Source organism: Rhinopithecus roxellana, chromosome 1 (genome assembly GCF_007565055.1).
Source record: "Rhinopithecus roxellana isolate Shanxi Qingling chromosome 1, ASM756505v1, whole genome shotgun sequence".
In the NCBI taxonomy this organism is placed as follows: Eukaryota; Metazoa; Chordata; class Mammalia; order Primates; family Cercopithecidae; genus Rhinopithecus; species Rhinopithecus roxellana.
The window spans coordinates 48,806,949-48,951,127 of NC_044549.1; the positions used below are offsets into that span (position 1 = coordinate 48,806,949).

Consider the following 144,179-nt stretch of genomic DNA (forward strand, 5'->3'; position numbering starts at 1 on the left):
TTACATGGCGGTGGGCGGGAGCCGGGTATGTGTGGCTGGGGACAGCTTTTCAAAACGAAATGGTCTATCCTCCCTCACAGCTCCCTGCCCTCTGCCATTGCAGGATTACAGTAATTCTCTATCCTACGACTTGTTACTTTTAAAATGTCACAGCGAAGTATCCCGAAAGGGTATGGTTCCCATTTGTTCACGTTACTTAATGGCTAAAAAACCTTGGGCAAATTCCTGAACCTAGGTTATAAGGTTCCTTTGTAGAATGGGGTTAATAACAGGACCTTCTGGCCAGGCACAGTGGCTCACACCTGTAATCCCAGCACTCTGGGAGGCCGAGACGGGTGGAACACTGGAGGTTAGGTGTTTGAGACCAGCCTGGCCAGCATGACGAAACCCCGTCTCTACTAAAAATACAAAGATTAGCCAGGTGTGGTGACATGCGCCTATAGTCCCAGCTGCTTGGGAGGCTGAGACAGGAGAATTGCTTGAACCCAGGTGGTGGAGGTTGCAGTGAGCTGAAATCATGCCACTGCACTCCAGCCTGGGCGACAGAGTGAGACTCCACCTAAAAAAAAAAAAAAAAAAAAAAAAAAAAAAAAATTACAGGACCTTCTTCACAGTGCCAGTGTGAGAACAGAATAGTCAGTGAGTGCATGTGGAGCGGGATTGCTGGCACATTCCCCAGTGTGCCATGTGCATTGCTGTCCATGTGGCTGGCCCCCCTGGAGCTGTGCAGCTGGCGTGGCCACAGAAAGGTCCAACCTAACAACACACATGGTACCCAGCAGTCAAGAAGTGGTAGCTATTATAATTATTGTTTGTATAGTAGTCACTTTTTTTTGCAAGAAAGGTGGACTTCCCTCTGAGTACCGCAAAGAGGCTTGGGTTAACAATATAAAGGAAATCAGCAAAGTTGAGCTTTCTGGACCAGGCATTTCTCCAGGTGCTTTTATATGTGCTATTTAATTTACTCTTCATATCCCCAAAAGGATATTATTACCTTCTTTTCACAGATTAGAAAACTGAGACCCAGAGATTTTTTTATTTTTTTTGAGACTGAGTTTTGCTCTGTCGCCCAGACTGGAGTACAGTGGTGTGATCTCGGTTCACTGCAACCTCCACCTCCCAGGTTCAAGCAATTCTCCTGCCTCATCCTCCTGAGTAGCTGGGATTACAGGCATGTGCCACCACACCTGGCTAATTTTCGTATTTTTAGTAGAAACGGGGTTTCAACATGTTGGCCAAGCTGGTCTTGAACTCCTGACCTCATGATTCGCCCACCTTGGTTTCCCAAAGAGCTAGGATTACAGGCATAAGCCACTGTGCTTGGCCTAAGATCCAGAGATTTTAAATGAGTAAAGTTATGTCACTATTAAATATTCAAGCCAGAAAGGATTGTGAGTCAGCTGGACTCCAAATCCATTGCTGTTCCCACAATGGTGGAAATGTGTGCTCACCTGGTGATGCAGGATTTTTCTCAGCCCCTTTGCTGGACTTGCGGAAGGGGCACCCCCTCTACTTGGCTGACCCAACTCAACCCCTTGTGGGAGGGACCATGTGAGTGAGCGAGTCTAGGTCCTGGCCAGATGCTCCAGGCACCAACACAAGAACAAGCTCTATGTGAGGCCACAGCCTGACCAGGCGTGTCATCTCAAGGGGAACATGGCAGCGCCCAGGTGAGGGTGCCTGTGACCCTGAAGCCCCAGAGGGGGCATTAGTGCTCCTTTAGTTTTGCCATCCATTGACTGGGGTATGTGAGCAGCTCAGTTAGCCCCTTGCCCCACTGTGTGGAACAGCTGCCCTCCACTGGTGAGGGCAAAGGGCTGCTGTGATAGCTTTTCTGGGTACTGCCATTTGGTGAGTCCCGAGCTCTTGTCTGGCATCCAAGACGAATGAGGTCAGGTGGACAACTGAAGGATGGAGAATTTAATTGAGCGATGAAAACGGCTCTCAGCAGAGAGGGGAGCTAGCTGGAGAGGGGACAGGAAGGGCAGGTTGTCTTCCCTGAAGTCAGGCCATCTCATCTCTACCAACTGAGTCTTAGGTCTATAGGCACAAGATGGGGAGTGCAGGCTGATTGGTTTGTGAGTATGCAAAAAAAGGTTAAAGCGAAGACATCACTCGAATGTAGGCACGACAGTGTAAAAAACCAATTAAGAAAGGGTAGATATGTGTAAAACAGGTGAAGGATGATGATCAATCAGAGGAAAGTACGCCAAACAGAAAGACAAGTTCTCAATCCAGTCCAAGGATTTAACTTGTAACTTGGCTTTCAGTCTTCCAGCTGTCTTTGGCTTGGAGGTGGGGTTTCACTGGGTGCCTGTCCCTATCTGTCTGGGCATTTGGCTGCCTCCTGTCGCTATCACCAGCATGTATTCCTCCTTCTTATGGAAACAGCACATCAATTTTCCATGATAGAGCCACCCCTCCCACATTCTCAATCCGTGGGATTTGGGTAAGGCTAGCCTCAGGCCTGACAAGTTCATTCTATCTTATACAGTCACAGAGATGTTTCAGGGGTGAACATTACCCAATAAAACTCAGTCTCAGGACTTTTCTAAGAACTGTGGAAAGATGAAGCTGCTCTTTCTGTTGAACTTGAAACTATGAAGCCTGGGACTTCTGAGGGTCCCTCCAAGGAGGAAGCCCATATATGAAAGAAAGCAAAGAGGTGTAGAGAAATTGAGTCTGACAACAATTTTTGAGCCTTGCCTAAATTTACCTTTGCCTAAAGCTACATCTACCCTTTGACTTTTCAGTTACAGGAGCCAAAAAATTCCAGTATATTTTTTCTCAAGCATGTTCAAAGTAATTCTTTTGCAACGTACAATTGAAAGAGGAGTTACAAAATTAACACAGCCAGTTCTTAAATCCACATAAGCACCAAGCATTATCTACAGATGATCTGTTCACTATTGTTAATCCTGTGTGGTGGGAATACAAGTGTTCATTTTATTAATCTTTAAACTTTTCTGTACTTTTAACCTCATAAGAAGATCAGAAGAAGTAATGAAAACAGCACTGAAAAAAACAGATCAGTTTCCAGCACAGAAAAGGAAAAAAAATAAATTGTTCGGTATCTCTCAGATCTAAAACCTAATACCTGGAATTCCCACATTAACACCCTGTGCCGCAGGTTTTCCTATTTGGGTTAAGCAGTGTAATGGTTAGTTTTGTGTCGAATTGGCTAGGCTAGAGTAACCAGTTATTCGGTCAAACACTAACTTAGGTGTTGCCTTGAAGATATTTTGTAGATGTCAATTACCTTAAACAAGATTATTCTCAATAACATGGGTGGACCACATCCAATCAGCTGAAAGGCCTTAGCAAAAGGGAGGTTACCCTGAGGGAGAAGAAATTCTTCCTGTGGGCGCCTCATCGGCTCCTGCCCAATTTCTCAGACTGTTGACCTACTGCATGAAATTTCAGATATGCCCAACCAGACTTCACAATCATATTATGTCAATTCCTTGAAATACATCTTTTTTTTTCTCTCTCTCTTGTTCTATTTCTCTACCATATATAACTCTCTGATACATACACAGCCGGTCCTCCATATCTGTGGGCTCTGCATCTGCAGATTCAGCCAACCATGGTTTGAAAATATTTTTTAGGCCGGGCACACTGTCTCACGCCTATAATCCCAGCACTTTGGGTGGCCCAGGCGGGTGGATCACCTGAGGTCTAGAATTCGAGACCAGCCTGGCCAACATAGTGAAATCCTGTTTCTACTAAAAATACAAAAATTAGCCACGCATGGTGGCAGGCGCCTGTAATCCCAGCTACTTGGGAGGCTGAGTCAGGAGAATTGCTTGAACCTGGGAGGTGGAGACTGTAGTGAGCTGAGATCATACCACTGCACCCCAGCCTGAGCAACAGAGCAAGACTGTCTCAAAGAAAAAAAAAATGTTTTTTTAAAAACCAATGAAAAATAACAAAACATAATATAAATACAAATACCTATTTACATAGCATTTACATTGTGTTAGATGTAAGTAATGATCATTTAAAGTATACAAAAGGATGTGTTTAAGTTATAACCAAATGCTACATCATTTTATATCAGGGACTTGAGCATCCGCAGATTTTGATATCTGCAGAGGATGGGGCTGCTACGGTTGGGGGGTCCTGGAACCAAAACCCCACGGATACTAAGGGACGACTATATACATCTCCTACTGGTTCTGTTTGTGGTAGAACCTTGACTGACACAATCAGCCATGCCCTGGATGTTTCTTGGGTATTCACTGATCCCTGGGGGGGAAAGCCTCCTGAATTCTTCCCTGGGAGTCAGGCTTCCACATGCCTGCCTGCCTGCCTTCCTTTCTTTTCTTCCTCCTGGAGGGCTTCTACCTCAGAAATCTGGAAGGCCTCTATCTCTGAAGGGCACCATTTTCCTTCATCTGTCTAGCTCCTCATGCATTTGCTACATATTAACAACTGTGATGAAGCCTAGTTTCTCCAGATAGCTCTATTGCTAGCCTTACTCTTTTAGTCATAGGGAGCTATCTTTGTCCAATGCCAGAAGTTTACCATATTCCCTCCCCTTTCTCCTTTTCAAGTCCCACTTTCTCTTCACTACCTGTTAGACTGAGAGCTGTCTCCCAATACCCATTCTCCCCTTGTTCCATGGCAGTAGCCAGCCCATGACTTTACAGGATAAAGACTAGATTTTTCAAACTCCTTTTCAGGTAAGTGGGACTAGGTTACAGCCAAGGGAACAGAATCAATGCAATGTGTCCAACTTCCAAGTTGTGCATTAACAGAAAGGTAGTCCCACCTCTCCCTTTTTTTTCACCTTCCAAATGGCCAAAATGTAGACATGATGATGGTCCATACTGAATTTTGTGGGCCATAGCACCACCCAAAAGAGAGTGGAGAAATAAGAGAGAGAAAACTTCATACCTATACTGCTACCTGGACTTCCATCTGGTTTATGACACTGATTTTTTAATCTCTGCAGCAACAGTCAAAATTTTTTTTCTTTTCTTTTTTTTTTTGAGATGGAGTCTTGCACTGTCACCCAGGCTGGAGTGCAGTGGCACAATCTTAGCTCACTGCAACCTGTCTCCCAGGTTCAAGCAATTCTTCTGCCTCAGCCTCCTGAGTAGCTGGGATTACAGGTGTGTGCCACCACACCTGGCTAATTTTTGGTCTCCAACTCTGACCTCATGATCTGCCCGCCTCAGCCTCCCAAAATGCTGGGGTTACAGGCATGAGCCACCATGCCTGGCCAACAGCCAAATTTATATCCTAACCAACACACCACTAAATTGGCCAAAAGAAAAACCAGCTCCCCCAACCCACTGTCTTCCCCAACCTAATTATTATATCCGATTGTCTTGTTACCTGGCTGTTCCTCCTCCTTCCTACCCTTAAATATGGTTGACCCCCTCTCCCACCGTGCCTTTCCTTGAATCTGGGCTCTCTATGCTTTCTCCCTTGGAAATCTCATCCACTCATGGAAAATGACTTAACATGCTTCTAATTCTAACTCATCTCTGAGCACCGGGTCTGCTTATTGGACTTCTCACTGATCAATTGCTGGTACCTCAAACTCTGCATGTTTAAAATAGAACTCACTTTCCTCTCTCACACACACACACACAAACACACATGCACACTCACCATGGGGGTGAGTAGGCAACCTGTTCTCTTCTTGATTTCCTTATTTAGGTAAATGAAATAAATGATGCCACCATCCTGCCAAGAACCCAGGCTTAAAACTACAGCAGAGGCCACAAATTCAAATGCTTAGAGACCAGGCAAGAGGCAAGGGACAAGTGGTAAGTGTGGAGAGCCAAAGAGCTGCTGACCAATCTTTAAAAAGCAGCCACAACTTGCTGATCTCTGGCATGTAGGAATATTAGCCCAGTGCTGTCGGGTCTTCTGATCTTTCAAGAGAAGTAAAAAATCTAGATTTTATGTTTTATGTGATCTCTCTAGATTTTACAAACAAAACAAGAAGCCATCTTGAACTGGTCAAAATGTAAACCAAAAATTTAAAAACATATATATTTCTAAATAAGTAATATATATCATAAAATGTCAATATAACTTGTAGCAAAAATAATTTGACAGATCTAATATGTCTAAATCATTTCTCGATTTTTGGAAGTTATGAATCTTTTGATGCAGTTGTCACTAGATTTTGACCCTGTATGGGGTAATGATTTGACATAGGAAGCAACATCCAATTGTCCCAACAACTTCCTTATTAAATGGATAATCATTAAATGAATTAAGTAGAGAATTTCCTTAACATCAATGATACTGTTTTTAGTGTGGAATCCTCAGTTTCTTATCAATAGCAATTAAACATTCTATAGACTTTATAAAATAGTGTAACAACATACAGAACTGAGTCACAAAAATCACTTATTGAAATACCTTTTAACTTACTGGCTTATCCACTATGTTCTGTTCACTCTCAATTCATGCAGCTTCACAAACCAGGAGGGTTTATTTCAAGATTTAACAAATTGAAAGGGTTTAAAAGTTTATTACATTTTTCACTGTTGTCATCAAATACATTGATTTATTAGAAAATCCAATACTTTTTCTCTTGGAATTGATACTTCACTTTTTTTAAAAAACAGGATACCTATTTTTTCTCATCCATAATAACTTCCACTTGTTTCAAACTTCCCTTTGTTTACATAAGTCCAACTGCTTTACAGTTTATTGAAATAATGTCAGCTCTAATAGCTAAAACATGCTTTCTTATAAAGCTAAAATAAATACTGCTAGGCACGGTGGCTCAAGCCTATAATCCCGGCACTTTGGGAGGCTGAGGTGGGCAGATCACTTGAGGTCAGAAGTTTGAGACCAGCCTGGCCAACATGGTGAAACTCCATTTCTACTAAAAATACAAAAATCAGCCAGGTGTGGTGGCGCATGCCTGTAATCCCAGCTACTCGGGAGGCTGAGGTAGGAGAATCACTTAAACTTGGGAGATGGAGGTTGCAGTGAGCTGAGATTGTGCCACTGCACTCCAGTCTGGGCAACAGAGCGAGACTTCATCTCAAAACAAAAAAACTCTAAAATAAATACTGACGTCTCCATTAAACTACCATTTATTAAGGCCCAAACTCTTTAAAATATATTTTTCAATTTTTCAAACAGTCACTGCATTTGTGTCCACTACAGTGAACATACAGAACTGACTGACTTCCACCACAAGGGGTATAGCTCAGCGGTAGAGCGTTTGAATGCAGAACTTACTGACTTCCACATTGCTTTTGCAGATCAAGCACTGCAGGTTTGTCCATCAAGGTTCAATTTGCATTACTTAATTTAGTTATTTCTGCTATTTATTTGGTGTGTGGTAGTAAATATAGTTTATCAAGAAAAACATGAGTTCTCTTATTATATTGATTTATCCAAAATTGAATTTGATAACTTAGTGCCAAATTAAAACATCCACATTGTTTCTAAACTTCTGGCTGAAACTCCGAACTCTCTCTAGAATTGTATTAGCACTTTCTGTATAAAATCCAATGACAATTTTCTTATTTGGTACAATGTTACAATTACATCTTTATGGAACTATATCTCAAATATAATTCTTTCTTGTCTACTCACAATAAAGACAATACAGTGTACTAAATGTTTCCCAGTGTCATAAGATCAACAAAAACCATTATATTCAAAAACCTTTAAATTTGCATTTTAATTATTAAAACATACATAAAAAAATGAAGCTTCTTAGATGATGACTTTAAATATACCTCTGATTTACGTATTTTTCAAAAAGCTGTTTTCTGATTTGGGTACATCTGGTTTTTAACAGGTGTGTCCACAATAGAATGGCGTGTTCATATCAATATTAATCCCTTCGAAATTCCAGGAAATGTGTGTGAAATGCTCAATTACTATATAGTGGTGCTAAAAATTCTGACAGTACCTTCCAAATCTTTTTTTTTTTTTTTTTTTTTTTTTGAGACAGAGTCTTGCTCTGTTGCCCAGGCTGGAGTGCAGTGATGAGATCTCGGTTTACTGCAACCTCCACCCCTGTAGGTTCTAGCCATTCTCATGTCTTAGCCTCCTGAGTAGTTGGGATTACAGGCATGCACCACCATGCTGAGCTAATTTTTTATTTTTAGTAGAGGCGAGATTTCACCATGTTGGCCAGGCTGGTCTCGAACTCCTAGTCTCAAGCAATCTGCCCACTGTGGCTTCCCGAAGTGCTGAGATTTCAGGCATGAGTCAGCGAGCTTGGCCCTAAATCTTTTTGATTGCTTTATCCTCACTCTGATAACCTTTTTGGGAGTTCTAAGTTTTCAAATACTTAATGTATGAAACTGATTATATTCTTTTAACTTTTTTTCTCGATAATCACAAATTTTCTTCACTTGCACAAGCTTTAAGAGCATTCTGATGAAATATATGTTTAACACTTTGATCTTTTAACAACAGAACTTCTGAGCACTAAATACCCAACATTTCTGTCACTAGCAATGTCACTCAATTTTTGGTTGAAAAGTTATTTTTTCATTACAAAACTATAGATTTTATGTAATAAAGTTTATCTTATAAATAATAAATTTTATTTTGTGCTGATTCTTAAACAGTATCAAAAGAAGTTCCAGGCTGGGATTCATTATTGTTATAAATTTCTTGTTCCTTCTTCTGCAGATATCAAGATTTACATTTATCATACTTAAAAGTATTGAAAATTCATCCAGATTTTTGTTGTCTCATTCTAGGTGGATGTTTCTGATATTCCATAATAAAATCTTAAATATATAAATATAAAACACTGCATACCTATTTTCTGAAGAATTAATGTATGTGCTTACGATAGAAGTATTTTATTATTTTTTGAGACAGGGTCTCACTCTGTCATCACCCAGGCTGAAGTGCAGTGGCAAGATCTCAGCTCACTGCAGCCTCGACCTCCCAGACTCAAGGGATCCTCCCACCTCAGCCTCTCCAGTAGCTGGGACTACAGGCATGTTCCACCATGCCTGGCTAATTTTTTTTTGTATTTTTTTGTAGAGACAGGGTTTTGCCATGTTGCCCAGGCTGGTCTTGAACTCCTGGGCTCAAGTGATCCTCTTGCCTCAGCCTCCCAAAATGTGGGATTACTGGTATGAGCCACTGTACCCAGTCCAATAAAAGTATTTTAAACTAGTGACTCTCCTAAAGCAATTAGTGTTTTAACACATGTAACTCGGCTGCAGTCCCTGCAGTGACACAGGCCAGATTGTGTCATAATGTGGAAACAACAGGAGGCCTATTGTCAATGGTAATGACATCCTACAACTATTAACACAAACCAATGAGTTTATATTAAAATTTCTATTATTAATTGTAACATTTATTGTAATTACCATGAAATTATTTACCCTCGAAATATTTCAACATTGTAACTATCAATATGGTGCAGGGTGCATAATGGCTAAATATCGAATCTAGTCTATATGCTGAACTTAGTCCAGGGGCTGCCAGTTTTAGCTTCAGGCCAAAACTCCAGAAGAGATCATCAGTGGGTCCTGGAAGTGAAGATGGGTTCCATTTCAGAGTCTGAATAAACAGTCAATGTCTTCTTTTTCCCCTTTTGGGTGGGGGATGGATATCAAGTGATGTGACACCTAGACCACTTCACTAAAGTTATCAGCCTGTTTCCAGTAGTCCTTTGATTTTTCCACCAGTTGGTTTGTATTCCAAAAAAGAGTTCCTGTCCTGTCCAACTTTCTGAGCCAAGGATTTACAAAACCTGGTTATCGGCTAGAAATGGGAGAGAATGGAAAAATCCAAACAGTTGACACCTAAATTAAAAGCAAAAAAGCATCTTGCCACATACGTACCTCCAACTCTATCTGTCCTGGTCAAGGTTTAGCTCCATGAAACCTTGCCTGATCCCACAAAGCATGCCCTCCTTCTCCCCGCTAAATGCTCACAGCATGAAGTCTATTTCTCTTAGATGACATCATACCTGCTGACTACAGATGCCTGAAAGTAAATTCCAACCCCCAGCCCCAGCATCCCTTGCCGTACCCGTTATCCCCCTTTCCCACTCATTCTGGGCAATCACACCGCCATGCCTCGTCCACAACAGTCTCCTCTCCTCAACCTGGAACACCTCTTCCCTCATTCCTTCTTGCCAGAATCCATCAAGGCTCAGCACAAAGGTACTCTCCCAGGAGTCCTTCCTGAATTCTTCCGTGAGGCTGACTACTTCCCGAGCTGCCCCGGCCCTTCTCGGGCCAAGTCTCTTCAGAAACTCATCCCATTCGTTCTCAGATGGAAGGGATCCTACACCCACGACAGGCCTCCGGGTTTGTTTAATGACTCAACCAGCGAGGGTGCTCGGTAAGCCCCACCAGCCCGCGCCCTACTCAGCAGGTAATGATTGGGACCTACGAGGTGACTGGCGCCGCGGTCAACGCTGGGACAAGGTCCTTGCTCCAGGGAGCTTACGTTCTATTCACTAACGTCAAAGAGCAGTGAGTGCTGTTACGCGTATGGGAGCCACCAGGGTCTTCGCCTGCCCTCAGGGCCACGCGCGCACACGACGCTTCGCGCCTGCCTCAGTTTGTTCGTCGGACCGCACCGTCCCCGTCTCCAGAGACGTGACACACTCTCACCACGCGCTCTCGCGTTACCAAGTCTGCGCAGCCGCACACCGCCAGTCCCGGCGTGCCCCGCGCGCCACGCTCCTTCGCGACAGGCCCCCAGGAGCCCCGCTGCATGCCGGGGCTTGTGGTCTCGGCGTAAGCGGCCCGCCGCGGCGAGGCGCGGCGGCCGGCGGACGCGCGTGGCAGGAAGCGGAAGCGACCTGAGGCCCTGCCCCGGCCCCGGCCCCGGCCCCGCCCCGCGCCTCGCCGTGCCGCTCGCCGCCGGGCTAGCACTGACGTGTCTCTCGGCGGAGGTGCTGTGCGGTGGAACAGACTGGGCCGCGGGCAGCGTCGCGTCACGCGGAGCAGAGCTGAGCCGAAGCGGGACCCGGAGCCCGAGCAGCCGCCGCCATGGCAAGTGAGTCCTGCAGGGGCAGCTCTACCGAGGCCGGAATGGATCAGATCCCCTTTCCCCTCACCCGTGCGGTCCAGCGCCCGCCGGCCAGCCCTGCCCGGCCCCCTGCAGAACGCGGCCGGTGTCCCCGACCCTTCTCGAGTATCCCCACGAGTCCCGGGTGCGGCCGGCTCCCCTGGCCCCTGCTCTCACTCGTCCTGGGCAGAAGGCTTCCCTGGGTAGCGCGGACGGTTACTTCTTTGTGTTCTAACTCTTCCTGTTTTGTTTCTCCCATCAAAGTCAAATTTCTGGAAGTCATCAAACCCTTCTGTGTCATCCTGCCGGAAATTCAGAAGCCGGAGAGGAAGGTAAGTACCCCAAATTGCCAACAAAGAAGGTTTCAGGAAACTGTCTGGACTCTGGAAGTTTACAGTATGATTAAAAATGGCTTCAGCACGGCAATGGAAACTCTCCCTTCTCTTGCCTTGGAGTGTAGTCGTGCTCTGTTATTCCGGAGAGCTGTGAAAGGTGACTTGGTTGTGTGGAAATTTCCACCGAAGTCATCGTGCTGTATTTGGAGCATCTTTGGTGGAAGTTGCTCCGAGAACAAAGCCTCCGGTTGCCCTGTCCCAAAAATGGATCCGAGCCGTGAATGAATAAGGCCTCAGTTAGGATAGCAGATTGGGTTACCCTCCCTCTTTCACTTCCAACGGGAGCAGGTCATGGGTTGGTTTTTTTTTCCGGGAAATGCCCTTTGTATCCATCTGTTAAAGGGAAGGGCTGTCACTTTAGTGTTTACAAATGAGTTTGTACCTTTTATGTAGGCTGTCACAATAGCGAGAATAAAGGCTATTCTTTTGTGAAGTCTGCTGCTTTTCACAGCGAGTGTATTAAAACAAGGAAAGATTAAATGTAGAACTGTGTTGAATCCGAAATTGTGTGGAGGAGTGTTGCCAGTATAAGTGCAGCTGTCAAATAACGAAAAAAAGTTTCGTTAGGTTCCTAGGTTAGAGAGTGGAGAATAAAATGTTTGTGTCCTCACATTATTTTTCAAACTGTTGTTAAAGCATTCACATGGACACTTGGGTTCTTGGAATCCACTTTCATTTTTTACTTAAAATAGTTTCATAGAAATGCCCATGTGCTTCTTTTAATGGACCAATTTGTAAAACTTTACCCCTCAATTCCAATGTAGTGGAGGGGTATGGCTCTGGAGGCAGGCAAGCCTAGGTCCCACTCTTTACGTCGCTCCTTAGTAGCTATGTGACATTGGCCTTGTAACTCAGTGTGGTAGATGGAACAAGGGAAATATGTGCGAGGTATAGCAGTGGCTCAGGAAGGGATTAACTCTGGAAGACATGATGTCCTATGGTGGTTTTGAAGGACAAATAGAAGTCTCCTTGAAGGGATGGAAAGGAATTCCAAGTAAAAGGAGTATATCGTTTGCAAAGGCATTGGTGACAAGAGTGTAGCATGTTTGGATGAGAGGTTGTTAGATGTAGTTCCTATTGATAGAACATAATGGAAGGTGGGGAACAATAGGAGATGAACAACAAGGGCCAGACATGAGAATGTCACTTTGGAAGGAAGGGAGAGGACTAGAGTTGGTTTAGAGGCTTTTCACATCAGAGGATGAACTGTGGTACTGAGCAAGAATGGATTTAGGGGCTAGTGAGAGGCAGAGGAGACAGGACTTGGAAAAAGAGCTTTTGGGGTTTTGATGTTAAATTTGATTGTAACCAGGAGAGGGGACTTGGTGATTAAAAAGTCTTGAAAAAATTGTCTGCTCTTTGTTTCCCGTCAAGATTCATTTCAGACAGGTTAGTCTGAAATGGCGCTGCCTTTTCTTGGCCACTTTCTAATTTCTTAGTGTGGTGGGATGATAGGTGGGAAGAGGAGCATTCTCAAGAGTAGAAGAGTCCTGTGAATGCCCTCACCTTTGGATGAAGTATCTGAACACTAATTCACACCACCCTTGTGTGGCTGTATGACTGTGCCCTACTTTGCCTGCATGTATAGTTAGAGGACTGTGACTCCTGGCCAGAGGGCCGGGAATGCTGACTCAGTGCCTGCCTAGAAGTGTTTTTAAAGAACACAGTTTTGTTCACTTAATACTGTCAGTCTCTCACAAGGTATTTCAACCTCAGAATCTTCCGTCTGTACAATAATTCATATTTGTTAAGCCCTCTAAAGCCATTAGTCTAGTGTAGGCAGCAGACACTAGTGAAGACACTCAGTTTCAGAGGCAGAAAACCTGGAATAGTTCCCACTGTACTCTTTAGTGACAGAGGCTTTGGGTGGGAGATCTAAACCTTTCTTATGATACTTAATAGTCATTTTTACAGCGATTCTTGTCACCTGTGCAACCTATGTACCTGAGATGTGAAAATCCTTAACAGATGTTACTAATAGGTAAAACGTGCAACTCTCCTGCCCTTCCCCAATATTGTTTATTACACTATTTTACCCTTAATTCATAGAAAATACACTATTGAGCAATTCCAAATTACCTGACTCCAGAATAACAAGGTTTTGTGACTTACACTCAAATGAAAATTGGTTGTTCGTGTGTTTTACAAGTCATGTTCTATTGTGACATTCTTCGATCTTGAGTCTTAACTGTTAATGCTAATGGTTAAAATTTGGGACTCAAACTCACTTTTTAGCATTGGGGTTTGGGACAAATTATTTAGTCTTCTAAGACTGAGTTGTAAAATAAAGATAACTCTCTGTGGTGTGAGGTGAGCTAGGGTGATGCCTATAGGCCCTTGCATTGTGCTCTGTGCAGTGGAAGTTACGCAGTATATGGTACTTATGTTTGGTACATGGTTCAGCTTCTCTGCTGAACAGAGGAAAGGGGCTGGTTGGAGTCCATTTTTAGAGAAAGGGGTCTGATTTGAGTCCATTTTTATTAATTTGCTTTTGAAAGTAACTCCCTGCTTTAATTCATTCGCTTCTACTCTAGATTCAGTTTAAAGAGAAAGTGCTGTGGACCGCTATCACCCTCTTTATCTTCTTAGTGTGCTGCCAGGTAAGCTAAGGCTTGTATTTCGTATTGGGGAGGGGGATAAAAGTAGCTGGAAACAGGTGTGCTGACTGTTTGGCTCTTTGCCTATTCCCAGATTCCCCTGTTTGGGATCATGTCTTCAGATTCAGCTGACCCTTTCTATTGGATGAGAGTGATTCTAGCCTCTAACAGAGGTAGGACTCTGGCTCTGTCTTTTCTCTGTAGAGTGTGGGCTTACTTAGCTTCACTTAGTTAAATTATAGGCTTTGGCTTTATATGGACCTTAGAGAGTGACTTGGAAAATAGAGTGAAGAATGTTAGTATGCTGTGTTGAGTAGCCTTATTAAATGCTGAGTTCAGCACCAAGGCATACCATCATATTTGGAATCGTATTTGAATGCAGTACAAAACCTGTATTGACAAGATAAGTCTATGCTATAGAAAGAATAAAAACATGGAAAAACAACTAGAACACTTTTTGAATACCTGAAATGATGACATTTCCATTGATAACATTCTTCAGAATATATAATTTGTTTTTCAGCTCTATCTTTTTCATATCTATAGGTTACATATGTTGTCAAAAAATATGTAACAGTGTTTTGTATCCTCTATAACCAGTTACCTATGGGACTTTGGAGGATTCTGAATATGTATGTTGATACTGCATTTGATTAACTCATTTTAAAAACATAGTTGAATTAAATTCCAAATCAGTTGGACGTATAGCTCATTTTAACATAATGGGAAGTAGAGGCTTATTCACAACTAGATACAATTGTACAGGCTCCCTTTCCAGACTCTGGGAATTATTTGAATGTTATCCTTTTTTTATTAACTGATGAAGAGACAAACGTTTCTTATCTCTAAAACCAGAATGAATCTGTTTATGGTGAATTTAAATGCAGCAATCTGTGTAGACACCATGTGACTTCCTAAACAGAATAAGATGTTGCCTCGCAGGCTGAACAGAATAAATTGAATTATACACTAATCGTTGATATTTTGGGGTTCTCTAAATTAAATGCAGCTAGGAAACTGAAACACATTAGTTTCATATAAAGGGTACCCAGTCAAATTTTGCTCATTCATTTTTAAAATAATGTACTATGTTTCCAAGCTAATATTGACTGTTTTGCTTCTCCGTTTCCTCAAGGCACGTTGATGGAGCTGGGGATCTCTCCCATTGTCACGTCTGGCCTTATAATGCAACTCTTGGCTGGCGCCAAGATAATTGAAGTTGGTGACACCCCAAAAGACCGAGCTCTCTTCAACGGGGCCCAAAAGTGTAAGAAAGATTGTGAATAATCTGATGTCTATAGTTGGAGAATTTGTATTTGCTATAATGGCATCAAACAGGTTTTCTTTTTCTTTTGTGGGGGGGCGGCGGATGGATTCTAACTCTGTTGCTCAGGCTGGAGTGCAGTGATGCAATCTTGGCTCACTGCAACCTTTGCCTCCCACGTTCAAGCAATTCTCCTGCCTCAGCTTCCTGAGTAACTGGGATTACAGGTGCGTGCCACTACACCTGGCTAATTTTTGTGTTTTTAGTAGAGATGGGGTTTCACTACATTGGCCATGCTGGTCTTGAACTCCTGATCTCTTGATCCAGCTGCCTCGGCCTCCCAAAGTGCTGGGATTATAGGCGTGAGCCACTATGCCCAGCCCAAACAGTTTTTTCTTTTGTGCTGCAACCTCCTTGGCCTGCCAACCCTGTAGAAGCTCCATGGCCTGTGTTAGCATGAGCAGTTCTGGGAGAGCAGAGGTGCTAGGTGCTGGGGATGGGCCGGGCAAGGCAGGGGAGAGTGTCTGGAGTGCCCCTGAGGACGTGTAATGGAGTGGAAGGATCAGAGCTTGGAGGTCTTAGCACCCTTGGCCACCATTTCATTATTACTTAGAAGGAAGTAATGGCTACTTCAGAGCTGTCGTATGGATTAAATAATCACTGTCACAGTGCCTGGCACATAGTAGTTATTTGGCAAGTGTTTTATAAAAAAATTTAACTCACCAGGGACGGTGGCTCACGCCTGTAATCCCAGCACTTTGGGAGGCCGAGGCGGGCAGATCACAAGGTCAGGAGATGGAGACCATCCTGGCTAACACGGTGAAACCCTGTCTCCACTAAAAATACAAAAAGTTAGCCGGGTGTGGTGGCACGTGCTGTAATCCTAGCTACTCTAGAGGCTGAGGCAGGAGAATTGCTTGAACCTGGGAGGTGGAGGTTGCAGTGAGCCGAGATCACGCCACTGCTCTCCAGCCTACTTGGACAACAGAGAGAGACTCTGTCTCAAAAAAAAAAAAAAAAAAGAAGGAAGGCTTCTCTTAGACCGAAATAGCTTGGTAGCTAAGGGAATGGGAAGAGTAACCAAATTGATGGTATGTGGGGTTTTCCTTTTAAAAGCACATTAAATAAAAACTTGAGAAGGGATCACTTTACCCAAAAGCTAATAATTCTGTCCTCTGGACCCAGATCTGGATGGTGAGCCTAGAGAGGTGGCCCAAATCTGTAGTTCAGCTTATGAGCCATCCAGACCCCAAGTGCCTGACATTGAGTTTGGGTGCTGCAGGTGTGACGTCTCCAGATTGTCTCCGGATGCTGTCAGGAGTAGGTTCTGCTCCCTGATTTTCTTTGAATAGAACAAATTTTCCAAGTATCACTTTTACTCCTCCCATGATTAAAAAGCAAGTGAATCTAGGAAAGGGTGAAACTAAAGAACAAGTGTGCTTTTGTTAAAAGGCTTTTGATTCATCATGTACTTTGCTGATGTGATGGTTTAGCATGTTCTCAGTCAAGCCCCTTGGAGGTAGTATCACTGCTCTTCATCTTTGTTCTCCCCTGTGCCTGGCATTGAGTGGGTGTTTCTGAACTGTTTCTTTTGCTCTGTGTAGTGACCCACTTAGAAAACACTTCTTTCTTTCAATTCTAGTATTTGGCATGATCATTACTATCGGCCAGTCTATCGTGTATGTGATGACCGGGATGTATGGGGACCCTTCTGAAATGGGTGCTGGCATTTGCCTGCTAATCACCATTCAGGTAATTGTTATGCTAACATCTCCCTCTGAGTAGCCACTCACACTTACCTACAGTTCTCACATAACGAATATCAACCACACCTAAAAGGAACTCCTACTGAAAGGAAGCAGAAGCCTAAGACTCCGGGTTAGCTCTCTGAATTCAGCAGAGAAAGGCTTTACTGACCACTGTCTGGGACTGAGGATGTGATCTCACTCTGTCTTCAGCATTTATATCAGAGAACCCAATTACTGAAGGATGGAACAATGTCCATGGGGAGCAGTAACACATAGTCTTGTATTTTTAAATTTTTACAGCTCTTTGTTGCTGGCTTAATTGTCCTACTTTTGGATGAACTCCTGCAAAAAGGATATGGCCTTGGTTCTGGTATCTCCCTCTTCATTGCAACTAACATCTGTGAAACCATCGTATGGAAGGCATTCAGCCCCACCACTGTCAACACTGGCCGAGGTAAGGGCCCTGTGCTCCTCTAGTGGCGACAGCTTTCAGCAAAAACTATTAAGCAGTGCAAAGCAGAAGACAAAAATCCCCCCGTTCCACAGAAAAATTATGTCAGTTTTAGGTTTATCTCTTCTGATTTTTAAAATCAGAAAAGTTTTTAAAACTGCAAAGTTTTAAAAACACAAATAGGCTTATAATTATAATGATACCTAACTTGCACTTTTCATATAAAAATATCTCCTGGATGTTCGGCATGTCAGAATACACAATCCTGCTTCACTTTTCTTGGCACAGTATAACCTTATATTGCAACGATAAAGCAATGTTAAGTCATTTCCAGGTTTTTTTATTGTTAACATTGAAACAGTGAATGTCCTCATATGTTCATCTTTGTATATTTTGGCAGCTGCTCTCAGTGAATAAATTTCTGAAAATGAAATTCCTAAAGCAAAGCACTTGGTCATGCAAGGGGCAGCTTTCTGAAAAGGCCTGAACTTGGAGCTTAGCACCTGCGTTCAAATCCTGGCTGTTCCTGTTAGTTGTACATAGGTGGCTTTGGGCAGATTCCCTCACCACTGAATCTTGGTTACCAGGATGAAATGAGAAGCAGCATGAAATTACGTGATGCCTGGTCCTGGTAGATGCATATCAAATATTAGCATGCTGTGCTACATCCACTAAGTGCCACGGAAATCTTGTAACAGAGCATGTTTTTAATAAAAAGGTCAAAACATACAAGGGAAGCCTTAGAGAGTGTGACTTTTTAGGGAAAGGAAATAAACATTTTTGACACTAAATATCTTCTTCACTGAGGAGTATTCCAGGAGAAATAATCATGCGTTATTTGAGAGTTTTCTTTTAATTGAATGTTGGAAACAGAGTCCTTGGCCTCCAGAGACCATATTATCTCATTAATGAGATGGAAAACTGGTCCCCAGACAAGTGAAGGCTGCATGTGCCTAACAAGTTACAAAGGATAGTGGAGCTTGTGGTAGGGAGCCATAGAGAAGAGTGGGCAAGATCACATTTGATGCTTCCTTAGGTACTTTGTATAATTTTAGGAAATCCAAGGTAAATTGGGAGAAGCAGGTCTGGAAGGCAAAGTTTGCCAGGATGTGAAAAGGCAGGAGAGGGAAGGCATTGTAGGAGTTCAGGTATTTGACAAGACCATCATGGTGACTGGCCTTTGGGGAGCGCCTGAGTGGGAAGGAAGTAAAGTCAGAGGGGAAGGCCCTGGTGGCTTAGCAGCCCAGTAGTAGCTGCCAGAGGCTCATGTTACATTCTGCAGCAGGGTATTGAGTGATGGGAGCCAGAGTTTGGAAGGAGTGATTTGCTCTGCACTGAAAGGCAGAGAGAGCAGCTAGGTGTGTACAGCAGTAATCCAGCCCCAACCAAGCCATCCTACAGGAGAGCATTGTGTCAGGGCATTTGGAGGAAGCAAGTAAGAGAGGGGACCAGAGAGGCACTTTCAAGGTGGGGGAAAACTAAGAAGCAAAGGTGGGTTTGTCTGGCCTTGAAGTCAATGTGTCTAAATGTCAGTTGCTCATGTTTGGGACCTGGCTGACACGAGATGCATTCAGGAAGGGCTGTGCCCCATGGCCTGCATGTGGGCAGTGAGTGGTGCTGGAGGGAGAGCCTGGTGAGGAGGGGCAGGGAGAGCCACACAGAGGGCACAGCTGGGACGGCAGCTTTGCAGCTGTGCCTGGAGACGTTGCAGCTTGGCTTGGGATGGGGGAGGCTGTTGAATGAGATTCTATAGGCAGAGAGAGTAATCACTGCTGCTTCCCTGGGCAGCAAGAACAATCCAGAACTGGGAATTAGTCCCAAATTCGATACCGTGGGGAAACAGGCCAGCCTTGTCACACAGGACCAAAAGGTGGAAAGGATGGGAACTGACGAAAGACCACCACAGGGTGCGATGAGGACATGATGGCCAGTCAGGACATGGTGTCTCTTTCACAGAAGCCACAGCAGAGGAGGTCAGTGGTCACATTGGTTAGCTGGTCTGCCTGACATGTCATCTCTGAATGGTCCAGGAGGATGTGGCAGGTGGTCCCAGCTATCATGTGTTGGAAATTTGAGGACAGTGCTTTTGAGTTCTTTAGTTTCACCTTTTCCTAGATTCATTTGCTTTTTAGTCATGGGAGGGGTAAAAGTGATACTTGGAAAATTTGTTCTATGAAAGGAAAATCAAGGAGCAGAACCTACTCCTGACAGCATCCAGAGACACAATCTGGAGATGTCACATCTGCAGCACCCAAACTCAGTGTCAGACACTTGGGGGTCTGAATGGCTCATGAACTGAACTACAGATTTGGGCCACCTCTCTAGGCTCACCATCCAGGTCTAGGTCCAGAGGACAGAATTATTAGCTTTGGGGTAAAGTGATCCCTTCTCAAGTTTTTATTTAATGTGCTTTTAAAAGGAAAACCCGACATACCATCAATTTGGTTACTCTTCCCATTCCCTCAGCTACCAAGCTATTTTGGTTGAATAGAAGCTTTCCTTTTTTTGGGATGTCTTCATTTCTTACATTTCACTCTATTTCACTGTTAAGCACAAGGGAATGGACACATTTGATAAGTTCCACAATACTAGATGGGTCCTCTAAGTATGGTCTGGCCTTCAGTTTCAGTTTTCCTATTTAATCTGTCATGTAAAATAAATTTTACTCCAAAGTGGCCATCAAATATAGTCCCTATTTGACTTTTTTTGTTGTTGAGATGGAGTCTTGTTCTGTCGCCTAGGCTCAAATGCAGTGGTGCCATCTCAGCTCACTGCAACCTCCGCCTCCCGGGTTCAAGCAGCTCTCTGCCTCAGCCTCCTGAGTATGGCGCCCGCCACCATGCTCGGCTAATTTTTTTGTATTTTTAGTACAAACGGGGTTTCACCATCTTGGCCAGGCTGGTCTTGAACTCCTGACCTTGTGATCCGCCCACCTCAGCCTCCCAAAGTGCTGGGATTACAGGCGTGAGCCACCAGTGCCTGACTCCTATTTGACTTTTTAAAAAGTGCTCCTCAGAGTACCGATACCATGACCCCACATTGCCCACAGAGACCCTGTTTCTGGAAGTAATGCCAGCTTCCTGCCAGTAGAAGCACTGTGAGTTGCCAGGCTTCCATTATGGGATGGTTACGCCATCCTGGAACGGCAGAGGTTACCACTTGTTTCTTTCTTTCACTTTTTAGTTTTTTAACTTAAGTAAATTTCTTGCTAATGTCTAAAACTTAGGCCTTAATAATGCACCACACTCCCCGCCTTCCTCTCACTTGTTACTCTATTGTCTGGTTCTCAGATTGGATCCCCTTCCCGTTTCCCTCAGTCCCTCAGTAAGCTCACTCCACCCCTAGGCCTGCCTCCCTCAGGAGCATCTCCTGGCATGGTGTGATTTGGATGGGGCCACATGGTGGATGCAAGCACATCCTCTGTACTTGTACCCTTGGTGTGAGGAGCAGAGAGCTGGAGCTTCCCCACTCAGCAGCCAGGGGCAGCCTGCACTTCAGAGCTGTTGAATGGGTACTTGTGTTTCTCAGGATTTTCCAGGAAAGTAGATTTGCTGGCTCTGAGTCCGCTCTTCAGTGGGTGACCCCTTCCAGCTAGAGTTCAGCAGAGTCTGCTTTTATTTTTGTAAATTATCATCATTCCACACCTCTGGTGGCCACTGACTCATGTGCCTAAGAAATGAGACTAGTTAATTTTAAAAAGTGGAATAGTGGTTGGGTGCTGTGGCTCACACCTGTAATCCCAACACTTTGAGTGGGTGAGGCAGGAGGATCGCTTGAGGTCAGGAGTTCAAGACCAGACTGGGTAACATAGTGAGACCCCAACTGTACAAAAATAAAAAATTAGCCAGGTGTGGTAGCACGTCTGTAGTCCCAGCTATTTGGAAGGCTGAGATAGGAGGATCACTTGAGCCCAGGAGGAGGAGGTTGAGGCTGCAGTGAGGTGCTGCCACACCACTGCACTCCAGCGAAGGCAACAGAGAGAGACCCTGTCCAAAAAAAAAAAACAAAACAGAATAGCCCATTTCTGTAGTTTGAATTCTCTACAGAAGAGAAGTGAGGGATGAGTAGAATACATGCTGTATCCCTGTGGCTATGGGCACCATGTGTCTAATAACTTAAGTTTGTTTTCCTCTTTTTATTTTTCTCTACTAAGAAGCCTAGAAGCAAATTGAGTTGCCTATTTGTTCCTTCACATTTATGTCCTCCTTTGCCAACAGGAATGGAATTTGAAGGTGCTATCATTGCACTTTTCCATCTGCTGGCCACACGCACAGACAAGGTCCGAGCCCTTCGGGAGGCGTTCTACCGCCAGAATCTCCCCAACCTCATGAACCTCATCGCCACCATCTTTGTCTTTGCAGTGGTCATCTATTTCCAGGTGCGTCCAGATCCAACCCTAGGGAGTTTCCGTGGTCTGGATTTAAGTGTCAGAATGCCTTGTGTGCAGCCCCCGCTCTGTGGGGTGCACTGTCATCATATTGTATTGAAACAATGAGATGGTATTTGAAGGCAGCAGGTTTCCCGATGAGCTGGACAAGCACGTTCAGAGTCATGGGACCTGCCATTAACGAAACAAAATTAAGGCAGTTCTAACATGGGTGAAATCGTGTTCCTTTGGGTTGGGCCTATCAAAAGGTAAGAAGATGTATTTCTAAGTTCTTAGTTCAAGAGAAGCAAGAAGTACTCTAGCTCTGAAACCTCATTGCTGTCTTATAGAAAGTTTGTATGATATTTATAGGTAACTTCAGCATCTCGGAAAAGGCCTATCTTCTTGAGCTGTCTTACCTTTAAAAGTATTCCATCTTTTAAACTTGCTTCTGAGTAAGAAACCTGAACTGCTAGTTGTTTCCCTGTAATTGGATTGATCTTTGTATTTTTTGATGGTCCACTTTGTATTTTTGGTGTTTATTAAAAAGAAGGGACAGAGATAAAAGGTAGTTTGATGTTTGTGAAAGGTATCTATAGCAGCTACATGCTTTTCCTATTCCTTCTGCTGAGACTAAGCCAGATTCCTGCTTAATAAAAAGCTAACTCTTTAGGGGCTTTGCCAGAATTTGCAGTCAGATCATTAAGAATTTAATTTTTTTTTTGAGACGGAGTCTTGCTCCGTTGCCCAGGCTGGAGTGCAGTGGCGCGATCTCGACTGACTGTGACCTCTGCCTCCCAGGTTCAAGAGATTCTCCTGCCTCAGCCTCCCGAGTAGATGGGACTACAGGTGCCCGCCACCACGCCTGGTGAATTTTTTTTGTATTTTTAGTAGAGACAGGGTTTCACCGTGTTAGCCAGGATGGTCTCGATCTCCTGACCTCGTGATCCGCCCACCTCCACATCCCAAAGCGCTGGGATTACAGGCGGGAGCCACTGCGCCCAGCTTTAAGTATTTAATTTTTAAATCCTCTGTATTCTGAGCCCTGTTATAGGTACTGGGAATTCATAAAAATAAACCCTTTCTACTCTCCAAGGGTTTCAGAGGGAGAGGTTGTATTCCTAGAAAAGTTTAGCTTTTCTGTTTATGATTAAAAACACTGTAAGGAACTGTTGCAAGGTGTGAGGCCACTGCTGTAGTGGCCCTGCCTCAGAGCCAGTGTAAAAGCTCAGGAAACATCACCAGCTAGAGAGAAACGCCGTTGGGATTTGGGTGTGTGGCCTCCAGGCTTTTCTCCATATTCCACACAGATGTGGATGTAATGTGATAGGCTTTGTCTTTTGGGGAAAAAAAAAAGGATCATTCCAGCGTGCTCACTTCCATGTTTTGTTTTGGTGTGAGACGGGGTCTCATCGTGTTGCTCAGGCTGGAATGCAGTGGCGTGATCTCGGCTCACTGCAGCCTAGACCTCCCAGGCTCAAGTGATCATCCCACCTCAGCCTCCTGAGTACCTGGGACTACAGGCATGCACCACTACACCCGGCTAGTTTTGTTTATTTTTTGTAGAGATAGAGTCTCACTGTGTTGCCCAGGCTGGTCTCGAACTTCTGGGCTCAAGCAATTCTCCCACCTCGGCCTCCCAAAGTGCTGGGATTACAGGTGTAAGCTACCCCACCTAGCCTTCAGTGTATTTTTAAACCAGCTTTTCTGGGCCTCTTCTGGATATTCCCCCAAAGTGCAGGAGTGCAGTGGTGGGTAAGGAATGGGCACAAGCTCTCAGAACTGGAAGCCCCAGAACCAGCACACAGGATTTCTTCCCTTGTGGCCCACTGGATAGTCCCCGGCTGGACTGTGCTCCTGTGCAGCAGGCTGGAATGAGGCAGTGAAGGGGATTTGGTTCTGTTTGGCTTCTCAGGGCTTCCGAGTGGACCTGCCAATCAAGTCGGCCCGCTACCGCGGCCAGTACAACACCTACCCCATCAAGCTCTTCTATACGTCCAACATCCCCATCATCCTGCAGTCCGCCCTGGTGTCCAACCTTTATGTCATCTCCCAAATGCTCTCAGCTCGCTTCAGTGGCAACTTGCTGGTCAGCCTGCTGGGCACCTGGTCGGTAAGTAGGCTCTTCGAAGATGAGCTAGCAATGCAGCTAGTTGGAGTGGTTTCTGTCAGTGTGTCTGGCTCATGAACAGATATTTCATCCAAAGATATTTTCCATTGTAACTTTTACAAATTCAGCACATTAAATTATCTTTTCAGTAAGAAAATTGTACCATGGGCACCAAGTAAAATTGCATTCTTTCATCTGCTCAGAACTATTTTTGCCCTGATGCTAAAGTAAAATGAGGAGCACTCACATGCATTTGGTTTCTTCTTCCCCAGGACACATCTTCTGGGGGTCCCGCACGTGCTTATCCAGTTGGTGGCCTTTGCTATTACCTGTCCCCTCCAGAATCTTTTGGCTCTGTGTTAGAAGACCCGGTCCATGCAGTCGTATACATAGTGTTCATGCTGGGCTCCTGTGCATTCTTCTCCAAAACGTGGATTGAGGTCTCAGGTTCCTCTGCCAAAGATGTAAGTAGAAGCAAAACCTTCTAGAAGGGTGATGAAAGTGTGGCTAGTATAGGGGGTGTGGATTTGTCACCTCATCATAAATAGTGGTCTGTGACACTTGCAGACAAATCGTCCTCCTTTAGGGGGCAGTTCAGAAGCTTTAAGGGCTGACAGATGGAGCTCAGCCAGTAGATCAGTTGTAGGTATGAGAATCTGAATCCACACTGTAAAGTTAGACTTTGTCATACAACTTCCTTGCAGCAGTTTTAAAGTTCTCTGTATGAATATTGTCAGTGCTGGAAGAGGCGATCTATTGTCAGTGCTGGAAGTGGTACTGTTTAGTACCACGTGGAATGCCTGTTTCCCCTTCAACCTCCAATTCCAACTTCTCCCCTGTGGGCACCCTGCAGGTTGCAAAGCAGCTGAAGGAGCAGCAGATGGTGATGAGAGGCCACCGAGAGACCTCCATGGTCCATGAACTCAATCGGTGAGTGGCAGCCCCAGGTCCCCAACCTCCCATCTGTGGACATGTGTTGTTTTTTTCCACGCAGGGCATCCTGATAGGCCCTAGCACTTACTGGGTCACTAAATCTTATCCTTGGGTTACAGGACAGAACTAAATGTTAAATAGTTATGAACTTGCTAAGTACTGGACACTCGAAATGTAAAAATAAACACTTAACAGCCCTTTTCCTCCAGAGGTAGCCACTGGGTAAGGAGATGGAAGCATGTGGCCAGGCAGGTGGGAGACAGTGCGGTAAGGGTTCTGAGAGCAACAGCTGTGAGCGGCAGCAGGACCCTCATTCACCCTGGCTCATGCCGGTGAGGTGCTGAAGAGAGCGCCCTGGAGGAGGGTCAGTCTGAGCTCAGAGCAGGCAGGTCCTGGCGTCTGAGCGCATTTTGGGGCCTGAGGTGGCGGTAAGGCTAGAGAAGCCGGCAGTGGCTGGGCACAGAAGGGGTTGATTTACGTTTGAAGCAGGGCAGAAGGGATGGAGCCTGCAGTCTCTTAGGAAGGTCAGTGCTAATACACGAAACCACACTAGAGAGGGAGAGGGGGAGGCCACATACCTGCCGGGCTGTGGCGAGAGTTTGGGCCAGAGGTGATGGTGCCAGATATAGCTGTCCCCTTGAGGATGGAGCAGTTAGGTGAGGAAGGGCGAAGTCCAGGTGACCTTAGATGCTGCCACAGCACTCTTCAGTCTGCACAGTCTCCATTACAACTACTCATCTCTTCCATCGTCACTCACAAGCAGCCACAGACAGACACAGACAAATGAGCATGGCTGTATTCCTACAAAGCTGTCTACAAAGTCAGCTGCAGACCAGGTTGTCCTATGGGCCTTACCTAAAGGAAGCAACCACAGGAAAAGCCAGAATTGCAAACTTCAGATCATTTTCTAATCCCTAGCAGGGATGGTAGGCAGTAGCACTCTGCAGTAGAAATATAATTCACGTCACATGTAATTTTTTTAATTTCTAGAAGTCACATTTAAAAAGTAAAAAGAAAAAGGTGAAATTAATTTTAATATATTTAACCCAGTATATCCAAAGTATCATTTCAACATTATAATTAATGTAAGAAAAACCATGATGAGATATTTTACATCCTTGTCTTCAAACTAAATCTCCAAAATCTCATGTGACATCTCAGTTTGGTCTAGTTACAGTCTCCTGGCCACTATGGCCAGTGTGGCCGCTGCCTGGACAGCAGCGCCTTGGCCTGGAGCACTAGAGGTAGTAGATGACTTTCAAGGAGACAGCAGAGGGGCCTTTGAGGCATTAGGTCCCAAAGTCCCAGGTGAGCCTGTTGGCCACCTGGCTCACAGGGGGGCTCTGTGGGTGTCCCGGAGCTGACTGTGTCCCCTTCCCCAGGTACATCCCCACAGCCGCGGCCTTCGGTGGGCTGTGCATCGGGGCCCTCTCGGTCCTGGCTGACTTCCTGGGCGCCATTGGGTCTGGAACTGGGATCCTGCTCGCAGTCACCATCATCTACCAGTACTTTGAGATCTTCGTTAAGGAGCAGAGCGAGGTCGGCAGCATGGGGGCCCTGCTCTTCTGAGCCCGTCTCCCGGACGGGTTGAGGAAGCTGCTCCAGAAGCGCCTCGGAAGGGGAGCTCTCATCATGGCGCGTGCTGCTGCGGCATATGGACTTTTGTTTAATAATGTTTTTGAATTTCATATTCTTTCATTCCACTGTGTAAAGTGCTAGACATTTTCCAATTTAAAATTTTGCTTTTTATCCTGGCATTGGCAAAAAGAACTGTGAAAGTGAAATTTTATTCAGCCAACTGCCAGAGAAGTGGAAATGGTATAGGATTGTCCCCAAGTGTCCACGTAACTTTTGTTTTAACCTTTGCACCTTCTCAGTGCCGCATGCGGCTGCAGCAGTCTCACCTGTTTCCCCACAAAGGGAATTTCTCACTCTGGTTGGAAGCACAGAAACAAATGTCTACGTTTCATTTTGGCAGTAGGGTGTGAAGCTGGGACCAGATCATGTATTTCCCGGAGACGTGGGACCTTGCTGGCATGTCTCCTTCACAATCAGGCGTGGGAATATCTGGCTTAGGACTGTTTTTCTCTTTAAGACACCATTGTTTTCTCTTATTTTAAAAGTGATTTTTTTTTAAGGACAGAACTTCTTCCAAAAGAGAGGGATGGCTTTCCCAGAAGACACTCCCGGCCGTCTGTGGATTTGTCTGTGTGCACCTGTTGGCTCTTCTAGCTGACTCTTCTGGATGGACTTAGAGTTTGCCTGTTTCTGCTAGCTCCATGTTTAGTCCCCTTGGGTCATCAGCTCTACCAAACTGAGCCTGGCCAAGCTAGGGGGACAGACCCTTGCAGTGATGTCCATTTGTCTAGATTCTGCCAGTCATCACTGGACGCGTCTCCTTGCGGCTGCCCTAGCAAGGGGAGACATTGTGGTGGCTGTCAGACATGGACAGAAACTGACTTAGTGCTCACAAGCCACTACACCTTCTGGGCTGAAGATCACCCAGCTGTGTTTTCAGTTTTCTTACCATGCTTAGGACTGCACACAAGTGAGCAGACGCCACCGACTTCCTTTCTGCATCACCAGTGTTGTCAGCAGAGAGAGGACAGCACAGGCTCAAGGTCGGTAGTGAAGTCAGGTTCGGGGTGTGTGGGCTGTGGTGGTGTTGATCAGTTGCTCCAGTGTTTGAAATAAGAAGACTCATGTTTATATCTGGAATAAGTTGTTTGTGCTGACAGGTGGCCTAGGTCCTGGGGATGGGCACCCTCCCTCTGTCCTTGAGGGAGTCCCCTCTTAGGACAGGCACTGCCTGGCAGCAAGGGCAGCAGAGTTGGGCACTGAGATCCTGAGGAGCTCGAGGTTTCGAGCTGGCTTTAGACATTGGTGGGACCAAGGATGTTTTGCTGGATGCCCCAATCCTAAGAAGGGGTCCTGGGGGTGCATGCAGCCTATCGGGGAGACTCCACACTGACAGTGGGCACACGGCAGCCTGCGAAGCACAGGGCCACTGCCACAGCCTGGCAGAGGGGCACACTGTCTGGAGACCTCGCTGGCAGTGCTAGCCAGGAAACAGAGTGACCAAGGGACAAGAAGGGACTTGCCCAAAGCCACCCAGCAACTCAGCAGCAGAACCAAGATGGGCCCCAGGCTCCTCCATATGGTCCAGGGCTTACCACCCTATCACACGTGGCCTTGTCTAGACCCAGTCCTGAGCAGGGGAGAGGCTCTGAGACCTGATGCCCTCCTACCCACATGGTTCTCCCACTGCCCTGTCCATTCTGCTGCTACAGAGGGGCAGGGCCTCCCCAGCCCATGCTTAGGAATGCTTGGCCTCTGGCAGGCAGGCAGCTGTACCCAAGCTGGTGGGCTGGGGACTGGAGGGCGCCAGGCCTCAGGAGGAGCCCCATAGTCCTGCCTGCAGCCTGTAACCATCGGCTGGGCCCTGCAAGGCCCATACTCACACCCTGTGGGTGATGGTCACAGTGGGTGGGTGGGGACTGACCCCAGCTTCCAGGGGACTGTCACTGTGGACGCCAAAATGGCATAACTGAGACAAGGTGAATAAGTGACAAATAAAGCCAATTTTTTACAAGGTACTTGGTCATGTGCTCTTAATTTTAAATCAGATTTTATTCCCCAAAAGGCCAGTGAGGCCCAAAGCTTGAGTGCAACTTTATGTGTGTCAAAGGCTTGGCTGGGGCACTCAGGCATTTTGCCTCTAAAAGTTCCCTTCTGGTGGTCATGTCAGCCTGGTGCTCACATTTGTGATAAAGTGAAATGGCTGCTGGGCCACATGTGGGGCTACTGCAGGGCTCTGCCAGTGAGGCAGAATGCACCGGCTGTCCTGTGAGAATGCAGAGGCCTCTGCTGAGCCAGGGCACCTGCTACCCCGTGGAAGAGTGGGAACCTTCTAGCAGGAGCCTGGCGCCCCATAACTTGAAGCCCTTCGAGCCTCAGCTCCAGTACCCAGCTAGTGATTGGAGAAGTCTTACCTTGGTTGTGAGGCTGGCCTCAGACCTGACCTGTAGCCAAGCCAGAAGGACCCACTGTTGTGTGGGTGGGAGTGGCAGGCTTGTGGCTGCTCCCCTAGAATGTATCTAAAAGTCTTTCTGTTTCCACACCAAGCCCCCAGTGGTAGGCCACATTTCCACTCTCCCCAGTCCTGGACAGGGCCTCATCCCAAACCTGCCATCCCCACCACCTGGGCCTGGTGCTTCCTCAGGAACTTGAGGCGCAGGTGGGAGGGCAGCCCCAGGGCAGGCCTGACCAGGGCTGTGGGAGGTCGTTACTCCTAGCTGGGCTCTAGCCTCAGTATTTACTTGTAGTCTTAGACCTTGTCTTAGAAACGGATTTCCAAGGGGAGTTGGGTCAGAGCAGGATGGTCCCTCTGAGACCACCTGATGGACAAATGTGGGCCTGGCCTTGCAGAAGCCACACCTCAGCACTGTGTTTTGAGACTGCCAGGACACATGTGCAGCCAGGTCTGCCCTGCGCTCCCTCTGTACCTGCTGGCCCCAGGAGCAGGCTCAGGGAAGCCCTGGACAGGAGCACAGCACGTGGCCTCAGGCTCCAGACCAGCCAGGCGCTGTGAAATGCTGAGACAGGCAGGGTGCTTGCCAATATAAATATGTTAGAAAACCTGCCGCCCCAGGGAAGCAGCAGGCCATCTTCTCGTGCCTCAGGTATTTGGCTGCACTTGTGGCCGTGGCCCCTCTCACCTGAGAGCAAACAAGAGTCCACATTCCAGCAGCCACGCGTGCTTCGAGATGGCAGGCCCTGGTGTGGCTTACTGTGGCGTCTCTCCACCTGGCTCTTCCCTGTGCAAAGGGAACTCATGCTCAGAGATGGGTGGTAAGGCTTACTTTTCTTTTTCCTTTGGGGCAGGCACTGTCCCAGCCACTTCCTACATGTGCTCTCACTTCACCCCACTAGAGGCCCAGGAGGAAACAAGTCGGTTCATTTTACAGGCGAAGAAACTGAGGCCTAGGGAAATAGAGTGCAGCCAAAAGTCACTTAGCTCCAGAGCCAGGACAAAAAGCCTAAGGCTCACTTCCTACCCCAAGTCCTTGTCTGGCTGCTGGTCCTGCCTGCGGGTACTTCCCCAGCCTGCTCCTGCTGAAGCCAGGCCAGCATGAAGTCCTCAGGAAGGCTGGTATGAGCCTCCCATCTCATTCCTGAGGGGTCTGAGCCCCATGGCCTGGGGAAGAGCAACAGCTTCCTGACAAGGGCCAGGGGTTGGGCATGTGGCACTGTCCGAGAGTCAGCAGAAGCCCCAACCTGAACTTCAGCACCCACCAATGCCTGGTTCTGGAGAGCCAGGTGTGCCCCTAAGTGGTAGTGCCCACCTCACTCCCCTGCCCCAATCCCTTCTAGGGCCACATCACCCACTCCTTTCCACTCAGCAAACATTATTGAGCCCCATGGGGAAATGGAACAGAAGGTGCTTCTCCCCTCGAAAGCTCATGCCCCAGCAGAAAGGGTTCTGCAGTGTCTGTCTAACCTGTGGGCCTTGTTCCCTCTGCTGTCTGCCTGACAAGCTCCTGTTCATCCTTCAAAGCACAGCTCAATAAGGCTAGAAACATCTAAATGCCTATCGGAGGGGGGGTGAATAAATTACAGCAGCTCCTCCCTGTGGAAAGGAACTAGGAGGACATTCTTTATATATTGAGTTAGAAGAATCTCCAAGACATGCTGTCAAGGAAAAATACAGAAAGCAAGAAACAGCGTTGTGTTCCTATTTGTGTTTAAAAGCGGGGTGGGAAGCAACTAACAGACTACATCAGGAAAACACGTAGCAATTTCTCATAAAACTAGACACACACCCTACACCCAGCTATTCTACTCCTGGGTACTGAAACCCAAGATGAAAATGTATGCCTATACAAAGACTTGTACAAGAATTTCATAACAGCTGAAAAATAGGGAATAGCCTAGATGACCATCCACAGGCAAATGGATACATGTGGTGGATCCACACAGTGGCTTTTTACCCAGCAATAAAAAAGAACAAACTACCCATACACACAACATTGACGAAGCTCAAAAGCTAAGTGAAAGAAACAAGTCATGTTGTATGATCTCATTTACATGAAATTCTAAAGCAGGAAAACCTAATCTATGGCAAAAAAAAATCTAACAGTGGTTGCCTCTAGTGTGTTAGAGTTTGGCACAAGGAACTTTCTGGGCAATAGTAATACCTTCACTGGAGTTTGGGTTTCATTAGTCAGGACTCATGGAATGCTCCACTTAGGATTTGTGCATTTCACTGTATTTTTTACATTTAAAAATAACTGTAAGTGGCCAGGCACAGTGGCTCACACCTGTAATGACAGCACTTTGGGAGGCCAAAGCAGGCAGATCACCTGAGGTCAGGAGTTCAAGACCAGCCTGACCAACATGGAGAAACCCCGTCTCTACTAAAAATACAAAATTAGCTGGGCATGGTGGCATGCGCCTGTAATCCCAGCTATTTGGGAGGCTGAGGCAGGAGAATCACTTGAACCCGGCAAGGGGTGGTTTCAGTAAGCTGAGATTGTGCCACTGCACTCCAGCCTGGGCAACAGGAACAAAACTCCATCTCAAAAAAAATAAATAAATAAAATTAAAAAACTATAATCAAGTACTGAACTCGAGGTAAAGATACATGTGCTTGACTACGGAGGTGGTTGTGTCTGCAACTCACTTTGAAATGCACAGAAGACTGACAAGGCAGACTGGCAGGCAGACAGGGATGGGCAGTGCCTAGACAACAGGGATATGGGGTCTCACCTGAAATCCTTTTATTTATTCCCCCAAAGGAGGTGCACTATTCCTGGAGGTACTGCAATACCAGGTGGATACATGGAGTGGAAGGAGCAAGGTCCTATTCCATCTCCCTGCTCCAAAAATCCATTTAATATACTGTCCTCAGACAGCAGATACTAAACTGATAAGAACACATACTACACTTGATCTTAGCCAAAGGCTGAGAGGCGATCGCTTGTAATTCTTGCAGTTTTCCATGTAACATGTTTCATAATGTGTTGGGAAGGTGCTATGAGTGTGTGCTGCCCCACGCATGTCCTGGCCATCTCTAGAGGAACACACCGGTGTAAGACAGGCGCTTCTGGAGAGGGAACAGGAGGCAGGGGGCAGGTGTGGAGGGAGGTTTTTCACGCTACACGCCTTTGGCAATTTTCCATCAAAAAACTAAGTGTATGTACATTTAATTGAAAGCCCAACTCAGCCTTCCCCCCACTGCTCCTTCCCCGCATGCACGTGGGGACACATACGCCTTCCTCCCTGCCTGCCGGGACTTCAACCTCTCCTGCTGGGAAGTCGCACACTTCCATCGCGACTTCCCAAGTCGTGCTAGGTGTGACTTGGAATCTCGGACGCCCGGGCTAGGCCTGACCACGCCCCCATGGGGGGGGCAGCGCGGCGGGGGCGGAGCCTGGGCCTGAAACGCCAGGGGCGCGGCTCTGTGCGCGTCCGCCCACGCGGGGGCGCTGTGTCCTCGCAAGCTCCCTCGGGGCGCCGCGCGGCCCTGGGGAGGCTGTGGTTTTCGAGGGGAAAAGGGAGAGTGGCTGGCACTGCCCCCGCTGCCGCTTGGCCCTGAGACCCCCACCGCCCACGGGATAGGCCCCAGTCCACCCAGTCGGGCCCCCCACCCTTCCCCTTGTCTCGCTCCCCTTGGCAGTTCGGGCTTCGGGTCAGTCCCACACTCGCGCCCAGCTGTCCCTGCTGCGCTCCTGTCACTGGCTTTGGGAAGCCCTCCGGCCCCCTCTCTGCACATCTGGCACGCGGCTCCTCCCTAGCGGCATGTGGGTATTTGGGTTGGGCGAGCCTCTCCCTCTCGAGTCCCGAGTGGGTCCCGGCGGCCCAGGGCTCTTCTGGAGGGGCAGTGCCTGAGAGGCGGGTCGCTTCGAGTGGGGATTTGTGCGCTCTGGGGCGGGGGGTGGGTAGGATGGGGCAGCCTGCTCTTGCCCCCGTCACCCAGTGGGGCGCGAGCAGGGCCAACGGTGCACTGAGAGCGCTCAGGGCGTTCCCAACAGCATGATCTGACCCAGGGACGAAGCGCTGGGGGATGGGACCACTTGCAATGACTGCTAAAGGAGCACAGCGGGGCTGGCCGGCGTGGAGGGGCGGGGACCGGCATTCCTGCGGGTCTGCCCGGAGGGTGGGGAACGTGGGATTTAGCCATGGGGCCTGTGGAAGGGTTTTGGTCGGGGTCCTGACAGTCAAGTCTGGGTTCTCAAAGATGGTTGGGACAGTGGGCAGGCTTGCAAAGGCCGAAGAGGCTGGTGGACCTGGTGGCTGAGGCCTAGGCCAGGCAGGGGTCGCGGTAGAGAGGTCACAGTAGGTGTGGTCCCTCCTCCTCCCAACCCTCAGGCCTAAGTAACTCAGGGCTTTGTGTTAAGGCTGCACCGGGGACCTCCACCCACTACACACGCGCGCACGCAGCCCAGTGAAAACCTGCGCCGTGTGCCCCGTGTGCAGACCTGCAGCATGCACCCGGCACCCCGCCGTGTCCCCCGTTCCCTGCACGTGGCTCCAGTGTAAGTACAGTGTGCCGTGTGCGGCGTCCCAGCGCGCACCCCGCACCCCACCGTGTCCCTCTGGGTGCGGGGTCCGCGTGCCCGCGCCCTCCCCGCAGCTGCCGGCGTCCCCATTAATCACGCGGCGCTGACGGCGCAGTGATCTGCGCGCTGGCGGCGTGACGGTGACGGTGATGGCGGGTGACGGAGGGGGCAATCGGCTGGCGCCCATCGGCCCATCTTATCGCGCCGGCCCAGCCGCCGCCCGCCGCGCGCCGCCCATTGATCGCGCTGGGTCCCTGCCCGGGGGTCAGAGCGGGCCGGGCCGGCCTGACAGCCGCATCCATCGCCTAGACGCGCGCTGATGGCGGCCCGGCCTGCACGGCCCGGCCATTAATCACCGTGCCTGCCGCCAAGTGACAGGGAGGGGCGGCAGGGCAGCAGGGGCCGACAGGCAGCCCCCGCGGCCGGCCCACCCCTTCCCCATTCTGGTGCCCCGCTGCGTGGCCCACCCTGCGCCCTGAGCTCCCCAGCCCCACTGCCCAGGCCTCCCTCACCCTCTATCCTGCTCGCCCCAGAATGGAAGGGGCGTGGCCGCACACTGGAGGAAGCAAGGAAGAGGAACTTACTTCTGTGTGGAGAATGAATGGATGACCACGAATGGAGGGGTGAACACTGTTCTACCTCCCGAGGGACCTCTTTTCCAGACACCAAATGAGAGCAGGTCTGACCTGACAAACACCAGCGCTGGCCAGGGCAAGGGGGTGGTCATTTCGCCCCCTCTGGCTGCCTCAGCCCTAGCTGAGCCTCACCCAGGATGGGATGCCAGGGCCCCGGTGAGAAGCAGTGCGTTGTTTCTGGCAGTTGCCCCGTGCTATCCCCTCCGCTCTTGGGCTGTGTGGCCCTGAGCCAGTGCTGGCCCCTCTGGGCTGCACGGCTTTTTCCAAACACAGGGGGATCCTAAGGGTCCTTCCAAGTGCCAGCTGTCTGCGAAAGGGAGGGGCAGGGCCTAGCAGGCTGCTTGCTCCAGTTTGACAAACTGTGACCTCTTTCCAAGTGGGCCAGGGATCAAGAACTCTTTACTGCCTGTTAGTCTCTTGGGTACCTGATGCAGCCACATGTGGGTCACTTCACCAAGTCCTCACATGGGTCTATGGGATATGAACTTCCCACTCTCACACCAGGAAACCAAAGACTCACGGGGCTAGAACCAAGGGCCACACGGAGGAGAATGCAATCAATGCCATGCCCTGCTGAGCCCCAGAACCCCTTGGTCCCCGCCCACTGCGCCTCTGCCCAGAGCCCTCCCAGAGCAGGGCCTTCTTGGGGTACCCCAGCTGCTCTGCCCAGGGCTGGCCACAGTTTCTGAGAGATAGAGGTTGACTGGGAGTGCAACCCCACCCCCCTTCTGTAACCCCATCTTATTATACAAATGGCTAAGAAAGGTTTGCTAACCAAGAAGTCACTTTCTGGTGTGACAGCACGGTCCATTTTGTCCTAAAAAACAAACTATCCTACCAATCAATCTGGCAAATGCAACCCTAAGACATGTGGCAGTAAGAAGGTGTCTGCACTGAGAAAATGAGGCAGGGCACAAGGCGGTTTCCCGGCTACGGCCAGGGACGCATCTTTCAAGAGCCCTTCCCAGTCTCACAAGTATCTCTGGGGCCATTAGCACAGGAGATAGGGTGCTGGGATTTATGTGAAAATCCCTCCCTCCCTCTCCTCAGCCACCCAATCGGCTCCCTGGGTGGCACCCAAGAGAGCCTGGGCTGAGAGCCTGGAAAATTCAACCACTTCCGATGACCAGCCCCCACCCTGCCTCACTTTAATATTACAACAATTTTTCACACTGGAGCTGAAATAGTGCAAAAAATGGGGCTGCTGTAATTGTTGTTAGATTGTGTGTCAGCCTGATAAGATGTAACAAATATTTTCCTCCCTACCAGGGTCTGTTTCCCTCTTAGTAATGGATGGAGAAACTTCTCATAGTCGGCGAGGGATCAGTCGTAAAAACTTCGCCTAGATTAATGTAATAATCACAGACCTTGCTGGGAAAAATGGGAGGAAAATTAAAATAATCTCACCATCCTACCTATCCAGAACCATCTCCCTCACTTTGGAGCACAGACCAGCGAACTGGGCCAGCTCTCTGGGCACCACCTCAGCTAGGATACCTGAGGAGCAGGAACGAAGGGTCTGTGGCCTGGGAAGAGCGAGACCATGGTCCTCTCCTCACCTGGCTGCTCTGGATGTTGGTACCTTGGGCAGCCAAAGAAGACTCTGTCCCCACCCACAGCTGTGAGATCTGCTGTCAGCACCACTTCCATCTCGCTCCTTAAACACCATGAAAGGCTTGGGGCCCAAGTGAGAGGCCCAGCCGGAGCAGAGGACTGCCTGGTTCTTCTTGTCCTCTAGGTGGGTCACCTTCTCCACAGCCGACCCCGCTTCCTTCAAGTGCCTGGTACAAAGGTCAGATCTTGACAGCTCCTAGCTGCCACTAAATGCCAACACAGAAAGAGGCAGTATGGCCCCCAGGTGTTAGGAACACAGGTTTCAAGAAGCCTGATTTCAAATCCTGGTTCCATCTCTCACTAACTGGGCAAGGGACTTGCCTGAACTGCCCCCTCCTCCTCTGTGGAAGTGGACTTGGAAGTGGGCTAGCACACCTATCCCAGTCTCACAGGCTACTGTGAAGGCGACATGGAACGCAGAGTGTGAACACAGCCCCTGGTGCAATAAGCTCTTGCTGCATCTCTCTTCTGTTTGTCTAACATGGCTTGAGTGGGGAGGCTAAAGACAAGTGCAGCCTCAGAGGACACTGGCAGCCAGCATGAGCCACATGCACAGCTGACTCCATGAAGGGTCCTACCACCACTGCTGTGCATGCCAGGGTCCTCAGGGGCCAGGCCCAGGGAGAAGATTCACACTGGCAGCAGGGACAGGCTGGCACCTCTCAGGCTAGGTGGGATCCCCAGCATCATCTCCGCCCCCTCCCACTGTCCCCTTGACATGACTATAGGGGACTGTCCCTAATGGAAGGACAATGCTGCTTGCCCCACAAGGAGCTCATTGTTAGTTTGGACTAAAGCACTGGACCAAGATGACCATTCTGGTCAGCCCTGCCTCCCATATCATAACATCACGGAGGTCCAGTCTGAACTTGCACAAGGGGCAAGTGCTAGGAACAGTGTCCGGGTGCTCAGCCCTACCTCAGGCACCACAGAGCCGGCAGGGAAGGACAGGCCTGGCAAGGGCAAGAATGCAGCACTCATCCTACTGGGAAGGCACATTCCAGTAAAGTGCACTGCCCAGTGCTGCACTTGCCCTTGCTGCTTACTTAGTGAGTGAACCCAGAGATGCGGCCAGAGAGATGGGGACACATCATAGGGACACACGAGCCAACTGACAGAGCTCTCACTGGCCAAAGCTGGCTCAATTTGAGCAACAAAATAAATCTACTAAAGTATACAAGGAACTTCCATGAGTCCATTCTGATACAATCTTCCATGCAGAATCCCAAATAATTTCAGTAAATACTCAGTTGTCTAGAGGTGAGCATAACCGCTACCCTTTAAGTGTGGGCTGCACATAGTGACTTCCTTCCAAAGAAATCAGTATGGAAAGGCAGCACAGAGTAACTTTACAGTGAGAAGACCCCACAAACATGACCTCAGCCATCAAGGGTCAAGGTCACCATCAACGATGAGTCATGATGTTAGCATGTGATGAGAACCACACATGGTATGATGTGATGAGAACTGCATTTCACCTCTGTATCTTCCTCTCCATAACCCACAATCCCAGTCTACTCATGAGAAAAGCATCAGACAAACCCCAACTGAGGGATGTTCTACAGAATACCTGATCAGTCCTCCTCAAAACTGTCAGAGTCATCAAGAACAAGGAAAATGTAAGAAAATGTCACAGCCAAGAGGCATCTAAGGAGACATGACAACTAGTTGTAATGGGTTATCCTGGATGGGATCCTGGGACAGAAAAAGGACATTAGGTAAAACTGAGAAAATGTGAATGCAGTATAATAATGCATCGGTATTGGTCATTCACCGTGACAAATGTGCTATCTGATGTAACATGTTAATAAGAAGGGAAACTGGGTACGAGATACATGGGAACTCCCTATGGTATGTTCACAATGACTCTACATCTAAAACTGTTCTGCAAAGTTTATTTTTTAAAAACTTAGACAGAGAGAGAGAGAAATCAAAATAACCTATGAAGATTTATAGAAAACACCCCAGGTAAGGAAGGGTTCTTTCAAAGCAACCACAGGAACAGTTATGATAATTTAAAAAGAAATGCTTTCCACACTGAACTGACAGTGCTGTAGACCACGCCTGAGTGGGGACGGCAGCCCCAAGCCCAGGGGCGAGCGCCCACAGGCCAGACCCAGGCCAGGCACACCTGGGGAGTCTCTTGCTGCTGAAAACCTCAGCCATCTCACTTCATGTACTTATCCTGCTGATCAGCCAGGATTTTGGCGGAGGACTTGGCATCATAGAAAAGCTCACTGATCTCTTCGACGTGCTCTTTCTCAATGCTGTCCTTCCCGTTGATTTTAGCAAGCAAGTTGGCCGGCGTCAGCAGCTGCACTGAGTACCTAGAGTGGACAGGGGCCAGGGCTGGAGTGAAACTGGGGCCACCGAAGCCCCTTCTCCCAAATCAGCAGGCAGCACTGGCACCAGGAGCAGAGCCCAGTGCTAGGCTTGTGCCAGCTGATATGAGCACAGAAAAGGGGAGACAAAGTTGTCACTTCTCAGAGAGCTGTAGTCATTACCCCATCAGAGAGGGGCCAGGAGCCACCAAGAAGACGTAAGTGCTATTCCCCAAATCTTTAGTACAGTCTACAAATCCTCCAATAGGAAGTAACATCACTGCTACTGGAAAAGGACTGCAAACTTAGATGTATACAGATGTCCAACAGATAGGGATATTTAACATGGTAGGGAAACGAAAACACAGCCAGCTGGAAGTACATGCCCATCCAAAGGCATGAAGACTCTGCCGTTTTAAAAAGTACCCCTTCATCCAAACCTCATAGCTTGCATTTCTGCCTTCAACCTCAGTAACAAGAACTGACTAAAGGGATGTAGGGAAGGGCTGAGGACTGTGAAGCAATGATTTTACAATGAGGCCACTGTGAAGGGGCATGCTCTGCAGGTCCTGCCTTTGAGTTGCTGGAGAACTGTCTATGTCTGCGCTCCTCCCTGGCTCTCTATACCCACCGCCCAGACATTTTTTATTTGCTTGACGGTTAAATGAATCAAAAAAGTTAAAGATTTACCAGGCCTCATAACATCACTGGGAGAACAGAAGCCAGGGCCCTGGCTAATTAGCTGCCACATGGTCCCTGCTTTCTAGTTCTATGCATCTTCTCTGCCACAAGAAGGCCCAGGGTCAAAGCACTCTCCACTAGAGGGGAGCATCTGCTGCAGGACACGGGGACTTCACCCTTACTCTAGCTTGTTAAAAACCATCAGATAGGCCGGGCGCGGTGGCTCAAGCCGGTAATCCCAGCACTTTGGGAGGCCGAGACGGGTGGATCACAAGGTCAGGAGATCGAGACCATCCTGGCTAACACCGTGAAACCCCGTCTCTACTAAAAAATACAAAAAACTAGATGGGCGAGGTGGCGGGCGCCTGTAGTCCCAGCTACTCGGGAGGCTGAGGCAGGAGAATGGCGTAAACCCGGGAGGCGGAGCTTGCAGTGAGCTGAGATCCGGCCACTGCACTCCAGCCCCGGGCGACAGAGCGAGACTCCATCTCAAAAAAATAAATAAATAAATAAATAAAATAAAATAAAATAAAATAAAAAATAAAAACCATCAGACAAATCCTCTGCATTTGAAACTCAAGTACCCTGGCACCCATCACACCAGGAAGAGCAGATGGATACAGTCCTGTGCCCTAGGAAGGGATCTGCCTTTATTGCCCAGAATGACCCCAGTGAGGGCCCTGGCTGTGCTGGGGAGGCCCCGGCGGGCCCAGGGTACCGGCTCACCTCAGTGTCGTCTTGGTGCCAATCTCCCCCAGGTGGTTCAGTGCCTCCTCACTGATGTTGATTCCCTCCGTCTGGGCACGGATTTTAATGATCTTTTAAAGGAGAAAAAACATGATCAACAGTGACTGACCTCAAGTGTCCCATTTCTAAAGTGCTTTAAAGACAATGTTGCTCAGTATTTCTCACTGTGCAGCATAAGAGAAACCAAGACCTGGGCTGGTGGGCAGGAAGCAAACGCCTGCCCAGCACTGCCGGCCCAGCACCCTCCAGGGGGCATGTGCGACCCCACAGTATGCATGAATAGCATCATGGCCAGTATGCTATGTTCAACTGACTCAAGTGTGGCTGGTGCACCCGGAGGTGTGCAGCTTTCAAGTGGCTCACTCTTGCCTCCATGTCCTTCCCTCCCCTGTCCCCAGGCAGAGAACTGGTGCCTCTTCTAACCTACCCTGGGCTCCCACAAGGGCTCTAACCTACCTCTCCAGCATGGGCACTACCACCTACAAGCACTCAGGCAAGAAGAGACATTTTTTATTTGCTTGATAAATATGATGGTTAAATAAATCAAAAAAGTTACTTTTAAAGATTTACCAGGCCTCATAACATCACCGGGAGATATCTAATCTATCAAGAAGAGGCTGACGCTTGCTGCAGTTTGAAGATCTTAGTAGAGTTGGAGGGGAGGCAGGCTGGTGGCGGGGATGCTGTAACACGGTGGACCAGGATCCTGCAGGCGTACCAGCACTGAGTGATAAGGGGCAGCCGGGATAATGATGTTGTGTGTTGTGGAGCTGAGATAACTGCAGGACTTCGAGCCGCATATAATACAGGAATTTTTCACTTTGGCAGCTTCGTAAACAAGATATCAAGAAGCCCTTGTTGAAATTAAAGCCGTAAAAGCACACCCAGTGTAGAGGCACAGGAGCTGGGAAAGACTGAGTCCCAGCTTCAGCCTTCCAGGAGGGAGGAGAGTCAGAGCTTTACTGAGGTGGCCACATCAAGCCTCGCCTGTCAGCTCTCCAGGCCGGGACACTGCGGGCAGGAGCTGCAGGGGTGGGGAGCCCAGTCTCTTGATGATCCTAGCTGGGCTGGGGGGACAGCACATCGGCTGCCCATAGATGGGAAAGGCCTTGGAAAGCCCCAGCAGGCCAGAGCGGCTGCAATGAGCCGGGTGAGGGTGAAGTGCTTGGCCAGCAAACACTCTTGGGAGGCAGCCCCTCCACCCACAGCCACCACTGCTACAAGGTGCTGTCTTAAGTCTTCCCTTTTGTCAAGACAGGCTCAGAACTCAGATCTTTGTACGAAATGTGCTGATTTTGGCCAGACGCAGTGGCTCATGCCTGTAATCCCAGCACTTTGGGAGCCTGAGGCAGGTGGAACACCTGAGGTCAGGAGTTTAAAACCAGCCTGACCAACATGGCAAAACCCCATCTCTACTAAAAAGACAAAAATTAGTTGGGTGTGGTGGCGCATGCCTGTAATCCCAGCTACTTGGGATGCTGAGACAGGAGAATCGCTTGAACCCGGGAGGTGGAGGTTGCAGTGAGCTGAGATTGTGCCACGGCACTCCAGTCCGGGCAACAAGAGAGAAACTCCGTCTCCAAAAAAAAAAATGTCCTGATTTCTAGGTGTCAGCAACTTGTTCAAATATTTCACAAACACTGCATAGGCCACATGAAACTTATCTGCTGGGCTCGTGGGTGAACTGCCAGGGTGTGAGCTCTACTGAAACAATCTTAGCTTGTGCAGGAGGAGTTCCACTGTTTGAGATCCAAAGCTAAATGCAGTTGGGCAGAGAGGGGCCCTCCGAAGTTACTGGATGGTACAAGGACAACCAAGAAAATGAACTGGGGGTGACTCCCTGCTCCATCAACAAAACTCCCCTCTGAACACAGCTTCAAGGTAAAAAAAGGCTTCTCACTCACAGCTGGGACTGAGGAAACTGCCAGGTCCTGCCAAGAAAATGTCCCCAGAGGACCTTCTGAAACTCCAGGGAGATGCAAATATTGAATCCTGGAGCCTGGTCACAGGAGACAGCTTCAGCCTAAGCGTCTCCCCTTCAGTGAGTTGCACTGAATCTGCGGCTCAGCTTCCAGAATGTCAGGGACACTCTGCTCTCTCTCTCACTAGAGCAGGTCAAAGCAATCGTGAGAGCGTCTGTCTCAAGCTGCTCGAAAACGGACAGTTCATAAATGAGATCTTTAATCATTTAATAACCTGCAGGGATAGTTTATGAGGGTGTCGGCTTGGATTGCAGAGTACACAAGTTACATCGAGTTTGTTTAAAAACCTAGCCCAGGCTCCAGTAAAAATGCTGAGGTTATCACCTGGGCCAGTGGGAACAAAGCCACGAGTCCTAACAGAAAGCCTGAGGAGAGGCCCTCCTGACTAAGCCAAGAGAGCCCCAGCCCAGAGCTGGCCTGGCAAAAGTCACTGTTCTAGAAGCACAGTGCAGAACATTCCAGACTGCTTGGGCCAGGAACTCTGGGTTCGAATGGCAGCAGCAAGGGTGTATTAGCTCTGAGTGGTAGTCCTGACTCTGCTGCTTATTCTCCACATGACCACAGGACCCTCATTCTTGGAGCCTCCAACATTGGCTATTGCGAAGCTGTTGTACGTTGTACGTAGAGGACCCTAGAGGGTACCTGTGAAGCACACAAAGCTATGAATACAGTAATAACAACAGCAATGGGAAGGATGGGAGGGCCCGTTATTACCAATACCTCACGAATCCTAATGACAATCTTGCAAAGCAGGGAGCAGATCTTCTAACAGAGAAGGTGGAGGCTCAGTGAGATGCACCAAATTGCTCAAGTCATTCAGTAGGCAAATGATGGCCTCAAAATACTCCTGGTGTCTCTGGTCCTGACCACATCTGTGCTGGGCTGTCTTTTTTGGCAGGACACACGGGGTTTTAGACCGAAAAGTAAGGTGCTATGTCCTGCAGTAAGAATGGGCCAAGAATTGCCTGGGACTCTGTTTCTCCTTCTGCTTCTGTTCAGTGAATGCCTTGGCTTCAACCTGGCAGTCACCCAAGAGCAAGACACCCTTACTTGGCGATGAGGCCCCTGGTCATTGACACCATCTCCTAAATAACATATATAATTGCTACTATGAACCATAACTGCTTCAGTAATTTGCCAGTGCTGGTTACGAAGGGAGATCTGTGACTCTCCTGATGCATCCCTACAGCACTCCTGCATGCGGTCAATAAGAGATGCCGGCAGGCCCAGGCTGGGCCTCCAGCCATGGAAGAGTAGCTGAAGTGCTGGGAAAGGCCCCCCAGCAAGGAGAGGCCCTGACTGCTCCAAAGGAAAGATCCTGCTCCCAAACTGCCGGAGGAAAGCCACCTCACGAATCCTGATGACAATGAGATGAGAGATTTCTAGCAGCAGGGAAGTTGAGTGGCACAGTGATTAAGAACACAGGTTTCTGGATCAGAAAGCCTGAGAAAGCCTGAACTACAGCCAGTCCTGTTACCTGCTAGTCACTGACTAATGTTATGAACTTGGGCAAATTAGTTACCCTAGGTCTCAATGTCCTCATCTGTCTTTTTTTGAGACAGGGTCTCACTCTGTTGGAGTGCAGTGGCACCATCACAGCTCACTGCAGCCTCGACCTTCTGGGCTAAAGCAATCCTCTCACCTCAGCCTCCCAAGTAGCTGGGACTACAGGCACACATCACCACACCTGGCTAACTTTTTATGTTTTGTTGAGTAGGGGTGTCACTATGTGGCCCAGGCTGGTCTCAAACTCCTGAGCTCAAGTGACCCTCCAGCCTCAGCCTCCCAAAGTACTGGGATTACAGGTGTGAGTCACCATGCCTAGGTAATGTCCTCATCTTTTAAAACTACTGGGTAATGACAGTAGTTCTCCCTGCCTCATGGGTTACTGGGGATCAAATGGAATCAAACTGGCCAGGCATGTCCTGCTCAACACGATGCTTAACAGAGTGCCATGCTCTGGTGAAAAGACAAGGTCCAGGCAAAGTGCATCGAGATGTCACTGCAGCCCCAGCCTGCTCAGCATCTCCAACCATGGCTGCATGCCAGAGTCCACCAGAAGAGAACATTTGGGGCAAGGGTGGGCAGGGCAGAGGAAAGAGCACAGCACATACCACCTCTGAGACACCAATCCAGGGTATGTACCACTGAACAGATGGCCTGGGCTCTGCAGGGCACTGTCTGGTTTTGCATCCTGGACTTACAGCTCCATGACTCAAATGTAAAAATAAAACAGATGGTGATCATACGGAATACCTGAAAATACCATTAAGGTAACTAGAAATTCCTAGTCCAATGATTCCAATGCTTGGCACATAGTTGTGCTCGAGCTGCACACCAAGCAAGAGGCAATTCCTACAGAGACCACTGGGACTGTGGCCCTTTGGATAAAGCCCACGCTCATACATCCCTGTGGTCTCCCAACTCCAAGCCTAACCCAGATTCAGGTCACACAGACTTATGGGCATCCACCGTGTGCCAGCCACGGAGCTAGATTCTTCCAGGGGTCCTTCAATGAAGCCTCTTATTATATGATCAGTTTCACAAACTCCATCTTCAGGTGCTCTTCTAAGCTGTATGATGCTGTCTCGCCATCACCTCTGTGGACTTGGCAGAAGCCCTCAAGGACTCTATTGCAAAGCCACAGACCTGCCCAGGGGCGGCCTCCAAAGCTGCCGAGAAACTTGTCATTCGTCATGCTGTTTACAACAGACAGGCTCTGCTAGGACACAGGCACTGGCCTCTTCCAGGTCAGGGTGGCTACATTCTATACCCTGCTGGAGCTGGCTTGCTGTTGGTTCAGGTGGAACAGTGAGCCTGGCCTTGTCCTCTGAGTAAAAAAGGCCACAGGCATAGTCTGGCCTGGTCACCAAAAGGCTATCACTAAATCATATTTTATTGCCTCCTTTTTATAGAGCTGGTAGCTTCCCTAATGGCTATCATCAAATTGATTTTTTCACTATCCTTTTCCTAAAGCTTATCAAAGGGGGAACAGCAGAAAAGTGAACAGCCAAGACAGGGAGCTGAGCTTCTTTTGACACTTGGGGCAATGTCTAGTTAGCACAATCCATCTTTCAGATGGGGAGACTGAGACTCTGAAGTAACGTGACTTGCTCGAGGCCAGTAGCTAAGTGGTGAGATGGTGAATGGCAGCCAGATCCAAGCCGCAGATACCTTTCTACACAGCCATCAGTGAACACTGGGAGCAAATGAGAGAAGAGAGCAGGAGGGAAGAAGGGAGGCTCACCTGTTTCATTTCCTGTGGAGTATACAGCATGGTCCGGATTATCATTACTCGGTCCAGAAGGTCAAGAGGGATGCCGTGAGGGGATGTGATGTCCTCAGTGCCTCTGTAAGGGGCAAAATTAATCCCATCACCTAAGCCTCTGTTAGACAAGAAACGACACTGGAAATACAGATCCAGTATTCACACCACAAGCAGCTGGCTAGGCAGCCTAAGAATCAGAGCCAGGACCCGAGTAAACAGACTAACCTCCAGTGGCATAAAAACAACTTCAGGCTGGGTGCGGTGGCTCACGCCTGTAATGCCAACACTTTGGGAGGCAGAGGCGGGTAGATCACCTGAGGTCAGCAGTTCAAGAATAGCTGGCCAACATGTTAAAACCCTGTCTCTACTAAAAATACAAAAGTTAGCTGGGCATGGTGGTACACCCCTGTAATTCCAGCTACTGGGGAGGCTGAGGCATGAGAATCACCTGAACCCGCGAGGCAGAGGTTGCAGTGGGCTGAGAGTGTACCACTGCACTCCACCCTGAGTGACAGAGTAAGACTCTGTCCCAAAAAGGAAAAAAAAAAAAAAACCAACTTGATTATCTTGGTAATCATCAGTATCATAGGAAAACTGGGAAATAGGAAAAAACAATAACTAAAATCATACTCAAAAATAATCATCTAGATATCTGCCAAACTTTCATATATATACAAATTATATAGTATAATATATAGTATGTACTATATATTATATATAGTACATATATGTACATATATATAACTATATACTATATATAAAATACTCTATAGCATAATTTTACAAATTATACTAAGTATGCACATATTTTTTTGTTTTTGTCCATGTTGCTTCAGTTTTCTTTGCTTTGTTTTGTTTTTGAGACCGGGTCTTGTTCTATGGCCCAGGCTGGAGTGCAGTGGCATGATTCTAGCTTACAGCAGCCCCAGACTCCTGGGCTCAAGGGCTCCTCCCACCTCAGCCTCCCGAGTAGCTTGGAGTACAGGTGTGAGCTACTGCACCTGGCTTGCATCAGTCTTAATACTTATGTTTAATATTTGCTTAACAATCCATTAAATATTTTACTTAACCCAAATCGTTGAGCATTTAGTTTCCAATTGTTGCTATTATTTTTATTGATATTTTGATGCATACAGTCATAAGCATTTCCTTAGCAACTGCTGTAGTGCCTGACAGAAACCTGAATAGCTACTTGAATGAATAACTATCCTAATTTATTCAGCTACATGAGTTATCTAATCTCACAGGATCATAGCCACTACCAAGTATTCTCATTCTGAAACATTTTGCTATTTTGACAGTTTAGAAAAAGAGGGAAAGGTAATACCTTAAGTTTGCATTTCTTTGATTACTAATGAAGCATTTGAATGTATTCCCTTATATATATATATAATTTTACTTCTTGTTGAGAAGGATCCAATCCCATCGTTTGCCTATTTTTCTCTTGAACCCTTAGCCAAGCCATAGGAATAACAGCCTAGGGGAGGAACCTTGCCAACCCACCAGACCCTGAGGTGCACTGGGCAGTCACTGGTGGCATACGGGGCCAGCCTTCAGCTACTGTTTGGAAGCCCCATGTGCTGTGGGCTTCTGCCTTGGCCTCTGGGGGTCATAACAACAGAAAGGCTACACTTCTGGCATTCTTAAACTCGTGCAGGATTGTACAGTCTATGGTTATAAGTAATCAATATAACAAAGAATTAGTCATGTCAACTGGATTTGTTAGTATCTGAATATTTGGTTTCAAAAACAAGTAAGCATGCTAAAAATTTAACTTTCGTAAAAATAAAATCTAATTGTTTAAATTCTATCCAGTTAATTGAGGTACAAAAATGCATATTTATGACTGCAAAACTAAAATGCAAACAAAATACATGCTAGCACAGGATGAACCCTGAAGACATGCAAAGTGAAATAAGCCAGAGACAAAAGAACAAATATTTTATGGTTTCTTTATAGGAAATATCTATAGTAGGCAAATTCATAGAGACAGAAATTAGCCAGGCCTGGTGGCATGTGCCTGTAATCCCAGCTACTCCGGAAGGTAAGGCATGAGAATCACTTGAGCCCAGGAGGCAGAGGTTGCAGTGAGCCAAGACTGTGCCACTGCACTCCAGCCTGGATGACAGAGTGAGACCCTGTCTTAAAAGAAAGAAAAAAAAAAAAGACAGAAATAAATGAGAGGTACCAGGATCTGAGGGGAGGTAGAACTGGGACTTCATGCTTAATGGTTACAGAGTTTCTGTTTTTGAGATGATGAAAAAGTTTTGGAAATAGTGGTGATGGTTTTGGAAATAGCGGTGATGGTCATGCCACACTGTGAATGTCATTAATGCCAATGAATTATACACTTAAAAATGGTTAAAATGGCAAATTTTATGTTACACACATTTTACCACAATAAAAACAATTCAAAGAGAGAATAAAATGCTACATTAATGAATTGTTAAGTCCAATGCAAAAAAATTAAAATCTTCAAAGTAAATATGGAAACAAACTAATAGGAAATACAAATATTAGTATACTTTAGAGAAAACTTATCTTTTTCCAGCAACAAATGTCTTTTTAAAATTAGGAAGAATTATAAAGATGAAATTCTATCATGATTCAAATCTCAGTATTTGGTGTACCTGCAACCTTCACATTAAGCAAAATAACCTTTTAAAACTACATTTAATTTTTATTTTTTAATTCTATTTAGGCCATAAGTGTTTTTTAAGTCTTATTTGAGAATTCTTTTGGGAATTCTGAGGAAATTGTAAGATCTCAATTTTGCCATATTAAAATATCCCAAGGACAAAAATATCCAAAATTCTACACCACCCACGATAAATCACAACAAACATAAAAAGTTTAAAGAAGAAAAGGTTAGAGAAAAATAAAGTAGTCCCGAATCAAACTTCACAAGGACAGAATTTATAGAAATGCATTAATAACATTTCTTATAGTTTTCAAAGTCTATTAAAAGGCTGCCAAGTGGTAAAAAGGAGTTTGATGAGGAGAAAAACAAAAGAAAAGGCTGCTGAGGATTGCTAAGCATTTTTCAGGAATTAAAGACCAAACATTTTTGAGATTTGTCCAAGCTATGAATCTGAAGTAGAAAGTTTCTTCCAGAAACTGTATTAGTGGGAGATGGTTCCAACTGGTGATGCTGCTGAGTGGGCTGGTTGAGTGGAGCCCCCATGTGCCAGCAGCGGTGCTGGGCCGTGTGCTGACCTCAGCAGGAGCTAGGGGGCAGGGAGTGGGGAGGATCACAGTTTAACAAGGCAGCCATAATGGTAATGTTATAAAACTGTTAATAAGAAGCTGGATAATAATTACATTTTGGTAAATCTGCAGATTTATTCTTGCATCTTAGAAGTTCATTTCTGGCTTTGGCCTCAGTCTACTATTAATTTTAACATTTTACCATTCAGCAATTGTCCAAACTCGGCCATAAGTGAGCTTCCTCCAGATAGACAGTTCGGAGTTATGAAGCCACAGACCCAAATCTCCTTGGAATCCAATACAGCATTATCTATAGGAGCAAGACAAATGTACTTCTAGAAATGTATCCTGCAGATACACCACCACATGTGCAACATGGCTGACTCATTTGTGACTACTTTCCTCTTACAATAACTCTTACAATAACTGTGACACTGTGGATGTTTTGGACCAAATTAATTCTTTTTGAAAGGCTGTCCTATGCACTGCAGGATGTTCAGCAGCATCCTTGGCCTCTACCCACTAGATGCCAGCAGCACTTCTGAGTTATGTTAAGTAAAAATGTCTCCAGACATTGCTACATGTCCCCAGTGGAACAAATTTGCCCCGGTTGAGAATCACTACATAAATGCTTCTTTATGTAATCCTGTAACTACAGGGACACAGATAACACAAAGCTTTTCTGCTGACAGAAAGTGCAGTAAAAACACCTCTCTGGGTAATGCGATGGGTAACTCACCTAATATCCACTTAACCTTGGGCTCAGTGGGCACACAGTAAGAGTACTAAAAAGACAGCCATTTGATTTTCTGATGAGGCTGCCAAAACAATTCAATAAAAAAAGAACAGTCTTTTCAACAAATGGTTCTGGGACAACTGGATATTCACATGCAAAATAATGAAGTTGGACCAACCCCTTCCTTACGCCCTACATGAAAATTAACTACAAATGGATCATAAGCCTACACATAAAAGTCGAAACTATAAAACTCTCAGGAGAAAACACAAGCATAAACCTTTGTGATTTTAGATTAGGCAATGGGTTCTTACACATGAAACCAGAAACACAAAAAACAAAATAAAAAACATAAATTGGACTTCATTGAAATTTAAAACTTGTGTGTGTCAAAAGACACTATCAAGAAACTGAAAAGACAACCCAAAGAATAGGATATTTATAAATCATATATAAATGATAAAGATCTAGTATCCAGAATATATAAAGAACTCTTATAATTTGACAATGGAAAGACAAAGAACCTGAATAAAAAATGGGCAAAGGATGTGAATAAACATTTCTCCGAAGACAATATACAAGCGGCCAATAAGCACATGAAAAGACACTCAACATCCTTAGTCGTTAAGGAAATGCAAATCAAAACCACAATGAGATATTACTTCATTACCCACTAGAATATCTATAATCAAAAAGACAGACAAGTGCTGGCAAGAATGTGGAGAAACTGGGACCTTCATACATTGCTGGTGGGAATGTCAAATGATGCAGATGGCTTTGGAAAACAGCTGGCAGTTCCTTGAAAGGTTAAACAGTTACCACTGGACCCAGCAATTCCACTCCTAGGTATGTAACTGAAAGAAATAAAAACCATGTCCACTTAAAAATGTTGTACATAGGCCGGGTGTGGTAGCTCACAGTAATCCTAGCAGTTTGGGAGGCTGAGGCAGGAGGATCCTTGGAGCCCAGGAGTTCAAGACCAGCCTGGTCAACAAAGTGAGACCCCATCTCTACTTACAAAAAAAAAAGAAAGAAAGAAAGAAAAAGTTGTACACAACTGTTCAGAGCAGCATTATCATAATAACCCAACAACCCAATGTCCATCAACTAATGAATGGTTAAATAAGATACACTATTAAATATTCCATATAATAGAATACTATTCAACTGGAAAAAGAAATAAGTACTACGCATACTACAACATGGATGAACCTTGAAAACATCACACTAAGGGAAAGAAGCCAGTCACAAAAGACAAGATTATATGGTGCTATTTATACAAAATTTCCAGAAAAAGCAAATCTATAGAGACAAAATTGATTAACGGCTGCCGGTGGATGGGGGTAAGGGTGCAGAAGGGACGGTGACTGTTGATGGGTACAGTTTCTTTTTGGGTTGATGAAAATGTTCTAAAATTGATTGTGGTGATGGCTGCACAACTCTGTGAATACACTAGAAACCATACAAAAAACTGTATTTTATATGAATTATGTCTCCATAAAGTTGTTTTTGTTTTTTGGTTTTTTTTGTTTGTTTGTTTGTTTGTTTGTTTTTGAAACACTATCTACCACAAGGTTACACTGAACAGAGACCACACTGTTTCTTAAGTCTTGTTGCTTTGGTGCAACGAAGTGACTTTCAGTGAGAAACTCCTATAAGAACTCCTAATCCCAGGGCCTATACCTCAATATGAAAAGAAAATCTCCCAGTTTTCAAGCTGGGATCAGTGCTGGGCTCTCATCTAACAGTTCAGGATCCTGAGCTTGGAAGGAAAGGTACTTCTTACGGTGTCAAGTTAGGGAGGAGCCAGGCAAGCGGGCAACAGAGCTTTGCCTCCCTGTCATCCATGGATGGACCTTTCCCAGAAGGAGTCTGGAGCGTTAAGAGGCCCAGGGACAGGTGCTTCCACATCAGCTGTCCACAGGGAGAGGTGACCTAAAGGATTTGGGGGCTGCTTGTCAAGGTCAGGAGGGGCTATAAAGAGGCTTCATGCCTTTCTGGGTTCTCAGAGATCCCTGAGGCCAAGCCATGTCCACAGGGCAGACCAGGCAGGGGTATGAAATCAGCTTCCAAGAGGGCAATACTCTAGGACTGGCCTGGGTGACAACTTTGCACTCACTTTTTCTACTCTTCACATAATTCTGCAAAAAAGGTGCTGATATTCCCATTTCCTGATGAGGATGGTAAGATTCAGAGAGGTCAAGGAACTCGCCAGGGTCATGAGCTTCCACATGACTCCAATGCCTGTAATTTTTCCATGTGGGAACCAGGCTAGTGCTGGAATTCATGCTCCATAAAACACAACAGCCATCAGAGAGTGGGCTCACTTCTGAGGCTCAATCCACAAGGGTCATTTACACAGGGAGGGGTGAGCGGCAAGAAGCTGAGAGGGAGCGTACACTACCTGGAAAAGAACACTCCTAGAGGCTGCATTTTCACAGCAATCTGTTGTCAGCATTCAACAGTCCCCCACTGCCATCTCCAGGCAGCACCCCATCAAAGCTCCATCCCCGCTCACAGCCCAGGGGCCACTGGGAAGCAGTGTGGGAGAGCAGTGAGAGCATGGAGTTTGGATCCAGACGTTCCTCTGGGCTCAGGTTCCAGTGGCAACACTTTCTAGCCTATGGCCTGGGCAGGTAACCTCCCATTTGAGTCTGGAGATAACCTCAGCTGCTCAGAGGGTTGTCAGGGTGTCCTGGGAGGACATGAGATGGCCCATGTAGAGCGCTCTGGATAGTTTCTGACACAGAGGAAGCCCTCAGTTAGTCACCTCCCTTCCCCCTTCCTTTCCTTGAGAGCTCTAGAGATCAGATGTGAGTCTGGGGGGTAAGGAAGCCCTGTAGTTCCCCTCTAGGGGTGGAGTCTGTGGGAAGCACGTCAGATGGCTATTATTGTTGGCTATTACTTTTTTCATCACCATGTTGACATTATTATCACCACTGCAACAAATTTCCTACTAGAACACGGTGCCAAAATTCTCTTTCAGAGCAAACAACCGAATCTGGGTTGCCTGAACCGACCTGCCTAAAGATCCATGCTCTGAGCGCCTTCCTTCCACTTGGGTAACTATAGTCTGGCAAGGAGTCTCCACAACCTCTAGCAGCCCTTGATCAAATCAGCCCAGATGGGGCTGGGGCCAAATCTCCCAGGTTTCAGGCTGACCAGAGCTTTGTCTCCACTGAGCAGATTCTGAGATCAAGGCCACCTTTGTGTGCACCTTAGTCCTGAGTGGGATGGGACTGAGAGACCTTATATCTGGGGGCAAGAGATGCCAGGCTCTATAGGCATCTGCTGGGCTGGGTTCCCTACTGTGGAGGGAGGGAAGCCTATTAGCAGAGCTCCCCAGCAGGGGGCACCATCTGTCCAAGGCTGAGCCCTTTCACCAGCTGCACTGTCAGGCTTCAGCCTGGCCTGGCCAAGGCTAAGAAAGTCCAGCCAGCCACAGGTATACCAGGCAGAAGGCCCACATGCATGTGTCTCCAGAAGCTGCCCAGGTAGCCATGCTGGATCTGGCACACACTTTCTCTCCAAGACTTAGGAAGCACTTATGACAGCGGTCTTGTCCAGAGAGCATCATGGACAGGGATTCAGAGTAGCTGCAAGATGCTGCCACATGGACTTGAATCATGCATTCGATTCCTAATTGCAAGTGAAAGAAACCACATGAGTGGGAAGGCCTGCTGCTATAGTGCAGTGCTCACAGCACTACAGAACCCCCTCTGTGGGGCCTACCCAGAGCCAGCAACACCAGAGTTTGCATGTTTTATTTTTTTTAAATTATTTTTAGAGATGGGGTCTCGCTGTTGCCCAGGTGGGAGTGCAACAGCTATTCACAGGTGCGATCGTTGCACACTACAGTCTTAAACTTCCAGCCTCAAGCAATCTTCCCGCCTCAGCCTCCCTAAGAGTACACTATAGGAACGTACCACTGTGCCCAGCTTGGACAGTCTTAATAATAAAGCTTCTCTATTAAAAGCAAACTAAAATCTTAGATAGGGCCCACCATCATTCAGAGCTGAGTTAGGCAAATCAGCAGTTTTGATTTCAAACTCAGTTTGGCTCCAGCTGTGTCCTGAGATACTCATGGGCCACGGGGTGTCTTTCCAACTCCCACTGCCTCCACTGCCCTGAGCATGCAGCCTCAGGGACTTTGTCCCCACACTACTCTATTGCAGGCTTGAAAAGAGGCCCCTCATTACCCACCTTTGTGCCCCAAGCACTGCAGGGACCAGGCACTAATGTTTAAACAGGATCACAGAAAACCAAAAGAGTAATAAAACTACCAGATACTGGGAATACTGACACTGGGCTTGAGAGATGGGAAGATGGGATGTTCTCTAGGACCACGAGCCTGGAGAGTGATTAGGAGAAAAAGCAACCCCAGGAAGGTCCCTGACCCAGCTTTGAGCCAATCTTGGCAGGATGAGCACCATAGGAACACTTGTCTTCCAGGGGACAACATCTGCCCTGCCCAAAGGCAGCCAAAGGGATGGGAAGGAGTGGAGTGGGGGAATGGAAAGAACCAATGTGGTTCAGAGGTCTGGGATAGAAAGAAAATGCTGGTTTTGTTACCAGAAGGAGCTGGGTTCTTATCCTGTCTTTCTGATGAGGGACAAGTTATGATTCCAGTTTCCTTATTTGAAAAATGATGTCAATAATGCCTACATCTCAGAGTGCAGGTGAAGACTGAAGACGTTCAAGTGTATAATGTCATCAAAGGCTAGCCCTGTCTGATCTCACCTTTGTGCACTCCAATTGAATGACCAGATTGTAGCATCACACCCCAGAGATCACATGGGAGACCCTCATCATGAGTGACAGGGCAGCTGCTGCCTTTGGTGACTAGGGAAATGAGACCAGAGGCAAGCCACTTGGCATGATTTCCTTCAAAAACAACATGACCCCCCCTCATCCCCATCCCACCTCGTGGGGTTTAGCGAGATCCTGAGGAACAAATGAGCCCAGATGGAAGGTAAAAAAGCCTTGTGGCTGGCAGGCAGCCATTGTACCTGATGACACAGTTGCCTCGGTTGGACGCAAAGATGACGATGGGGGCGATAGAAGACTCCAGAGCACGGTGCAGGTAGGTGAAGCACTCAATGTCCAGCATGTGGACCTCATCAACAAACAGCACACCCGGGACCAGCTCAGCAATGCCCTGGTCGATGTACTTGTTCACCACCTTATTAATCTCCCCTCGAAGTTTGTCTAGGAGATGCAAGGATGGGCAGGCAAGGTCAGCACAGGGCTGGGAGAGACTATCGCCTTTTCTCCTCCACCTGAATTCAATCCAAACCCATGCTGGGAGCCTAGTTTTCCTACTAGCTATATGATTCCTGACAGGGTGTGTCCTCACTCCAGGCTTCAGTGTCGTCATCTGAACACAGTGATAACCACACCTAAAGGTCACAAAATTGGCAGCCTCCCCCAAAAGATGTGTTTGGTTAAATGTAAAAAGGTTGCACGGGTGTTCTGCATGGGAATCCCTTCACAGCACATGCTCACTGCTGTCACACTCCCTACTATGCCTTATCACCTCCCACACACCCAATGTAGCTCTATCTGATCTGGGAGACATTGGAGTTTAGGAGCCCTGAGTGAAATGAGTTTTCACATGCAAATTTTCCTATTCTATACTCAGTAAATGACCCTTTCTTTTGGTCCCATACAACAATGTTTAGGTTAATTAACTTTCAATCAAGTGCCCCCGGACTAAGGAAGTGGGTGTTTTTAGAATCCTGAACAGAAACCTTCGAGGAATGAAAGGCTCTGAAGAAAGGCCCAATCTCAGAGCTCCTAGAGGGATGAGTCTCTCAAAAGTTACATAACCCAGCTAAGGTCTCAGTGCTCATTTTCCAAACCAGCTCCTGTGTTATCTTCAGGAGGGAGCAGCTCAAAAACAGAAAACTGGAAGATCTGAGGCAGCGTCTTTCACCAAAGGCACGAGGCCGGGATTGTCCAAAGAGGATGCACACTGAAAACCACGTGAAAATAAAGAAACTGCTCCTGAAAACTCGAACAGAAAGGTCTCAGATTGCTGCCCTGGCTAAAATTTTGAAGATAATATTTGCTTTAATGTTTAACTAACATCTTAAAGTGACGAAATTGTAGGTGGAATTAGAAAAACACAGCAACAGGAAAGCTGGGAAGAGCAGCAGGGTAAAATAAAGGTGCACAGGAGAGCAGCAGCAGTGTCCCCTGTGGAGCTCTAGGAAGTGCCCACGAACTGGGCAGGGCAGTGCGTGGAGCTGGTCTGTGAAGCTGCCCTGTGCTCTACTAGGGAGGGGGCTGACAGCACCAAGGCTCCAGAGTCTGTGCTCCAGCAGAGCTGGGCGAAATAAATCCACATTTCTGGGGCCTCATAGGGGCCAGAAACTGTGACTGCAGTGGGGCAGAGACCAAACAGTGTGCTGTATGGCTGCCTAAATAGTGCCAGCGACTAAGGCTAGAGTCAAGCTCTGAACTATGAGGAAGAAGGAACTGTTCTGAGGCATTTCCTCGGGGCAGATGTGCTCACAGAGCCGCAAGAGCATCTCAGAACGTAGGGCCCTCCACCCTGCCCCTTGCTTGCAGGCCACGCTGGTTCACCTACCCGTGATTTCTGTCTTCTTTGGCTTCATTAGCTGGCCCATCATGGACAGGATATCTTGTCCCCCCTGCATAAGAGAAGACTTAGAGTCAGTGCTGCTTTGTAAGGTGACTACAGAAGCCTCATCCCCCTGCATCCCACTCATCAACTCAACATGGGATCCTGAGGTAAGGAGACCCCTCCTCAAAGCCTGAGGAGCTTCTAAACACAGAGGAATTTTTAGAGGTTCCCCTGACCTGTAAGAATCAAACAAAATCCTTTCATGGTAAGTATAAGCTCCATGGGGCCTGCCCAGCCTCCTTCTCCAGTCCTATCTTTTTCCAATCCCTTGTTCCTTGATTAGCCACATGAGACTAGCAGCCCTGCCCTGGACACCCGCAAGCTCTGTTATGACTCAATGCTTTTGAGTCTAGTCCATCTGCCAGGAATGCCATTCTCCTTCCTAGGAAGTTCCCAGTCATTAAAGTTCAAGTCAAATGCCCTCTAGGGGGTATCTGACCCTAACCAGATTCATGACTTCCTCCCAATGTTCCTGTGCCTTTGGGGACACACGGACTACAAGAGTAAGTATAAATATACCATGATTATACTGCTGTGCCTCCTCTCACTAGTTTTGACCACAGGCTTGCATCAGCCTAGTCCTTACTTAACCTGGAGCTACTTGGTCTATGGGCCCCTCCCTGTGGAATGGCTGACTCCATAACAGGTTCACCACTCAACCTGCATCCTCCTATGGGCTCCTAACAGTGCAGTCAGCAAGAGGAAGAGGCTGGTGTTTGGTCATTTGTTCAGCATTTAGTGATCACCTGTTGGTTACCAGGCCCTGAGACACAGAGGGGCTCACTAAATGCTGAATAGCTAAAGGCAGCAAATGTTTCCTGTCTGGTCCTCAAAACTGCCTTGCCAAGTAGGAGGAAACTCAAAATCAGAACCCTAAACCACAGAAAACCCAGAGACCCAAAGTGACAAATTAATCAAGCTGGTCAGTGATGGAACAACACAGTTCCTGACTTCTGACTCCCAGCCCAACACTCTTCTCAGGTCAAGGGCTCCCAGGAGTTCAGTTTGCGGATGGCCAATTCACCAACCAAGGGGACCTGTTGGTCCAAGATAAGTCTTCAGTAATCTCTTGACCAAAGCGCCAAGGAACAAAACACCCACGGATCAAATTTCAAGACAGAAAACAAACTATTCCCTAATAGTGAAGAGGTCTTTTTTAGGATAAGGATGAAACCAAACTGGAAGACCATCACAAGAAACAGTGGTGTCTTGTTTCTTTTAATCACATATTTCCTACAAATGCCATAAAGTGATAACATCCTTTCCTACATTTTACTAGTCAAGGCATAAGTATCCATCTGCATGAGAAGCAGACAACAGTACCAGCTCAAAGCTAAAACACTGTGGCTTTTGCTAAGCAGGGGGAAAGAAAGAGCCTTGTCGGGCTTTCTGAAATCCTGTAACGGGCTCATAGAACACTCCTGCCCTCCTGCCATTAACACCCAGAGAATCCCAGGCGTGAGCCCACTGCTGGAGTGAAGCCATGGAGGAAGCTGGCTAGCTCAGGGCCAGAGGCTTGGCTGGGATAAGAAACAATACACATGAAATCATCTGTGACTAGAGCATTTGAATGGGAACAAAGGAGTCCCTCGTAGCTCATGTCGATGTTAATTGCTGAACATTACAGATAGAAAAGGACCGTCTGCCTCAAGAAAGGCAGCAAGACTCTGACAATTCATTCTCAGACCTCCACGCACATACAAAAGGGCTAGTGTGCCAGGTCACCCAGGCATCGAGGCAGTACCTGGGGCCGCGCATTAGCCACATCCAAGTCATGCAAGGTCACATCTTGGATGATTTCTTTCTTTTTGTGCACATCCCCTTTTGGCAAGGGGACATATTCTTCAGCTTCAAGGTCGAATTCTGTGGCATAGGTATCACACCTGCCCTGCCTCTGCAAAAAGAGAGAAAAATGAGTGCCTGGTGAGTTTTCACTGCCAAGTCCCCAAATGGCACAGGGCTAAGTGAGATAAAGGTCTCAGTTCCCACTGCGGGCCTGACAGCCTACTTGACAAACTCCAAATATGCCCCACTCCCCTGCTGCCAAGAGAAGGGAGTTATCTGCTCATCGCTGGGCTCCAAAAACTGGGTTGAAAAACACCTGATACTTTCTCCCAAAATCCTTTTTCCCTTCTTTCTTTTAACTGTATGCAATTCCTGATAAAGGCAAATCCAGTAGATTAACTGGAGGCGGAGGAGCTGCTCAGACTCTTTTGTAGATGGGTGATTTATTGTTGATATGAAGTATTATGCCCATCCATTAAACAGTGAGGAACACTGTACAGGACCCTGAAAATCAGATAGAAAAGAATGCCAACGAATGCAGCATTCCTTCCCACATGCATATATCTTGGGAAGAAAATACCAAAGAGATAAAAGGAAGATTAAATACACTGCACATTTCAATTTGAAAATGACTAAAGTTGTTTTGGTTTCTCACCCTGTCCTCCCCCTCTGAACAGGTTTTAGTATTTTTTCTAACAGACTGCCTGTTTTAATCGTGAGAAGGTTAAAGAATGAAGATAAAAGGAAGGCAAACTTTATTATACATAAAGGGCCACTAGTTGACCTTCCATCAGCCTCATAACAGACACCAGCCCCTCCCGACACACCCCACACCCTCTGAAGAAAACAACTCCTTTGTCACGTAGGTATTCTCATGGCAAACAAATCAGGGACAATGCTGTGTCCCAAGGAAGGCATTACCTTCACAGCCCCACTGTTGGCTTCTATGTAAATCACATCTCCAGCCTCTACTCGCTCTTTCTGCAAACTTTCAAAAATGCTGGGGTCCAGCTAAAAAAAAAAAAATGTAAATCAGAAGTGTAATACATATTCCATTTCCTTCAGACACCATGTAAGGTACCTTTTCGTAAGGGATCTGAGGTAGCTAGCAAGTGCATGGAGAAAGCCTGTTCTGCATATGCATGTATACTAGGACCTGCAGGAATGTGAATGCATGAGTACCACACAAGAGACTGGCTCGGGGACTAAGCACATCAGGGAAAGAATAGGGGGGCCAGCACACCTGCATCCCTGTGAAACAAGCATGAAAGGGACACATGGGACACCTACTCTTCTCTTTCCCTTGATTCCAAAGGCTGTAAACTAGCAGCAGCGTTTTTATAAGGATGGTCCTGGCTGCCCTGAGATGGGTGGGCCCAGCCCCCACTGTCCACAGGACCACAGGCCCTATCACCCCTCTTGAGATCATCATCCCTGCTTCACTCCTTCATTTGCCTCACCTCAGGTGGGGTGGAACTTTCTGCAACTGAAGTACCTGCCAGCACCTGCTTACCAATCTCAAGGCTGGCATCTTGCAGGGCCTATGATTTTGGATAAGGTTCTCAGTTCTAAGTTTCCTCATCTATTGCACCCCAGTGCAATCACAGATATATAAAGTAATTCAAAGAAAAGCATAAATGAGAATCTTTCCCAAGCCTTTTGATTCACATCCCAGTGTTTGTGCCATTGGGTCTGCCTGCTTGTATCTCCAGGAAAGGAAATAAGCAGATTTGAGGAACTGTTGCTTTTCTCCAGATTCTGGTGACCCTCAGTGATTAACATTCTAGGACAGCTGCCTTTGTAAGGATTCTGTAGTTGAACATAAGTTTCTCCAGGTCTTCATGGAGAGTTATGTGATATAATGTAGCTATGGTGGAAAAAAACTTGGGCTTTGCCCCAAACAAAATTAAAAAGTAACAACCCAGGGCTTGGTGAAAGAAGCCAGATACAAAAAAAGACGTACAGTGTATGTTCCATTTATATGAAATGTCCAAAAGAAGGCAACCAAAAGTAGATTAGTAGTTGCCGAGGTCTATAATTGGAATGGGGAATGACTGTAAATGAGCAGAAGGATTCTTCTTGGGGCGATGAAAATGTTCTGAAATTAAGATTGCGGTGATTGTACAACTGTGAAAATACATTAAAATTCCTGGAATTGTATACTTAAAATGGATGAGTTTTATTTAAAATGCTATCTCAATAAAGCTTTTAAAAAACTACCACCACAGCAGCAAACCCAGGGCTCTGCCTCTCCTTGGCTGGGTGGGGACAGCAGCCCCTGGCAGAACTGCTGTGAGCCTGCGCGCCTAAGGAAAAAAGTGGGTGAGGCCCTCAGGTAAGGCCTGGCACGAAGGGGTTAGGAGTACTAACGGCATTCTCATTGCGAGGACTCAGAAGACTCCTTCAGACTTGAATATCCACCAAGTATTTAAGCACCTTCTATCCAAATATCTTGTACATATTCTAAAAGTACCTAAAAGTATTCATTTTGGAAGAAAAATTTCATCTTCTCCTCTACATTATTTTTGTAAAGAAACTGTACAAAGCAGCATTACAAATAGCTGAAATTTAAACTGTATGCCTTATTTTATCTGTCCTACATTGGAGAATATACTTCTTTTTTGCCTCAAGCATTTTTATACCGGTTAATTTCCCAAATGAATTGACTGAAGATGTAATTACTGGAAAGGTGGCAGATTACTGAGAAATCTAATTAATTCAGAATGGAAGTGACAAGGGGTAGGTATAAAAGAGATATTTGCAGAGGCAAGCTCCTGAGATTGAAACCCTGTTAGGAAAAAGAAAAATGGCCCTTTGAAGAAGTGACATTTTTATGATCTCCATAAAGCAGTGACCAAGAAACAACCTTAGACAATCAAAGAACCATAAAATCGTAGAACAGAATAAAGATGGAGAAATTATATGGTCAATTTCCTGCAGTTTATAGATGAGAAAACTGAGTCCCAGAGAGCTCAACCGACTTCCAAAGGTCACACAGCAAGCTGGTGGGCAGACGGCACAACAGTTAGGGCTCAGAGGGTCAGCTCTGCCACCTGACTGGCTGGATGATCCCAGGATAACCATGTAACCTCTTTATGAGCCTTCATCTGTAACATGAGGGAAATTATACACACACACACACACACACACACAAATATATATACATATAAAGTTATGAATGACAATAGATGAAACGTTTGTTGAAGCACTTAGTCCAAGGCCTGGCACATACAATAAATGAGAGTTACAATGATAATATTTATTAATAATAATAAGGCAAAGCCTAAAATCCGGACTGTTCCATTTCTCCAAGTGAAGGCTCTCACGATAACATTAACAGCTATCATTCATTAGGTAACTAGGTGCCACACCCAAAGCCATAACCCTGAAAGACAGGCAATTATTATTCCCATTCAACAGATAAAGAAACTACTATTCAGAGATTAATGCTACAACAGTTTTAAGTAACAAACTCAGGGATTCCTTTAGGACTTAGACTCCAAAACTCATGCTCTTCCCCTAGAAAGTCTACTGCCTCCATCCTAAAGACTTATAGGACAGGTGGCTGAGCAGTGTCTTTGAGGGCTATCCAGTGTCACCATTCTGGCCTCTCCACAAAGCCCTGTACTGAGCAGAACCAGCCACTGAAGCGACCACAGGTTCCTGACACAAGCAACTGCAGTCAGGATTCTGCATGTGGCCCCTAGGAAGTCCATCCATCATCTTTATACAACTCTTATTTGATTACTCAGTGCTGTTTCTTTCTATGAGCATGGGCATTGATAACTGGAAAAATTAAAGCCCAGGTTCAGACCCAGCCCAGGGTATTTGACGCATGGTCATAATATGGGACGTGGAATGGCAGAGGCAGTTTCTTGACTTAACCACACAGCTCATGTTTTAACATGAAGAGTTTCCCAGGAGTAAGTAAGTAAGAAAAGAACTATCTTCCTTGAGTTCTCCCATGTGCAAGCCCTGTGCTAGGTACTGCTTTATACACACAATATCCTCAACCAGTTCTGTGAGAAATCAACACTTGCAGTGCACAGGTCAGGACACCGGATGCAGAGAGGTTACAGCACCTGCCTAAAGCCACAGTGCTGGTAGAGTCAAGAGAAAAGAGGCCACAAACATGTACTCACTTTCAACTGTTTGGTTCCTTTGGCTGTTTTGAGTCCTATGATCACATGGCTAATGGTTTTGCCATATCCTCCCATGGGATTCTCTGTCTCACACGGAGTTAGCTCTGTGACTTCACCTTCATAAACTTCCTTGGTCTCCTTTATTCGCAGCCCTGGAAGAGGTGGCAGAGGGGTCATGGTGAGAAGCAGAATCTTTTCTCTCACACTGAGAGCCCAAAACTTCCATGTCACCAGAACTGACAAATCAACTTCAATAATGTACATACCAGGGTGTCAAGATGGGTAAAAAGGCAATACAAACATATCAATGTAAATCAGAGGTACTATTAGAAATGCAACTTTTTTTTTTTTTTTTTTGAGACGGAGTCTTGCTCTGTCGCCCAGGCTGGAATGCAATGGCGCAATCTCGACTCACTGCAACCTCCGCCTCCCGGGTTCACTCCATTCTCCCGCCTCAGCCTCCCAAGTAGCTGGGACTACAGGCGCCCGCCACAATGCCCGGCTAATTTTTTGTATTTTTGGTGGAGACGGGGTTTCCCCATGTTAGCCAGGATGGTCTCGATCTCCTGACCCTGTGATCCGCCCGCCTCGGCCTCCCAAAGTGCTGGGATTACAGGCGTGAGCCACTGCGCCTAGAAATGCAACTTTTTAAGGGAACTTTCTGGGTTCAAATCCAGAACTAGATAGACAAGTTATAATTCTCCAAATTGTCTGCTCCATTTCCAAGGGGGTGAAATTTACCTTTAGCCTTTAATCCAGTCTCTGAACCCACACCATTCTATTCCACCAGAACAGTGGCTATCAAAACTCCTGTAGCCTTGTTTCCTGAGTTTTTGACTCTCAAAGGAAATCTTAAAACCAATGGAATAACTCACTACATACCCTCTGACACTGTATCAAGCCTGAGCAGGGCATAATAAAATAATTAGGTATCTATGTCAACCGTGGGTAACGCTTGACCCTGCCAGGTGTTATGGGCCTCTGGCTCTCACTGCGTACTCCAAGAAGAAATACCCAGCTGTCATGCATTATTTGCAATGTGTTGCTCTACAATTTTCTTTTTCTTTTTTTTTTTTTTGAAATAGAATCTCGGTCTGTCACCCAGGCTGGAGTGCAATGGTGCGATCTTGGCTCACTGCAAGCTCCGCCTCCCGGGTTCAAGTAATTCTCCTGCCTCAGGCTCCCAAGTAGCGGGGATTACAGGCATGCACCACCACATCTGGCTAATTTTTGGGTTTTTTTCTATACTTTTAGTAGAGACAGGGTTTCATCACGTTGGCCAGACTGGTCTTGAATTCCTGACCTCAGGTGATCCACCCATCTCAGCCTCCCAAAGTGCTGGGATTACAGGTGTGAGCTACCATGCCCAGTTGCTCTACAATTTTCTAAGTCCATAACACATTAGAATATTGCAAATAAAGGTAAATCTCTCTCCAAATTCTAAACATTATCCACATTAGCTCTTTAATAAACGTTTGTTCATTATCCAAGAATCGTTGTTAAATTAATTTTTAGAACATGATCTCTATGTTCATTACATGCTTTTGCATGTAATGGCTCTGCTTCCTGAACCACTCTTTTGAGCTTAGGCAACTCTTCCTTGCAGACTCAGTTTAAAACTTATCCCCTCCCCCTTCACACATCCTTCTTCCTCATCCTCCAAATTGTCCCCATGGTGACCTGTGTTTCCACTGGCACAGCACCAGCACACGGCAATGCCGTAACTTGCAGACTTTGCCTATCCCTCTGCAGACTGCCCACACCTGAGCTGAGGGCCTAGCACATTGGCAGGTAGAGTAAATGGATGAATAAATGAAGTCACTAAGAGTTAAGGGGTTGTCATTAGGCAGACCACCTATTAATAATACCCAAGAAATGAACCTGCGGATACATTTACATGTTCTATATGGTAATGGCCTGAGAACTCTAAGGAGTCAGTCATGTAATGTTATAGCCTGTATCACCGTAACACCCTCAACCTCAGCACTATAAGTCAGGCATAACTGAACTATACTGTTAGAAATCAAGACTACCATTAACTTGGGTAAGGAAGGATGGCAACCAGCAGTGGACATGAAGGGTAGTTCGGAGTTCTGGCAACATTCCCTTTTTTTATTAGCTGCTGGTTTCATGGGTTTTTACTTTACAGTAATCCAACTTATGCATTTATGTTCTGCACATTTTTCTGTACATATGCACAGAATTACCAAGTCTACTTTAAAAAAAATTTTAAGTAAATAATACCAGTGAGACCCAGTGAAGTAAGACCACTGATGGCCTAAGTTTAGGAAATACTACTCTAAACCTCTGCTGGAGCCTATGGTCATGGTTCTCAACCTTTAGGTCCACCTGAGGGGCCCCTATAATGAATCATGCCCTGGCTGTAGCCAGACCACTTGCTTCCAAATCCCAGGGGATGGGCCCCCTGCCACCACTATTAGTTTAAAATTCTGCCCTTGATTCCAAAGTACAGACACAGTTGAGATCCAGTTATCTAAAGAATAAATGAAAAACTATTCAACTCACAAATGTGGAGACATAAACTAGTTCTGACGGCAGGGTGGCATGATAAGGACTTGGTATTCTCACCATTAAGCTACCTCTGTTCTGATATGGAAATATTCCAACAGCACTAAGAAACACTACCTATGGTGTCAGGTACACTCAGTAACTTCTCACTTTTAAACGTGGTCATTATCTTATCATTGGGCCGTTTGCCGTCTTTACCCCAGAAACCCAGTCAGGACAAAGACTCTCAGATATTAAAGTTAAGGAAAAGTTTTACTCTACCTTCATTCCATCTAATAGCCTATAAATGGAAGTTTTGGAATAGCCTCAAAAGAGAGGACTCATTTCATTTGTGCTTTACCAAATTCTTAATTCCTGAACATCAATCTTAGACAAAAATTCTCCAAATAACATGAATATATCAGAACATTGTGGTAAACTTGGAAAATCCTGTACTTTAAAAGTGAACTTTGATTTTTTTAAAATCAAACCTTTTATATCCCACAGTGATAAATTCCTTCAAATGGAATGCTTACTTATATTTACTGTTAGATGAATGTGGCACGAAATTCCTCAAGGAGGGGAAGAAAGACATTCCCGTCTCTCACTAGCCCCCACATTTGTTTAGAAGTTGCTCTGTGCTGACAAGCAGGCGGGGGACGTGGGTGACGGACAATGAAACCTGCTGTTAGCCAGGAAAGGGGCTGAGCTGGCGCTGTCTCTGGCAACGACAACACAAATGACACAGGTTTCATCTGCTGGCTCAGGTTTCTAAATCCCTGACAGGGACCTTCATCACATCAAGGAAATGGCACAGACTCCCTGCTTTTTATTTCTGGTCGGCTTATTGCTTCCTCCCCACCCCCTCTCCCAACTTCAGAGAATTCAAAGGCAGGGGAAGATGGGCAGGGTTCCTTTTTAAAGACAGTCAATGGCCTGCCTTTTTATTCTCTGGTAGGATCAAGAAATTTCTTTTCACCTTGCTGCCATCAAAAGAATGATACTGTCCCCTCCCCTCAAAAATGGCAAATTACAAAACAGATGCCAAGGAACTTATCTCTATTTTTCTGAATTTTAAAGCATTTGTTACCTTTAAGCAATGGAAACATACATACACCCATGTGAAGCCAGTTTTCACAGATTTTATCAATATCAGAAAAACATTTTTTAAGTAAATAGAAAGAACATTTTTTAAAAATACTCAGAGGCCAGGCGTGGTGGTTCACGCCTGTAATCCCAGCACTTTGGGAGGCCAAGGTAGGTGGATCATGTCAGCCCAGGAAACAGAGATTGCAGTGAGCCAAGATCGTGCCATGCACTCCAGCCTGGGTGATAGAGTGACACCTTGTCTCAATTAAAAAAAAAAAAGTACTCAGATATTTGAACTAGTTGTAACATCTCACTGTTCATCTCGTCTTTATTATGAGTTAAATAAAACCATGGGCACATGTTTTAAAAAAAAAATACTCAGAAGATTTTAAACCTTAAAGGAGTCCTGCGAATCATTTCCACTGCTATTCCAAATACAATGTAAAAATCCACAAAGTACACTGCATGTAATTACATAGGTTGAACCTTACAGATACAGACACTGAGCTAAAGAAGCAAGACACGGCCGGGCGCGGTGGCTCAAGCCTGTAATCCCAGCACTTTGGCAGGCCGAGATGGGCGGATCACGAGGTCAGGAGATCGAGACCATCCTGGCTAACACGGTGAAACCCCGTCTCTACTAAAAACTACAGAAAACTAGCCGGGCGAGGTGGCGGCGCCTGTAGTCCCAGCTACCCGGGAGGCTGAAGCAGGAGAATGGCGTGAACCCGGGAGGCGGAGCTTGCAGTGAGCTGAGATCCGGCCACAGCACTCCAGCCTGGGTGACAGAGTGAGACTCTGTCTCAAAAAAAAAAAAAAAAAAAAAAAAAAGAAGTAAGACACAAGGAACACATAAACTATGATTTAGATAAAGTTTTAAAAGGGCAAAATTAAGCCCCATGGTTTAGAGATACACACGTGTGTACGAGGTTATGGTGATCACATAAACCATTCCCACACAATTATGGCACATTGTGAGTCCCACCTGGGAGAGGAAGGGGTTGTGACCAGGGAGGGACACATGTCTGAGGTGCTGGCCGTGCTCTGTTCTTTCAGTGGTGACTGTATAAGCCTTTACTTCATAATTAATGTTTTACATACTTCTCCATAAGTCTATAATATCTCCGTTTAAAACAGGCACTGGGATGGGTGTAGTGACTCATTCCTGTAATCTCAGCACTCTGCGGGGCCAAGGCGAAAGGATTACTTGAGGCCAGGAGTTCGAGACCACCTGGGCAACACAGTGAGACTCCATCGCTACAAAAACAATTTTTTTTTTTTTTTTTGAGAGAAGTCTTACTCTGCAGTCCAAGCTGGAGTGCAGTTGCGCAGTATCACCTCACTACAACCACCGCTTCCCGGGCTCAAGAGGTTTTCGTGTCTCAGTCTTCCGTTTTTTTTTTTTTTTTTGACACAGGGTCTCTGTTGCCTGCTGAGTGCAGTGGTGTAATTTCAGCTCACTGCAGCCTTGACTTTCCAGGCTCAGGTGATCCTCCCACCTCAGCCTTCCCAGTAGCTGGGACTACAGTCACACGTCACCATACCCAGCTAAGTTTTGTATTTTTTGTAGAAACGGGGTTTCACCATATTCCCCAGGCTGGTCTCTAATGCCTTGGCTCAAGCAATCCGCCTGCCTTTACCTCCCAAAGTGCTGAGATTACAGGAACCACCATGAGCCACCATGCCTGGCCTCTCTACATAAATTTTTTTTTTTTTGAGACAGAGCCTCTCTGCTGCCCAGGCTGGAGTGCAATGGCACAATCCTCCGCCTCCTGGGTTCAAGCAATTCTCCTGCCTTAGCCTCCCAAGTAGCTAGGATTACAGGCGTATGCCACCATGTCCTGCTAATTTTTTGTATTTTTAGTAGAGACGGGGTTTCACCATGTTGGCCAGCCTGGTCTCGAACTCCTGACCTCAGGTGATCACCGGCCTAGGCCTCCCAAAGTGCTGGGATTACAGGCATGAGCCACCACTCTCGGCCTACATAAAAATTTTTAAAAATTAGCTGGGCGTGGTGATGTACACCTGCAGTCCTAGCTACTTAGGAGGCTGGGGCAGGAGGATCTCTTGAGCTCAAGGAGTTGAGGCTGCAGGGAGCTATGGTTACACCACTGCACTTTAGCCTGGACAACAGAGTAAGATCCTGTCTCTAAAAAAATTTTAAAAAGAGAAAAATGTTTTAAAAATAGATAAGTAAAATAGGCACCAAACCCAGGCATGATGGTGTACACCTATAGCCCCAGCTACTTGGGAGGCTGAGGTGGAACAATCACTTGAGCCCAGGAGTTCAAGGCCAGCCTGGGCAACAGAGTGAGACCATGGCATGGCACTAAAACAAAATAATTAAAATAAGCACCAAAAAATCCAATATTTCATGGTAAAAATAATATATTTCCAGGCAGAATTACTTTGCAGTTTTAAAAATATTCAAATCAATGCACTGAAGAAGTGTTAAAATTATAAAATAAAAATAAATCTATTCTAAGTAACACAAAACTTAGCCTCTGGACACAGAGGCTCTGGTTTAGAAAAACAGTCACAAACTTCAATGCTTATGGGGACCTGGTCAGAAGGACTCGCTCAGCTCCGCCTGCTGTGGGAATGAAAGCTGCTTCAAGGAGGCAGAAATGAGCACTTTATGACACTTCCCTATTGCTAAATATTGACAACTAGTTCCAAATTTAGAAAAAATACTTCATAAACCAAACATATACCTACAGCCCAGGCATATTTTTTAGCTAAAGACTTCTGTTTTCAGCTGGGCATGGTGGCTCATGCCTGTAATCCCAGCACTCTGGGAGGCCGAGGCAGGCGAATCATGAGGTCAGGAAATCAAGACCATTCTGGCCAACACAGTGAAACCCCATCTCTACTAAAAATACAAAAAATAGCTGAGTGTGATGGCATGTGCCTGTAATTCCAGCTATTTGGGAGGCTGAGGCATGAGAATCGCTTGAACCCTGGAGGTGGAGGTTGCAGTGAGCTGAGATCATGCCACTGCACTCCAGCCTGGCAACAGACTCTCTAAAAAAAAAAAAGACCTCTGTTTTCTAACTGCTTCAAAGTCTACCCACTTTTCTCACTCACTCAGAACTTTCCTGAGCACCCACTATGTGCCAGGAACTGTGTTTACAAAGACAAACACTGACCACTGTATCCCCAGAAGACACTGAGTAAACACCCAACCTGCTCCCTCCCATTCTTCCCCATCTCCAAAATGGCCAAACCTGGGAATTTTCCTCGACTTCTCTCTTTCTTTTTGCCCCACATCTAACCCTTTAGGAAATTCTGTCAGCTCTACCATGCAAACATACCCAGAATCCAACCACTTTGCACTTCCACTGCCACCACCCTGGTCCGAGCCACCACTTTGTCCTGTTCAGACTCCTCTCTGTCCTCACCCTCCTTATTATCCACTCCCACTCTCACCCTAGCCAGAAGGGTCTGGTAAAAGCAAAGCCAGAGCACAGGGATACCAGTACTCTCTAACTGCTTCTCCTTTTATTCAGTGTAAAATCCAAAGCCTTAACCATGGCCTACAGCCCTACCTGATCTTACTCCAAAACTAAACTTCATCAGTCTTTAAGTTTCATCAGTTCCTCAAAGTTTTCTGGTAAATTTCCTTCTTAAGAATACTTACTTTGGTTTGATAATGAAAGGGCCTAGAAACTGGTACAGGCACTCTCACCAGTGTTCATAACCCACGACTCAGCAGGCAAATCCTAGAAACATACTCGCACATGTGCACAAAGACACATAAAAGGATGTTCCTAGTAGCCTTGTGTTTAAAAGTAAAAGCTGAAAATAAATCTAAATGTTTAAAAAACAGAAATGGCTTAATAACTGGACTTTTATGCAACAGTTAAAAGAAATAAGCTATTTCTATAAGCAGATCTGAGGGAAACCAGGAATTGCCCAGTGCTGTACCAGCAGAAATGGGGCCAAAAGACTACCCCAGAAGTCCCAGCTAGCAAAAGGCAAAAATTAAAGACAGAAGCCATTTTCTTCTCACAGAAAATCTTCAGAGCAACGGCTCTAGAAATGAGACAGATGTCGGATCAAACCAGTTCTGCCACTTACTAACTGGGTCACTAGCAAGTTATTCTCACAACTTTCTGAGACTGTTTCTTCAAATGCAAAATGTAGATTGATAATCTCCCCTCAGGGGAGGGAAGGCCTGGCTCATCACTGGCACTTACTATGATAGCCCTAGGCCCTAAGAGTTTGGCGCCATAAGCCTCTAAGATCTGCCAGTCCCCACACAATCTCCTCACTTTATGACAGGCCACAACTCTTCTGGCTCGCCATCCAGGACCAGGGGCATTCTGGCCACATGGCACACAAAGATTCTGGCTTGAGTCCAAAACCTTTTAAGTGGATAGTCATCTCTAATGGCAAAATAAGGCTTCCAGGAAAATACGACTCATTAAAAAAACACACTTTTAGACACATCTACTTATTGCATAAAGCCCAGGCTCACAGCTAGGGTCCATAGTTGCTCCAATTGCTAAGGCACTTCAATTAGAAAAGCTGGGGTTTTGTTTCATTTGAAAAATAATGCACTAAGTGCCAGAAGAAAAATAGCAGTGCCACGAATACCAGACATAAAGGCATCTTCACCGCAAAGAGGCTTCGGTGCACAGGCTTCAGGAAGTGAAACCAACTCCTCCCACAAATGTGACACTACTTACCAATGGCCCTGCGGAAGTTCTCCATCAGCACCTCTGTCTTCTTGATCTCAGTTGAGTAAACTTCACTCCCCACCATTGGGCAGAAGGGGACCTTACTACCCAGCTCCTGAGCAATAGCCAGAGCCAGAGCTGTCTACAGAAGAAAGCAACGGAAACATAGTTCACAGTCCTGAAAACATAAACAATTCACAAGCACATGCTACAGAACCATGAGGAACTAGGAACAGCTGAACATCTAGTCCTACCATTTAGCATGTTTCATATAATAAATGTTTGATGACTTTTGTGGACAGTCAATTTAAATCATAAATGGCATCTCTAATCTTCCCCATAATTACAAGCTATCAATCACTCAGACTTACCCAGCACAGGCCCAACTCCAAATGCCTCACATGATCCTCACAACCAGCCTATGAGATAGATACTAGTATTCTCCCCACTTTACACATGAGAAACTGAGAGACATTAAATAACACAATGTAAGTACCATAATCTAGAAAATGGCAGCGCAGATTTAATCTCTGGCAGTAGGACTCCAAAGATCATGTTATAATCAGAAGAGTCTACTCTGCAGTATCCACAGGGATACCAAAATCCATGGATGTTCAAGTCCTGGTATAAAATGGCAGGGTATTTCCATATAACCTATGCACATCCTCCTGTTACTTTAAATCATCTCTAGATTACATACAATACCTAATAAAATATAAATGCTATGTAAATAATTATATTGTATTTTTAAGTATGCATTATTTTTATTATTGTATTTTTATATTTTATTGTTTTTTTCCTGAGTATTTTTGATTTGTGGTTGACAGAATCTACACACATGGAACCCACAGATAGGAATGGCGAACTTTATAGTCATCCAAAATTGTTCCCCCAATATCAATACGTGGCTCTGACCTAATTGCTCAGAATATACCACTGGATCTTTGAGATACCTGCTTTCTCTTTTTACAAATGCAGGAAAACACCAATCTACAACCCATCAGAAATAATGAAGGAATGAATGAACTGATTGTTCATTTTATGTTATGTAGCCCACAAAGAGCGAAGAAGGATATCTCAAGTAGGATTTTGAAGCTATGAGTTGGTCTTAACAAGTTACAATTAAACATGCCCTGTGGTAAACTACAAATTGGTTTTTGGTAAGATAATTACAGTTGGCAAATGCTAAAGAGAACCAGACTTCACAGGTATATGGTCAAATGTCAAGTATGGCAAGCAAATGCTTTAAAGTTGGTACAGAACTGGGCAAGGCCATGGCCTTTGAATGCCATTTTCATCTTTCCTCATCTCTGAAACAGGAGCACAAGTAAGGCCAGTTCCCTGGGTATATGGGCTAAGAAAGAAAACAAGCTTGTTACTGAAGAACAAAGTGAAACTCTGAGACGGTGTCTTAAAATTAACAGTCAAGGTTCCTCTCAGATTTTCTTTTCTATGCCCTGTTGGTGATAGTTTTGAGGTAGTAAGCTCTGGTGGAGAATCAGTATATAGCATAGTATAAAATGCACTAGCCAGGAACAGAAAGATTTAGTGCTGGTTCTGCCACTAATTTTCAGTGTGACCTTGGGCAGTCGGCAAATCTCAGGTGCCCGATTTCCTCATCTGTCAAATGAAAGTACTAAAGTGCCATGCTAGATCACAAGTGGCAAACTCGTTGCTCACAGCCTGGTTCTGTTTGGCCTGCAGTCTCACGGTGACCTTCAGCAAGGCCAAGCACCAGGGGCTCATGGCAGCCGTGCCACAGGGCACCCAGCCACTTCCCTCATCCCCGCTGCCTGCCTCATTAGGCATCCGCACTTGTGAGCCCAAGGCTGACACCTTAAAAACTGATATTCTTCTAAGAGCAAAGGAAAAAAATCTCTGGAACGTGAAAGGGCACAATGAGAGGAGCAGCACTCTAACAGCAGACTCCCCGTGGGGCCACAGGCTGGACAGGACCACCATCTAACTAAACTCCACCCCCTTCCCAGTCACTCCTCTTTCTCTTCCTTGTATCTCTGCCAGCCCCAATTCCCTACCCTCAGTTTTCAACTTCAAATACAGTGACCACATCCAATTAAATGGCACTCTCCCTCCCTTTACCTAATACAGAAGAGATGAACATACTTCCATTAAAATATGATAAATACTTGATTAAAAAAAAAGCTTCACAGCACGCTGCCACGCCGATGCCGACCCCGCTCTGCACCTCAGCCCGCCCGCGCCCACCATGGCCACAGTTCAGCAGCTGGAAGGAAGATGGCGCCTAGTGGATAGCAAAGGCTTTGATGAACACATGAGGAAGCTAGGAGTGGGAACAGCTTTGCAAAAAATGGGCTCAATGGCCAAGCCAGACTGTATCATCACTTGTGATGGCAAAAACCTCACCATAAAAACTGAGAGCACTTTGAAAACAACACAGTTTTCTTGTACCCTGGGAGAGAAATTTGAAGAAACCACAGCTGATGGCAGAAAAACTCAGACTGTCTGCAACTTTACAGATGGTGCATTGGTTCAGCATCAGGAGTGGGATGGGAAGGAAAGCACAATAACAAGAAAATTGAAAGATGGGAAATTAGTGGTGGACTGTGTCATGAACAATGTCACCTGTACACGGACCTATGAAAAAGTAGAATAAAAATTCCATCATCACTTTGGACAGGAATTAACTAAGAGAATGACCAAGCTCAGTTCAATGAGCAAATCTCCATACTGTTTCTTTTTTTTTTTTTATTACTATGTTCAATTATCTTTATCACAAACATTTTACATGTAGCTATTTCAAAGTGTGTTGGATTAATTAGGATCATCCCTTGGTTAATAAAGAAATGTGTTTGTGCTAACAAAAAAAAAAAAAAAAAAGCTTCACATGTGTCTCATTTCCTTCATTTAAAGGCTTCCAGAGGGAAAGCATATGACATGGCTACTATTCCTACACCTACTACAGAGTGCTGCACAGACCTCATCGAATCTCCCCAACTAGCCTATGACCTTGATCATCTAGTCTGTACTTCATAGATTAAGAAACAAAACTCAAAAGTTACCAACACACCCAAGGTCAAACCGCAAGCAGCAGCACTAGGATGCAAACCCCAGTCTCCAAAGCCATTATTTTTTTGTACTCACCCCACGTGAGTGACAAGTGGCACAAAAAAAAAGAGGTTGTTTCCAAAAGAAGGTGAAGAAATCTCTATTTTTCAATCTCATCTGAATATCTCCTTTTTCTAAAACCCAAACCCATTATTAACAGTGTGAGGTCCTCAAGAGTGGAAATGCATATGAATCATGTATTTGCATCTCTAAAACAAGCAGTATTCCTGCCTGTCACCCAGTTAAGTTGGCTAAACTTTGGGACCCTGCAGCAAACCATTAAGCAGAAGTCACCAAATTCCTTCATACACATTGGAAGGGAGTGGACAAACTTATAAGGTAATACCACACCGAGCACTTCTCATATTTCCTGAGAGGAAAGCGATACAATATCACCAAAACAAATGAAAGACATATGGTTCTAGCAATATGGCACACTGGGTCCACTGAAAACCTCTCCTCTTACAAAACACGTGTGTCTCGTTTCCTCCATTTAAAGGCTTCCAGAGAGAAAGTATATGACATGGCTACTATTCCTACACCTACTACAGAGTGCTGCATAGACCTGTTCATAGAATTGAATAAATAATAACATTCAGAGCAGTAAACCACTTGCCTTGAAAGTTTGGAGACTGTGAATACGGGAAAGCTCAGCAAGATATAGCACTTAGATGGAAACCCCTGAATAAAACTAGGACCGGGTGCGGTGGCTCACGCCTGCAACCCCAGCACTTTGGGAGGCCAAGGCAGGCGAATTGCTTGAGCCCAGGAGTTCAACAACAGTCTGGGCAATATGGTGATACCCCATCTCTACAAAAATTAGCCAAGGCATGGTGGTGTGCACCTGTAGTCCCAGCTACTGAGGAGGCTAAGGTGGGAGGATCACCCCAACCCAAGAGGTAAAGACTGCAGTGAGCCGAGATCACTGCACTCCAGGCTGGGTAACAGACCACGGCACTCCAGCCTGGGCAACAGACCACTGCACTCCAGCCTGGGTGACAGAGTGAAACTGTCTCAAAAAACAAACAAACAAACAAAACCTTACAATTAAAAAAATAAACATAAAAAGAGGACTCTTGAAGGGCCACACGTAAGTAGAAAAGGTGGGCCATAACAAAATACGCCTGGGGGCCAGGCACGGTGGCTCACGCCTGCAATCCCAGCACTTTGGGAGGCCTAGGCAGGTGGATCACCTAAGGTCAGGAGTTCGAGACCAGCCTGACCAAAATGATGAAACCCCATCTCTACTAAAAATACAAAAATTAGCCAGGCACCTGTAATCCCAGCTACCCAGGAGGCTGAGGCAGGAGAATCTTTTGAACTCGGGAGGCAGAGGTTGCAGTGAGCCAAGATCACGCCACTGTACTCCAGCCTGGGCAAGAGAGCGAGACTTCATCTCAAAAAGAAAAAAGAAAGAAAGAAAGAAAAAAAAGACATTATAACAATTCATGCAGTGTGTAACCTTTGATTGCATTTTGATATTCTGGTGTTTTTCAAAAAGCCGAAAACTGAAACAACTTGGAAAGATGTTTTCTAATTTCTATCATCTATATTTTCTTCTCATTAAAACAATTTAACTTCGTTGCCTTTGAAAGCACGTTTGTTAACTGCTCATGGAATCGTATGATGAGCTGCCAGGCTCTTCATCTCTGTGATTTCTCTACCGCAGTTGATATGGTTACCTACTCCTTTCTTTAAAGGTTCTCCTTCCTTGGTTCCTGAGACACTATTCTCTGCCTGGCTCTGCTCCTCATTTTTAAAAAATTAATTAATTTAATTTTTAATTGACAAAAATTGGGGGAATATAATAGCATTAGCAAGGTGGGTCTGATGATGGCATCCTGGTCATGTAGGAAGACATCCTTACAACTTACTTTCAAGTGGTTCAGAAATAAACTAGAGAAAAAGTAAATGTCACAAAATATTTATAACTGGCTATCTAGGTATAGGGTATAAAGAGGCTCATCACACTATTCTTTCAACTTTTTTGTAGGTTCCAAACTTTTCAAAATGAAAAGGAAAAAAATACTCAATAGACTGGATTAATCAGTCATTTAATCATAGCTTAAGAGACAATTAGACCAAAACAAAGATCTAAAAGAAATTACCCATAATTTGGCAGAGTCAAAAAGGTAACAAATATGAGAGGCTAAAAGACAAAGAGGCTAAAACAAGAAGCTCTAGTCCAGGGTTTTTCAGCTTGGGTCCATGACGTTTGTGGCCAGATAATTCCTTATTAGGGAAATTGCTCTGTGCACTGTAAGATGTTTAGTAGCATCCCTGGCCTCCACCCACTAGATGCCAGTAGCACTCCCAACCAAGTTGTGAGAACCAAAAATGTCTGCAGACATTGTCAAAGGCCCCTGGGAAGGCAAAATTGCCCCAGGTTGAAAACCACTGCAATCTTAACCTCATCTCACTGGAGTTCCAGAAGGAGAGAACAACGAGAATGGGGAAAGGCAATGGCTGAAGAGATTAACGCTGACATTTTTTTTTTTTTAAGACGGAGTCTTGCTCTGTCACCCAGACTAGAGTGCAATGGAGCGATCTTGGCTCCCTGCAACCTCTGCCTCCTGGGTTCAAGCGATTCTCCTAAGGCTGACAATTTTCCAGAATTGAGCAGAGATATAATACTCAGATTCAGGAAGCATAACAATTAGCATTAAGCAGGATAAACAAAAATTAATCCACTCTGACATATCATAGTGAAACACCAAAACCAAAAACATCTCAAAAACATGCAGAAAGAAGAGTCAAAACCCTCAAAATTAGACTTCTCAAAAACAAGAGAAGCCAAAGGAGCAAATAACATTGAGAGAGAAGTACTGTGAAATAGCAGAGAAGAAAGTATCTGTCAACTGAATTATACAGCTAACATAACTCTTTTTCAAAACAAGGGCAACATAATGAATGCAAACCTGAGAGACTTTCCACCAATAAACTTCTAGAAGGAATTTCTAAATTATTTACTTTAGGAAGAATAAAAATGGAGGGAAAGAGAAGGTCTAAGATATAAGGAATTGCAAGCAAATAAATGGTAAATGCACTGGACAAGCTAATGTTGCCTGGAGAGAGGTAACTGAAGCTCACATCTGTATGGCGCTTTACAGTTTAAAAAAACTGTTCACAATTTGCTTTTACATAGGAAGAGAAAAAACTGTTCACAAATACAACACTTCTTCCCCCTGTAAGACACCAATATAAGATACATGATCAATAATCATTTCAAAATTATAATGCAAGTCATTATCTTACAACCGATCAGTTTAATAACTGCTTGAAATAGGTAGAGTATGCTTTTGCTCAGAAAAGTTAAGGGACCTGCCTCAGGTCTCACAGCGAGTCAATATCAGAGCTGGAATTTAAATCCCATTTCTTTTCACACACAACCCCAAGCTCCCACTTGCTCACATCAAGCGGCCCTTTTGAAGAATAAGTAAGCTCAGATTGGGAACTCTGGTGAGTTTCAAGTATCTGGCCAGTCCCCTCACAAATCCCAAGAAGTCACATGGTGTCCTCTGCCTGAAAGGCCCTTATCTTCCCTGTAAAGCCAAATCCTCTCCCAGCTCTGAAGGGAAAATGTCAAGTCTCAACCCTTCCAGCTGTACCAACCCGCAGTGCTGCCTCCTGCTCAAATTCCAGCTGCATTTAATATTAGTCAATACCTCAAAGCTGAGCACTCATACTGAGTCCTCTTGTGCTGTCATGATTTCCTTTCTTTCTGCCCTGGAGAGACTATAAGCCCCTTGAAGATAAAAATCATGTCTCTAATTCTCGTTTTTCTTTTTTTCATCTCTCACAGAGCCACAATAGCAATGGGTAAAGCTAGCATTTGGAAGAACGCTTGTTCACTCATTTTTTTGTCCCCTCAAATAAGATGTCACTCAGAAAATCTTTATGAAGCCCTAGGCCAACAGAAATGTATTTCCAAAGCAAAGGAGACTTGAGAGAGATAAAGGACAAATTCTAGAGACAATGAGACCCCTTCAAGGACTTCATTCTCTCTTCTCTGGAGGTAGGCCAGGATAATTTGAATTTCAGAAGCAGGGATTTTAGATACACAATTGTATTATTGCACATTAGTTTTAAAAACATACATATAACCCATTTAGCTAAACAAAGACTAGTTAAGACATGAATTCAATTTGGCTTAGACACTAGGATCATTCTCTTGGGTAGATTTAAAAAATGAGAGAAAATGAGTACCTTGCCAGTTCCAGGAGGTCCTGCCAACAAGACAGCTCTTCCAGCCATTTTCTTGCTTTTGATTAATTCTACTATAACGCCACATGCCTACACGCCACAATGGGAAGAATAAATCGGTATTAAAATATTTCACAAGGGGAAAAAACTCAGTCCCTGGCCTACACAATTCATACACTCATCCAACTAACACTGAGTGCCGGTGCACTGCAGACACCGTTCTAGGTGCCGAGGGTAACGGAGGCAAAGCAGAAAAGCCTTATACTTGTAGAGCTCATGTTTTAAGGAGGGAGACAAACATACAAACATTGCACACATAATCTTCATTACTACTATGAAGAAAAAGGGATGATGAGAGAGAATGAGTGGCTAGAAAGTGATCCCAGAATGTCTTTCTGATGACATTTAATTTGATATGTGAACCTCTGGGAGGAGGAAGAGTCAGTGTTACAGGCAAATAAAACAGCAAATTCAGAAAATCCAAAGCAGAAACGAGCTTGGCATATCCAAGGGATAGAAAGGTTGCAGTGACCAAAGTATAGTGAAAAAGACCAGGAAGATGAGGTTGAAGAGGTAGGCAGCGGCCAGAACGCAGAACAGGAACGTATAGTCTGTGGTAGAATTTGGATTTTACTCTACATAAATAATAGGAAGCCACTGAAAACGTCTTGAAGATTATGTGTCATGTTATGATTTGTTTTTAAAAGACGGTGCTGGCTATTGTGTGAAGAAGGCACAGTATGAGTACAAGTAGAACACTGATTTTCGGCCCAGGGTACGGGGTAGACACCAAGGGCCCAAATACCTCTTGAAGTTGGGAACAAAACTGTGTTTATATTCATACACACATTTTTTTCAGGGAAAGGATCCACAGATTTCATCAAATTCCCAAAGTAACCTACTAAGAGGTAGGAATTAATGACATAGAGTACTAGCTGGTCATCAGTGAACACTGTAAACACTGATTGTGAAGTTAAGCCTATGGCACTATTAGATCCATTGAATATGTTTTGAATCCTCAAGATTAAATTACTTTATCATCTGTTAGTATATTTTAAATACATTATAAATCTCTGAATTTTATTAACCATTTGCAGTACACGTGTGTATATATACATACACATATTCCATAAATGGGCTACGGACCATCATATATTTTAGAATATTTGACTATAAGGGGGGAACACTGAGAAAGTTACACTAGCTGAGCATCTATATCTCAGGACTGCATAATATAAGGTTTGCTACACTGATTTCATAACTGAATACATGACTATCTAAAAGGTGCTCTTCTCTCTGGGCAGTGACCACACTGCCAGAGTCTTGTGAATACATCTTATCTCTTCTACCTCTATTCCTCATGGACTGTTAAGTACCTTGGTCTCACACTTATGGCAGCTCCTCAAAAAATATGTCAGGACTACAGGGGCCTGCCACCATGCCCAGCTAATTTCTTGTATTTTTAGTAGAGATGGGGTTTCACCGTGTTAGTCTCAATCTCCCGACCTTGTGATCCGTCTGCTACTGGGGAGGTTGAGGCAGGAGAATGGTGTGAACCTGGGAGGTGGAGCTTGCAGTGAGCCAAGATGGCGCCACTGCACTCCAGCCTGGGCGACAGAGTAAAGCTCCCTCTCAAAAAAAAAAAGAAAAGGAATGTGTGTGGGTATGCTATATCCATCCCATTTCCACTTCAGTTACCAAAGCACACTGCCCTTAATAGAACCTAGAAGACATTCTTCAGATGCTACTTTTTCAGATGGAGTCTCGCTGTCACCCAGTCTGCAGTGCAATGGCACAATCTCAGCTCACTGCAACCTCCACCTCCCAGGTTCAAGTGATTCTCCTGCCTCAGCCTCACGAGTAGCTGGGACTACATGCACATGCCGCCACACCCAGCTAATTCTTGTATTTTTAGTAGAGACAGGATTTCTTTATGATGGCCAGGTTGGTCTCAAACTCCTGACCTCAGGTGATCCACTTGCCTTGGCCTCCCAAAGTGCTGGGATTACAGGTGTGAGCCACTGCACCCGGCCCAGATGCTATATTTCTAAACAGATAAAAAACCTAGCCAGGTGCGGTGGCTCATGCCTGTAATCCCAGCACTTTCGGAGGCCGAGGCGGGTGGATCACCTGAGGTCAGGAGTTCAAGACCAGCCTGGTCAACATGGTGAAACCCTGTCTCTACTAAATACACAAAAATTAGCCGAGCGTGGTGGTGGGCGCCTGTAATCACGGCTACTCATGAGGCTGAGGCAGGAGAATCACTTGAATCCGGGAGGCACAGGTGGCAGTGAGCCAAGATCACACCATTGCACTCCAGCCTGGGCAACAACAGCAAAACTTCATCTCAAAAAAAAACAAAAATAAAAAAACCTACTATGATCTTTCCATACAACCTTGTCATATAATCCTCAGCACTGAAGCTCTTTGGGAAACTCAAGGTAGAAGAGACTTTACAAACCTTGGATATGTGCTTTTATTTACAGACCAGGACCTCTTTCATCTATTCTCCCTCAGTTTCCACTCCAACTTCTCTCAGGTGAGATAAGCTTGAATTCTAACATTTAAAAGGAATTGGAAGGGTCTTTAAATGATTACCTAGTCTAACTCTCATTTTTCAGGTTACTGATATGACCAGAATCACACAAGAACCTGGTAGCTGAGGTGGGTCTTAAGCATACAGCATCAGTTAAGAGCATGGACTCTGGGATTAAATACATAGACTTGAGTTAAAATACTCTCCCACTTACCAGATGAGTAACCTTGGACCTACTTATTTGACCTCTATGAACCAGAATTTCCTCACTTGAACAGAGTTCATACTAGTCAATGGCACACATGTTAAAGGGTGTAGGGGTGAAGTGTAGTGATGCCTGCAATTCACCTTGAAATGTAAAAGTGGATTGGGAGAGGGACACATGGAAAGATATATGATAAAGCAGCATAGTAAAATGTTAATCACAGAATTTAGGCACACAGGTACTTACACAAGTCTTTCAACTTTTTTTGTATGTCTGAAAACTGTCATATTAATGCGGGGAAGGGACAACTAATTCGTTGGATATGACAAGGCAATGGACACATAGCTACTTAGTACAGTGCTTGGCACATGGAAAGCACTCAACCAATGTTAGCTACTTGCAGTAATAGCTGCTTAGTAAGCCAGGGTCAAACACTTCCTTTTTGGAAAGATGATGCTCAAAATGGAAACCTGAGGCTTTTCTTTTGAGTCCTTTCTATTTAGAAAAATCAGGCTAAGAGGCAGTAGCTTAACTTTGTATTAAGTGAAGATTTTTGTAGAAGCTAAGGCTCTGCAAAGGCCAAGGGGCATGGCTGTGACCTTAGAGAACAGCAGGCAGAGAGGGTGGCTATGTCATCATAGAGCACTGATTTGGGAGTCAGAAATACACGTGAGTGCAAATCCCCGCTTTACCATTACTAAAACGAGTGTCAAGTATATAGGTGAAGTGCCCTCTCCCCAACTCAATATTTTCACCTGCCAAAAAATAATAATGTATGTGAAAGTACGTGGCATCACTAGCAGTTAGAAAAAGGAAATTTAATTGGAATGGTCAAAAAGGATGCTTGGAGGGATGAATAAACCAGATTGCTCTTCTCCCTAATTCCCACTTCTCTCCCTCAGCTCCCGGGTCCTGGGAACCAAAATGAGCTTTTAAAGTTTAGTCAATTCCCTACTTTAAACCATCTCACGGCCTGCCAGTGCGTTCACAACAAAATCCAATTTCCTTACCGTGGCCGACAAAGTTCTGCAGTAACTAACTCCACCAAGATAAAATAATTACTTTTGTTTATTGATGTACACGTTTATCGTCTCTCACTACACTAAAATGTAACCTCCTATCTTATTTCCCGCTATATCCCAGTGTCGCGAATAGAGCCCAGCACGGATTAAGGGGACCGGTTTGTGTGGGTTTCCACCAGTACTTGTCCATGAGTTGAAGCAAACCGTCAACTGCCCCCAGTGGGTCGTCACTAGTTTTCCTGGGGCTGCCCTCACCGAGCTCCAGGGCGGCGCCCCTCCCCGAGCCCCTGGCCCATTTTCACTTCCCTGAGGCAACTATGGCGGGAGACCCCTGGCGCGCGCATCCCGCCCCGAGCCACCGACTTCAGCAGCTCTCTCGCCGCAGCAGCCCTGCTTGGAGCCCCCAACTCCCTGGTCCGCTGGCCACACCTCTCGCGCGTTCTCCTGGCCCACGAGCCCTGAGGCCGCCTGCTTGGCCAAGCCGCTCTCGTCCAGCCCCAGCCCTTTCACGTGGCTGTGGGAAGCGATGCGCTGCGTTTTCGTGGTGCTCTTCACCTCCTCAATCTTCATTTTGCGAACGTCGGGAGCTAAAACCAGCGTGGAAAACCAGTAGATAGGACACTACGCCCAGCGCCCGAGTTACCATGCGGCCGTTACTAGGGCAATTTGCAAAGGCCCGCCTAGGTTGGCCTTCCATTGGTGGAAGCGGGAACGCCTCCGCTCTCCATAGGCTCACGGCTGCGCCCATCGCGGCAGCTGCTGCAGCGCCAGTCACTCACTTCCGGCTGTGTCTCTAGGTTGGCTTCCCCCGCAGCCGGCGCTTCCTGCCCAGGCTGGGGTCCGTAGCATAGTGGGACCACGCCCCGGATTTGATTTAGGGCTGGGGCGTTCCACGAGGTAGTGGCCCCCGGGTACCACTCTTAATCCTTCCGTCCTATCCATTAGCACGTTTGAACGTCATACTCTTACGCGAAGCTCAAGGTATTATTTCCGTTTTGGAAATAGAAGAACTGAGGTTCAGAGCTTAAACTGAGCTTGGTTACTAACCAATGTTTTCTGACTCCCAGACCTTTGCATCTCCCCGGAAAGGCCCAGCGCAACCCACCACTCCTTCCATGGAATTGTCTTCCCCTGCTTCTAATCTCCATCCTCCACCGAGAGATAAGGTTCCTGCTAAGTTCAGTTGACTGTAAGTAACATTTTTGCAGTTTTCAAAACTCTACAGCCCTGTAAGGTAGTGTAATTACGAATGCAGCTACAGACAAGCAGAAAGAGGCCCATCCGCCCAAGAAAGCACCACAAATAATCAGAACTAGAAATCTTCAGGCTTCAAAACCTATATAATAATGCTCATGCCGTCCCATTATTTCAGCTGAGACAATCAGCCAGCAAATTGTCCCTTCAGGTTTCATAATGATATTCGCACAACCTTCACCACAATTGTACTTGCCATCCATCCATCCATCCATTTAACAAACACGAGCCAGACACCACAATGCACTGGGGATACAGGGATAAAAGTCTTGATGAGCTTACTCCTTGCTTAGAAAACTTGCAACAAGAGATGTGGTGAGACAGGTACGCCCAGGTGGCAAGAAGACCAGAGCAGAAGCCCCAGGAACAGCCTGGAGAGCCAGGGAAGGCACCATGAAGGTGATGTTGCCTTGGCTGAATTCTGACAAATGGGAGAGATTTCCTCAGAAGCAAATGGTATGACACCATTTTTACAGAAGAGGATACTAACATCCAGAGGAAGGGAAGGACTTGCTCAGAGTGCAGGAGAGTTTATATTAGAATTGAGATAGACCTGAAATCACACTTCCTTGTACATCTTGATTGTAACTTTTGAATCTAGGTTTCTATATTTTTTTCTTTTCTTTTGAATCTAGGCTTCTAATGATTTGCGTAATTACTGGGTCAATGTTTGTCTCTCCCAGTAAACTGCAGGCCTTTTGAGGGTGTAGACCACATTTGATGGTTTACCATTTTAACCTGAGTGCCTGGCACACAGCCTACAACACAGCTTACAATTAAGGCTTCTCGTGAATTCAGTTAATGTTCTAGACCACACACAAACACATACACTTGAATTCATCAGTTTTGCTGCATGTATTTTATACGGTGGCTTTTATAGGTCTTGGTAATGATTTCCATCAGTGAATGGAATCTTCTGGCATTTTCAGGGCCCAAAAGAACAGAGGCTCAGGCGGCCTTGGAAGGCTGAGGTTGTTACTAGTGGCATGTGGTTCATCAGCACTAGAGACAGCACCTCACAAAGTTGCTTAGCCCCTCATTGACTTGTTCTTGGTCATTACTCTTAGATAAGAAGCAATTCCTTTCTCTGTATGGAGAAGGAAAATTTTCCACCAACTAGTAGTCAAAGTGAAGCATTCTGTGGGACTGACTTCTTTGTGTATTGTCCAATTAGGGAAAAAAACATTTTTTACACTTATTATTTTGGCCCTAATCTTTGTATCTTTTGGCACAAAGAGAAAGATTTCCTTCTAGCCCAAAAAGAGGAAGGGAGAATGAGGATTTTAGAGCACAGAGGAATATCCCCTGGATTACTTGGTCTAGTGGTTTTCAAACCACATTCCCAGCAGTTGTGGAATCTTTCTGTGGCCAGTACAGGTGGGAAAAGGAAATGCTAAGAGTGTAGGATACCAGCTCTATGCCCCCACTTCCACCAGAGTTGTTCCTTCTTTTTTTTTTTTTTTTTTTTTTGGTGCTAAAGAACAGTTCAAAAATCACTGATGGACCAGGTACAGTGGTCCACGCCTGTAATCCTAGCACTTTGGGAGGCTGAGGCAGGTGGATCACCTGAGGTCAGGAGTTCGAAACCAGCCCAGCCAATATGGCAAAACCCCATCTCTACTAAAAATACACAAATTACCTGGGCGTGGTAGCAGAAACCTGTAACCCCAGTTACTCAGAAGGCTGAGGCATGAGAATCACTTGAACCCAGGAGGTAGAGGTTGCAGTGAGCCGAGATTTTGCCATTGCACTCCAACCTGGGCAACAGAGCGAGACTCATCTCAAAAAAATTTTTAAAAAGTTACTGATCTGGCCTAGCATTCTCATTTTATAGGTGATGAAACTGAGGCCCCAGGAGGTGACAGGATTTGTCCAAGGTCACAAATTGAGCAAATGCCTGACACAGATCCAGTGTGCAAAGATGCTGGACCTGGCTGCAAAGTCAGACGATTTCTTTCATTTCAACAGAAAGTAATGCGGCAGGCTAGTATCCAAGCTCTAGACAAGTCCAATAAACAGCAAGTGAGGCCTGCTGCAGTGGACAGGGTCATTCATGACCAGCGTCCATCCCACTTCTGCGCACCATCACTCCCATTTTCTTTCAGGAAATGACCGTTCTCCCACTTTGAGTCCAGGTAGTTTGGGCGAACTGACCCCACACCCCGTGTTTGTTTCACTGGCAAACACGTGGCCCTGGCCTGACCTATCAGTATCCCATCCTCTCAGACACTGTGATTGGCTCAGAAATATGAGCAGCTAGTTCAATGACAGTCAGTCCTGGCAATTTGCTGGACATATCAGGAGAGAAAACATAGGTCATGGATCTGCAGGCTGGTCTTCTTTGCTACTTCATGGGGAGACTCTACCTGAGAATGAAGCCAAGATATGGGAAAGGAAAGCTGACAGAAAGAGATTCCTGATGAAATCCTTTATATCCCTGCATCATCCTCGCCTTACTTGCAGTGTAACATGGCATTTACTTTGGGGCTTAAGATGTTTGAGTTAGATTTCTATCTGTGGGTACTGAAAATCCATATCAATGCAGGGACACATATGTAAGTAATTGTGTGGACTACTACATTCCAGAATTGTGCTGTGACAACCCTAGACCTGCCAGCTCTCATTCCCTCACTCCCATGACCCTCTCATTCCCTTACTCCCATGACCTTTGCTCTTTCACCTCCAGGCCTTTGACCTCTCTTTCTCCAGCCCAAGCTTGATTATCTCAATCACTTGTTTCCTGACCCTTCTGCTCCTTCCTTACCTTGACTTCTATCACACCTGACCTTTGAACCCACAAGCCCAGGTCAAGCCTCCCTCTGCCTTCTCCGCTGCCTCCTGAGGGCTACTGTGTGTGACAGGATGCAGTTACCCAGTGGTGCCCTGGAAACACTGCACAGTCATGGTCTCCAGCCTCAACTGTAGCAACCCAAGTAATGATTAAATGGTGTTATTCGACAGGGTGCAGTGGCTCACGCCTGTAATCCCAACACTTTGGGAGGCCGAGGCGGGCAGATCACTTGAGGTCAGGAGTTCGAGACCAGCCTGGCCAACATGGTGAAACCCTGTCTCTACTAAAAATACAAAAATTAGCCAGGCATGGCAGCACACACCTGTAGTCCCAGCTACTTGAGAGGCTGAGGCAGAAGAATTGATTGAACCCAGAAGGCAGAGGTTGCAGTGAACTGAGATCGCACCACTACACTCCAGCCTAGGCGACAGAGTGAGACCCTGTTTTAAAAATAATAAATAAATAAATAAATAAATAAATAAATGTATTAGCTTTTTTGAGGAGCTTCAAGTGATCCTCCCATCTCAGCCTCCCAAGTAGCTGGGCATGCACCACCACACCCAGCTGATTTTTTCTATTTTTTGTAAAGACAGGGTCTTGCTGTGTTGGCTAGGCTGGTCTTGAATTACTGGACTCAAGCAATCCTCCTGCCTTGACCTCCCCAAATGCTGAGATTACAGGCATAAGCCATTGCACTCAGCAGTAAATGTTATATTGGTTAAAAGATTAGTTCAGCTGCAGTAACAGAGAGATCTAAAATAACAGTGGATCAAACAAGAGAAAAGTCACTTTATCTCACATAAAGTCCAAGCAGGCATGCCAGCAGGTGGGCTGGCTTTACAATCAGTAAGGGCCTATGGTCCTTCTATGATGTGGCTCTGCCACTCCCCACACACACCGTCTATCGTGTGGTCCAAGACAGCTGCTCAAACTCCTCCCAAAAGGGCTGAATTTGCACCAACTAGAAGGAAAAAAGGAGAAGAAGAGGACATGATCCTTCCCTTTAACCTTGACATTGAAGTTGCACCATATTTCTACTCATATCCCAGGGCCAGCACTTAATCAAATGGCTAGAACTAGCTGCAAAGGAGTCTGAGAAATGTAGTCTTACACTGGATGTCTTACACTGGATGGATGTGTGTCCAGTTAAAAATTCAATTCCTATGTAAAGAGAGGAGAAGATAGATTGGGAAACAACTCTCAGGCTCTACCCTAAGCTTCTACTGTGTGCCAAGCACTGCTGGATTCTCCTTGTATGCTGACTCAAAGGCAGGTATGACCTCCCTTCTAGCCAAGGCATCTCTACTATGTGGGTCTCAGACAACAACCTGGGCCCCATTCCATCTCTCAAAGGCCTTGCTCCACCCATTACCTTCCTTTTCCTGTATTTCCATCTATTCTCCCTGATCATTCCCACAGGATATGTGCAGTCTTTTTCCTCCCTCCCCCTCCCAATGTCATCACTTGCATTTCTGTCCTAGCACAGTTCTCATCTTGCCAAGTGCCCCCCTTTCCCTTCCCAGTCTTCAGTCTGGTGCAACATAGCTTTTACTCTTGCTGCTCCCTTGAATCTGCTATCTCAAAAGTCCAGAGTGCCACAAAACAAGTTTTAATAAATGTTAAAAATTGAAATCATACATAATACTTTTCCAGTCACAATGGAATAAAACTTGAAATCAGTAACAGAAGGAAAATTCACAAATATGTGGAAATTAAACAATACGTTCTTAAACAATTAATAGGTCAAAGAAGAAATCATAAGGGAAATCAGAAAATACTTTGAGATGAATGACAAAAAAAGCACAATGTACCGAAACTTATGGGATTCAGCAAAAGTAGTGTTAAGAGAGAAGTTTATAGCTATGAACATCTATAATAGGAAGAAAGATCTCAAATTCATAACCTAACTGTGCACCTACAGGGACCAGGAAAAACAAAACAATAACAACAACAAAAAAGAACAAGCTAAATCCAAAACCAGCAAAAGAAAAGAAACAATAAAGATTAGAGAGTAGTAGTATTCCCAGGAGGAAAGAGGCAGAAGCAATTTAAACATCCATTGACAGATAATGGATTTTTACAAGATGGTATATACATATGATGGAATATTATTAAGCCCTAAAAACGAAGAAAATTCTGACACATGTTACAATATAGATGAATATTGAGCCATCATGTTAGGTAAAATAAGCCAGTCACAAAAAGACAAATACAGTATGACTCTACTTATATGAGGTGCCTAAAGTAGTTAAATTCATAAAGACAAAAAGTACAATGGTGGTTGCCAGGGGCTGGGGAAAGGAAAAATACAGAGCTAATTCAATGGGTGCAGGGTTTCCATCTGGGAAGATGAAAAAGTTCTGGTGATGGATGATAGTGATGGTTGCACAACAATGTGAATGTACTTAATGCCGCCTAACTGTACACGTAAAATGGTTAAAATGGTATCGTTTATGCTACGTATCTTTTACCACAATTTTTTTAAAAGATTAGAATGGAGACAAAATAGAGAAACAGAAAAACAGAGAAAATTTTTTAAAAAAACTAAAAGTTGGTTCTTTGAAAAGAATAACAAAACTGACAAATCTTTAGCTAGATTTACTAAGAAAACAAGAGAGAAGACTAATTATAAAATCAGAAATTACAGCAGGAACATTACTATTTACTATACAGAAATAAAAAGAAATATAAGAGAATACTATAAATAATTATAAACAAATTGGACAATCTGGATGAAATAGACAAATTTGTTGAAACAAACTATGAACAGACTACCAAAACTGACTCAAGAAAAAGTAGAAAATCTTACTGTAATCAAGTGAGGAGATTGAGTCAGTAACCAAAAGTCTCCCTATAAAGAAAAGGCTAGAGCCGAATGGCTTAACTACTGATTTCTACCAAACATTTAAAGAACTAGCACCAGGCCAAGAACAATGGCTCATGGCTATAACCCCAGCACTTTGGGAGGGTAATGTGGGAGGATTGTTTGAGGCCAGTAGTTCAAGACCAGGTTGGGAAACAGCAAGACCCCATCTCTACAGGCATGGTTGTGCGCACCTGTAGTCTTAGCTACTTGGGAGGCTGAGGCAGTAGGATCACTCAGGCCCAGGAGTTTGAGGCTGTAGTGAGCTGTGATCACACCACTGCACTTTAGCTTGGGTGAAAAAGTAAGACACCAGTCCTCAAACTCTTCCAAAAAACTAAAGAGAACACTTTCTAATGCATTCTATAAGGCCAGCACTGCCCTGAAAACAAAGCCAGATAAAAACATCATAAAACAGGGTGGGTGTAGTCGTTCACACCTGTAATCCCAGCACTTTGGCAGGCCGAGGAGGGCGGATCACCTGAGGTCAGGAGTTAGAGACCCCTTCTCTACTAAAAATACAAAAACTATCCAGGTGTACTGGCGGGCACCTGTAATCCCACTTACTCGGGAGGCTGAGGCAGAGCATCACTTGAACCTGGGAGGCAGAGGTTGCAGTGAGCTGAGATTGCGCCACTGCACTCCAGCCTGGGCGACAGAGGGAGACTCCATCTCAAAAAACAAAACAAAACAAACAACCAAAAAAAAAAAAACACTATAAAACAAATCAACAACAACAACAACAACAAAACAGATCAAGATCCTGTATGAATGTAGATGCAACAATTCTCAACAAAATTCTGGCAAACCCAATTTAGCAGCGCATTAAAGGATTATCACCATGACCAGTGGGATTTATTCTACAAATACAAAGGTAGTTTAATGTACAAAAATCAATGTAATATGCCATATTAATAGAGCGATTAATATGCCATATTAATAGATCATGTGGGGAAAAAACCCCACATGATCAACTCCATTGATTCAGAAAAAAAATGTGACAAAATCCAATATACTTTCATGATTCAAAAACAACTAGGAGTTGCCTATGAGAGGGAGGCAGAGCAAGATCGCCAAATAAAGCCTCCAGCAATTGCCCCTGCCTGCCGCCAGCAGAAAACCAAATTGAAAAACTATCTGCACAAGAGAGCACCTTCATAAGAACCAAAAATCAGGTGAGCAGTGACAGTCCCTGGTTTTAACATCACATCAAAGAAAGAGGCACTGAAGAGGGTAGGAAAGACAGTCTTTTTTTTTTTTTTTTTTTGAGACGGAGTCTCGCTCTGTCGCCCAGGCTGGAGTGCAGTGGCCGGATCTCAGCTCACTGCAAGCTCCGCCTCCCGGGTTTACGCCATTCTCCTGCCTCAGCCTCCGGAGTAGCTGGGACTACAGGCGCCCGCCACCTCGCCCGGCTAGTTTTTTGTATTTTTTAGTAGAGACGGGGTTTCACCATGTTAGCCAGGATGGTCTCGATCTCCTGACCTCGTGATCCGCCCGTCTCGGCCTCCCAAAGTGCTGGGATTACAGGCTTGAGCCACCGCGCCCGGCCGGAAAGACAGTCTTGACTCACCTGCACTACCCATCTCTCATCCCTTGCCTGCAGCCTCATGGCACCGAGAGAGAATCTATGTACTTGGCAGAGAGATTGTGGGACTTTGTACTGGAACTCAGTGCTGCCCTGTCACAGCAGAAAGCAACACAAGGCAGAATTCAACCAGCACCACACAGACAGCATTTAGACCAGCCCTAGCCAGAGGGGAATCATCCATCCGGGTGGTCAGAACCTGAGTTCCAGCCAGCCTCATCACTGCAGGCTAAAGTGCTCTGGGGTTCTACAGAAACTTGGAAGGCAGTCTAGGCCACAAGGACTGCAATTTCTGGGCAAATCTTGGTGCTGTGCTAGGTTTGGAGCCAGTAAATGTGGGGTGCATGTGACCTAGCAAGACAACAGCCAGGGCAGTCAAGAGAGTGCTTGCATCACCACTCCTGCAAAGCCAAGCAGCGCAGCTTGCAGCTCCCAGAGAGACTCCTTCCTTCTGCTTGAGGAGAGCAGAGAGGAGAGTAAAGGGGACACTGTCTTGCAACTTGGATACTAGCTTAGCCACAGTAGAATGGGGAATCAGGTAGAGTCCTGAGGCACCTATTTCAGCCTCTAGTTCCCAGACAATATTTCTAGACACACCCCATGACAAAAGGGAATGCACTGTCTTGAAGGGGAAAAACCCGGACCTGGCAGGATTCCTCATCTGCTGAGTAGAGTGCTTGGGCCTTGAATAAACATCAGTGGTAGCCAGGCAGTATTTACCATGAGCCTTGGGTAAGGCCCAGTGCCATGCTGGCTTCAGGTGACCCAGCACATTCCCAGTTGTGATGGCCACAGAAAGAAACCCCTTCCGTTTAAAGAAAGGAGAGGAAAGAGTAAAAGGGACTTTGTCTTGCAATTTGGATACCACCTCAGCCACAGTGGTGTAGAGAACCAAGTGGCTTTTTGGGGTTCCCAATTCCAGGCCTTAGCTCCTGGATGACATTATTGGCCTTGCTTTGGGCCAGAGGGGAGCCTACTGCCCTAAAGGGAGAAACCCAGGCCCGGCAGTATTCAACACAAGGTGAAGAGTCCTTGGATCTTGAGTGAGCATCAGCGGTAGCCAGGCAGTTCTTGCTATGGGCCTGGGTTGGTGGTGACCACAGGGAGATTTCTTCTGTATGAGGAAAAGGGATGGAAGAGTGGGAAGGACTTGTGTCGTGGTTTGGGCACCAGCTCAGCTGCAGTAGAATAGAGCACCAAATGGATTCCTAAGGTTTCTGACCCCAAGCCCCAGCTCCCGGTTGGCATTTCTGGACTTGCTGTGGGCTGGGGGATGAGCTTATCACTCTGAGGGAAGGACACAAGCCTGGCTAGATTCACCAGATGCTGATTTTAGAGCTTTCAGGCCATAAGTGAACATTGGCAGTAGCCAGGCAGTGGTCACCATGGCCCTTGGGTGAGACACAGTATTGTGCTAGGTTTGGGTCTGACCCAACAAAGTCCCAGTGGTGTTGCCACAGAAGTGCTTGTATCATCCCTCCCTCAGCTTCAGGCAGCCTATCAGAGAGACTCTGTTCCTGGGAAAGTAAGGGAAGAGAACAAGAGTCTCTGTCTGGTAATCCAGGGAATTCTCCCAGATCTTACCCAAGACCACCAAGGCAGTACCTCTGTGCAGCTGAAAGTCACGGCATTATTGGGCTTGGGGTGCCCCCTAGTGCAGATACAGCTGCAGTGACCAAAGACAGATTACAACACTCAACTCCCTTTGAATGCTTGGCAAGCCTTCCCAAGAAGGATGGGTACAAACAAACTCAGACTGCAAAGACTATAATAAATACCTAACTCTTCAATGCCCAGATTTTGGCAAATATCCACACCATCAGACGATCCAGGAAAACATGACCTCACCAAACAAATGAAATAAGGCACCAGTGATCAATCCTGAAGTGACAGAGATATGTGACCTTTCAGAGAGATAACTCAAAATAACTATTTTGAGGAAGCTCAATGAAATTTAAGATAATGCAGAGAAGGAATTCAGAATCCTATCAGATAAATTTAACAAAGAGATTGAAATAATTAAAAAGAATCAAACAGAACTTCCGGCACTGAAAAATTCAGTTGATATACGAAGAATGTATCAGTCCACAGCAGAACTGATCAAGCAGAAGCATTAGTGAGCTTGAAAACAAGCTATTTGGCCAGGCGTGGCGGCTTACGCCTGTTATCCCAGCACTTTGGGAGGCTGAGGTAGGCAGATCACTTGAGGTCAGGAGTTTGAGACCAGCCTGGCCAACATAGTGAAACCCCATCTCTACTGAAAACACAAATGTTACCCGGGGGCAGTGGTAGGAGCCTGTAATCCAGCTACTCGGGAGGCTGAGGCAGGAGAATCACCTGAACCTGAGAGGCGGAGGTTGCAGTAAGCAGAGATCATGCCACTGCACTCCAGCCTGGACAATAAGAGTGAAACTCTGTTGGAAAAAAAAAAAAAAAGAAAAGAAAGGACAGGCTATTTGCAAATACACAGAGGTGGCCAGGCATGGTGGCTTATGCCTGTAATCCCAGCACTTTGGGAGGCTAAGGGTGGCAGATCAATTGAGGCCAGAAGTTCGAGACCAGCCTGGGCAACATGGTGAAACCCCTTCTCTACAAAAAAATAAAAATAACAATAAATTAGCTGGGTGTGGTGGCACATGTCTGTAGTCCAAGCTACTTGGGAGGCTGAAGTGAGAGAATCAATTGAGCCTGGGAGGTCAAGGCTGCAGAGAGCTGTGATTGTACCATTGCACTCCAGCCTGGGTGAGAAACTTTGTCTAAAAAAAAAGAAGAAGAAGAAGAACAAGAGGAAGAAGAAAAGAAAAATAAAATGCAAAGAGGGGAAAATAAAAAAAAAGAATGAAGCATGTCTACTAAATCTAGAAAATAGCCTCAAAAGGGTAAATATAAGAGTTATTCGCCTTAAAAGAAGGTAGAAAGAGAGATCAGTGCAGAAAGTTTATTCAAAGGGATAATAAACAGAACTTCCCAAACCTGGAGAAAAAAATTAATATTCAAGTATAAGAAGGTTATAGAACACCAGATACAACCCAAATAAGACTATATCTATACATTTAATAATCAGACTTCCAAAGGTCAATAATAAAGAAAGGTGCCTAAAAGCAGCAAGAGAAAAGAAACAAATAACATACAAAGGAGCTCCAATATATCTGGCAGCAGACTTCTCAGTGGGAACCTTACAGGCCTGGAAAGAGCGGCATATTTAAAGTGCTAAAGGAAGGCTGGGCGTGGTGGCTCATGCCTGTAATCCCAACACTTTGGGAGGCCGAGGCGGGTGGATCATTTGAGGTCAGGAGTTCAAGACCAGCCTGGCAAACAGGGTGAAACCTCATATCTATTAAAAGAACAAAAATTAGCCGGGTATGGTGGCATGCACCTGTAGTCCCAGCTACTTAGGAGGCTGAAGCAGGAGAATCGCTTGAACCCAGGAGGTGGATGTTGTAGTAAGCTGAGATTGCGCCACAGAACTCCAGCCTGGACTGCAGAGCAAGAATCCATCTCAAAATAAGTAAATAAATAAATAAAGTGCTGAAGAAAAAAAAACCTTTTATAGTAGGATAGCATATCCAGCAATAATATACTTCAAACATAAAAGAGAAATAAAGACTTCCTTAGGCAAACAAGAGCTGAGGGATTTCGTCAACATCAGACTTGTCCTACAAAAAATGCTAAAGAGAATTCTTCAGTCTGAAAGAAAAGGATGTTAATGAGCAAAAAGAACTCACCTGAAGGTGAGAAACTCACTGGTAATAGTAAGTACACAGACAAACACAGAGTAGTGTAGCACTGTAATTGTGGTGTGTAAACTATTCATATCTTAAGAAAGAATAAAAGATGAACCTATTAAAAATAATAACCACAATAACTTTTCAAGACATGACAGTATAATAAGATATATATCATAGAAACAACAAAAAGTTAAAAAGCAGGGAGATGAAGTTAAACTGCAGAATTTTTAATTAGTTTTCTCTTTGTTCCTTTTTTTTTTTTGGCAATTAGTTGTTAAGTTGTCATTAGTTGAAAATAAACTCTGCAGATGTTATTTGCAAGCTTCATGGTAACCACAAATTAAAAAACCTACAACACATGCACAAAAAAGAAAAAGCAAGAAATTTAAAGATACCACCAGAGAAAATCACCATCACAAAAAGCAAAACAGGAAGGAAGGAAAAAAGGAAGGAAGAGAAGCCCACAAATAATCAGAAAACAAATAACAAAATGACCGTAGTGAACCCTTACTTATCAGTAATAATAGTGAATGTAAATGGACTAAACTTTCCAATAAAAAGACAAAGAGTGGCTGAATGGATTGAAAAAACAAGACCTGCCAGGTGTGGTGGCTCATGCCTGTAATCCCAGCACTTTGGGAAGCCATTGTGGGTGGATTGCTTGAGCCCAGGAGTTTGAGACCAGCCTGCACAACATGGCGAAACTCCATCTCTACAAAAAATACAAAATTTGCCGGGCATGGTGGCATGCACCTGTGGTCCCAGTCACTTTGGAGGCTCAGGTGGGAGGAGCACTTGACCCTGGAAGGTCAAGGCTGCAGTGAGCAATAATCATGCCACTATACTCCAGCCTGGGTGACACAGTGAGACCCTGTCAAAAAAAAAAAAAAAAAAAAACCAATGATCTATTGCTTATAAGAAACGTATTTCACCTACAAAGACACACACACGGAAAATAAAGGGATGGAAAAAATGTTCCATGCAAATGAAAACCAAAAAAGAGCAGAAGTAGCTATACTTAGAGCAGAAAAAATAGATTTCAAGACAAAAACTTTTTAAGGAGACAAAGAAGAAGATCATTATAATGATAAAGGGACCAATTCAGCAAGAGGATATAACAATGCATATATAAATATATATGTATCCAACATTCGAGCACCACATATAGAAAGCAAATAGTATTAGACCAAAAGATCATGAACAAAGAAACATGGGACTTAATCTGCTATAGACCAAACGGACTTAATAGATATTTACAGAACATTTCTTCCAACAGCTGCAGAATACACATTATTCTCCTCAGCACATGGATCACTCTTAAGGATAGACCACATGTTAGGCCACCAAACAGTAAGTGCCTACGTGAAAAATAATTGAAACACTTTAAATAAACAACTTAATGATGCATCTTAAATAACTAGAAAAGCAAGAACAAACCAAATCCAAAATTAGTAAAAGAAAAGATCAGAGCAGAAGTAATTAAAATTGAAATAAAAAATACAAAAAAGCAATGAAATGAAGAGTTGGTTATTTGAAAAGATAATATCAACAAATCTTTAGTCACCCTAAGAAAAAAACAGAGAAGACCCAAATGAATGAAATCACAGATGAAAAGGGAAACATTACAACTGATGCCACAGAAATTCAAAGGATCATGAGCAATTACTATGAACAACTATATGTCAATAAATTGGAAAACCTAGAAGAATAGATAAGTTCATGACATATACAACCCACCAAGATTGAACCATGAAGGAATCCAAAACCTGAATAGACCAATAACAAGTAACAAGATTGAAGCTGTAATAAAAAGTCTCCCAGCAAGGAAAGACCTGAGACCCAATGGCTTTACTGCTGAATTTTACCAAACATTTAAAGAAGAACTAATATGAATCCTCCTCAAACTATCCCAAAAAATAGAGAAGGGAATACTTCCAAACTTATTTTATGAGGTCAGTGTTACCCTGATACCCAAATCAGACAAAGACATATCAAAAAACAAAAAGAAAACTACAGGCTAATATCCCTGATGAACATTACTGCAAAAGTCCTCAACAAAATATTAGCAATGTGAATTCAACAACACATTAAAAAGATCATTCATCATCACCAAGTGGGATTTATCATAGGGATGCAAGGATGTTTCAACATATGCAAATCAACCAGTGTGATCCATCATATCAATAAAATGAAGGACAAAAGCCATATGGTCATTTCAAATTGATGCTGAAAAAGCATTTGATAAAATTCAATATCCTGTTGTGATAAAAGCCCTCAGAAAACTTGTCATAGAAGGAACCTACCTCAACACAGTGCAAGCCATATACAACAGACCCACGGCTAGTGTCATACTGAATGGGGGAAAACTGAAAGCCTTTCCCCGATAATCCGGAACAAGACAAGGATGCCCCTTTACTACTATTATTCAACATAGTATTGGAAGTCCTAGCTAGAGCAAACACACAACATGAAGAAATAAAAGACATTCAAACCGGAAAGAAAGAAGTCAAATTATTCTTCTTTGCAGATATTATATTTACAAAAACCTAAAGATTACGTACACACACACACACACACACACACAAACTGTTAAAAGTGATAAACAAATTCAATAAAGTTGTAGGATACAAAGTAAACATGCAAAAATCAGTAGCATTTCTATATGCCAACTGTGAACAATCTGAAAAAGAAATCACGAAAACAATCCCATTTGCAATATCTACAAATACAATAAAATACTAAGAATAAACAACCAAAGAAGTGAGAGATCTCTACAATGAAAACTATAAAACATGCAGGAAGTTGAAGAGGCTACAAAAAAGAAAGAGAGTCCATGTTTATGAATTGAAAAAATCAATATTGTTAAAATGTCCATACTACCCAAAGCAATCTACAGATTCAGTGCAATCCCTATAAAAATACCAATGACATTCTTCACAGAAATAGAAAAAAATCCTAAAATCTATATGCAACCACGAAAGATTCAGGATAGCCAAAGCCATCCTGAGCAAAAAGAACAAAACTGTAGCAATCATATAACCTGACTTCAAATTTTGCCACAAATGTACAGTAACCAAAACAGCATGTCTCTGGCATTAAAAACAAAAACAAAAACATAGTCTAATGGAATAGAATACAGAACCCAGAAACAAATCCATACATTCACAATGAACTCATTAGAAGGGCCAAGAACATACACTGGTACAAGGACAGCCTCTTCAATAAACGGTGCTAGGAACACTGGATATCTATACAAGGGAAAATGAAACTAGACCCCTATCTCTCTATATATACAAAAATCAAATCAAAATGGATTACATACTTAAATCTATGACCTCAAACTATGAAACCACTGAAAGAAAACATTGGAGAAACTCTCCAGGACATCCGACTGGGCAAAGATTTCTTGAGTAATATCCATAAACACAGACAACCAAAACACAAATGGACAAATGAGATTATATAAAGTTAAAAAGCCTCTGCACAAGAGAGAAACAATCAACAAAGTGAAGACACAACCCACAGAATGGGGGAAAATATTTGCAAACTATTCACCTGACAAGGGATTAATAACCAGAAAATATAAGGAGCTCAAACAACTCAATAGGAAAAAATCTAGTCATCCAATTAAAAAAAAAAAAAAAAAAAACAGGCAGAAAATCTGAATAGGTGTTTCTCAAAAGAAGACATACAAATGGCACGTAGGTTTATGAAAAGGTGCTCACCATCACTGATCATCAGAGAGATGCAAATCAAAAGTACAATGAGTATCATCTCACTCCAGTTAAAATGGCTTTTATCCAAAAGCAGGCAATAAAAAATGCTAGTGATGATCTGGAGAAAAAGGAATCAGTATATTGAAGAGACATCTGTACTCCCATGTTTACTGCAGCACTATTCACAATAGCCACAATTTAGAAGCATCCTAAGTGTCCATTAACAGGTGAATGGATAAAGAAAATAAAAAGAATGAGATCCTGTCACTTGCAACAACATGGATATAACTGGAGGTCATGATGTTAAGTGTAACAAGCCAGGCACAGAAAGACAAATTTTATATGTTCTCACTCATTTGTCAACGCTAAAAATTAAAAGAATTGAACTCATGGAGATAGGGAGTACAATAATGGTTACAAGAGGCTGGGAAGGGGAGTGGGGATGGGAAGTGGAAATGGTTAATGGGTACAAAACTATAGTTAGAATGAATAAAATCTAGTGTTTGATAGCACAGCAGCCTGACTATAGTCAACAATAATTTATTGTACATTTTAAAATAACTAAAAGAGTATAATTGGGTTGTTTGTAACACAAATAAATGATGTATGTTTGAGATGATGAATACCTTATTTACCCTGATGTGATTATTATACATTGTGTGCCTGTGTCAAAATATCTCATGTAGTCCATAAATGTATGTATCTACTATGTACCCATACAATTAAAAATTTTTTATTTTTATTTTTTTTATTTATATTTTTTTGAGACAGAGGCTCGCTCTTTTGCCCAGGCTGGAGGGTAGTGGCCTGATCTGGGCTCACTGCAACCTCCGCTTCCTGGGTTCAAGCGATTTTCCTGCCTCAGCCTCCCAAGTAGCTGGGATTACAGGCACCTGCCACCATGCCCAGCTAATTTTTGTATTTTTAGTAGAGACAGGGTTTCACCATGTTTGCCAGGCTGGTCTCAAACTCCTGACCTCAGGTGATCTGCCCGCCTAGGCTTCCCAAAGTGCTGGGATTACAGGCATGAGCCACCGTGCCCAGTCTCAAATGATACAAACTTCTTTATGAAAAACCCACAGCTGACATCATAATGGTAAGAGACCGGGTCCTTTCCGCTCTGAGACATTTCTCTCTATACAGAAAGAGCTATTTCTCTTTCTTTTCTCTTCTGCCTATTAAACCTCTGCTCCCAAATTCCTTGTGTATGTCCATGTCCTAAATTTTCCTGGCACGAGACAACAAATCCCAGGGTACATACCCCAGACAACGTAGCCGCTTCATATTGGGGACCTTGTCTGGGATACCAATGTACAACATTCATGGAAAAAGTGAGTAGAGTAGCAGACTCCAACTCTGTCCTTTCATTTCAAGGCTCTCAGCCTCCATTTTAGAACTAAAACCAAATACCGGGCCCCCTTCAGCCATTTAAAAATGATTAGCGTGGCTGCCAGCCTTACAAGACTTGGGGGACAGCCTCGCTAGGGAGAACATGGAGAATCCCCCAGTACACATGGGTTGCTGGGCATATTGGCTTATGTTTGAATCAGCTTCCTATCATGGAGGACTTAGCTGTGGCATGAGACTGGAGGAGGTTTTGGAGCAACTGAGGATTTCTGGCGGGGCTACTCCACAGTGTTATCCAAAGGCTTTTGGACTGACCCCTGGCCTCTGAACACCATGAAGTGTTGGCAACGGGGTCTCCAACTTTCCTACGGTAATTTCTTCCTTTCCTGTCTGCGACCGCCATATCTCTTATCCTCTTTGTGTATGACAGTTCCGCATATAAATCAGGCATGCCTCCTCAAACCTGACTATAAAATCCTGTGCATCCACGACCCACCGGTTCTTTCCACTTGGAGACCCCTCTCTGTAGAGTGAGCTCTTTCTCTGTTTTTTTTGTTTGTTTGAGACGGAGTCTCGCTCTGTCGCGCAGGCTGGAGTGCAGTGGCGCCATCTCGGCTCACTGCAAGCTCCGCCTCCCGGGTTCACGCCATTCTCCTGCCTCAGCCTTCCTAGTAGCTGGGACTGCAGGCGCCCGCCACTACGCCCCGCTAATTTTTTGTATCTTTAGTAGAGATGGGGTTTCATTGTGTTAGCTAGGAAGGTCTTGATCTCCTGACCTCGTGATCCGCCTGCCTCGGCTTCCCAAAGTGCTGGGATTACAGGCGCGAGCCACCGCGCCCGGCCTGTTTTTCTTTTTCTTCTCTTCTGCCTAGTAAACCTCTGCTAAAAACAAAACAACAACAACAACAACAAAACACAAACAAGCAAAACTAAAATTTCCCCCTATCAAGAACAAGCAAGGATGTCCACTTTTGCCACTTCTACTCAACATGGTACTGGAAGTTCTACACAGAGCAATTAGGCAAGAAAATGAATTAAAGGGCATCCAAATTGAAAAGGAAGAGGTAAAACTACTTCTGTCTTAAATGGCAGTAATCCTATATGTAGAAAATCCTAAAGAATCCATCCAAAAAACACTGTTAGAGGCCAAGAGCAGTGGTTCTCATCTGCAGTCTCAGAGCTTTGGGAGGCCAAGGCAGGAGAATCACCTGAGCCCAGGAGTTCAAAGCTGCAGTGAGCTATGATTGTGCAACTGCACTCCAGCCTAGGCGAGAGGGTGATACTCTTGTCTCTAAAACAAACAACAACAAAAAACCCTTTTAGAACTAATAAACAAACTGAGCAAAGTTGCAGGATGCAAAATTGACATAAAAATCAATTGTATTTCTATGCACTAGCAAAAAACAACACTAAAAAAAGAAATTTAAAAAATTCCATTTACAACAGTATCAAAAAGAATAAAATAGGAATAAATTTAACTAAGGAGGTGCAACACTTGTACATCAAAGGAGGTGGAAGCAAATCACTGTTGAAGGAATTTACAGAAGGCTTAAATAAATAGACATTCTGGATTCATAGATTAGAAGACTTAATATTGTTAAGATGACAATACTATCCAAAGTGGTCTGCAGAACCAACACATTTCTACTGGAATCCAAATGGCGTGTTTCTGCAAAAACAGAAAAACTCATCCTAAAATTCATATGAAATTTCAAGGAACCCCAAATAGCCAAAATAATCCTGAAAAAGAACAAAGGTGGGATATACATCATTTGTGATTTCAAAACTTGATACAAGTGGCCGGGCGCGGTGGCTCAAGCCTGTAATCCCAGCACTTCGGGAGGCCGAGACGGGCGGATCACGAGGTCAGGAGATCGAGACCATCCTGGCTAACATGGTGAAACCCCGTCTCTACTAAAAATACAAAAAACTAGCCGGGCGACCTGGCGGGCGCCTGTAGTCCCAGCTACTCGGGAGGCTGAGGCAGGAGAATGGCGTGAACCCGGGAGGCGGAGCTTGCAGTGAGCTGAGATCCGGCCACTGCACTCCAGCCTGGGCAGCAGAGCGAGACTCCATCTCAAAAAAAAAAAAAAAAAAAAAAAAGATTAAAAAGACAACTCACAGAATGGGAGAAAATATTTGCAAATCATATATCCCATGAGGGTTTAATATTTAGAATATATAAAGAACTCCCACAACTCAAAACAAAAAAACAAACAATCCAATTAAAAAATGGATAAAGGACGTGATAGACAATTTTCCAGAGAAGACACACAAATGGCTAATAAACACATGAAACGATGTTTAACATCATTAGTTATCAGGGAAATGAAAATACTAACCACAGTGAGATACTATTTCATACCCCCCAAGATGGCTATAATTTAAAAATGTAAAACAACAAGTGTTGGTAAGGATATGGGGAAATTGGAACCCTTGTGCAGTGCTGGTGGGAATGTAAAATGGTGCAGCTGCTGTGGAAAATGTCTTGATACCTCAAAAAGTTAATCGTAGATTTACCATATGACCCAACAATTCCTCTCCTAATTCAATGTTTAATAGAATTGAAAATAGGGACTCAAACGGATTCTTCTGTACCCATGTTCATATCAGCAATATTCACAATTCCCAAAGGGTGGAAACAACCCACGTGTTCATCAGTGGATGAATGACAAACAAAATGTGAACTACACATGCAATGGAATATTATTCATCCATAACAAGGATGACATCATTAGGCCAGGCACGGTGGCTCACGCCTGTAATCCCAGCACTTTGGGAGGCCAAAGTGAGTGGATCACAAGGTCAGGAGTTCGAGACCAGCCTTACCAGCATGGGGAAACCCTGTCTCTACTAAAAATACTATGAACAACTATATGTCTGCTACTCGGGAGGCTGAGGCAGGAGAATTGCTTGAATCTGGGGGGGCAAAGGTTGCAGTGAGCTGAGATTGCATCACTGCACTCCAGCCTGGCCGACAGAGCAAGACTCCGTCTCAAAAAAAAAAAAAAAAAAGAGGATGAAGTTCTTTTGGCACATGTTACAATACGGATGAACATTGAAAACATTATGATAAGTGAAATAAGCCAGACACAAAAGGACACATAGGTATAAACAAATATGTATGATTCTACTTATATGAAATACCTGTAATAGGCAAATTCATAGAGACAGAAAGTAGAATAGAGGTTAACAGGAGTTGGGAGAGGTGATAAGTTATTATCAATAAGTACAGATTTTGTTTTTGAGATAATAAAAAAGTTATGGAAATAGATAGTGATGATGGTTTCACAATATCTTGGATGTACTTAATACCACTGAATTGTACACTTAACCATCGCTTAAAAGATTTTATATATATTTTACCAGAAATTTTTTTTTTAAAAAAGGTAAAATTGAATTCTCAAGAGCCAAATTCTCCAGACATCTTCCAAGCTTATAGGATTTCTGTGCAACATTTAACACCACTGACCACCAAACCTATCTGGAAACTCTCAACTCACTTACGGTGTCAATTAGGAAGGCTTTTGACTTCAAGTAACAAAAAACAAGACACATAGTAGCTTCAGCAAGTAGGGGATTGTGTCTCATGCTCCCTCACCCATAGCATACAGCTTTGGTTCTTGTGATTCAAGGATGGCTGCTGCATCTCCACGCTTCACTTCCACATCCCAGGCAGGAAAAATAAGGACAGAGAAAGAGCCATTGGCTAAATGCTGAAGATCCTGGCCAGCAAAGACTGTCCCCTCTACGGGGCTTTCTAGGAAACCCAACCAGTGGTGCCCACTTACATCTCACTGTCCAGAACTGGGTCACACACCCCTCGCTAATGGCAAAGCAGGATGGGAGTGTGAAAAGGCTTTTACCTGAGCACACCTCTTCCCAAAATCTAAATGGAGCTCTGTCAGAAAGGAAGAAAGAAGAGTGGAGAATGAGGAGGCCACTGGCAAAGGCTGCTCCCTGGCTTCGGGGGTGCGCCTGGTCCCTGATTGTGGCTTCTCCAGCTCTCTCACTAATGTTTCCTGTGGCTCACCCTTGACCATTCAGCATTTCCCCACATTCTGACTTCGGCTCACTTCATTTTTCATTCTAGGTACTTTCCCCGAGCCCATGCACCTCCCGGCCCCTGCTTTCAGCTACCACCCCTCATCAGGGAATCCCAAACACACACATAACTTCTACCTGGACCCAATGCCTGAGCTATAGACACATTTGTCCATTCATTCAAAAATGTTTATGAAGTGCTTTCTATGAGCTGGACACTCCTCTAGGCCTCGAGGATACAGCAGGAAGCAACAGCCCTCACAGAGCTAACCTTTAAGTGAGGGAGAGGGTTTATTAACATGTAAGCAACTAAGCAGGTTGTTCCAACTGGTGACACCGGAAGACTCCACAGCAGGATGCTGTGACAGAGGAGAGTGGGGATGGGAGGCTACTTCCAACAAAATAACCTCAAAGAGCTCTCTAAAGAGGTAACAAGAATAGTTGGTTTCCAGTCTGGGCAATAGGGTGATACCCCGTCTCTACAATTTTTTTTTTTCTTAATGAGGCAGGTGTGGTGGTATGCACCTGTGGTCTCAGCTGTTGAGGAAGCTGAGATGGGAAGCTGGCTTGAGCGCAGGAGGTGGAGGCTACGGTGAGCCATGATCATGCCGCTGCACTCCAGCCTGGGTGACAGAGCAAGACCCTGTCTCATAACGCAAAACAAAACAAAATAAAAAGAATAGTTGTTGCTGGCAAGGAGTGATTTTAAAATTCCCACCTGAGGGGGCTAGATGCTGTAACAAGAGCAACTGACATTTTGCAGATTCAATGTGGAGTCATGTGTGGAAACCTAGGTGGCACCACCTTCCCATGTGATTCTAGAACATTTTGAAACCTACAGGGCCCGGTGCTCTAGTCAGTGACTTGGCGCCCTATCCCTTGATCAGGCCTCAGCATTTCTCCCCCGGTAATTATTATATAATCACTCCTCACTTTCTTCAGGATTCTCTCCAGGGGAGACCTTCCCTGGCCACATTTGCAATTGAAACTTCCTGCTTACCCAAACCAGCTTTTCCCCTTCCCCCATCTTAGTTGTTCCCACAGCATTCATCACCACATAACATACACTATACATCTATTGCTTATTTGTTTATTGCCTGCCTTCCCTACCATAACTGGGTGTGTACCAAGGTAGGGATTCTTGTTTGTTCTTTTCACTGCGGAACCCCCAGTTTCCAGGCCTGTGTCGGGCACATATAAAATGCTCAGAAAATATTTGTTCAATGAGTAAATGGTCTACTCACTTGGAGGCTCCACCCCTTCTCTTACCCTCCTCCCTCCTGGCCACCAGAAAGACCACCCCACTAGATCATTCCCCTGCTTAGCAACTTTCAACAACTCCCTGTGCTTTCAGAAGAGAGTGCAAATTCTCAACCCAGCACTGGGGATGGCCTGGCTCTCTATCACTCCAGCCTCATCTCCCACCCCTTTGACACCCTGCACTGCAGCCACATCACCCCATTCATAGGTCCTTGCCTATGTCTATTTTATTTTTCTCTTTCTTCCGGATCTCAGATGCAGAGAATTGAGTTCATCTTCCGTTCAGTTTCATGAGTCACTATCATTTTGGGTAAGTGGGCCAGTGGTAAGCTCTTTTTTTTTTTTTTTTTTTTTTTTTTTTTGAGAAGGAGTCTCGCTCTGTCACGCAGGCTATAGTACAGTGGCGTGATCTCGGCTCACTGCAACTTCTGCCTCCTGGGTTCAAGCAATTCTCCTGCCTCAGCCTCCAGAGTAACTGGGATTATGGGCACACACCACCACACCGGGCTAATTTTTTTGTATTTTTAGTAGAGATGGGGTTTTACCATGTTGACCAGGCTGGTCTCGAACTCCTGACCTCAAGTAATCTACCCGCCTCGGCCTCCCAAAGTGTTGGGATTACAGGCCTGAGCCACTATGCCCAGCCGGTAAGCTCTCTTGATTTATTTTTTTTAAATATTGCCCCTCTCCCTAATCTCCACTCTGATTTCATTTCCCCATGGAGGTGCCCACTCTAATGCATTTGGTCCAGGTCCTGGGTGGCTTTCTATCCCTGGTAAATAAGTGGCATTCATTTATATAAACAAGTACATACATGACCTTGTACTACAGATCTCATTCTGTTTCTTACATTTTTCACCCAAAACCGAGGGTGTGATGTATGTGTATGTTTTGTGTGTGTGTGTGTGTGTGTGTGTGTACAATCTCTCCATTTCTCATTGCTTCCCACCAGATTGGCAATCCCTGCTGTTGTCCAAGTCCCACCCTAAGCATCCACCGCATCTTATTCTCCTCCCAGTGTTAGGCCTTCCACTGCCTCTAACTCTCCACAATTACAACAGAGTTGCAATGAACATCCTCATCCTTGTCTGCTAATAGACCTGAGAACAAAGCTTACTCAGGGTTGGGGCTGCTGGCTTTTAGATTATAGGCACACTGCCTGCAACTGCTCCCACGTCCTCAGCAGCATTTGGACTTATCCACCTTTCTAATTATTGGTAAGCTAATGGGCATGCTTATTATTTCAGACCTAGGCTGACTTCTGGGGCCAAAGGGGATACAGATGATTTTGCTGACACCTTATAGGTGGTACAAAGTCATAAAAGTAACTAACATCGATTTATGTAGTGAGAACACTATTGCCTTTTTAGTTTTCTTTTAGTAAGTTTTAGTGTGCTGGAGTGTGCTTTTAATTCCTTCCTCATACCTTCATGTATCCCATAACAACATTTTGGTCAATGACAGGACACATATAAGACAGTGGTCCCATAAGATTATCATGGAGCATATATAAAACCTGATATATGGAACTTGATATTGGCATTTCAGATCAAGTAGGGGAAATGATTGATATTCAATATTCAGTAAAGATGATGGGACACTTAGTTTTCCAGATTTAAAAAATGTACATGTACTAGTATATATACCATCTAGGTTTGTGTAAGTATACTCTATGATGTTCATGCAATGACAAAATCACTTAAAGACAAATTTCTTAAAAAGTATCCCTGGCATTAAGAGACACGTGACTGTACTTGCTAGACTTCCTTTTTATTAAAGATTCTTTGGAAAGGCTACTGTTGTTTTTATTGTATTTATTTTTGTAGTTTCTGACTATTTCTGGCAAGCGATAATAGTTTTCTATGTTTGGGGAAATACTTCACTAAGTAAAAAAAGCAGGTCAATTGAAAGAAAAATGATAATTAAGTCATAGGTGTTCCCTAGATAGCACAGAAATTCTGAAGATGGTTTTTCATATCACCGAGGTTGGGGAAAGCTGACATAAACCAAGGTTCAGCTGGGAACAGAGGGGTCTGTCCTGATGCTCCAGGTGGCCTGGTAGCCCTTACCTCACAAAATGACCCAGGTTCAAATCCTGCTTTTTCTGAGCAAGTTACCTCTCATTTCCCTCTGCCATCTGTAAAACGGTGATGACAACATTCACAGGATTATTAAGATAATTAAATGAGATCTTAACAAGGGACTCTAGCACTGGGAGGGGCATAACACATGGTGTCAGCACCTTCGAGTGTGAAGACATGGACTTTTTTCTTTTCTTTACGTTTTTTTTTTTTTTTTTTTTTTTTTTTTTTTTGAGACGGAGTCTGCTCTGTCACCCAGACTGAAGTGTAGTGGCATGATCTAGGCTCACGGCAACCTCTGCCTCCCCAGATCAGGCGATTCTCCTGCCTCAGCCTCCTGAGTAGCTGGGATTACAGGTACCCACCACGACGCCCAGCTAATTTTTTATTTTTAGTAGAGTCAGGGTTTCACCATATTGGTCAGGCTGGTCTCGAACTCCTGACCTTAGGCAATCCACCCACCTCGGCCTCCCAAAGTGCTGGGATTATAGGCATGAGCCCCCATGCCTGACTTTCTTTTCTTAATAGTTGCCTTCTCTCTGTGTGTCCTGTCCTTAGCAGTAGATTTTGTCATGCTTTTCCCCCTTCATGATTATGTTTTTAATTAATTTTTGTTTTGTGTGTCATCCTTGCCCAGGGGCCATGCTAACTGCTTCTGTCTCATTCCAATTTTAGTATATGTGCTGCTGAAGAGAGTACTTGCCATACTTTTTAAATAGAAACAGTACCCTTGGGCACTCACAGGAACTGCTTTGGAACCTAGAGATAGGAAGCTGGGCTGGGGACAGAGGTCAGGTTAGCAAGGGCAGAGCCCATGCCTCCCAGCATAAAGTCCTCTGCTGGCAGCAGTGTTTCTGTTTCAGCAGGCACGTCCCACTGCAACGGGTAAACCTGGCCACATCCGCTGACTCCCAGAGTCTGCCTGGGAACGTGGGCAGCCTGGGTCTCCCATGGGCCCTGTCTAGAGCACATGGTAGTGGGGTCAGAGGTCAATCAGGGTAGCCTGGATGAATGCAGCCAGTCTGACAAGAGGGCAGGCATTGAGGTCTCTTCTGGTGAAGGTCTTAACTGTCAAATTGTGGTCCTGGGTCTAGGATGTGGAATAAGCCTGGTAAAGACCCTGCAGAGCTCTGATGAGGTGGGGTGGAATTAGGAGGAGCCATCCATTTAATCAATAAATACAAACATAGATTTGACACTCCAGTTAAATGTTTGTATTGGTTTCCTATTGCTGCCACAACAGATTTAGTGGCTTAAAACAACACAAATCAATAATCTTACAGTTTTGGAGGCCAGAAGTCCAAAGTGGGTCTCGCTGGGCTAAAATGAACGTGTTGTTAGGGCCACATTCCTTTCCGGGGATTCCGGGGGAGAATCCATTTTCTCGTTTTCCTCAGGCTGCCCACATGCCTGGACTCAAGTCCCCTTTCCACCTTCAAAGCCAAAAATGGAATGGCCAGTTGAGTCTTTCTTATGATGTCATCTTTCTACCTCTGACCCTCCTGCCTCTCTCCTTTTTTTTTTTTTTTTTTTTTTTTGAGATGGAGTCTCACTCTGTCGCCCAGGCTGGAGTATAGAGGGGCGATCTTGGCTCACTGCAAGCTCCACCTGCCGGGTTTAAGCAATTATCTCACATCAGCCTCCTGAGTAGTATCTGGCATTATAGGCACATGCCACCACACTCAGCTAATTTTTGTATTTTTATTAGAGACGAGGTTTTACCATGTTGGCCAGGCTGGTCTTGAACTCCTGGCCTCAGGTGATCCACCCACCTCAGCCTCAGCCTCCCAAAGTTCTGGGATGACAGGCATGAGCCACAGCGCCCAGACCTTCCTGCCTCTTATAAGGTCTCTTCATGATAACACCAGGCTCACCCTGATACTCCAGAATCATCTCCTCATCTCAAGACCCTTATCGATTTTTTTTTTTTTTTTTTGAGACAGAGTCTCGCTCTGTTGCCCAGGCTGGAGTTCAGTGGCACAATCGTGGCTCACCACAACCTCTGCTTCCTGGGTTCAAGCAATTCTCTTGCCTTAGCCTGTCGAGTAGCTGGAGCTACAGGCATGTGCCACCATGCCTGTCTAATTTTTGTATTTTTAGTACAGACAGGGTTTCACTATGTTGGTCAGGCTGGTCTCGAACTCCTGACCTTGTGATTCGCCCTTCTCAGCCTCCCAAAGTGCTGGGATTACAGGCGTGAGCCACAGTGCCCTGCCAAGACCCTTATCTTAATCACATCTGTGAAGTCCCTTTGGCCATGGAAGGTAACATATTCACTGGCTGCAGGATGTGAACATCTTTGGGAGACCACTATTCTGCCATGGCCTGGCTCCTCTCCTGAGATCCCATCATAGCCCAGGCCTGCATGCTCCAGATTTCAGTCCAGTGGCAAAGAGTACACTTTTGTATTGCTTGCCCTGGGAAATATGCCGGGGTTGGCTGTGACTAGGCCAACTTGGGTTGTTAGGCTCACTAACAATCCAGTCACTGCAGCCAGCAGGATGGACCATGCTGCTTGGTTAGTACTAAGTCTCAGGTTCATCCCTAGAACTGAGATTGGGGTCAGCCCCCTAGTGACCTGGAAGAAAGGAGGGGAGAAGTTTCCAAGGAGAATTAAGGAGGTCTTACAAAAGAAGAGGGAGTAGGTGCTGACCACTACCAACCACAATGATCTTGTGAAACACTGTGATGCCCATTTTGCAGGTGGAAGAGATGGTGAAGTCACACATGAGGTCCAGCCATGATTTGAACCCGCGTGGAGGAGTTCTTGCCACTATATCAGGCTTCCTTGACCCCCGGCTAAATGTGGCATTGGCAGATCTGATTAATGCTGGAATGTTATGTAGCTCAGCTGACCTGGGTGGCAGCCTCCTTAGAGGTTGGCATGGGACCTACTGAGGAAGGCACATGGTTAACACAATTACTGGCAAGGTAGATACCCTCAGAGAAAAGGGAAATTTCCATTTCACTCCTGAAAGACTCTTTAAAGCCAAAACTCAAATCAAAGAGCAAAGTATAATAACTTCCTCTGGGCAAATTTATAATTAATCCTGGATTAATTGGCCTTAATGAAGTTGAATTAATTACTAGCTGTTTGTAAAGAACTTTGAACTACCTTAGTACAAAATGGCATTAAAGAAACAGAAGGAACCAGCATCGCATTAACATGAAGAACAAATCCCAAATAATCGCAGTTCTGCAGGCTGTTTCCCATCACTAATTTTCCCAGGGACTGTGTCCAGCCTGTGGAACTGTAGGGGGCCCAGGGAGTCTTTTGCAGAGGAGGATGTCTTCATGGGCTAGAGGTTTGGGGGTGAGTGCATTCAAGAAGCAGTTGTGGGGCTTTGCGTGTGCCAGGCCCAGGGCTATCAAAGATGTGCAAGGTGAGGCCCTTGCTCTCTAGGCATGCTCAGCTACCAGGAAGGGGAAGAGCTCTGGAGTACCTGCCTGGTATAAAGGGAACTTGGCTTAGTGGGAGGGATGGTAGGACAGAAACAAAGTACACTATAGGAGGCGTGAAGCAACCTGCATTTTGCTGGGAATAGCTCTCCATTTCCTGTAGGGGATCCCCTGGTTCCTCCTTACCCCCGTTCTTGGGGTGGGCTTATGACCCACACCTGGCTAGGCAGAGCACTGGATTTCTCTCTTGGTGCAGGGGCACATGACTTCATCAGGGCCAAGGAGACTTGATTTGGGGACTTTGTGGTGCTGCTGACAGCCACTTTGTCATTGTGAGGGGGCAGCCTGTCTGGGAATGGAGACAACTCAGAGGAAGGAGGAATGGAGAGAAAGAGACAAAGTCAGTGTCCTCATGTTGTCATCTGAGCCCCTGGATGAAGCAAGCTCTTCCCCCAGACTTTTTAGCTAGGTTTGTTTATTTAAATTCACAAACACTGATTTAGCACTTATTAATATACAAGGAATTGCTCTGAGTGCTATAGACATACCAATTCATATAATCGTCACTACCCTGTGAGTTAGGAAGTATTATGCCCCTTTTGACAAATGAAGAAACTGAGGCACAAAGCAGTTTTGTAATGTGCCCAAGGCTCCACAATTTCCAGCTGGTGGGAACAGGACTGGACACAAGCAGTGTCTGTGCTTTTCACTACATCATGGGCCAGCATGTTCCCTTTTTTGCGTAAGTCAGTTTCACTGTGAGTTTCTGTCATTTGTCCTCAAAAAGCATGACTGTGCAGAACATGACATGGAGGTAACCAATCCAGTCCCCAGAGGTTTGAGGAAGCTTCCAGAGGGCGTGCCAGTCCAAGGAAGTAGACCGCGGGTGAGTGTTGGGATGGGGTGGATGAGCACGGTGTGTGTGCAGGATTGCACAGGTTCAGGGTCACCAGGCACAGGGAGAGAAACAGAGAGGGGCACGACGGGGTGGGCTGGGGTGGGGTGAGGAGTCAGTCTGTCCACAGGGGACAGTGATAAAGCATTTGTAACTCTTCCCTTGGGGATACAAACTAAGGAAACTTAGTCCCACTGGTACCTTTAGGACATTTTTTAAAATTTTGAAAAATGTATTTCTTGAATAGGTAATACTTTCACATGAGTTAAAATTCAAAAAATGCCAATGTATTTCAAGTAAAATGTCTTCCTGTCTTCCCTCCAGCCAATCTGTTCCCCTCCCTGGAGATAACATTTATTGAGCACCACCTATATGCACTGTGCTAAACCCAGGGGGAGACAGATAATGAGGAATGAACATAATAAGGAAATAAACCATACACGTATGTTCAAAGGTGATATGCGCAAAGGAAAAACTGGAGCAGGATAAGTGGGATCAGGAGTAGGGAGGGGACTGTACTTTTAGAGAGGCTGTCCAGGGCAGGGCTCATGCAGGACGTGACAGCTGAACTTGGAGGAGGTGAGGGGTGAGCCGTTTAGAGGTTTGGGAGAAAAATGCTCTGGTCCTTGCTTGGGGGTTTTGAGTAACAGCAAGGGGGCTAGTGTGGCTGGAGCCAGAAGAAAACAGGAGATGAGTTCAGGAAGGTAGCATGGTGTGTTTATGTGTGTGTGTGTTTGTCTCTGTGCATGTGCGTGTGTCTGTATGTGTGCATGTGCATGTGTGCATGCGTGTCTCTGTGCTTATGCATGGTCCCATTTGCCTGCTGCTGTGCACACGTGTGTGTGTGCGTCTGTGTATCTCTGTGCGTGTGCACGAGTGTATGCATGTGCAGTCTGTGTGTCTCTATGTGTGTGCATGGCCCCATTTGCCTGCCACTGTGTGCACATGTGTGTGCGTGCATGTGTGTCTCGTGTGTGTGCATGTGTGTGCGCGTGCATCTCTGTGTGTGTGCACGCATGTATGTCTCTGTGCATGTGCATGGCCTCATTTGCCTGCCGCTGTGCACACGTGTGCCCATACATCTGTGTGTCTCTGCATCTGCATGTGTATGTCCGTGTGTCTGTGTGCGTGCATCTGTGTGTGTGTGCGCACGTGTGTGTGTGTGTCTCTGTGCGTGTGCATGGCCCCATTTGCCTGCCACTGTGCTGCTGTAAGGACTGTGGCTCTTCCTCCAAGTGAGATGAAGAGACAAAGGCTCACTCCAGCTTCTGTAAGCAGAACAGGCTGTAGGAGAACAAGAGCAGATGCAGGGAGTCCTAGTAAAAGAACAGCTTCAGTAAATTAAAACCACGATGAGAAACCACAACACACCTATTGGAAAGGCCAACATTACAATTGCTATTGAGACAAGGTTTTGCTCTGTTGCCCAGGCTGGGGTGGTGGCACGATCATGGCTCACTGCAGCCTTGACCTCCTGGAGTCAGGAGATCCGCGCACCTCAGCCTCTCGAGTAGCTGAGACCACAGTCATGTGCCACCATGCCCGGCCAATTTTTGTATTTTTTGTAGAGATGGAGCCCTACTATGTTTCCCAGGCTGGTCTCCAACTCCTGGGCTCAAATGATCTTCCCACCTTGGCCTCCCAAAGTGCTGCGATTATAGGCATGAGCCACTACATCCTGCAAGAAAAGCTAAAATTAAAAACAAAACAGCCTAGGTAACATAGCGAGACTCCATCTTTACAAAAAATTTTAAAAATTGGTTGGGCTACCCAGGAGGCTGGGATGGGAGGACGGTTTGAGCCCAGGAGTTTGAGACTGCAGTGAGCTATGATTGTGCCACTGCACTCCAGCCTGGGCAACAGAGTGAGACCCCATCTCTAAAACAAAAACAAAAACAAGACACTCAACAATACCAACTACAACTGATGATGCTGAGCAATTGAAACTCTTATACATTGCTGCGGGAATGTAAAATGATACAGCCACTCTGGAAAACAGTTTAGCAGTTTCTTATAAAGTTAAAACCCACTAGCCATATGACCCAACAATCTCACTTTTGGTGTTTACCCGAGTGAAACTTATGTTCACATAGAAACTTGTACATGAGTCTTTAGAACAGCTTTATAATAGCCAAAACCTGGAACCCAAATGCCCTTCAACAGGTGACTGGGCAACCAAATGATGATCCATCCATACAATGTAATACTACACAGTGATAAAAAGGATCACACACTGCAGTCACACACAACAACATGGATAAGTCTCAAATGCATTATGCTAAGTGAAAGAAGCTGGACCCCAAAGGTTACCTACTGTATGCTTCCACTTGTATAATGTTCTGGAAAAAGCAAAGCTTGTAGAGACAGAGAACATAGATAAGTAGCTGCCAGAGGTTAAAGGAGAAGGAGGGATTGATCACAAAGGGTTTTTTTTCTTTTATTTTTTGTTTTTTTTTTTTGAGGGTTATGAGTCTGTTTTGTATCTTGATTGTGATGGTGATTACCCGATTTTATGCATTGGCCAAAGCTCATAGAGCCGTACACCAACAAGGGTGAATTTTACTGTTGCGGTAATCCAGGTAAGAGATGATGGCTTAGATCAAGTGCTGATGGTAGAGATGTTCAGAGGGGGTTGGATTCTAAGGGTAAAACCAACATAATTTTTCAGTGAATTGGATGTGGAGTATGAAAGAAAGAGAGGAGTCAAGAACTGAGCCACAGTTTGCTGCTTAAACAAGCTGGGAGGATGCGGTTCTCATTCACTGTAATAGGAGTGGAGGAGTGGAGTGGAGTGGAGAGTAAAACCAGAAATTCTGACCTTGACATGTAAGTTTGAGATGCCTATTACACATTCAGGTTGTGTATGTGAGCCTGCAATTAGGAGGGGGAGGCTCCTAGCTGCAGGCTCACACACAGAACCTGAATTTGGGAGTCAATGGCTTGTAACACCAAGAGACATAGACATCATCAGGGAGTAAATATATAGAGAGAAAATTGGAGGGCTGAGCCCTGGGACCTTCTTGTGTCTGCTGTTATCCATATCTTATGTACCCTTGTAGGGCTATTCTATACTTGTACAAGCACATATATAGAGAGAGTGCATTTTTCATAAATGCAAACATGCTATACACACTAGTGTGCACCCTATTTTTTTTGTTACCAATATATCTTAGAGATTGTTCCCAAGTAGTATACAAACAGCTTCTTTGTTCTTTTCAAAGCCTGTATCATTATTCCACAGTATAGACAGACCACGATCTCTCTTTTTCTATTTACAGTTTTTTATCATGGGAAACTTTGAACATATCAAAAATGTAGACAGAATAATGATCCCCCAAGACCTATTACCCAATGATGAGCAACTCAGGGCCAGTCTAGACTGCCATACACTCCTCTTCTTTTAAATTCTGATTTTCAGTAGCTTTGTGTCCTGATATAATTTCTTTCTTTTTTTTTTTTTTTTTGTTGAGACAGAGCAAGACTCTGTCGCCTAGGCTGGAGTGCAGTGGTGCGATCCTGGATCACTGCAACCTCTGCCTCCTGGTTTAAGTGATTCTTGTGCCTCAGCCTCCCGAGTAGTTGGGATTACAGGCAAGCACCACCACGTCTGGCTAATTTTTGTGTTTTTAGTAGAGACAGCGTTTTGCCATGTTGAGCCAGGCTGGTCCCGAACTTCTGGTCTCCAATGATCTGCCCGCCTTGGCCTCTCAAAGTGCTGGGATTACAAACGTAAGCCACTATGCCTGGTCTTTGTCTTGATATAATTTCAAACTTACCATAATTATTCTTTTTAAGGACATTTACTTTGTTTATAATATTTGGCTACTACATACAATATAGAAAAGAAATACTTGGTACTAGAACATGCCTTTTCATGAAGACTACTTTCCTTGGGGCCCAAGAGGACAAGAGGCTGGGGCCTTAAATGCTTCCAGAGTAACTGTCTGGAGGAAGGAGTGAGTCTCAATGGTTTGTCTCAGGGGGACTCTGTTTCTGAGACCCTTGGGCCAACCACACAACCAGAGCCCTCACAGGGAGAGAGACTTGGGTGATGTTGCAACACCAATCTTAGCATTGGTGAGATCCTGTTTTCTGGGGAAGTCTGGCTTTGGCCTCCGGCCAGCTTTCTAGAGCTTCTGCCTTTGATGCTTCAGAAGGCCACACCACCAAGCTAAACCATACTCTGAAAGATATTTTCAGGATATGCTTAGCATGCAGCTTCTTCTCTTCAGCCTCACCTCGCCACGTGCCACCTGGCTCTGGTTGCTGCTGTCTCTGAGCCTGCTGTTTCCTCTGTGCAGCACGTTCTTTCATAAATTTCCCTAGGTTCTGTGCAGCCTGGCCCTTCTCCTGCATCTTTGTCAGCTCAAATGCCTCTCCCTTAATGAGCATCCTCCTCCCTTGCACCAGTAACTCTCAGCAATGCTGCCTTATTTCTCCCAAAGCACTTCATCATTATTTGCCTTATTCATCCATAGTTGTATCCCTTCAAAATATCATGTCTGCCACACAGCAGGTGTTCAATCAATATTTGTTAGAAGATTTGTATTAGTCAAGATTCTCTAGAGGGACAGAACGAATGGAATATATATGGGATATATATATATATGTATGTGTGTGTATATATATACACACACATACATATATATATATCCTAAGCCCAGGCTACAGACTCTCAGGGTGAGAATTTCTGAGTCAGAGATAATGTTGTCCTCTTCCATCTTGGAATATAAACATATATATATATATATATTCCATTATATATATTCCATTATATATATACATAATGAGCGGCTCTCTCTATATTATATATATATAATGAGTGGCTCTCTCTCTATTTTTTAAATATATATATATAATATATATAGTGAGCAGCTCTGTGCCTCTTAGCCATGGACATGTGGAATATATATATACATATTCCATTAGTTCTGTCCCTCTGGAGAATCCTATAACACACACACATATATATATGTGGGAGTTTATTAAATATTGGCTCACATGATCACAAGGTCCCACAATAGGCCATCTGCAGGCTGAGGAGCAAGGAGAGCCAGTCCGAGTTCCAAAACTGAAGAACTTGAAGTCTGATGTTCAAGAGCAGGAAGCATCCAGCACGGGAGAAAGATGAAGTCTGGGAGGCTGGGTCAGTCTCTCTTTTCACATTTTCCGCCTGCTTATATTCTAGCTGCGATGGCAGCTGATTAGATTGTGCCCACCCAGATTAAGGGTGGGTCTTAATCTGGCCTTTCCCAGGCCACTGACTCAAATGTTAATCTCTTTTGGCAACCCCTCACAGACACACCCAGGATCAATACTTTGTATCCTTCAGACTGATCAAGTTGACACTCAGTATTAACCATCACAAGACTGAATAATGAAAAATGAAAAAATGAAGGTCTATAGCTAGAAATTTAGAGATCGTCCCAGCGTCCTCCTTCTCCCCCATTGCACATCCAATTAGTCACAAAATCTTGTCACTGAAAAATCTTTATGAGACTCTAGCCTGTTACCTGAAGCTCCTGAGACCAAGTGTTTCTCAGAATTCGGAATTTTTCCAATTTCTGAGAGGCAATACAGAGGATAAACTATGTACCATATGACTCCATCAGTGGAGTATGGGCAGCACATCGCAGTCAAACATCTGCTGTGAAATATGTGCATGCTTGTGAAAAGCAGTTACATAGCTACAGCTAGCCTCCTCTCAGTTCAGGTCATGGTTTACTGACAAAAAGTTCCAGAAAACTTGCTGTTTTCAGAGCTTTTTAGATTTTAGAAATACTATGGATAAGAGATTGTAGGACAGAAACTTCTTTTTTTTTTTTTTTTCAGTTTAGAGGATTGTTTCATTCTTTCCCAATATTTTATTATATTATGAAAATGTTCAAAAGTATAGCAATGTTTAAATAATTTTACATGGATCACCCATACATCCATCACATGAATTCTGCCAATAACATTTGTTTATCATGCATATGCCATCAAGCCATCCCTTTAGCTATCCATCAGTTCATCTAGGTTTTCAGATGCTTTTCTTTTTTTTTTTTTTTTTCGAGACAGAGTCTGGCTCTGTTGCCCAGGCTGGAGTGCAGTGGCCGGATCTCAGCTCACTGCAAGCTCCGCCTCCAGGGTTTTACGCCATTCTCCTGCCTCAGCCTCCAGAGTAGCTGGGACTACAGGCGCCCGTCACCTCCCCCAGCTAGTTTTTTGTATTTTTTAGTAGAGACGGGGTTTCATCATGTTAGCCAGGATGGTCTTGATCTCCTGACCTCGTGATCCGCCTGTCTTGGCCTCCCAAAGTGCTGGGATTACAGGCTTGAGCCACCGCGCCCGGCCTCGGATGCATTTTAAAGTAAAGTGCAGAACCAGTACACTCCCCTGAACACTCTAGTACATGTACTGTCAACTAGAGTTCAATATTTGTTAATAGTTTCTTCTTTTCATATAAATTTTCCATACGGTAAAGTGCACAAATCTTAGGTGTATATTCACTAAACCCAAACCTCTGTCAAGATATAGACCATACCCATACCCCAGAAAATGCCTTTAAGCCCTTTTCCAGTCAACCGCCACCAATCCCTTACCCCTCAGAAGGACCCTCTAGTCTTATTCAGATTAGTTTTGCCCTGGGACGGTAACTTTGAAGTCTCCTCTTCAATTCCATTCTTATCACTTCCCTTCCCTGCCATGTTCAGTGCCCCCACCCCATGCCATCACACCCCTTCTGACTTTTGCTAGGCAGCTCCCTCTGCTTCTGCACTTTATTCCAGTTTAGATCAGCTGTCACTACCTTTAAGAAATGTCTTGACCACATCCCCCATGCCCACAGCTCACTCCCACTCAAAACCTGCACTTCTCTGCCTTGTAAATACCAGATTATTATATCGACTGTCCCCCTCCCATTTTCATATTCGACTGTGGGCATCTCGAGAGTAGAAACTGCATCTCCCAAGGCTTAGCATTGTCCCAAGTTTCAACCAATACTTCAGAGGTCAATGCATGAAGTTCACTATTGAGTCTATGAGACCAATACATTAAAGGGTTAAAACACAAACTTTTTTCTTTCTTTCTTTCTTTCTTTCTTTCTTTTTTTTTTTTTTTTTTTTTGAGATGGAGTTTTGCTTGTCACCCAGGCTGGAGTGTAGTGGTGCAATCTTGGCTCACTGCAACCTCCACCCCCCAGGTTTAAGCCATGTTCCTGCCTCAGCCTCCTGAGTAGCTGGGATTACAGGTGCCTGCCACCACTCCAGGCTAATTTTTGTATTTTTAGTAGAGACAGAATTTCGCCATGTTGGCCAGGATGGTCTCAAACTCTTGACCTCAAGTGATCTGCCTGCCTCAGCCTCCCAAAGTGCTGGGATTACAGGCATGAACCATCACACCCAGCCAAACCTTTTTTCTTTTCATTACCATTTCAGGATTCTGTTTAAAACAGAGGTAAGAAATGAGGTTTATTTGAAGCCAGGCCCTCTACAAAATCTTTTGTTAGTTGAAATGTTTCCCAGAGGTACATAAAGCCTCTAAAGCTCTTATTACCTATTTACTAACCCTCCCTTTTAAATATGTTTACTGCTTTTACTACTAGATTTTTAAAATGGAAGACATATGTTTACTGTTCCCTATTTGCAAGATGGGAAAATGGAAACCAAGTTTCTGTTCTCTTCTTGTAAGGACACTAATCCCATCACAAGGTCCCACTCTCATGATCTCATCTAACCTCCCAAAGGTCCCATCTCCAAATACCATCACACTGCGGGTCAGGGTGCCAACATATGAATTTGAGAGGGACACAATTCAGTCTATGACACGGACTCCGTTCCTAGTGCAGAGTGGTGGAACGAAGAAGGCAGTTACTGCAAGCGTGAATACATCAGCACATGGCCTGGCTCATCACAGAGGGCAAAAGTAAGATTCAGTGAACTTTGTGCTCCACCGCCACAGTGTTACAGAAACACTCTCTTCTCTAGAAAAATGGAAGGATGAGGCAATGTTGCGCTACCATTCCTGCCTGGTATCATTGGCTAAGGCTGAGCAGTGGCTTCCCTCTTTGCACAGGAAAAGGGTTCTCCAGTTCTCCCAGGTCCCCACCACTCCCTGTCATCTTAGACTCTGTTAACTGCTCTTTTTGATTTACCCACCACCTGGCCAGAGCAGAGACTTAGGTTTGTGACCTCTGGTTGGTGACTGTGGCTGACAACCTTTTTTGTGGTTCTAGACGCTAGATTATGATCTAGTGAGAGTTGTGGACCCTCTCTCCAGCAAGAGCATATCACAACACATTCACTGTGTGTTCAATTTAGAGGTTTGTGGCCTCTCCTATGCCCAGGCTACAGACTCTCGGGGTGGGAATTTCTGAGTTAGAGATAATGTTGTCCTCTGCCATCTTCAAATGTTGTCCTCTTGCATCTTCAAACAGTCTTTTCCCATGGTTGGCTCCTTTCAACACTGGAGTTTCAACTCAAACTGCAACTTCTAGATATCTTCCCTGACCCATAGCTGTCCATCCTCCGTCTCCCGCTCTTTTTTATCTCAGCTTTTATTTTCCCTAGGAGACTTCTCGCTCTCTGAAATGGTCTGGTTCAGGCTTTATTGTTTGACTTAGCCCTCACCCCCTAGAATGTAATGTTAGCAGGCATTGTAGCCCAGCAGTACCCACCAGGCACTTGGTAAGAGCGTGCTGCAATACATGAATGATTGGAAGTGTGTCCGGAGTTGGTTTCTTCCAGTGGGTTCATAGTCTCGCTGACTTCAAGAATGGAGCTGTGGACCTTTGCCATGAGTGTTACAGCTCTTAAGGATAGCAAGGACCCAAAGAGTGAGCAGCAGCAAGATTTACTGTGAAGTGCAAAATGCTTCCATGGTGTGGAAGGGGACCCTAGAGGGTTGCCACTGCTGGTGGGAGTGGACAGTTTTTATTCTCTTATTTGTACTCGCCCATGTTCCATTTTTGTCCTATCAGAGTGCCCTTTTTTCAATCCTCCCTTCGATTGGCTACTTTTAGGATCCTGCTGATTGGTGCATTTTACAGAGTGCTGATTGGTGCATTTTACAGAGCACTGATTGGTGCGTTTTACAATCCTCCTGCTAGCTACAGAAAAGTTCTCCAAGTCTCCACTCACCCAGGAAGTCCAATGGCTTCACTTCTCAGAGGGATCCCTCCATCTCGGGCTCTTGGAGGCTTCAGGCAGCAGAAGCTATGTGAGAGAGCAACCCTGCCTGCGGTGACCTCCCCGTTCCTAGACCATCCACCCGGGGCACAGCACCTGGCGGTGCCCGTGAGCCTCGGGAGGGCGGAAGCTTCGGGGACGGAACGGGTGTGCACGGCGCGCCGGTTGCGGGGGGGCAACTTAACGGGCCGGACCGCGGCGACTACCGAGGGAGGTGAGGGGTGGGCCGGGCTGGTGTCCGAGGCGGCTGCGGCGGCGGCAGTATGGCAGGGCGGCGAGTTAACGTGAACGTGGGCGTGCTGGGCCACATCGACAGCGGCAAGACGGCGCTGGCGCGGGCGCTAAGCACCACAGCCTCCACCGCCGCCTTTGACAAGCAGCCGCAGAGCCGCGAGCGCGGCATCACGCTAGACCTGGGCTTCTCGTGCTTCTCGGTGCCGCTGCCCGCGCGCCTGCGGTCGTCTTTGCCCGAGTTCCAGGCAGCGCCCGAGGCCGAGCCCGAGCCCGGCGAGCCACTGCTTCAGGTCACGCTGGTCGACTGCCCCGGGCACGCCTCCCTCATCCGGACCATCATCGGCGGTGAGCGCGGGCCGGGGCGGGAGCCGGGCTCAGGGACGCGGGCGGAGCGGCCGGGCTCCGTGTCCGAATTCGCTCGAGCCTATGCCGGGACGGGAAATCGCCCCACCTCATTGGTGGGGCCCCTGAGGCCCCAAGAGGCGGACGTGACTTGCTCAGGGCCCCGCAGCAAGCGAGCGGAGGCTTTGAGATTCGAACTCAAGGCCAGCTGATATGGAAGCCTTTCCCGTCCAGCACTGCCGAGCTGCAAGGTGCTTTCCTTAAAAAAACAAACAAGCAAACAAACAAACATCAAAAAATTCCTACCAAATGTGTTTATAATACATGGTCAAGTAAAGAAAACTCAAAGTAAGAAAACTCAAAAGCTACAAAAAGGGTATGCATACAAAGGCTGTCTCCATTCACCTGTCCTTTGATCTCCTGATTACCGTTCCTAGAGCCAACCGCTGCTACCGGTTTTTGTATATCATTTCAGAAAGGCTCCATGTCAATACAAGCATATCTCTGTATATGTATAAATCCCTCTTTCCGTCTTCCTGTTAGACACGATTTCACTCAACACTGTGTCTGGAGAGTGCCCCATATCTGTACACATAAAACTACATCATTCTTTTTAAAGCTCACATAGGATTCCATTGCACACTTGTACCAACATTTTCTTTTTCTTTTTTTTTTTCTTTTTTTTTTTTTGAGACAGTCTCATTCTGTCGCCCAGCATGGAGTGCGGTGGCACGATTTCGGCTCACTGCAACCTCCGCCTCCTGGGTTCAAGCGATTCTCCTGCCTCAGCCTCCCGAGTAGTTGGGATTACAGGTGCGTGCCACCACGCCCAGCTAATTTTTTTGTATTTTTAGTAGAGACGGGTTTCACCATGTTGGTCAGGCTGGTCTGAAACTCCTGACTTCATGATCCGTCCACCATGGCCTCCCAAAGTGCTGGGATTACGGGCGTGAGTCACCACGCCCGGCCTGTACCAACATTTTCTAAACAAATCTTTTAATGATGGACGTTTATGTTGTTTCCAGTATTTGCAAACCATGTTGCAGTGAATATTCTAGAACAGAAGTCTTTGGTATGTTCGTATATATGTAGGGTAATAGAACTAACTGGCTGGGGCAAGGGGCATGTGTGTTTTTGGTCGTGGTCGGTACTGCCAAAATGCCCTCCAAAGAGGTACCCTTAATTTTTAGTTATGCATGTAATACATGAATATATGCCACTTGTGAAGAAATAGAACACAAATAAGGCAAACATTCCCTTACCCATTCCTCTGTCCTAAATTCTGCACCCCTTCCATCTCTGCAAAGGAAAAGACTACTTTTTTTTTTTTTTTTTTTTTTTTTTCTGAGATGGAGTCTCGCTCTGTTACCAGGCTGGAGTGCAGTGGTGCGATCTCCGCTCACTGCAACTTCTGCTTCCCAGGTTCAAGCGATTCTCCTTCCTCAGCCTCCTGAGTAGCTGGGACTAGAGGTGCGCGCCACCATGCCCGGCTAGTTTTTGCATTTTTAGTAGAGATGGGGTTTCAACATATTGGCCAGGATGGTCTTGATCTCGACCTCGTGATGCACCTGTCTTGGCCTCCCAAAGTGTTGGGATTACAGGCGTGAGCCACTGTGCCCAGCTGAAAAGATCATTATTAGACCTTTGTGGATTATTTTTCCAAGCCCATTTAACTCCACTTAAATATATGGATAGAGCTTTAAACATATTTTTAGAAAAAAAGATACAGTAATATAAACACGTGGTATAAAAGGGTATATAGCTAAAGAAGTATACTTCTTACTGCTGACCCCAGTACCTGATTACCTTTCTGTTCCCATTTCCTTGTGTTTCCTTCCAGCAATATTCTGTTTGGTGGTAGATGGCCTCATTGGTCACTGGGCATTCTGGGTCCCAGCTATAATGATGAACTTATTAAGTACAGTACTTCATCTTTGTTACCTCCCAACTGTTTCATGTTACAGGCAGTCTGAGATCATTTCCCCATTTTACAGTAGAGGAAATAGAAGTTTGAAGAGGTAAAGGGACTTGCCCAGGGTCACACTATCTAAAGTCTTCTCCTCAATCCATGTTTTGGTCAGGTGAATATTAAGGGGCACACGATTCTCTACCCATTCCTCCCCGTCCCCTTATAACTGAATTCTGTTTGGTCACATCAAAATACATTTTAGGACATGGACTCTAAGCCAGTCCAGACTGGAGGTGGAAGGCAGAGGTTAAAAAATGAGACGGCAAGTTTTTAGTGTTTTCTAGTAAATAGGGTAGATGAATGGTGAAGGACATACTTTTGGAGTCAGACAAAACTGGGCTTGAAGCCTAGCTTTCTTCCTTAGCTGTATGACCTTTGAACCTAATTCTGGACCTTGCTTCAACTGGAAGATAGTGGTAACCACACAACTATTTATTGGCTTGAGTTTTCTTGTGTATTTGCTACTTACCAGGCAAACCCTGCAAGGAGCGTGGTGGTTACCATTTAATAGTTGAGAAAATTGGGACTTAGGAAGGCAGCTGGTTAGTGAAACAGTCCAGGTCTGCCTGACTCCAAAGCTGGAGTACTTTGCATGCTTCCCCAGGTTACCCTATAGTTCCCCCATCCCCTTTCAACATACGTGCATACCTCATGTTATTGTGTTTCACTTGATTGTACTTTGCAGATAGTGGTTTTTTACAAATTGAAGGTTCAAGGCAACCCGTCCAACAGCATGTGCTCACTTTGTGTCTCTATGCCACATTTGGGTTATTCTTAACAATATTTCAAACTTTTCATCAAATATTAAGCACCAGACATTTCACTTGATTTCAAACACATGTCATCTGTTAATGGTGATCTGGGATCAGTGATCTTTGATGTTACTATTGTAATTTTGAAGTGCGACAAACAATGCTTATGTAAGGCAGCAAACTTAATAAATGTTGTGTGTGTTCTGACTGTTCTACCTCCTGGCTTTTCCCCTGTCTGTCTCTCTTTCCTCAGGCCTCCCTATTCCCTGAGACACAACAATATTAAAATTCATCCAGTTAATAGCCTTTATGTGTTCAAGGGAAAGGAAGAGTTGCAAGTCTCTCACTTTAAATAAAATGTTAGAAGTGATTTAAGCTTAGTGACGAACGCAATGTTGAAGGCTGAGATAGGCTGAAAGCAAGGCCTGTTACACCAAACAGCCAAGTTTGGATGCAAAAGAAAGGTTCCTGAAGGAAATTAAAAGTGCTACTGTAGTGAACACACAGATGATAAGAAAGCAAGACAGCTCTGTTGCTCTTATAGAGAAAGTTTTATGGTCTGGATAGAAAAACAAACCAGCTATCACATTCCCTTAAGTTGAAGCCTAATCCAGAACAAGGCCCTAACTCTTCAATTCTGTGAAGGCTGAGGGAGGTAAGAAAGCTGCAGAAGAAAAATTTGAAGCTAGCAGAGGTTGGTTCATGAGGTTTGAGGAAAGAGGCCATCTCCAGAACATAAATGTATAAGATGAAGCAACAAGTGCTGATAGAGGACCTGCAGCAAGTTATCCAGGAGATCTAGCTAAGAGCATTGATGAGAGTGAGTACTAAACAGATTTTCACTGTAGGTGGAACAGCCTTATATGGAGAAGATGGTATGTAGGACTTTCATAGCTACAGAGAAGTCAATGATTGGGTACAAAGCTTCAAAGGACTGGCTGACTCTTGTTAGGGGCTAATGCAGCTGAAGCCGTTGCTCATTGACCATTCCAAAAATCCTAGGGCCCTTAAGAATTATGCTGAATTTACTCAGCCTGTGCTCTTGAAATGGCACAACACAGCCTGGATGACAGCACATCTGTTTATAGCATGGTTTCCTGAATATTTTAAGCCCACTGTTGAGACCTACTGCTTAGAAAAAAGACTCCTTTCAAAATATTACTGATTGTTGATAATGCACCTGGTCACCTAATGGCTCTGATGGAGATATACAAAGAGATTAATTTGTTATCATGCTTGCTAACACAACATCCATTCTGCAGTGTATGGGTCAAGGAGTAATTTTGACTTTCAGGTCTTATTTAAGAAATATATTTTAGGCCGGGCGCGGTGGCTCGAGCCTGTAATCCCAGCACTTTGGGAGGCCGAGACGGGTGGATCACGAGGTCAGGAGTTCGAGACCATCCTGGCTAACATGGTGAAACCCCGTCTCTACTAAAAAAAATACAAAAAGCTAGCTGGGCGAGGTGGCTGGCGCCTGTAGTCCCAGCTACTCGGGAGGCTGAGGCAGGAGAATGGCGTAAACCCGGGAGGCGGAGCTTGCAGTGAGCTGAGATGGGACCACTGCACTCCAGCCCGGGCGACAGAGCGAGACTCCGTCTCAAAAAAAAAAAAAAAAAAAAAAAGAACTATATTTTATAAGGCCATAACTGCCCTAGATAGTGATTCCTCTGATGGATCTGAATAAAGTAAATTGAAAACCTTCTGGAAAGGATTTGTCATTCTAGATGCCATAAAGAACATTTGTGATTCATGGGAGGAGGTAAAAATATCAACATTAACAATAATTTGGAAGAAGTTGATTCCAACCCTTATGGATGACTGAGGGGTTCAAGACTTCAGTGGAGCAAGTCACTGCAGATGTGGTGGAAATAGCAAGAGAGTTAGAATGAGAAGTGGTGCCTGAGGATGTGACTGAATTGCTGAGATCTCATGATCAATCTTGAGTGGATGAGGAGTTGCTTCTTGTGCATGAGCAAAGAAAGTGGTTTCTTGAGATGGAATCTACTGGTGAAGATGCTGTAAACATTGTTGAAATGACAACAAAGGATTTAGAATATTATGTAAACTTAGTTGATAAAGCAGTGGCAAGATTTGAGAGGATTGACTCTAGTTTTGAGAGCAATTCTGTGAGTAAAATGCTATCGAACAGCTTCACATGCTACAGATAAATTTTTATAAAAGGAAGAGTCAACTGTTGTGGCAAACTTCATTGTCTTATTTCAATAAATTGCCACAGTCACCCCAGCCTTCTTTAGCTACCACCCTGATCAGTCAGCAACCATCAACATTGAGACAAGACCCTCCACCAGCAAAAAGATTATGACTTGCTGAAGATTCAGTAATCATTAGCATTTTTTAGCAATGAAGTATTTTAAAATTAAGGAATGTTTATTGTTTTTTGAGACATATTGCTATTGCATACTTAATTGACGAAATGTCATGTAAACATAACTTTTATACATATTGGGAAACCAAAGAATTTGATTTGCTTTATTGTGATATTCACTGTGCTGCAGTGGTCTGGAACTGAATGCACAATATCTTTGAAGTATGCTTCAATTATAGGGAAACTTCATATTGCAAAAAGTTTCAGCATTTGCCTGGTCCTATATAACCAATTGTAATTCCCCAAAGAATTTGGCAAGTTTTTTCTTTAGACTAAAACCGTAGAAGAAGAGCTTATTTTTGTGTGTACATTGTTGCTCATCTTTTGTCTCAGCTCCGGAGTAGGGAGATTTATCTTCTTAAAATGTGGCCTGAGTGCAATGGAATGCTGAGACCAAGGCTGCTACCATTCTTCCTTGAATAGATCAGAGGCCTACCTTCCTTTTCAGGGAATTGAGAAAAAACTATTTTTTTCTTGTAAGGGGAAGGTGTTCCCCATTGAGTGCCTGCTCTGGCCCAGGCCTGTTGCCAGGAACTTGCATCTATGCAACCACCTTGTGTGATGGGAGTGTTAGTTAGCCTTACTTCTCAGATGAGGAAACCCAAGCAAAGTGCCTTGGACTGGTGTTGGAACCTAACTCTGCCACCCCTAACCTGGATCTAGTTAATACCTTCAGTTCACCTCATGGTCCACAAACTCGTGGGCATCTTTGCCTTCTCGAAATGGCCCCCAAGGCCATCCTGGCTTATGGCACCTGGACTTCTACAGTTCTGCCCCCTGCCTGCTTATTCTCCTCCCTCTGATTCATTCTCTGCACAGTGGGCATTGCTCTCCTTTTACAAGTGTTCATCAGATCATGTCAACCCTACACTTGACAAGACTTTCCAGTGAGTTCTCATTGTGCTTGGAGTAAAATCCAGCCTCTTTATGGCCCATAGGACAATGGTCTGGCTCTGCTTTCCTCCAATCCCATCAAGGATCCCATCAACGACTGCTCCCCCTTCTGACCTTCAGTCACACTGGCCTCATTTCTCTTGCTCCAGTGGGCCCAGCGGCTGCTTCCCTCAGGATATTTGCACCTGTTGTTGCCTCTGTTTGGTATGTCTGGCTCCTTAAGTCTCTGCTTGAATGGCACCTCCTTAGCAGCCTCTCCTGCCCCACCTATCTAAAGTTGTCTCTTCAACCCTCACCCCCTCATACTTTCTCATGTCCCTGGTTCATTGCTCCAGCAGCCCTTTTCACTACCTGATGTTCTTCATGTGTTTACTTGTCGAGTGTCTGTCCTCTGCTAGAATGTGAGCTCCATGAGACCAGAGCAGGAACCTTATCTGTTTCATTCACCAGTGTTCTCAGTGTGTGGGCCAGAGCCTGGCATAGGATAGGTATTCAGTAAGTTCTGGATGAATGAAGCCTGTGTACCAGCTCCTGGGCTAGTCAGTTTTAGTGAGCAGAGAACTTTCTTTGTGGGTTAGTGGACAGACCCAAGGGCCTGGCCTGTAGTGAATTAAACAGGTTGGTTCTTTGTCCTCCCCTTTAGGAGCTTACAGCAGAACCCAGGAGAGGACACTGCTGTGTACAAAGTGATCTTCTGGAGTTCTTTGCACAAGGGCAAAAGCAGGAGTAACTCACTTTGTTGGGGGGTGGAGTATAGGGTGCAAATGGGAAAAGGAGACCTTTCCTAGGCGAGGACAAGGCTCTGAGCCTTAAACATGCCATTGTGTCTCAACATCAGAGATGACTGCCAGCATTTAGGCATGGCTGGAAATCGGCGTGGTGTGTGGGAGGTGTGCTAAAGATGAAGCTAGAAGGGTTGGCAGGGCCAGACCCTAGAGAATGGCCCTTAGTGTAGATTTTTCCTCAGGGTCCTGGAACTCTTTGGAAGCCTGTTAAAGCAGGTGTGTGACATGACTGGGCTGAGCTTTTGATAGAAAGTTGCAGGATTTTTGCGCAGGGATTCCCACTGGCAGCAGGTGTGGTTTTCTCTTGCTGCACCTGCACCTGGCATCCCTGGGAGATCGGGCTCTTGTTAGAGTTCCTTCCTACTGTGAAAGACTTAGACCCCCCCTGTGGAATATGTTATCTCCAGGAGAAGGAAATTTTAACAGTTGTCTGAGTTCTGTGATTGTATCTCTGAAGTTTAATATATCTTCAAATATAAAATATAAAGCTGGCTCTAATTCCACTGCGCGCGTGCGTGCGCGCGCGTGCACACACACACACACACACACACGAATCCTATCTTAGAGAAAATTGGGGTTTATCTCCCTTGATCCACATGGCCACAGATAAAACTAAGTGGTGCTGTGGGGTTAACAGTGATAATAGTACTTACCATTATTTAGTGCTTGTCCGTATGCTGTTTTTTTTATTTGTTTGTTTAATCTTCACACGATTCCTGGGACGTAATAGTTGATATTCCCATTTTACAGATGGAAAAAAACCATGGCTCAGAGGTCAGGGAACCCAGTTAGTAAGTGTCAGAACTAGGTTTGAACCCACATTGATCTGACTGCACAGCTTATATGCTGGCATTCTCAGTGCGAATGAAAAAGTGTACCCGTCCATTCCAGCCCCCTGTAGTGGTTCAGAGCAGTATTTTTCTTGAATCCATTTTAGAGTATAAATCTTTCAGGGTTACAACTTCAAAAAGATTCAGTAATGTATGTTTTAAAGACTTGGGTGGGGGTGAGGGACTTAGACTCATCCTCAATCTAACTCTGGCAGGAAAGAGGAGGGCTGAAAAATGCTGGTATCTTGGCTTGGCAATTTATAGTCCTCTGGTGGCTGAGAGGATTAACAGTGTATTGTCTCCCAGTCTTTTGTTTCGGTTGTTAATGAACAGCACTGCAACTTGTCGCCTGGACCTCTTGCCTTCTGTACACACCATTTTAGCGGTATCTCCTGTGTGTCTCTGACCCTCTCTGAGCCCTCCCTGCCCAGAGCTGAGGAGGGCTGCAAAAGACTTCTAAGTCTGACTCAGGTTACTCTCCTTGGAGAGAAACATCCAAGAGCCTCTGAGATTTTTGTCTCTGCAGCCTGGAGAGAACATTCTTTGTAAAACTTAAGCTACTTTGCCTTTTCTGTTTTTCTAGCTTTCTGTGTTCTTGGTGCCCATGTGGAGAAGGCTCTTCCCCTTTTATCTATTTTATTGAGATGTGTGCCCTTCATTCTTTCTGCAGATGCCCTCTCTGGACTCATAAATGAAACAAGGGGTTCATGTGTATGAATGAATTTCAACCAGATTTTTTTATGATACCCGTTAAGCATCTGCACATATCCTGCTCCAGGAAAGCAACCTGCTGCAGGCAGAAATAACATCCTGGGGGCTTGGCCAGGTAGGCCTTAGTGTCCTTGAGGAATTTGGGTGTTACTCTAATGCAAAAGCAAACAAACCAAAGGTCATTTTTGATTTTCTTTACCCCTAGTCTTTTCATGAGAATCTGTGTAGGAATATATTATGTGAAATTGTGGTAATTATGTATGTCCTAAAATACTGAGGCATATTTGAAGGAGTTCTAAGTGGAATGCTTCCTTCAGCTTTACTTCTTTAGTTCCTAGTATCTGTCAGGCCTTAGTTCCCTGTCTCTTTGTACCCATCCAGTGAGAGCTGTTTCTTTCTCTTCTTCACTGAAAGGTACACACCATAACTAGAAGATTCTACTCTCCAGTACTGCTTCTTCGACATCCTCTACCACCAACTAAAGCTGAGGCTGACACTGGAGTTGCTTGCCTTCACTTGCTTCAAAGACTCTTAAGTTCAATAGGAAGGCTGCCTCAGTCAGCACTAAAGTGTACCACTATTCAAGTACAAGTTTTCTTGTTTTACCTGGTACCTTATCGCTCTCTGACCCCACCTGATCTCTCCATATGCTGGAGTGCCTTTAACTGTCTCCAGGAGAGTCAAAATGAGCTTTGTCTGCAGCACTTTCTCTTGGCGCTGGACAGTGAGTGACTTTGCTTTAGCTTGGGTGGCAGTGTGGGAGTACCACAACATCAGAGAGACAGCCTTGAGTTTAAATTAATGCAGAATATTTGAGCAGGAACCAACAGGAAAGAAAAATGGAAGCAGGTAGTCATATTTCATTCTGTTGGGGTACATTTTTCTTCTCATGGGGCTTGCCCTTGAGAACAAAACATATCAAATGTTAAATCAAAGAATATTTTTGTAGTCATGCTAGGAATAGAAAATAATGCAAAGACTCTGCCTTCTTGAGGCAAATATTTTGCTGGAAGGTTATAATCAAAGTCAGAAGGAAATCATAGTCACAGCTTTTGGTAAAGCTGTAATCATTTAAAATTAATTGCTTTTAAACTTTTCACTGAGCATCCCCTTTGTTTTCTATTAGCACGTCTCTTGGGTTTTTCTTCGGAATCATTCCATCCAGGTTGGAATAGGATTTGGGCAGGCATCCCAGGAAACAACCCATAAATTAAGCCCTAAGACATATTCCCCTTTCTGTCATTCTTTTGTTTGATGGAGCCTCAACCAGACTGGGGATGAGATACTCTTGCCTTAAGAGCTCAGTTCTGTGTCCCCTTTACCAGTAAGGGCTTTGATGTGCAGAAAATGATGGTATCCATAGCTCTGGTACTCTGGGTATCTTGGAGGCCCAGTCTTAGTGAAAGTAGAGCCTGGCACTTCTGAGGCAGCCTCATGGTAGGATAGGGAGCAGAAGTGAGTGTGAGTCCTTGTTCTTCTAGGCTGTGGACTTGGGTTGCACAGCATACATCCCTCTTGGTGTTAACACTCCACTTCAATGGCTGGTTTCCATGTCTCTTCTTTCCATTAGCCTGGAAGCATGATGGGGTAGAGACAATATCTGAATCATCTCTGTAGGTCTAGGGCCAACCCAGAGCCTGGCATACAGCAGATAATACTTTTAAAAACATTTTAATTTTATATAGTGTTTACATAATTTTTAAAAATAATTTTATGGTATTTACATACTGTAAAATTCACCCATTTCACTGAGTGTACACTAAGTGAACACTCAGTGGTTTTTACTATACTCATACAGTTGTGTAGCTATCACCACACAATCTCAGTTTAAACCATTTTTGTCACCCCATAAGGAAACCACATCCCTACCAGTAGTCATTCCCCATTCGCCCCTCTCCTAGGCTTAGGCAACCATCAGTCTACTTAATGTCTCTGGATTGACCTGTCCTGGACATTTCATATAAATGGATCACACAATATGTGGCCTTTTTGTCTGGCTCCTTTTGCTTGGCCTCACTATGTTGCCTAGGCTGATCTTGAACTCCTGGAGTTAAGCAGTCCTCCTGCCTCAGCCTCCCAAAGCGAGCATATGCTTTTAAAGTTCATTCACGTTGTAGTGTAAACCAGTACTGCATTTTTTTTGTAAAAAAAACTATTTCTATTGATTTCTACTTGTGGTAAACTACATATAATGTACAATTTGCCATCTTAGCCATCTTACATGTATGGTGTGCGGCATGTGCTCCTCAGGCTGCTGCTGCTTTCTCTGATGTCCCTGGCCCATGGAGACATTTGGGCTGGTAGGCCTTGTTTTAAGAGCTTTTGGCAGCTTGTATGGTGGGAGAGGACCAGATGGAGCTGCATTTGCTGTTTTTCTCCACTCACTCAGAGATTCTACACATACATGTTGCATGGCTTTGTTTTGGACGTGAGGGCAGATACACAGTCGTGCCTGTCTTCAAGGGGCTCACAGTCCCGAGTAGGGAGGAGGAAGCCAGGCAGTGCCCGCAATCAGTTTAAGATGTGGAGTGGTAAGGGCTTTGATCAAGATGGGCACAGAGATGTGAGTACCTGCCTGGGGTGGCAGGTGGGGAATCCTGCTGGAGGAGACACACGACTGGGCCTGGAAGGATGACCTGTGGATTTCCAGACTGAGAGATCCGGGGAACAGCCTTAGCAGAGTCCAGAGGCGTGGGAGCAGCCCTGGCTAAAGAACGGGAGTGGTCAGGGTGGCTGGCACTTGCACACAGCGGGCGTAAAAGGAGGTGAGGCCAGGTTGACTGGGTCACAGGCCAGTCCAACTGGCTTGTGGGAATTGTGAAGGATGGTTGAGATTTTACATTTTAGAAGATGGGAGGCATTCCAGCTAGAGGACTCAGAGTAAACAAGGACCCAGAGACAAAGGGAGGCCTGGAGTGTGAGTGGGGTGTCAGGCCAAGCTTCCAGAGGGTGGCCAGGACCAGATCTCAGAAGCTGGGAGAGTCTCTTCTGGGAGGAAGACTGGTAGGTTTTTAAGCTGGGAGATTCTTGTGGTGGCTTTTAGTGAGCTCCCCTGTGAGTCTGAGGAGAGGGCTGTGACAAGTGGTCCTAGGGCCTGGCATTCCTCTCCTCATTCCAGCTCAGCTTTCTGGCCCAGCTGGATGAGGGAGAAGAGGAAGGACACCTCAGGCAGGCAAGGTGGACACCATCAGCAGGGAAACTGGGGCTCTGGGATTGCAGACGTGGCAGTGCTGAGCAGTGGCCAAGGGATAGTTCTGCCTCTTGGAGGGAGAGGAAGGAATGGACTTTTGAAGAATGCTTGCTGTCTGCTGGACACTGTTCTAGACCCGTGGCTCTTGCTGCATCCTCCCAGCCAGTCTCCGAGGGAGGCGTTTCCATCTACATTGCTCAGCTACTAGAAATGAGGCTCTGAGCAGTAGGCAGTTTGCTGCAGGGCACACAAGTAGCCGGTGCCAGGCTCTGGTTTCAGAGGCCCTGGCTTTGCCCAGGAGCTGCTCTCAGACCTTAGCACATGCCTGCTTCCATAGAAAATTGTGGCTCCTGAGGAGCACTTTATATATAAATCAAATTGTCAAAAATAGAGATTTCTGCTTCTATTCTCCCCTGGATTATTTGAGTTTTTGTCTTTTGTTAATTGGGTCTTTTATTTTCTTGTGCTGTGTGATTAGGCTCCTGCTGCTTTGAAGTGGCCTTTGTTGGGTGGGTAGGGAGGACTTAGTTAATGTGGGTGATCCTCTCTTGGCAGGAGAAAAAACAACTTTTGCTGTTGAGAGAGAAGTTCACTTTCCCTCTTTCCATATCTCTTGTGTTGTGATGATTCCTCTCGTCTTGAGGCCTTCAGGAAGACTAAAATAATTTCCTTTGTCTCTAACCTACTTCCTGAGGATATTTATTTGGTGCCATGCACAGGTGCTGCTTAAAGATAAACCTGACTTTTTTCTTTTAAAATTAGTGCTTGAGATTTGTTAGCATTGACCTGTCTGGCAGCAGGAACTTGCCTTGCTTGGCCTTGTGGCTACATCCTTTACCATAGATTTATTTGGGTTGCTTAGAACTTCGGAGGGTCAGTGGCTTGTCCTTGGTCATTTGACATTGGCACTAGAGCTCATTCTTCCCAGGTACATGACGATGTGACACTTGAGGAAAAAATTGCCCTATTTGTGGTCATTTCCAGGTGAGTTTCAGGATCTTTCGCCATGAACAGTAAAGGCCCTCGGGTGTGTGTTCTCAGCATTCTGTTTTCTAAAAAGATGATCCAGGGCACATTCAGAAATGATCTTCAGAACTTACGCTCTAGAGAGGAAAGACTTTACATAAGAAGGATTCCATTTCTTTAGCACTTGCTGCCTGACCTCACAGACAAGTGGACCACAGGAAGACTGGAAGGGAGCCCTGAGGTGCTTACAGCACAGCCGTGTTTCCCATCAGCACCCAGCCCTTGCAGAGAGGGCTGACAGACACTTCAGCTGCGAAAAACAGTGTCTGAAAAAATTTCTGCAGTGGCTTGATCAGTACTTTCCAGCAGAACTTTCTGTGATGATAGGAATGTTCTACAGTGGCACAGTCCAACATGGCAGCCGTGAATCTCACGGCTGTTGGAGCACTTGCACTGTGGCTAGTGTAACTAAAGACTGAAATTTTAGTTTTATTTAATTTTAATTAATTTAAATTTAAATAGGCACAGGTGGCTAGTGGCTGCTGTATTTGACAGTGCAGGGCTGGATGGACTGAGGAATGGCTGGGTTCTGTGTCCCTGTTGTAGATTTGGGTTTGAGCTGTCTCCCTACGTGTGATTTGGTTATAAGAACTGTCATCTTCCTGAGACATCCTGGCCTGGGATGACTACCACGGGCCCTCAGATTCCACCCTCTCAGCTTCATCACCTTCCTAGTGAAGGACACCTCCACTCTCCCAAGGTGTGGCCCTTGAAATGCTCCTCAGTGTGTCCTCCTCCTTCACCTGCCTCTGGATCCATCACCACGCCTTCTCCCTCCTGCTTGCTGTCTGCCCTGGCATTTTCCGTCACTGCAGCTGTGATCTGAAGACAGGCTTCTGCTAGCTCCTGGCGGGATGAGTACAGCATTCCCTCACATAGTCTCCTTGATTCCACCCCCCTGCAGAAGGTATAGGGATAGAAGAGTGTTTAAAAACTACTTCCCTGTGTAGAAGTCTTTGTTTGCTCTCTGCTGGCATAAAGGCTGAACTTCTTTTTTTTGTTTTGTTTTGTTTTTTTTTGAGACAGAGTCTCGCTCTGTCACCCAGGCTGGAGTGCAGTGGCCGGATCTCAGCTCACTGCAAGCTCCGCCTCCCAGGTTCACGCCATTCTCCTGCCTCAGCCTCCCGAGTAGCTGGGACTACAGGCGCCCGTCACCACGCCCGGCTAGTTTTTTGTATTTTTTTAGTAGAGACGGGGTTTCACCGTGTTAGTCAGGATGGTCTCGATCTCCTGACCTCGTGATCCGCCCATCTCGGCCTCCCAAAGTGCTGGGATTACAGGCTTGAGCCACCGCGCCCGGCCAAGGCTGAACTTCTTAGCTGGCTGACGAGGCCCCTCCTGAGGGGTTGAGATCTCAGGACTCCAGGCTGAATGAACCACTTGCAGGTCTCTGGACAGACAGACCGTGCTCTCTCATGCTGCATATTCTGGCTACGTGCACTTTTCTGGGAAGCATCGTGGTCCACTGTTCTCAGTCTGGATAAGGTCACCCTCATTTGAGGGCCCGTAACATCCTACACATACCCCTATGATCTCATTTTCTCCTCATCTTATGCCCTTTTCTGTTTACTGGATTATGTTTTCCACTGGACTTGATCCATTTGAGGGTAGGGGCCTGTTACCATTCAATTCTATGTCCAAGGGCCCAGGACAGGCCTTGGCACAGAGTAAATATTTGGTGCATGCATATCGGAATGAATGAATGAATGAAGAGGTCATTTCCCACTGCCTGCACCAATTACCCATGCTCTTATGGTGCTTTAAACAACTGGCCAAATAGAGTTCAACAGTGGAGGAAACCTGCCTTGAGGTTAGACAAGTTAATCTTTCAATGGAAATTCAATCCTCATATTTCATTTTCAGGCCACTTTGCGTAGCAAAGTAGTTTAACTCATAGCAGATTTCTGCCCTGCTGATGGTTAATTTCATGGCCCACAGAGGGTCAGCACACTAATGCCGGGAACACGGCGACCTCAGTGCAGCTCACCGCACACAGTGAGGGCCCAGCGGCCCTGTTGTTTTAGAGAAGCAGTTCTCAAACATCCTTCTGATTTTGAGTTAACAGGGGTGACCCTTTCAAGAACATTTTTAAAAGCTATAACATAGATCCCTCCCAGATCGTATATTTTCCTTTCTCCATGCAGTTCAAAGGGCCTGAGTTGTCTCATAGGTTTTTGCCAGCAATCTTCAGCTTGACCCTGGTTGTTTAAATCTGCCGGAGGAAATTTGAACAAACTTGTACTTTGGTAATTCTTCTGCCTCTGTGAACCTTTAACCTTAGGGTTTCTTTTCGAGCCAGGGCTGCATTGTCACCAGTCGTCCCTGCTGGGGCTTTTCAAAGGGCATTGTCCAGGGCGTCTGTTTTCACTTTGCTACTGGAGTTCTTTTGAGGAAGGGTATTAATTCAGACCTGATTCTGAGACAGGACGAGCAGTTTTAAACTTGCCCCAAAGCTTGGGGTTGGGGAAATGAGCGTAATGCAAGCCTGTGGCTGATGCCAGTAATTGTTCTGCAAACAGTCTGTCAGGGTGAAGGGAGAAGAGGCCCTCCAGAGGCACAGGGGTGTGCCAGCTGTCCAGTGGGAGGCCACAGCTTTGCCCAGGGTTTGTTGACTACATGATGAAAAGAGGTCACTGTCTCTGATCACCAGGTTCTGGGTCCAGAGTTCCTCCTGAATGTAAAATTCCTGGAGTGCCAGGTTGCTAGGAACCTGGGAGGCCAGAGGTGAACCTGGGGGTCCATATACCATTACCAAGTGCTTGCGTGATAAGAAACTTTCTGGGGAGAGAGAGGAAGGCTCCCTGAGGCAAGATAGTAGAGATTTACTCTGCTGCTGTCTTGGTGCTGGCCTGAGACTTTCTTAGTGAGTGTCCCTCTGCAGACCAGGTCACTCACCTCCATCAGCTAGCCAGTTTCACCGTTTAGTTCTTCTTGTGTCTTCTCACAGGAAGCCCAAGACACCCATAAATGTGAAATGTCACAGTCATAGGCCCCCTGGGGCTTTAAGGCTGTGGTCATGGGTGTGCAGTGTTTGAGACTGGACCCCAAGAGGGGAGGCCCTCTGATACCTTCCCCAGGAAGCTCCTTGCTGGTTCTGTCACTTACTCTTTGCGACAGGTTGAGAGCTGTTTGAACACCTGGCTTGGTTACGTGACTTTCTTTGATTTATTTTCCCAGGATTCTTAGTGTCCTGAAGATTTGGCTAGGCGACCTTATTCCTTAAGCTCAGACGGTATAGAAGGAAAGGTGGATCATGACATTATTTCATTCAACAAACCCCGAGCAACTACTGCTTGCCAGGGGTTGAGTTTCCAGTGGTTAGCAAAGCAGAAGTGGCTCCTGCTTTCATGTAGCTTCCTGTCTAGTGGGGGAGGCAGATGGTACAGAAGAAACAAAACGTGCAGAATTATAAATTATGTAAGTGCTAAGCAGGACAAGACAGGATACCCAGGTAGGGACTAATGGATGTGGGGCATCTACTTTAGTTTGGAGGCCAGGGAAGGCCTTTCTGAAGCAATAAAGTTGAAGCTAAACTATGGCACCAGAACCCTCCCCTGGAATGTTGGGAGGTGTTCCAGACTAAAGGCATAGCACACATGAGGGTCCTGAGGCTGGAGGTCTCCTGGGGCTAGCTACAAGTGAGAGGGTATTAGCTAGTTTTCACCCAGCAGACCTGGTGTTACAGGTATATTTGGACAGATGTGTATATCTGGACTCTCTGGAAGTCCCAATTTTGCTGAAAGATAAGCATGGTATGTCCTATCTTTCTGAAATAGGACAGAGTGAGACAGAAGGCAGGCCAGCCTTCTGGAGATGTCTGGTCTCAGCATGGCTATGCTATTGGCCTTCATCCGTCCTTTGTCTTGTTTCTGGTACTGTAACCCCTTCTTTCCATGCTATAGGGATGGGCTGCTGATGTGGAATCAGGGTTGGCAGGCAAACCTGGCAGAAAGTAAATTAGACATTTTTCACAACTCTGTAATTGTGTTTGATCATTAAATGTTGGCCCACTGGCTGCTTATGACTTGAAGGCCACGTGGAGGTTAAGGACACGCTCCTGAACCACTAACTCAAGAAGTGGACATCAGAGATACTAAGTATCTAACATCATAGAATTGTAAATAAAATTCCCCTGACACCTCCTCACACTCCTGGTCAGTGCTCCTTTCCCTGCATAGCCTCACAGAGCACAGGCCCTACATGCTTTCCTCCATCCCCTTTCCTGCAGGGCTGCCTCTTGGGTTGAAGGCAATGCATGGCGGTGGCGCAGGCGGCATATTTTGCCTTTTTTTCCCTCCAGAAACAAGTTTGGCATGGGACTTAGTCAGTCTTGATCTGTGCCTGGAGGTGTGAAGGCGTGGGTGCAGGTGTTGGGATGATTTGTGTACCTCAGAACCAGAACTGGATACTCACTGTAGGGAAGACCAACTCCTCACCACCCCCTCCCCCCACCACCCAAGGTTCCTGCTGAGCAGGTATGGCCTAGCCTCAGACTTGCATGCATGTTTTTCTGCTGTTGATTTTCTCAAATTCTTAAACAAGGGAACAGAAGTTTACATCCTTTAAAGCTTTCTTGAGGCTGGGAATGGCAGCTCATGCCTGTAATCCCAGCACTTTGGAAGGTGGAGGCGGGCAGATCACCTGAAGTCAGGAGTTTGAGACCAGCCTAGCCAACATGACGAAACCCTGTCTCTACTAAAACTACAAAAATTAGCCATGCATGGTGGTGAGCGCCTGTAATCCCAGCTACTTGGAAAGCTGAGGCATGAGACTGCACTGCAGCCTGGGTGGCAGAATGAGACTCCATCTCAAAAAAAAAAAAAAAAAAAAAAAAAACAACTTTCTTAAGATGCCAGTTTGGTCTTCTGGTGACAGAACCTTGTCCACAGGTTAGAGGAAATAATACTTTCAGTAACACCCCCAGCTTGGGGACTCTCAGAAAGAAGGGCATGTTGCCAACTTTCGAGGATTTGTCTGAGAAACAGCAACCTGGCATCCCCCCAACTCCCTGCTTTTTTTCCCTCTAGAATCAAATAGAGTCTCTTTTCCTGGCAAAGATTTCCTAGATAAAAAGAGGTACTACTTAGTCATTTTTGTAGGTTCGTTAATAGTTTCTAAAAGTTTTTAAAAGTACATAATAAGAAAACTTGTTATGGCAACCAATAAAGTTTCTTTTCGAGGAATGAATATTTTCTAGGAAAGATAAGAGTCAGTTATGTTTGGTCTGATTTCTTCAGCTGAATCTTTCCCTCTTCCTCTTATCTTGAAATCTATCTCATAAGGCAATCTGGGGACACTTTAGCAAGCACTCTGGTAACAGATGTGTGTCATCCTCTTCCTGACACATCTCCCGGCCCTGGAGACCCAGCTGTACAATCGCAAGCTGTCCACAGGGCGGTGGGGTGGAAATCATCTCCATGCCGACTCCGGAACTATTTGATGCACAAGAGGGCAGTATTTGCTTACAGTCTTGGATCGGGATGATCAATGTGTAGGCTCACAGGTCAGCATAGTTAAAAAGACCTCTGACTTTTTGAAGACAAAATAAACTGTAGGCCACAGCCATGATGGCTTCCCATAGATGCCTTTAAGTGCCTGATCCCTTCAAAAAAATTGCTGCTTGCTATCTTTTTTCCTTAAAAAGAAAAATATTGTTTCTTTCAACATTTATTTTTAATTTTTTTTTTTAATCAATGAAAATATGGTTTGCAGGCTTGTACCTACAATGGCAGAGGTTAAAAAGTGTTGCAAAAGCAAAACAACTGCTTTCTAATTAAAAACCAGATGGGAAGATTTTTGTTTGAAGCAAGGGGTCAAATGTATTTTCTCCCCCTTTCACATCAGTGTAAAGATTATCTGACTTAACTTTTAAAGCATTTGAAGATGTGGGCTTCAGTCATCAACCCTTCTGTACTCAGTTTTCTTTTTCTGCAAATTCACAGTATGAACCAAAGCAGGGACTTTCCAGGAGAAAAAAAGGAGATCTCCCTGCCTCCTAGAGGCACAATGTTCTATCTGAAATAGGCCATGTCTGCTTTTGTATGATGATTTGCCTATTTTCAATTCTTCCATGGTGTTTTTCTATAGAGACTTTTAAGCCAGAAAGACACAGCTGGCCCTCCAAATCTGTGGATTCAATCAATTGAGGATTGAAAATATTTGGAAAAAAAAAAAAAAAAAGAAAACAACAAGAAATAACAATTCAACAACAACAAAATGATATGTTTAAAAACACAATACAGTATAGCAACTATTTACATAGCATTTTTATTTTATTAGTTATAAGTGATCTAGAGATGATTTAAATATATGGGAGGATATGCCTAAGTTATATGAAAATACTCTGTCATTTTATATCAGAGCCTTAAGCATCCTCAGATTTTGGTCCTTCAGGGGTCCTCAAACCAATCCCCCCACAGGTAACAAAGGACAGCAGCATGGGTTTGCAACTCCTGTCCCACCAGATTCCAGCCTATGCAAGAACTGGGATCTCATATCTTTTGCTTCCTCTTCCTCAAACCTGGAACTACTGATTTCAGTAACTTTAGCACCCGTAACTTTAGCACCCGAGAGAGTTTAACTGAAAACAGCAGTGGTAACAAGGCCCAGCACATTAAGGACATAGTAATGGTCAGGCTGAAGGAACCCACGCATAGGGGTGGCCTGGGTCTAGGGGAAATGCCACCTGGCCTCTCTGAGCCTGTCTGTGCACCTCAAATCCAGGTGATTATCTCACAGGGTGGTTGCATCAAAGATGTCCTTAAATAAAGCTTCAGGCACATAATAGGGAGCAGTTATTGTTTTGTTTGTTTATTTTTTGTAGAGCCAAGCGCTTGCTGTGTTGCGCAGGCTGGTCTCAAACTCCTGGGCTCAAGTGATCCTCCTGCTTTGGCTGCCCAAAGTGCTGGGATTACAGGTGTGAGCCACTGTGACTGGCTGGGAGCAGTTACTGTGCCAATGATCCCTCTGACCCCTGACCAATTATAAGCATATGGAGGTGCTGGGGCACTGTTGGACATGAGGATGGAGACACAGACACTGATTCTTGATTGCAGACAAACCAGTTCTTTCCAGATTATTCATTTATTTGATTCATTGAGCATGTCCATTGCTTGGCCCCTTGGAGCATCTGCAGCAAAGTGAAATGCAATCTATCTGGGAGGTGCTGTGCTGCTGCCTCCATCCTCTGATAGCAATCGAGGAAAAAAGCTGGGTTCCGAGGCTTAGCCCTATATGAAATCAGATGTCTTCTTTTAATCTTTTGTAATCGCAACATAAATCTTCCAAAGGGAGTGTGTCTATAAGATAGATGCCACATAAGCTGTGGAATGTATTAGTATGTGTGACATCCCTGTGGTCTTTTAATTGATCAGTGGCATTTAATGCAAAATTTGAATCTGACCATACCGAGTAGGGAGAACCCTGGGTGGCCTTCTTGTTTGCTTCCCTGTGAAGCTCCTGTCCTGGCTTTTATTAGAAGGGTCTGGGTAGCAAATGAAGGGTTTTGAGCTGAAGGCTTTCAAAAGAGGCCCACGCCATGTTTTTCTAGGAACATAGTTTCTGAAAAATGCTGGAACCGTCAATTTCCAAAGGAGCCTGGTTTGTGAGGGGAATGAAAAGTTGTTCCTGTGTGTGGATTCTGGGTTGTTTTCCATCTTCACCCCCTAAGGCAGGGCTGGCAAGCGGGGAATGGGACAGATGTTTTGTGGTAGTAATTTCCAGTCAGATTCTTGAATGGCTTGTATACTCTGGGTCACCGTCAGCTTATAATGGAGCAAAATTGAGTGAGAATTCCTGCAATGAACGACGTGAACGGCGCACCGGAGAGATATGATGGTGGAGATAGGGTGCATTCTGTGAGAAAATATTTCCAGTGCTATCTGTAAAATTCAGATTGAATAACCATTCTGAAGTGCTCCCCTTTTAAAAGAGTTTCCTTCCACAAGCATTGCAGGCTGAGTAAATACCAATAATTTTTATTTCCCTTCTCCTTATCGGTTCCCCTACTGAAATGTTCCTATACAGCCTATCTGGTCTTTTCAAGTGAACATCAAATGATTAGTGTCAGCTTCCAGTTTGAATTATGATCATATTTCAAAACACAAACTTCTTCACTTTTGCGTTTGGAGGTAATTATCAATATTTACCAATACTGGGGAAGAGTTGAAAATGGAGTAAATACTGCTGAGAGAATGGTGCCCCAAGTGAAGATAGGGAGGGGTTGTGTGTGGCCTTGTGTGTACAATGGCAGAGTGCCTCAGGGGCTTGGCCTGCCATGTGGATGGCCTGCTCTCTTCCAGCCCTATCCACATTCTCGCACAGATAAGTGAGAGGAATGGTGGGGACCCAACTGCAAGGCGATCGCTTAGGGTTGGGCACTATGACAAGGCTAGAAAAGCTATTTCTGCCACCTGGAGGAGGAAACATTGCTCTGGCCACTGCTTTCAGAGGCCCTCCCCTCTGTTTCTTCAGATCCTGCTTGGCTCTCTGACTGCCATGACCTGGTAGGAATGCCCTTTGGTGAAAAAGGCCAGTGAAACCCAGGGCTGGTTTAAGGCCTTTACTGCAGCCTGGAATGCAGACTAACACAAATAGACTGTGCTGCCATCACACAGAAAATACAGTTTACAATACCTACATCAGAGTTGAATGCCAGTGTACTAGGTGGCGTTCTCTTGCATTGTAGCAGGCATTTAATTGAACTTTGAGTAATTTCAGTTTTTGCAGTTTTCTTTTTGTATTTTGGAGCCAGTAAATTTTTTTGTGTTTGCAAATACTCTGTAAGCTTTGGTGCTTTGCTTATTGTGCCTAATTAATAGTTGCCTCTGGGAAATGCAGAGGAGGCTTCAGACTGCCTCAAAGAACTTCCCAGAGAGTGAAGAAGCTGCAGCACAACATGCCTGGGCTCTGGAGTCAGGAAGATTGAAATTGGAATCTTGGCCCTTCTGCTGGCTTATTGTATTAATGTGGACGTGTAGCTTTTCTGAGCCTTCATTTCTTTACCTGTTTAAAAAAGGAGAGAAAGGGAATAATGCCTCCCTTCGGGTTTGCTGTTAGAGTTAGCAGTAACTATGATACAGTTAGCATCATTCTGAGTGCAAGGTAGATGCCTGGCAAATGGAAGCAGGCTTTACTATAGGGTTAGTGCACTGCAGGCTTGGCACCAGAATGTAGCCACTTCTGAAGTCCTTGGGGCAGTCAGAAGTCCTCTTCCCTCAGCATTGCAGACAGCAGGAAAGAGCATTGCAATTATGTAAGAGCTATGTTTCAAAGAAGGAAATGAAATTCTTGAATTTTTTTAAGGCAAAGAAGAGGAGGGAAAAATAGATTTATTGTTTTACTTGGCTATTCAATAGGATGCAGGACAAAGCTGGCCTCTCTCCTGTTTAATGTCATCATCGGCATTCTTTCTTTTTCTCTCCTGCTTCTCTTCCTCCTTCTCCTCCCCCTCTGCTCTACTCCTCCTCCTCCCTTCTCTTCCCACGCCTCCCCCCCGCCCCCCGCTCCTCCTTGCCCTCCTCTTCTAACTAGTACTGCTACAAACGCCCCCTTTTCTCCAAGTCAACCCCAGGTCCTGAGCCTGGGATTAAATCTCATGCTTTGGAGATACTCTAATGCTAGGAATTATTTCCTCTTTTGTGGTCTTTGGTCTTTCCTTCAGGTTTCCTGTTGCTTTCTAAGGGAGGTGCCAGGTGCTGGCCCTGTGGCTAGTTTTGGCTAGTACGGAATGCTGTAAAGCAGCTGTGACACCAGCGTGCAGCAGTCCCACTGCTGTGCAGCCCGGGCAGTGAGTGGTGACAGAGTGGCATTGGAGTGAACAAGGTTTGGGGGAAGATGAGCGTAGGTGGAAAAAATGTAGACTGACCTTCTCGGTAAAACTGGCCTGGGATCCCTGGCAACATGAAGGCTGGCAGATGCTGAGGGAGTTCTCTAGGGGAGGCTGATAAAATTCGACATCACCTTACCATTTAATGAGTCCCAGATACATGGGCTATGCCAGCCCAACAGAGTGCAGGCTTTGGAAAGCCCAAATGAAAACGACATGGTCCCTGCTGTTGGGGGAATTCGTAGTGCTAGGAGAAGCCTGCTGGGCCTCTTTTTCAGATGGAGGGAGAACATGGGTTTAGTAGTGAGCCCTCTAATTAGGCCCTCAGGTAGGCCTCAGCATGGGGCCTGGATTTGCACCCTGTCCTTCAGTTAGAGGTTTGTGACACCCTTTGCTGTGCTCAGTTAAGTGGAGTCGTGGAAAGAGCTGAGGCTCAGCGTGCCAGTACAGGTTTGAATCCTGGTAGACCAGCTTGTGAGTATGCACAGCTCTGAGACTCAGTTTTCTCATCTTCAAAATGGGGAGAATAAACTTATAAGTGTTTTTGTGTGTGTGTGAGAATCCAATGAGATAAGCCAAGTGTAGTATTTATCTCAGTGTATGGAACCTATACTCTGTAAATGGTGTTAGCTATTGTGATCATAATTTAATATGACTTAATTTTTGATCTTTATGAGACTTCATATAAAAATAAACCATTTGTCAGAAATCTCACTTTCCTTGTTTTTGGTTGGGAAAGCAGGCTAGATGGATGGTCTCTGATACCATGTGTAACATATGATTTTTGTCTCTGCTTTTAAATTGGTGATAATCTAGTTGGGGAGAAACTAAATTAATACCCTTGAAGTAATCAGAGTATTGGAGCTTAACTGTGTTGATCAGCTGTAAAATTGTGAGTGCAGTTAGAGTTAAGACGAGGAAGGCCACGAAGGGGAAAGACACAACCAGAGGACACACACCAGAAGAAAAATGTGGGTGGAGTGTTAGCAAGCCACGCGCTTTGTCTGTCGGGAGACACTAGTCTGCTGGAAGCACTGGCTTGTTTTGTATTTGCAAACTGGTAGGTACCAATCACTGCTACATGCACATGTACCCAAAAATATGTGATGACAGGAACTTAACTTCTCTTGAAATAATTTATGCATTAGTATTAAAGGAAAAAATGCATAAAACAGCATAAATTGCAAACATGGTATAATTGAAAAAGCTTGAGGTTTAGAGTCTGAGAAACTGAATTTGAATCCTGGCTTCAACATTTGTTAGCTGTATGATCTTGGGTAGATTACTTAACTTCTCTGGGCCTCAGCTTCCTTGTTTGCAAAATCAGAACTATTTTGAGGATTAGAATATATATATCTAGTACATGATAAGCTTTTAATAAACATCATTATTATTATGACCACTATTTTACTACTGATAATAAAGACTCCCGGCCTCACATGACACTGCATTGCCAGCTATAAATGTGGTCTTCCCTGAAATGCTGTAATTTTTTTTCTGTAGTTTAAACGAACATACTAGTTTATTATTGTTACTATTATTTTTGAGATGGAGTCTCGCTCTGTCATCCAGGCTGGAGTGCGGTAGCGTGATCTCGGCTCAGTGTAACCTCCGCTTCCCAGGTTTAAGCGATTCTCCTGCCTCAGCCTCCTAGGGAGCTGGGATTACAGGCCATACTGGATTATTGATTAAATATCGTGGAGAGGCTTATAAATGAATTTACATGATTAAGTTTTGGAAAGCTCTTTTTTGTTGATTCCTTGTCTTAAAACCAGGATAAAAAAAGCCATAATAGCTTAATATTTTTAGGGTCTGAGGCAGGTCTATGTGTCGGCCTGGGGAAGAAAGGGAAACATTCAGAAAGCTTTCGATTTTTTAAAGACTTGTTGGGGGTATCCTCCTTTCAGTTGGGGAAATAGTGACACCACCCCCTACCCATCTCTGGATTTTACTGTTTATTTTTTTGCACACATGTTTCCAAATACATCAAATATAAATGATGCATTTTAAAGTTTTTAGACTATCAATAAAGCATTAGACCTTTACAGGGGTTTTAAAAAGGTCTTGCTGACTTTTAGTTTCCCCAGATTTGTAGGTCTCTGAAATTTGTGGAAGCTTTCTGTGCGTCTCTAGCTGAGCCAGAACGCACCTCTGTTTAGAGATGGTAAAGAACTCCATTTGAGGAGTTCATTAAACTCCAGAGAATCTCCCACGTTCATTCTTTTTGTGTTTTGCTGCAGCATAGATTGCTTAAACCAAGTGAGAAATTGCTGTGAGTTTTTTAAAACTTAGAGATACTAATTTTTGTCAAATTTGTCTTGGAGGAGCAGGTTCAAGTTTGCTTTTATAAATAGGAAAATCAATTTGCAAAGAGATGAAGGCAGAGTATCAGACAGATGACGTGTGGCACATTTAGAATTTGGAGAAACCACAGCCATAAAGAATGAGTAGACACACATTCTTTATATAGATGGGTAGACCATCTGGTTCTCAAAAAAATGCTTGTTGACAAACATAATAGACCTCAAGGTGGATTTCAGACTTTTGGATTAGTTTATGTGCATGTTGGTACGTATGTAGAAACTTATGGC

At 45.1% G+C, this 144,179-nt stretch overlaps 3 protein-coding genes, 1 non-coding gene and 2 pseudogenes across 6 annotated transcripts in view; 3 read left to right on the plus strand and 3 right to left on the minus strand.

Annotated features, from left to right (window-relative positions):
* The first annotated feature begins 10,657 nt into the window (after positions 1-10,657).
* On the plus strand, positions 10,658-28,446 carry SEC61A1 (SEC61 translocon alpha 1 subunit). The gene is made up of 12 exons (XM_010356644.2): positions 10,658-10,974; positions 11,251-11,318; positions 13,916-13,981; positions 14,073-14,151; positions 15,114-15,245; positions 16,885-16,994; positions 17,291-17,444; positions 21,659-21,819; positions 23,723-23,920; positions 24,190-24,381; positions 24,771-24,847; positions 26,233-28,446. Exons 1-12 carry the CDS (start codon positions 10,968-10,970, stop codon positions 26,417-26,419), a joined length of 1,431 nt encoding a protein of 476 aa, XP_010354946.1. The 5' UTR covers positions 10,658-10,967; the 3' UTR covers positions 26,420-28,446.
* Positions 28,447-31,645: 3,199 nt separating this feature from the next.
* Positions 31,646-31,826, minus strand: LOC115892284 (annotated as a pseudogene).
* Positions 31,827-37,538: 5,712 nt separating this feature from the next.
* RUVBL1 (RuvB like AAA ATPase 1) lies at positions 37,539-81,236 on the minus strand. The gene is made up of 11 exons (XM_010356645.1): positions 80,940-81,236; positions 76,751-76,837; positions 69,467-69,599; positions 61,179-61,330; positions 57,958-58,047; positions 56,996-57,145; positions 55,195-55,258; positions 53,612-53,810; positions 44,639-44,741; positions 39,389-39,480; positions 37,539-37,987 (listed from the first exon to the last, which is right to left on the minus strand). Exons 1-11 carry the CDS (start codon positions 81,078-81,080, stop codon positions 37,828-37,830), a joined length of 1,371 nt encoding a protein of 456 aa, XP_010354947.1. The 5' UTR covers positions 81,081-81,236; the 3' UTR covers positions 37,539-37,827.
* LOC104656941 lies at positions 71,670-72,297 on the plus strand (annotated as a pseudogene). Its single transcript, XR_747202.2, has one exon. The product of XR_747202.2 is annotated as a fatty acid-binding protein 5 pseudogene (transcript).
* Positions 81,237-105,771: 24,535 nt separating the features above from the next.
* On the minus strand, positions 105,772-105,878 carry LOC115892099. The gene has a single exon (XR_004051988.1). It is a non-coding gene; the product is annotated as a U6 spliceosomal RNA (small nuclear RNA).
* A 12,965-nt stretch (positions 105,879-118,843) lies between these two features.
* EEFSEC (eukaryotic elongation factor, selenocysteine-tRNA specific) overlaps positions 118,844-144,179 on the plus strand; it is a 256,464-nt gene continuing 231,128 nt past the window's right edge. For both annotated transcript variants that reach the window (XM_030942640.1, XM_030942646.1), the window contains exon 1: positions 118,844-119,219. In XM_030942640.1, the coding sequence (XP_030798500.1) occupies positions 118,904-119,219 (316 nt within the window). In that variant the 5' untranslated portion in view covers positions 118,844-118,903. The remainder of the gene's footprint in view (positions 119,220-144,179) is intronic.

What these genes read in the sequence shown, in the direction of transcription:
- SEC61A1 (XM_010356644.2), top strand. An exon ending in TTCAGAAGCCGGAGAGGAAG is followed by an intron (nt 11,319 to 13,915) that starts GTAAGTACCCCA and finishes CTTCTACTCTAG; the next exon opens with ATTCAGTTTAAAGAGAAAGT. An exon ending in GATTCTAGCCTCTAACAGAG is followed by an intron (nt 14,152 to 15,113) that starts GTAGGACTCTGG and finishes CGTTTCCTCAAG; the next exon opens with GCACGTTGATGGAGCTGGGG.
- RUVBL1 (XM_010356645.1), bottom strand. Translation starts at nt 81,080, where the DNA reads ATGAAGATTGAGGAGGTGAAGAGCACCACGAAAACGCAGCGCATCGCT. An exon ending in GACCTCCTGGAACTGGCAAG is followed by an intron (nt 69,600 to 76,750) that starts GTACTCATTTTC and finishes TTTCTTCTGTAG; the next exon opens with ACAGCTCTGGCTCTGGCTAT. An exon ending in AAGGAACCAAACAGTTGAAA is followed by an intron (nt 58,048 to 61,178) that starts GTGAGTACATGT and finishes TTTTTTTTTTAG; the next exon opens with CTGGACCCCAGCATTTTTGA.